This window comes from Pseudopipra pipra, chromosome 8 (assembly GCF_036250125.1).
Source record: "Pseudopipra pipra isolate bDixPip1 chromosome 8, bDixPip1.hap1, whole genome shotgun sequence".
Taxonomy (NCBI): Eukaryota; Metazoa; Chordata; class Aves; order Passeriformes; family Pipridae; genus Pseudopipra; species Pseudopipra pipra.
This window is the reverse complement of record NC_087556.1, coordinates 26,873,936-27,007,044: the sequence shown is the minus strand read 5'-3', so window position 1 is coordinate 27,007,044 and position 133,109 is coordinate 26,873,936. Positions and strand designations below refer to the sequence as shown.

At 41.1% G+C, this 133,109-nt stretch overlaps 1 protein-coding gene across 3 annotated transcripts; it reads right to left on the bottom strand.

The window, feature by feature from the left end:
• Positions 1 to 15,516: 15,516 nt before the first annotated feature.
• ADD3 (adducin 3) lies at positions 15,517 to 113,487 on the bottom strand. Of its 3 annotated transcripts, XM_064663272.1 has the most exons (16): positions 113,363 to 113,487; positions 79,725 to 79,770; positions 42,265 to 42,488; positions 29,490 to 29,628; positions 27,854 to 28,005; positions 27,658 to 27,738; positions 26,451 to 26,600; positions 25,409 to 25,552; positions 25,222 to 25,320; positions 24,954 to 25,136; positions 23,508 to 23,765; positions 22,321 to 22,440; positions 20,945 to 21,034; positions 19,604 to 19,724; positions 18,593 to 18,688; positions 15,517 to 17,893 (listed from the first exon to the last, which is right to left on the bottom strand). In XM_064663272.1, exons 3-16 carry the CDS (start codon positions 42,457 to 42,459, stop codon positions 17,595 to 17,597), a joined length of 2,127 nt encoding a protein of 708 aa, XP_064519342.1. In that variant the 5' UTR covers positions 42,460 to 42,488; positions 79,725 to 79,770; positions 113,363 to 113,487; the 3' UTR covers positions 15,517 to 17,594. The 3 variants fall into 3 exon arrangements, with proteins under 3 accessions (XP_064519342.1, XP_064519344.1, XP_064519343.1); XM_064663274.1 differs by lacking the exon at positions 18,593 to 18,688 and having other exon boundaries at positions 113,363 to 113,486; XM_064663273.1 differs by lacking the exons at positions 79,725 to 79,770; positions 113,363 to 113,487 and adding an exon at positions 46,950 to 47,200.
• Positions 113,488 to 133,109: the final 19,622 nt, after the last annotated feature.

Here is a 133,109-nt window from a genome sequence, read left to right as displayed (position 1 = left end):
CCAAGGGTCATGTCTTCTTAGGAATGCTGTCAGATCCTGACTCTCACTTGGCCAGACCCAGAGTGGGGAGATGCATCCAGCCCTGTTACGAAGCCAACATTAGGAAGATCTTTCACTTCCCCAGTTAGTCCTCAAATTAAAAAAGATATCAGAGTAACTTAGAGAACAGCCCTTGTCAGTGTTTTGGGTGTCTGCTCCAGCTCTCAAACACATGGGGTGGATCCTCAGGCTCTTGAGCAGACCTGATGGCTCTTTGCTGGGGCTCAGGGAAGTGCTGTGATTTCACTGGATGTCTCTGGCTGCCCACGGGTACATCACCTCTGAGATCTGTCATTTGATGCTCTTTTTTGGTGTGTGCTAGAAATAACTAAACTAGAAAGAGTGTTGATGTTCCCTCTTGCCTGCTCCTGCCTTGCCCAGCCATACCCACTTACCTCGGATCCATTTATGCTGCTGTTATTTACTGTTTACTGTTTACTGTTACTACCTCTAAAGCTTCTACTACATTTCCTTTGAAATCTCTCCTTGCAAGCTCCCTCTGTGGTGCCCCCTGATCTCCTCTGGCATTCATTAGGCAAAGCTGAGCTATGACCTGTGCATATACAATGACCATTTTTTATTTCCCCCTCCAGCCTCCTAACTGTCCTCCCCACTTTCTATCTTTGCAATTGTAGGTTTTCTATGTTGGAGACTGGGAGCTTGCAGAAGCTCTTCTCAGCTCCTACTAGTTCTTCACTGTTCATGCTTGGCCTTTTACAGTAGTTGCCATGCAGTACTGATATAAAAATAATAAAGAATTTTTCTTGCCCACTCTTAAGGGAAAGCAGACATATGGTCTGAAATTGCCTTGTGCCAGCACAAAAAAGCACATCTCCGGGTGGGTGGATTCACTGCTGAATATTCCTGGTGGGTCTAGGTGGCTTCATAAGGGGTGGATGGGACCTGATGAGGTGGGTGGGAAGATGTAAGTGGTGAAAGGCTCAAGCGCACATCCCTGGTGGAAAGGGCCAAGTGAAGGATCTAGTTCTCCATCTGTTCAGCTGAAAACTTTACACCACTCCTAGGAATACACTGATTGATCCTTGAGTCTGAGCTGGGCTGGCAGATCAAGAGAAGGTCATTTGACATTGCTCCAGGCAGAAGGATCTTGTAATATTCTCAGTGTGCAATTTTGCATGCTCTGGCTTTGGGTTTTTGTGTTAAACTCGGTGTCTGTGACATCCAACACTTTGCTGGGATTTGTGCTTTCTGGGCCAGGGCCAAGAGGCCGTTAGGACAAGCCCAGCAGGATGCACTGGGGGAAGAGCAGGAAAAGAGAATCCCGCACCCATCCTAGTGGATGGTAGTTAGAGCCTCTTCTCACTTTTGAATACCTTGTGTCCCTCCATCCAGCTGGCCTTTTAACCAATTTCAGAGCAAACAACCTCCGGATCCCCCTGTGTTTTGATACATTAGTTCAGGATGGCCTTCCTGAGGTGCTGACGGCTGAAATCGGGCATCTCTGGGGCCATGCACAAATTGGACCTGCTCAGGTGCCTCATTTTTCCCTTTCACCCCCCTGAGCCTGATGTCTTGGCAAGCCAGCTGCAGAAAATAAAGCCTAGAGGAAAACAAAGGCAGCAGCTTTATGAGGACGAGTGTCCTGGGAGGATTCCAGTCGCTCTCCTACAAGATGATGGAGCACACAGGAATGATGCTCAGGGGTTTGGAGGGATGGGGGCTCAGTTTTGGCCTCCCCAGACTGTCCCTTCAGCAACACCTTATTTCTGCTTTCCAAAGCTTTCGGAGCTTGAACTCATCACACAGTCTCTACAGAGGAGATCTGGGTGTTTGCAGAATCAATTTAGTTTCCTTGGATTTCATGGCTAACTTGGGCCAGCTGGGGCTGGTGTTAAGGTGGGAAATCCATCAGGGTACAGCTGATACTTGACTCTAGCATCGCAGCAACAAAATAATAGTGAAGATCTACATTCTTCCCTTCAAAGGGGCTTGCTGGTTACTCTGAATAAAAAGCTGGATAAAGGTTTAATTTTGAAAATTTGTTAAATTTTGAAAAAAATATCATGTACTAAAGGGATTATGCCCAGACCTGGAGTTACTGCTCATCTGCAGTCAGTAGAAGGGGTCAGTGCCCAGGGAAAGACTGCAGGAGCCCGATGGGCACAGGCTGCTGGGGTGGATTTGGAGGCCAGTGGGGCACAAGGACTCTGCCCTTGGCCCTAATGCCATGCCACAGTGGGCAGGGGAAAGCAGAAAGTGGCCCCCAGCTGTGATGCCAGCAGTGATGGACACCAGCTGGCCAAGGGAGTGCGTAGCTTGAAGGGGATAGTGCTTCCTGGGAGTAGCTCTGCTTCAGGAGGAACCTTGGGAGCATCCAGTGCCACGAGCCACCAGCTCTGCTGGTTCAGTGTGGTTGCAATGCACTGAGAGGTAACTCACAAGTCTCACAGTGTAATTACAGTTGCCTAATTATTTCCTTCATTTCTCACAAGCATCTCCCTCTAACACCTCTGTGTCCTGCAGCACAGTTCGCATCGCCTCTGTGGGCCACTGGCAGGCAGGTTTCGACTTCAGAAGCTGATGCAGGAGGGTTTCCTAGTACATCCCAAGAACAGAAAAAATGCAGCAGTGTTTGGGTGCAGTTTTGCTCATCTTTACTTGCTTGACAGCCTAATATTCAAATATGAAGATCGGCGCCACTGCTACTCCAAGCATGTGGTGTCATAAGGGGAGGGCGAAACCAGAGGGGATCTGCTGGGTCATTTAGTCCAACTATTCTGAGCAGCCACGTCATATAATCCCCTCCACAAATTTCCCAGTCTCCCAGCAGCCCCCACCAGTTAATACCCATTTGTTCGTGTGCCAACATTATCTGTGGTTTAAAAGCTATTTTCTCTCCCCAGTATTTCCCTACAGTTTCCTCCTCATCTTCCTCTGTTTCCTCTATTCTAACTAAGGAGAAGGATCATGCACCCTCCCAGGCTGATCCTGCCCGGCATCCTCTGCCTTCATCCCAGCCATGGATGATTGTTGCACCAGCACCATGGGCAAATCTCAGCATCCATCCTGCCCCTGGTTTGCTGCCCACAGCCACACCACGTGGATGGCTTTTCATTCCTTTCCAATTGACTGAGATCCTCATGTCTTATGCCAACCGTAGGCCAATGTATGTCACAGCAAAACCCACTGATGCTTGTCCTGACTCTCCTTTTGTGCAGGTCTCAGCTTTGCTGAGTGGGGGTTACACCCCCAAGCCTTTTTCTCCCTTTGGCCAGCACATAGCTCAGTTTGCAGCTAATTTATTAATCCTCGCCTGCTCTGGTTCCACTGATGATGACTCTCACAGTGTGGTCAGATACCTGTCTGAAAAAGGCATTTGATCCTGTTGCATTGCCTGGCCTAGAAAAATCTCTGGTTGTAAAGAGAAATTTGCATTTTTAACCCTGTGTCCTTCCTCTCCAGGACTGTGACTGTTGTTTCCTTCAGGACTCCACTTGCTGTAGGATACCCCAAACAGCAAACAGCTTGCAGAATAAAGCCAAATAAAATGCCCCCAAACCAATGTGCAGAGCAGGAGAGAGTGACTGTGGGTTCCTGATAGGGCCAACCTGGCAGAACACTTGCTTAAATCAGCAGCTGATTGTGGGTAATGGCTTTGGCAGGAACATGTTCGCTCCATGTTACTGATGTGCTGCCCTGCCATGAGTATTCACCTTCCCGGGAACCCCTCGGGCACTCTTTGTTCAGGGCTCACAAAACTCTCTCTGGTCCTTTGAGTGTTGACTCTCAGAAAGCTGGTACCAGAGAGGAGCACAAATTATCTGCTCTGCATTTCAGAAGGCTGAACTCAATGACAGATGACTGTCCACACAGTCAATTTAAATCCTTGGCTGCAATGAGACTCCAATGCTAATTTTTGAATCGCCTGCTCCAGCTGCTTCGCTATGAGAGCATCACTTCAATGATGCTTAAAGATACTCTTTTCAAACGTACCCCTCTAAATCTACCAAGAAATGCTTTCAGCACCTGCGGGAAGCTGATCCTAGAGACTCTTGTTCAAACCTACTCCCTTTTTTTTGTATAACAGTGAGAAAACACTCCAGCCTGCAGCGAGATAGCCCCATCCCTTAGAGTGATAACAGCATCTGGGGGAAAAAGTGATTTATTGGAGTGCCCAGGACTAGCAACAGGATTCATGGTCTTCAAAACACGTGGTATGATTCAGCGTTGGAGCCTGAGGGCTGGAGATGTGAATGCGCTGTGGATCATGGCAGGTGAAGCAGAATGACAGCAAATCTCACCTGGGGACAGTGCAGGAGGCTGCTGGTGGGGTGGCACTGACGAAAGCTCAGTGCCAGGAGCTCAGTCACAAAGGCACTGAAGAAGATGACATAGAAAACTGGGGTTGATTTGATGGGCATCCGAGCTGAAGCACTAAGTCCTACAAGGGGCGTACAGGATGCGACCACCCAGCTCTGCTGCCAAAGAGAACATCTGGAAAGCAGCCAGAGAAAGGCTGTGCAGGACAAGAGCAGATTCCTGTGACTGCTGGTGAGCTGACCTGGCACCATACAGGATGGGCATCGCCAGCCACTTGGACTCAAATCAAACCAGTGAAAACTCACTGGATCCAGGCGTCAACCCTCCCTGGTCCCTGCCAAATTCTGCCCTGCACAGGTTTCACCCAGCCAGGCAGCCAGACACAGCAGAGGGTAGAGCAAAGACATAAATAAAAAGGTTAATGTTTTCCACCCGTCACTCCCAGCTGCCATGCAGATTGCAGCTGTTTCTCCCCAGTCACGCTGGCCACAATACTCGTTGGGTTGGTATTTAATTGCCTCTCCCTAACGACGCATTAGGCAGGGTGTAATTTGCCGGCGCTGGTCAAACAATACAGATAAACCCGGTTTGCACACAAAGGCAGCGGAGCAGGGAAACTCCGCTGTCTGATTCTGCTCCCCTTTGGAGCTGGTGGCTCCAGACATGGGCGGGATGTGAAGCAACAGACGTCTTGGCCTTCGGGAGGAGGAAGGAAAATGTCAAATAACAGGAGACACCCTCTTGCGCTGTGGTGAGCTGGGGTGAAGCTCTGAGTGCCCACAACGTCACCAGGGTTGGGCTGCCATGTGCCAGCACAGGGGCTGCCAACGTGTTGTTGCAGCTCAGCACATCCCTTTTCCTGGGTTTCCTTTTCTTTTTCCTGAATTTCAGGTGTCAAGATATTTTAAAACTTCTCTCTGTGCTATTTTTTATCCTTAGTGGTGTGAGCACATATATGGGATATGACAACTTTACTCCTGTGTGGGAATCACCCAGCTGGATATTAAAAACACAAGAGATTTTTAACTCAGGAGGGAGAAGAGCTGCCATAACACCTATGGTGGCTCTCAGTGTTTCTCGGGACTTTGGTTTCAGCAGAAGTAGGTAAAAAAGGAACAAAAAAGGGAAAGCTTCACCCCTCACCCACATCTTACCCTGGCTCTGCAGCACCACGATGCTCAGAGCATCCTTGCCCTTCCCAGCTCCCCTCACACCCCAGCAGAGAGAGATTTCACCCAGATGCTATGAATAAATGAGAAGGAGAGAGTTAAAAATTAGCCTGTCCTTGCAATGCAAGTGCTGAAAAAGCAAAACACGCCCTTCCTTGTGCTGGCCTAGGGCACAGACCTGTGTTTATGAGCACATCTAATACAGTCATGTATTAGAAAAAAAGATAAATGAGCAACCCCCAATATTGATATAGAGAGAAGGGCAGTTATATAGATCATGGGTGGATATTAGTGTTCCTTAAATATTTACCCAAAATAAACTGTTAGTCAGAGTTGCTGTTAGAGGACTGCAAATTGCCAGCAAGCAGTGAGCCTTAAAATGCTTGGAAATGAAGTATCCCCATAAAAATTACTTGGGGAATCACTTTTTTTGGGGCACTCCAGTATTTTTAGGAGAGTGGGGGTGTGATCCTGCCTGGGCAGCAGGTATTCCTGTGGATCACCCACTTCGTGCTTGGATTAGCAGGAGCCCAACTGCCCTGCCTCACCCTGCAGAGGGTAGTCTTGTTTGGGATGGCACCAGCCTCCCTCATCTCATCCCTGGACTGCTCAGCATGCACATGCCACACACGCAATAGAACCAGCTGCTTCGTCACCGAGTTGCACATTAACGCCCACACCTACAGTGTGGGATAATTTATGAGGAACTGTCAGATAGCCCTGTCCCAGTGCCCAATGTCCTGGCACCTCGTACCTGACAAATGCCCAGGCACAGGCGCCACCACTGCCGCCTTCTTGGACACAAGCTGGGAGGAAGCAAACAAACAGCAGAAAAAGGGGCTGTTTGTTTGAAGGTCTCTGGAACAGGAGGAAATCAAGGGCGCGTCAAAATGGAAAAGCACAAAGACAGCAGGGAAATGGGGTTTATTTATAAACTTCGAGAAGACGGCTGTGAACAATGAGGTACTACCCACCCAGAGATGGAAGAGGAGTCTGGGTCTCTCAGCCACCAGCACATCAGGATGGGCTTGCTGGAGAGACCTGGCTGAGCACTCAGCCTGTGGAATTGGGGGTTCTCCAGAATGTGGCTCTACCACCTGTGCAGAGCCCTATCCTTTTCAGGCAGGCACGGAATGCTTCCTGGCTTCCTCCAAAGGTCCACTGCACCAAAATATCTGTGTTGGCAATGGTAAAGGGCTGCACAACATCCATGGTGCATGTTTCCCTGTGGGGTAGTTGGGAGCCCCCATCAGCGGGCAGGTTTGGGGGTAGGTCCTGTTCGTGTGCAGCAGCAGCTCTGAGTGTGTTTCAGAGCAGGTGATGCAACAGCAAATCTCACTCCTGCTTGTTGGCTGTCCAGTTTGTCCAGGCTGCCCAGGAGCAGTTTGTCACTTACTGCACAGCCTCATTTCTAATGATTTTTCTCTTGTCTACAAGGAGGGTCCAGGTGAGCCATAGCCAGTGGCAAGTCATACCCTGGTGTTGTTTTCCAAACGCTGGGCTGGAGAGAGGAGTGGGCAGAGGTTTGGCAGGGCCACTGGAGCAGCTCTCATTCACTATACTCCCAGCCAAGAGGCCCTTCACCTCTCTGCACATCCTATGTGATATTTTAAAATAATCCCAGGAGAGGCAGCCAGCCTGGGTTGCTGCATGCTCTCCTGTGCAGAGTTTAAGCTGTGGTGGGTGGTATATTGGAGATCACCTCATCAAGCCCCAGCAAATGAATTTGATGATCATCTCAGACCTGACTTATCCTTTCCTCCCTGGTGAGACAGAGCATCAGTATCTTTTTCAATCAAAATATTTTTGGAGAGGCACCCTCCTGAACTGTTTAAGCTGGGATTGTCCCTCCCTGTTCCCCTCACTGCTGCTTAGCCCTTGGCCCAGAGCCAAAGCATGCACCGAAACTGAGCCCTGTGCCCTGGGCTCCTGGGGACACAGTCCTGGCAGTGCCAGGCCTGGATCTGGTCAGGAGTTCAAGAGCTCCACTGCCTTTGCTTTAGGAGCAGGAAGGTCACAGCAGGAATCCAGTAAATCCATTACCCAGGTGTTTAAGGCTGTGTGGGTAGTCGAGTGCATGGATAAGAGCCCTGCAGAATGAGGCCCAAGCAAAGAAATTTGTCACTACAGTTCCTTGCTGTCCAGGGCACTTTCATACACATATAAAGTTAAATCTATGCAACAGAAGAATTATCCTATGGACTCTTCTTGCTTTTCAAATGTTTTTGGTTTTGGTTTTTTTTAAGTGATGATTGCACAAACCGTTTTTCCTCAGCAGAGGTGGCTGAGGAAGGCAGCAGTCCTGGAAAAGATTACATGAACATAGAAATGACAAAGATGTTTTCACTGAGAACTTTAGAAGTTTCAGTGCATACACACAGGGATCTGCGTATCTGTGTGTATACCCACCTGGCCCCATAACCACATGCTCCCATTTTCCCTTGCAATGTTAAATGCTCTCTCTGACAACTGCAGCTGGATGAAGTGGAGTGGTACACAGCACTAATGAGACTGGCAAGGTAACTCACAGAGACAGGAACCAGACACTGCACCAATAGGAGAGTAATAGGATGAAGGGAACCATCAGTAACTTGACATTATCCCTGCTGCCCAGCAAGTGCAGCTCTGAGCATCACTGGTTCTCCAACAGCTGCCAGAGGAAGCTGAAGCAGGGGAATGGCCATTCTAGTCTCGAGCCACAGCACTTCAGTTAACACAGGAGCTAAGACCTGTTGTCATTCCTTTAGGACTGGGGGAATTGTGTTGTATAATCCTAAAATCAATCCATAACTGCATATATCAAGTTAGAGGCAGCTGCCAAAAATGGCACACACACATAGGCACTCATGTTCCTCAAAAAGGCTGTCTGGCTTTGTGCAGGAAAAGATATTTAATCCATATGCTGGGCACAGGCTGACATGCCAGACCTTCTCTTCGTACGGGAATATGCCCCTTTCAATCTGAATTTTCCAGATATTAAGACATTTGTGGGGTACAGAGACATGGGCATTAAGGCAGGCAGAGCTGCATTAGTGGTTTGTCTGGAAGGGGAAAATCTCATTGCTGACCCACAGATCTGAAGAATTTGCCCTGTTATAGCCTGGCTAAAACCAGGTTGGTTCTGGCTGCCTCCACCTGCCTGTGCCCCAAAGCAGCTCAGACGGGAGGGCAGTGTGCCCAGTGCTCCTCCTGCGGCAGCTCAGCTTCAGCTCCAGAGTCCATATCAGCCAAGAGGTGATAGTGATGGGAACTGGGCCACAGCAGTTGCTGTTCTGATGCTTCTCCAGCCATCCCACTGCAGCCAGGGGTGTCCAGGGCTGCACCACACATGCTGTCAGGCCAGTGGGTTTGGTGCCCAGGGGGGAATTGCAGTTGCCATCCCTGACAGCTCTATTGCAGATCTCAGACTTCTGTTCAAAGTTATTTATTTATGGTAGGAACCACTTCTCCTCTCTCAAAAACTGCCAGAGCTCAGATTATCCTGCAGGAGTAATTTGCAGCCTCTCCTTCAAGCCCCTACACAGGCACAGAGAGGTTCTGGGTGAGGAGCATCAGTTTCCTGCCCAGCCAAGCAGGAGAAGAGCTCAAACTCGCCTCTCACAGCATCCCCTCATGTCATTAGGAAGAAGTCAAAGCACTAAAGATGCTCAAGATCACAAGTTCATGTTAAAACCCCATGGCACTTCATGACCTTGCTGTTGCAAAGAGCCACATAATGCATTGGCCCACGGAGATGAGATTGGTGCCCTTGGCATTGCATAGGATCCTGCACTGCTTTAACACCCTCTGCAGGTGTCCAGGGCTCTGGTGAGGCAGGTGCTGCACTGTGTGTGGTGCAGATGGCAGCTGTACAGATGCCAAGGGAGTGTGGCACCGTGTTCCCGATCACCCAGACACCACTTTGGTTCTTTCTCGTCATATCGATTTCTCAAAGTAAACGTGTTTTTTCCGACTGTCCAGTAATTCAGTGATATTGACAGCCTTGATTAGATCTAAATGACAGCAGGACTAAATGGGGGGAGCAGCGCTCCTCTGCTTTAGGGGCAGCACCTGGGGTGCACCGGGATTAAAGGCCGAATCCTGATCTCGAAGGGGGCAAATGAAAAGTGCGTGGCTTTCACAAAACTCACCCCCAAATGGCACTGGCAGCACATGATGAGCCTCCATGAGCTGTGCCGTGCTGATGTTCAGGGTTCAGGGAGGCTGGAAGTGCTGTCTGGAAGCCCCATCCCTCCAGGAGAACCTTTGACCGGCTCACACAAACCTTCCGCGGGTTGAAAATAACCTCTCAGATGAGATTATTTTCACATAGACAGAGGTGCTGGTCCCCTGCGTAAAACATAGTGATCTCTCCAGCCAAATTGCTGCCTGTGTAGCACTGTCACTGTGTTCACACCAGCACTCATGTGGGTTAAATTGAAGGCAGAGGCTGATAGCAAAAGCAAAGTGTACACTGCTTTCAAACTTAAAATGCCCAGTGTAAGAAAATCATCAAGAATGGAAGAATATACTGAGTTGGAAGGGACCCACAAGGATTATTGGGCCCAACTCCCTTGTCACCCCTTGTTTGCACAAAGCTCATTTTCAATGAAGGGATAGGACACTGTTATTCCTTGAAATATTTGTGAGCGGCTCAGTAGCCCCAGTGAGTGGCTGGTACCACAGGTATCCTGGTGCTGGCAGGATGGAACAGGTAACACTGACAAAGCACCTTCACCCACACCCTGAGAAGGCATTTGGGGCATCTCTAGTACCATAAAGCAACTGGAAAAGCAGAAATCAAGCCAAATGGAGTAAGTCATCAGCCCCAAACATCTGGTCATAAGAAAATCACTCCAATACCGAAATATTCTCCTATTAAACAGACAGTGGTAGAGCAAATTCTGCCCAATGTTCCTCTTTCAGGTCACTTGTGAATTTGGCCCCATTAAATAAACCCAGGAAGAACCAGCTGCTCCAGCTGAAGGTGAATGATCACATGTAGGTGACATGCCAGCACTTAAATGGATGTGGTTACTTATTAGATGTAAACACTGTTGAATAAATCTAAATAAACTCTAATTATTTATACAGCATATTCCTAATGTTAGTTGAATGTTGCCAACTTTAAAATAAAACTGGGTAAATGTTTTAATGCCTCTGTAGATATAATTAGCATGTGTAATATGTATATACAAATATACATAATATATGTAATTATAGGTATTGGTGTTTGAGAGAGCTGTCTAGCCAGATGGAAAGAGTAAGTACTGAAAACACTGTGCCACTGTCTGCTAGAGAGAGGAGAATGCTTAAACTCACTGGAATATGAAACTGGTAGTTGGTATTTGAGGAAGGGAGTTATTGCCCTATGTTCCCTGACTGCTGAGTGAATTTGACAGCCAACTTCTCCTTCTTGTCCATCCAGCTAAAAAAGAATTGAGGTTGGAAGTGTCTGACATCCAAGGGCAAAGCACTGTGTATAAACCACAGCTGCTACACTGTGTTCAGAGTTTTCTGTAGGTCCTTTTTAGCACCCAGCAAAGGTGCAACTCAGGAGATGAGGCAGGTTTGGTCCTCTGGTGCACCTCTGAGGCTCCAGCACAGCACCTGCCTGGGGACATGACTGCAACTCCTGGGTGATAAATCGAGTCCTGTGTTTGTCCTCTCTGCTCAGCTGGGCTTGTCCCACACATCCTCTGCACAGGTCACTGGTACTGCAGACCCCAGAGCCACTTTCAGACAAGCTGTGCTGAGAAACTCCCCTGCTGCTTCTGCCTTCCCTTCTCCACTCCAAACACCTGGCAGGTGGTAGACAAGAAGCAGCAATGTAGACATCCTCCACTTCATGACCCATCTGGGCTTCAGACTATAGTGTGGCCATGGCAAGAACTGGTCCTTGTGGCTGGTCTTGCTGACAGAGGTACCACACATTTGCTTGTGCAGCACTGGCTGCAATTTCCTTTCACTCAAGTTCGATATTTGGGCTTTGGAGTCCAAGGAGCAGGGTTCCATGCCAAAGGGGCCTTCAGGCAGACAGAGGGACATGGTGACAGCCTCCAACACACAGGCCATGGTGCAACAAGTCCATCCCACCACCCCAGCTTAGAGCTAGATTTCTTTACAACAAGTATTTCACAAGCAAGGTACCTTCTCAGGCAGACACAGCTTGGACTGAGTGTACACAAGTTTAATGAAGTTCTGAAAGTTTGCAGACCCTCTGTTATTGCTGTTGGAACAGAAGGAAAAGGAATGAGCCACCAGCTGCTTTACCACACCACGTGGCCATCAGTGCAGGGACTCGAAGTGTCCCCAAGCTTCAGTGCCATTGTGCCAAGTGCCAGCTTGTGGGACATGCTGAGGCAGGCCCCTGCACTGCCATTAACACTGAGAGACCCTTAACATGCCATGTTTATTAAGGGTCAATTAGCTGCTCTCAACACCTCGGATACAGAAAATCAGCCATCTGCAGCAACCTTCCCTTTTCCATTTCAGTGAGGGCATGGAGGAGAGGGGAAGAGCTGGGCTGCTGGGATATTCATTGGGAAACTCAGCCCCTGCAAGGTACTCAAGCACAACAGCCACTCAACACGCTGCTGCTGGGGGCTGCTTTTCCCCCCGCAGCTCAGGCGTTATTTGTCTCTCAATGCATCAAGCTGAGGACTGAACAAGCAACTTGCTCTTCTCCAGCTCTCCCTGGCATCGCAAACGTGCTCAGCTCCTTGAGAAAAGCCAGGCCATTAAGTCAAGCACCTCATTTTAGGCAATGTTTGAACTTTCTGTACCTTTGGGACGAGAGAGATGAGTGCTGCGTCTGGTAAGGAGGTCAGAGAGCAGCCAGCAGCTGGCATGCCAAAGGTCAAACCCAGCACCAACTGGCAATGTCTGCCAGGGCTGGGAGCTCTCAGAGCTGTGCCGGGGACCATGTCATCACCCCAGAGAATTTCAGTCATTCCTTACAGAGTTTAACTACTTGCTGTCCCGATAACCCAGGGCACAAGTTTTGTTTTTATGACATTTGCAAATTAAAAATTTGCAAAAGCTACAGTAGCGTCCAGAGACAGGTGGTTGTACAGAGGTACCACTGCAAATGCAAAAGGAAACGCGCCTGGAAATTTAAGACACTGAAGTAGGTGGGACAGAAAAGTGCAGGGGTACCAGTGGATATTGCATATCTACCCCTGGAGAGACAGGGAGCCCTGGGAAGGGCCTTCAGCAGACCCTTACTCTTCTGTCCGGGGGAAGTGAAGGGCTGGGCAGCTCTGGCACAGAGGGAATGAAACCTCTCAAATTAGTTGATCCCCACATCCCTCCAGCATTCTGCCTGGGATTGGCATGAAGCACTCCAACTAAATGTGGGAAGAGAAGGACACAAAGCCAGTAGGAGATGTCCCCTTCCTTGTGTGTCCCTGTGCCACACAGTGATGGCAGCCACGTGTCAGGTATAGCAAATATTTCCAGGTGAGGTGCTCATGCCTGGCGCAGGCGGCCAAAGCCAACATGTCCACTTTCTCCAGTCCCAAAGCCCTCCACAACAAGAGCTCCCAAAGGAGCTTGGCAAGATGTTGCTCAGCACAGAACACATGCATTTCTGGGGTGAAATTTAAGTGCAAGAATAGGTTGGAGTTCCTGAAAAATGAGATTGAAGAAGAGCTTTACCACCACTGAAGCCAGAGTTCAGCCCAGCTCTCAGCTCTGTGGTGCAAACACCCCAGTTCCAGGGGGTTGGCAGAAGATGACCAGGATCTCGCCTTGAGTGCTAGCCCTTGGCAGCAACACCTTGAACCATACACACTTTCTCAAATACCCACTCCCCCACAGAAACTCCAGCAGCACCGTCAGAGACACATAAAAATTTACCACAAACTGCCAAAACTGGTGTGATTAAACTTGCGAAGCAGCAGGTTTTTCTAGTACTTCCTTCGCTGTAGATCCTCCTAGAGACACAGCTGCTGTGACTTATGGTTCTCTGCTCACATACCCGCACTTCACCCAAGGGAGAAGGTCAGCAAGGCTCTGCCTCAGCCCCAAGACACCTGAAGCTCTGCTGCTTCTCAGTCATCCCTGTCCCCCCTGCACACTTCCACTGGAGTCTCCTGTCACTTCTGCCCCCACCATCCAGAAACGCTCAGAGCTATCTGGCCTGTGGGTAAGGTTCCTAGAGAGAAAATATTGAACATAAGGATATTCTCCTGCTCAGTGGAGTCAGTTTGTAAGCACAAAAAACTTAACCAACATTCTTAGCTAGTTGCAAAAGTGCAACTAGGATGGAGGGGAGCAGAGGAGTTTAGCTTCCCAGACAAAGCCTGCTCCACTGATGGATTTTGAAATGAATCAATATAGAAAATGAGTCCGACAGCTTTCATCTCTCTCATGTCTGCTTTCATCTCGCTATTCTGGAATAAAGCCCACAAAATCTCCAAAATACCTTCTTTGAAAGCGCTTTGTTGGTGGCTTTGCAACTGCAGGGAACAAAGGCAGCAAACGTGAAAGTCTGATGCCACCTAAAGGCCGCTTGAATTTTCACCTCTCAGAGGCTGTGTTGGTGACTCAACCACAATTTCAGAGTGCTCAACAACATACAGTGACTCAACCGGCAAGGCAGGAAAATATGCCCTGTTACAGCCCCAACCATGACATCATTCTGTCTTCTTGTGAAATCTAAAGCCTGATACCTCTGTGCAAATTTTGCAAAATCTGGTTTGCTATGTAACACATCTCCAGAACAGGTGAGAGTCTGTAAAAGATGATGGCAGGTGATCACCTGGATCACAACACAGATTTTAGTACGGCTGTACATAGACAAAAGTGGGGTAGAAAGATGCACAGCTTTACAAATCCTTTTCCTTTTTAATGTTCTCAGGTAGCAGCTTGAATGTAATTCTTTATAGCAACCACTGCTTCTCTGTATTGCTCTCTCTCGGGTTAAGTAGCCTGATGACAATAATTATTTCCTATCAGGTCAATGACCCATTTTGAAGCTCATCTTTCCAAGGGCTCCTGCTTCTCAAGATTTAAGCCTTAATCTGTTATGCCTGTTATGAACATCTACTTTATTTCCATGCTTTGGTTTGCAGAATCTCAGATCTTTGTGACACCATAAAAGAGTAAGATTTAAGTGAAAATGAAGGGTCCGATGTGGTTTGTAGACCCTTGGGAATAGAGAGTTCAAAGAAGAAAACTATAGACACACTTGGCCTTACAGTGTACGCTCCTCTGTGTTGACACAGTGTCTACTTTGACGTTAGTGCAGCCCTGAGCAGACTGCAGATGCTCCTGGAGACAAATGATCGTCAGAAAATTACTTAAATCTTGGATAAGATTTATTTAAAATGCTAAACCAAAATTATCCTCCCACATGGGGACCGAGTTCATGAAACTGTCACCAGACTCAGAGGGCTGAATTTTGACTTGCTTGTAAACAGAAACAAAAGGCTGATTTGTGGAAGGACAGGGAAAATAAACATTTGTGAAGTCCTTAAAGACATTTCACAGAGTTGATACAGCTACAAAAACATTAGACTGCAACTTCTGCAGCCTCAGAGGCTCCGACATATACCATATGCTGGCAGGGCATGACAGATATCTACAAATAACTTCATATTAAAAGCCTTCCCTACAGGAAAACTTTGTTTTCATTAATGAAAAAAAAAAAAAGGTAATTTCTGCAAGCTATTTCCCTGCTTTGTACTTACACAGCACTTAAACCACCCCAGCCACACATCCTGGGCCATCACATCTAAGCCCATGATGCTGCAGAGCAGAAGATGCAGCCCAAGTCAACTGGGGCTCAAAACAACTGCCTGCCAGTGCCATGTTTTTTACCACAGGCCTGTCCTTTTTCACCTCCAGGACCTGTGACAGAGAGAACAACTGTTTAACAACAGGATCAGGTTATTTGCTTGCATAGCTTTCAGGATAAGCACAAGCAAGGAGCCATCTCCAGAATAAATTCTTGAGAACCAACATGCATAATCAGAGCATCTTCTCTACAAGGGAGAGATGTAAGAGGACTGTATAAACAAAAGGCTGCCATATGAGATCCATATATTTAAAATACTGTTTATTTGTGATTTAACATTAATTAGCATTACATCTATGAGCAATTTCAGATAACATTTATATATTTTCCACAGGACACAAGAGTTGGCTGGCTCATTCTTTATGCCAAAGCAAGTAAATAGAGGCATTAGCAAAAGGTGCAAATAGTTCACGGTTGCATTTTAAAAAATATTTATGCACATTGCATTCATTTAGATATATTTTTAAAAAAGTTATGAAAAGCGTAGTTCACAGGTTACTGTTTCTACATATGTTGTAATACAACACAAATAATGTAGAACATAAAAAACAAAGTAAGCAACTGAAAGTTTCCACTATGATTAAAAACACTGATTCCAGTATTTAGTGATAGCTAGAAAATTGTTTCCAGGATCCATTCCAACATCGCATTATCACACTTACACGGTCAAAGCTAACCAGCCCCGAACATGCTATAATCAACATTTTTGCATGCCAAACCACTCTCCAGCCATATTTAACAATTATATATGGTATAATATTTCAACCGGCAATTTGGGAATCACATGGATGTTAAAAACATACTTCCTATTGCGATGACTGATTTACAGACATTTGACACAGCGAAGAAACCCCTATGTTAATTTCTATGTTTAGTTTGTATTTACAATACAGTAAAAGTACTAAAATGACAATACAAGTAAAAATGAGTAAGTGGCAGTACCACCCTTACCCATGGCACTAGGCTCTGATTTGCTCTGGGTTCATCCAAAGGACAACACAGATTCACAAGACCCTTTTACAATTTGAATGAAACTGAATTAAAAACCCACAGTGTTGCACTCTGTATGAATCCATACAAATTATTTAAAACATCTAATATGGAAATGTCACTCTGCTGATTTAATAAAAATATCCCGCAATCCATATCATATATTTAAAAAAAATAATCACCGAACTTTTACTTTCTTTGTCTCCTCCTATTTTCCTACTATTTCACTTTCCCTTTTAACAGTTTTGTTTCCTTCATTTGGTTATGTTAAGAGATTATTTTTCTTCATTCATTAGCAATACCATGAGAGAAAAAAAGAACAACCCATGACTAATTTTTAAACATGAATCCAGTTCAATTTTATATGCTTTTATCCTTTGATTTCTAAGTCCCTGGATTCCTGAATTATATTTAAGTATATTCTAAACCAAGCATTCTTAAATACACTCTAACTATTAAATGCTTGGTTCACATGCTTATCATACCTTTATACTGAATGGTATACAAACATTTGAACATATAAAATCTTCTTTTTGTTTTGCCAGTTAAACTAAATTATCAATGTTAAGTGTATAAAATCCCCCTTCTTGAAAAATAAGGGTTTCCCCCGCCCCAACTGATAGAATAAAAAAGAAGTCTTCAAAAATTATATTTCACTAAAATGAAATATTTGGCAAAAAAGTTATTGAATAATGGAATTCTTTAGACATTTTGTATAATTCCAAATAAACTTTCTCTTACACAGTTTTTCCCCTAATATTATGTGCCAGTGTATAATATTTCTATGTGAGCTAATCTTAAAAAAGATTTAAAGGTGTGCTGTTAATATGTACCCACTCGAACAGGGGTACAGAAACATAAAATATATGGTCAAAAATCACAATACAAAAATGTATGATCCGGTTTCCAAATGAGACAGCAGTTTTAAAAAGTCATATGATCACTCAACAGTAACTTTAATAAAGACTTTAACTGTACTGAAAATTTTAAGGTCTGCAAAATACTCCAAGCAGAACTTGCTGCTGCATACTGTGATGGTATTTGACCTTGCTATGATGGTAATGGAGCACCTGCCAGTGTAGTTCTACATGAAACTAATCAATGTTTCCAGCCCTCATAGCAATTTTGGACACAGTTAAGTGAGAGATGAATTAACTTTCAATTAACATGTAACGTTTTTTTTGTCTCTTTGTTTTTTTTTTTAAAGCAAAATCTCTTCCAGTTTCTTTTTGTTTAGGTTAAAAGTCCAGTTACTGCACACCCCTAACACTATGCTGTTAATGGAAAACTTAAACGTTTAAAATGTGCAATGTCTCCTCACAACAGAACTGCACTTATGCTTCTACTTTCTCCTTCTTTTTACTCTTTTTCAGGAAGGATGGGGTGCGGAATTTCTTCTTCTTCTTTGATGGGGATTTGGAAGGTGACCCTTCAGGAGACAGGGCCTCTTCTATCTTTTCAGAGCTTTTGATGGTAATCTCTACGCTCTCCACAGTACTTGTGGTTAACTGACTGACCCTCTTGGTGAGATCCTCTTCCACGTCATGTGCATCTTCCTTCCCATTCACCACCACAACTGGCATCTCCACAGATATTAGGTTTGCATTCTGGGTATAGGAATCCTCATGGTTTTCTGAAAGAGCAAATGATTTTGCAATCATTTATGTACACCACTTTGCAAAAAAACCCCCAGTATAGAAGCAAATACTGTGAGGCTGGACTCTGATCCAAAGAATGAAACCCAGAGTGCTTAGATGTGGGTTTTTTCCCCTTTATCCACACTCTTTGTTGTTGTAAGCAGATAATAGTGTGAAAATGTCATCAAAGGAAAATGGGCTGAAAAATCTAACTTTATCTCTGCCAGGTGCATACGCAGATCAAACTGTATAGAGTATGTACAAATACAGTCTACACAGCATAGATGTACATAGTCTCAAGCACACTCAAAATTACACTTTACTGCAAGAGACTAATTCCATACAGAAGTCTTTGGAGAACTTCCCTTTCAAAATGCCTACGCAGACTTTGCTAGGAAAGTCTTAGGCATAAAATCTAATCTTAACATATTCAATAAAATAAAAGTATAATATCTATTTCCTTCATCAGATTAATATCCAAGTTTCAGCATGCCTTGTGTTGTTTTCTGTTTGTGAGAATTATGTATTAGAAAAGACTGGGAAAAATAGTTTTCTGGACAAAGTCCCTCCCAGACTTTGTAGAAGTGGGCTCTTTCTGGGTCAGTTGACTTCATGCAAGTGTAAGAATGCAGCAGAAAAGTGGATGACTTGGGTTATTGGAGCCATTGGCATTGTACAGAAATTGCATGGAATACCTTCTAATTTTTCTGGGACATTTTGCGGGGATTGAGTTTGTGACTGAATTTGTGACACAGATGAACCGTCATCTGAGAATAATTCCTGTTCAGCATCTGCAGGACAAGATTGGAGTTAGTAGCCATGCAAAAGTGAAAGTCAAGCAAGAGTGTCAGTGCTAGTGCTACAAGATTTACAGCTCTGCTATAGCATTGCTTTGCTCAGGCTGACAACTTCACGAAGTTACAGTACACAATTGAAACACTACAGAATTGTGGATTTACATGTTTTATCCACTAAAAATCATTATATATTAGTTCTTTAATAGAAAGCATTAAAAAGCTGGCAGGGTTGCATTTCAAGTGCCATGCCCCGTGGTCTTCTCTAGCCATAAGTCACAGTCTGCTGTTATAGTAAGCTACTATAGTATGTCCTGAATGTGACATATAACAAAATTGGTTTATTACACAGTATTAGTGAAGAAGAAATCACAGTGTTATTGTTAAAAAAAAACCATATAAAAGATCAACGCTGAATTAGTAATTCTCTATGAAACAGTAGTATTGGTAGTATTGGAAAAAGATGTAAGAAGTGAAAGTAGATGAGTTGTGCACACTGAGAGAACAGAAGAAAAATTAAAGGAGCCGAGACGAAACATCCCAGTAAACTTTAGCTCAGTTGGGCACATCTAACTTTAATATCAACTCTGAGGAGGAGGTTGGACTAAGATGACCTTCAGGGACTCTCTCACCTGAAGTTATTCTATGATTCTGACAAGAAAATTCATCATGTTAAAGTGTGTTTCTGTCAACTCCATTTCTGTAGAAACCTTTCATTGCTTCAATTTTACCACTAACTAAAGTAAAAGAACAAACAACATTTAAAAAAGAATTCTACCACCTCAAGGAATGATGAGTTCTAAAGTAGCTGTATGTATGTGTTAATAATTAACATGTATAGAATTTTACAGTAGGTATTTTCCCACTCGTTATTAAAATGTAAACCCCAACAATCTAAACCACATCACTGACCTTCCAGCCCTTGCTGCTTGCGCTCAATTGTTTTCTTGTACTCTTCCAGTTCCTTTTCAGTGAGATGGCTGAAGGGGTTGGGTGGTGCCGGTGGCGCGTGCTCGTCATCAAATTGCATTGGCTGCAGAAGAGAAAAACCATAGAATTTAACAGTTAAAAAAAGAAGCAACAAGCAAGACATACAGAGATAGTGTCTCTTTTTTTTGCCCAGAGTTTGTGACACCAGATTCACAGGGAATACAGAACTAAAACACAGATGCATCCAGGCAAAAGTTACCCCATCTAAGAGGCATTCTCATAATAATGAATACTGACTGCTGAGCTGTAAAAGAATTACCCTTTTGCAGCAGTTAAGTAATTAGTTGGGGGTTTTTTTTGTTTGGGTGCTTTGGTTTTTTTTAATCAAGGGGGGACAGCTCCAGAGTAGAGATCTGCCCTAAGAGTTTACAGTTCAGGGCCTCTTCACAGAAGTGAAAGTCCTTTCACACAGTTGATCCTAACAGGGGATCAAAAATGAGGTTTCCCTATTTTCTACAGATGCCCAAGTTCTAGGATTTTTTTTGCAGGAAAGTAACTGTGCTCATGTTCCTGTTTAGGAATCTAAGTGGAAGGTCTCCAAGATGAATCTTAAAATGACAAATTTTAAAATTATTCTCATGTTGAAAGAAAATTCATTTGCAAAATATTCTTTTTGTCTGAAATAAATAAGGAAACCCAGTGTTATCTCAAAACAATAGTTGAAACCAAAATGAGAAAATAAGACTTACTAACTCATGGACAGTTGAAAACTAGATTTATAGGTTTCCAATTAGAATTCATCACAGTTTGTTGGATAACTTTATTAGGGATATCTGTGTTGTTTGGAAGTAAGTATATTCTGTTCAAGAAAAGATTACTGTGGACAGGCAAGAAACTGAAAAACCTCCCTCCCAGTAAGAAGCCTGTTTCTAATGAAAGCTGTGTCTTCTACATGGTCAAATCCCACCTTTTAAACTCAGATATTTCAGGGCCTCAATCACTACCGTGGACATCAGTTCCACAAACCAATGAAGATTATTTTTGGCCCCATGCATTGCAAAGTTCATCCTCTCTCACTTAGACAGGGTCCTACTTCATTAATATTAATAGTGGCAAACTTAACGTGCATATCGCGATTTGAAACTAACAGTTTAAACCTTTCAAATGAAAATTGAATAAAATGTATCACACCTCTGAAATTTGGCATGAAAATAATCAGTTCTAACCAATCGCTTAAAAAGACAATGGCCCGAACTGACATTTGAAAGACAGGCAGCCAGACAACCCAAACAGCTGTAAATTAGTGAATTATGTTGTACTCACTGAACTTGGCTTTTTATCCACAACGATCCCTGCGAGCAGCTGAGACTGTGGTCCTGCTGTCTTTAGGTCATATCGGTTTTGCTCCCTTATCTATACAGAGAAAGTAAACCTGGTTAGAAACAGGCTCTTTAACAAATCCTACGCCCATGAGCTTTCCAAAGCCATTAACACAGTGAATGGCTGGAGGATCAAGCTGTATGCTGCTGCACTTAAAAACTAAGAACTCTTCTTCCACCTCTGAATATACAGCATATATTATTTAGCTATTGCAGTACTCCCAAATATCCACCATAGTCCCAGCTCCTGCACTTCATCATGCAAACCAACATTTAGAAATAAGCTCCAAGGAATATTCTCTGAACCTGTCCTCCCCACCTCATAAATGACACATGTTCAGCTACTGGAGAGAACTCTGTGGTCATAAAGGTTGGTAAAGTTTTTCCTTTTGTGAATAGCTTATTATTTTCCCTAAACTAACAACCCTAACTTCAAATTGTCAGTGCTTAAGAGACTGACAGATCAGATATAAATACCAATACAGATCTTATAAAAAAATTCTAAACCAGAAAATTAGGAATAAACTATCTATGAGACAGTGACATGCATGAATTTAAAAATCATTGCCTGGGACACGTATTATTAATCCCTAGATGATTAGAGGGTGCCTTTCCAGTTCTGAGGAAGGGATTTGCTCCTTTTAACTCCAGTCTCCAAGGATACTGATGTAGTGCTTTCCAAAAAAGAAAAAATATGTAATCAAATGAAAAATGTCCTGAATATCTGTTAATATAATTATGCTGAGGGTGGAGTATTTGGTCAGTCTGATAGTCAGTGTCTTATGTGCTGGAAGGGAAAAGCGGTGAGATATTTCTGTTTACAGAGAGGTCCAAAAATAATCTCTTGTTTTCTTTTTTTTACTGCCATTAGAAAGAGGACTGGGTCACAAAAACTCCAGCCTAATAAGCACTAGGCAAATTAAAACAGAGCAGAGCAAGATTAGAGTCTGAGATTGAATCATGCTGTAGATGATGCACAGCAACTCGGTTCATGTTGACACCTAATTATCCATTAAATATTACACTTAATAGCAGGGACTAGCCTTTCCAATCTATAATTTCCAGAGTTAATACTCATCCTTCAGACTACTGCACTCAAAATTTAAATATATACATACTACGTATGTATCTCCAGACTTCATGTATGTCACACATTTAAATACACGCTTTTGAGTGCCAAAAATCACACATAGTGTAAGAAACTTCTTAATTAAATCAAAACATCTGAAAATGTTATTTTACTGCTCTGCTGAATCATTGCTTGAACATATAATTTTACTTGGAAATGTTACAATTTTCAGTTCATCACACTTCGTTTACCTTATTTCTCTTTTCCAACACTTCACTTGGGTTTGTGTTTAGAGGGACAAATTGGTTTGGATCTTCAATTTTGATTGGCGTTCCTCCACTAGTCTTGGAAGAGTCGTCAGCTTTCATCCACTTAAAGAGGAAGAAAATAAAAATAAAGAAGCTAAAACTTCCAGCATGATGGAGAGGAACAATTCTTAGTGTTATCTTACTGCTAACGAAGAGATATAAAAGAAAGGACTTTCTGCCTTTATTTTTGATTCCACATGACACTCACAAAATAATTCCATCTCCTTACAGGTTTATGTGTTTGCCCAAGAGGATTTAAGTTGCCTTGAACATGTACAATTAAGATTACTTTTTTGTAAACACTGAAATACATTCCAGAAAAATGCAGTATTACGGTGTACTTATGACTCTGTATTTAGGAAGGATCACAATTCCTAGTAACTGGGACATAGATCCAGAGCCCTTGTTCATGCAATTGACTTCCACCTTTGCACATTTTGACTGCAGGTTTTTTCTCTTCATAAGCAGGGTTTCCTTCTAAACTTAAGTTTAGAAACCTGCCAGCCTGCCAGCAGGAGGAGCTGATGCTTTTGCAGTTGTACTGCGCAACTGGGAGTAGTCAATAGCAAATAACACACTTTGTAGTCCCACGAAAGCCACCTCTCTGCAGGCTGGAAACTTAAGTAGAAGCATCTTGGTGAGCTGCAGGAGGGGGAAAAAATCTTGATCATCATTAAAAGCCGTAGCATGAACAGACTCTTTGAAAGCTGTTTTCAGCAGGCTCACAAATAGGAAAGGGGCAGATAAAGATGGATTAGAGCTTGTGTCTCCCTTGTATAAAAAAAGAGAACCACCCCTGGATGATTTAAAACCTTACTATGTTTGTTGGTTAACTAATAGCACAGAAAGATCTGGCAGAAAATCTGTTGTCTGCTTCAGGAATCAGAATAGCTAGTAACAACAGGGAAATAATTGTTAAATTTTATCATAAACTGTTACTCTTACAAACCCCCCCCTCACCAAACAAAGGGAACCCTTAGTACTAATGTCATTAAGTCTCTGAAAAGTCTATTTTAATTTGCTTGATAAACTTACTTGCTAATCCTGTTAAAGATTTTCTCATAAAAACTGTGCATAACTTACTTTCAAATAGGGCAAAAATGAAGTGGCTGCCCAAAATCTCTACCTACCGTGATCTTAGTCCTGGGACTGGTTTCCCCGTTCCAGGACTCCTCAGGCACATTAACTTTCAAGTACGTGTTTGGAGAGTTCAGCCATCTTGTCTTTTCTCTCTGTTGCTTCTGTGCAAGGAATTTCAGGGGGGAAAGTGGGACTGTATCATCTTCAAAGGAAAAGGCAGTCACAGTGGCTGGGATCTCAACATCACTCTTATGTCTGGGTTTTTCCCTGACTAATGGTTGCCTATAGGCATAGCCAGTTCTGTATCCCTACAGAGAGGTAAAAAAGAAAAATAATTAAAAACATAAATAGAAGGAATTATTTATTAAAAATCAGAAAAAGGTATCCAAAGTAGCAATGGATTTTTTGTGCTGCCCTATATGCATTAAGCAGGTCCGCTGAGTTCTCTTCAGAGACCTGGTTAGTGGTGTTGTCCATCATTAATTCATACTATTTACATTCAAGAGACCCATTCACAACACAGTACAGCAGCAGTTGAACAGGACTCCACTCTCACTTCACCTTCCTCCTGCCTTTGCACATGTATGACCACCAAATGACCCCCTGCTCAGGTTATGGTCTAGGCAGCTTCCATGAAGACATTTATGTCTTGCACAACAGCACATCCCAGCTCATGACACTCCCCCACTCCTCACTCTATTGGTATGGGAGGCTGTTCCAGAATTCATAGAGCAGTGAAATGGACATTTTAAAAATAATAAATTATCATCTGATTTCCTAATCATGCAATGGTTTGGGTTGGAAGGTATGACCTTAAAGATCATCTAGTTCCAAGTCCCCTGCCATAGGCAGGGATGCCATTCACTAGATCAGGTTGCTCAAGTCCCCATCCTGGCCTTGAACACTTCCAGGGATGAGGCAGCCACAACATCCCTGGGCAACTGTTCCAGTGCCTCACCACCTTCACAGTAAGGAATTTCTTTCTAAAATCTAATCTAAACCTGGCAGTTTAAAACCATTGCCCCTTGTCCTGTCACTATCTGCACATATTAGAAGTCCCTCTCCCTCCTTTTTATAAGCCTCTCTAAGGTACTGAAAGGCCTCAGTGAGTTTTCCCTGGAGCCTTTTCTTCTCCTAATAATAGAGTTAATAACAAAATATATAGAGGGAATCTGCCATGTCTATTTGCTAGGTGGTAATTACAATATATTTTTACTATTAAGCTACTATAAGGAGCAAATCATGTTTGTAAGATGGTTGGACAAAATCAAAGTCCAAAGCATTATAAATTCTTATCATGACAAAATGCCACTGTCAGAAACAGTGACATATGACAAACTAAACCAAGTAGAATAGATTTTACATACACAAAGTTACTCTGTCTTCATTTCAAAAATCACAAAGAAACCAGAAAAAATTGTTTGCTTTCCAGAAGCTAATCCTGCACTCAAAAGCTTACAGGGACCATATGGACAACACCATCCAAGTGCTCTCACCAGGTTGTCCAGCATCCGCATGAGCGCTTCAAATTCTTGCTCCCCAACTTTCCATTTATGTTGCGAAGCCATATTAACTCCACCTCCTCCCATTGCTGCCACGGCGTGCGTGGAAGGCTTGAACTTCTGCAGATCCAGTAGTAGGAGATTGTCTATCCCACCTGCTCCAGCTAATGCATGAACCTGGGGACACCAGTGATTATTTCATTTGTGAAAAAGCTTTTGCAGCATAAGCGTTTGGAATTAAATACAGATAATTCTCTCTCACCTGTGTTTCACAGGCCAGCTGCACATTGAAAATATAGTGGAATGCTTCTTCCAGTGTCTCTCCTAGTGCTACCACACCATGGTTTCTCAAGACTAATACCTAGTAAATGAAGACACTAATGTTAAGTGGTAGAAACTGGCACAGGACATGAAAATCGTTTATGAAGAGCATGAAGGAGGTTGAATACCTTGCAACTGGGTCCAAGAACTTTTTGAAGCTGAATTCTCTCATCCTGTTCATCAAGAGATCCCTGGTAGTTGTAATAAGCAACATCTCCCAGAATCAGAGCCTCTTGTGATATGGGAAGGATGCCACATTTCATAGAGGAAACCTGTTTCATGAAAATGAAGTGCTGATAATTAGGAAAAAATGAAACTTAAAACTCATATCTCAACCACCAAAGCCTTAGCAGGATGTACTTTTGTATCTTTGCTACAAGAGAGACAAACTCTCCACAGTGAAAGCTTAGAATCAATTCTCCTCCACCAGACTAGTTTCCAATAGGATGACAGAGGTGCTGCTACCCAGCCTAGGAACAGATTCATTAGAGGAAAATACAAATTAACCCAACTGAGTTAATTTTTGTGAATTTTTATCCATGTTTAATTCTCAGCATAAGCTTAATTCTTTTTCCTTCTTTCGCACATTTATAATTTCAAAAAGCTAGTATAAAAGAAATTATTGATCCCTTTTTTTTTGTCTGTGGTCAAAGAATACATATATATTTATAGATAAATAAATTAATATTATTTTATTTCAAACCAGTTTTTTCAAGCCTCATTACATTTTTATCACTATTATGCAGACCATTTTAAATTTATGTTAACTATGACATTTTAATAGTGACGTAAATCCAAACTGAACATAACTACTAATTAAACCACCTAAAAAATGGAACTGCATAATGCAAATGATGATCTATATAGCATAATATATTGTCTAGGATGCTATAAATGAAACTTGTGTAAACCCTATGCTTTACAACCTCCACAACCTGACCATAACAATATCTAAGCATCACTTTATTTCTATCCCATTTCACTGCAGTGGCCCAGCCCTCTTTCTCTGGTTATTTGATAACCTCAGACTCTTCTTTGCCAGTGTAGAGCCAGTATTAAAAACAAAAATAAAATCACTGCCATGAGCAGTGATTCAGATTCAGAAACACACTTTTAAGTTCATAAGGTAAAGCTGTTTTCTTTTACTCTTTATCCTGAAGGAAGACTTACAGCCGCCGTTGCAGGGGTGTGTATGTGTATCACACATCTGACGTCGGGGCGGGTGGAGTAGATGGCCACGTGTGGACTGAATCCTACACTGTCAATACTGAGAGCTGTACTTCCCTGGTCCACTACATCTCCTAGGATGTTTACTTTAACCTGAAAGAGCCAAACAAACAAATGATATTCAGAAAGTTTGTGACAATTTCAATTGTCTAGAAACTAGCCTGCCTTTCTTATTTAGTACCAAATTCCCCCCTATGTATTTAGGGCTCAGAGCACAAAAAAAAGTAGGAGAGCAGCCATGAATCTGTGTGTCAATAAACCATCCTGCTGTACAAGCCCCTGACAGTTGTTGGAAGTCCAGCCATGGAAGAAGTAAGGATAAGACTCTGATACAACATATATTCCACTTCAGTCTAGCTGACCTTTCCTGGTTTCTGACTTTCAAAAATTAATTTTGTTAACATTTCCTACATTTTAAATATGAATAAAATTCAGCCCCTGAGAAATGTCCAGTAGGAACATTAAATGCATAAGGAATTTTCAGTTTCGTGGGAACATTAAAATTGTAATTCCTGTATCAACAAAAAACAACAGCAGGGTCATATCTCAAGGTATTTTGTTTTGTTATGTAATGCTGTCAATCTCTATCTGGTACCTTTTTGACCTGGAGGTCAGTTTCCTTACAGATATCTACTGTCACGAAGAACATATGGCAGGTTCTGCACCAAAAGATGTGTGATTTATCAGCTGCCATTGCCTAAATAACAGCCTGTAACTTCACTCAGCTCATTTATTGGGCCTAGAGAAGATATTCAACTTTATTTCCCCACTTAAAACAATAAGAGCTGATTCTACTAACGCTTCTCCTATGGAGTAATTTCACACATATTATCATACTGTCAGGTTATAAAAGGTTACTGCTACACTGAGGCTATTTGATGAGCTTCATCAGACAGGGAAACGAAACCGCTGCTCCACACTGAAGCTGAAGACAAAGCAACAGAAAGTAAAGCTAAACCTAAGGAGAAATGCTGAGAAACAAAGGATGCTAGTATCTAAACAGTTAATCAGCTTTTCATCTGGTGGATAAATATTAAAAAAAAACAAATGGCAGCGTGATTATAGATTAGAAGTCCATTTTAGCAGCCACAAAAGTATTTCAGAAAACAGGTTGAGCCTCATTGGTTATTACAGCAGGTGAATCACGTACCAAATTAGAAGCTGAAGCTTCAGAAAAGGACAGACCTCTTGGAATGATTAGAATATGGTCATGTTCTTTGCTTACTCTTACCTGCAAAGGAAGAATAAAATAGATTACTGATCTAATTTACTTTATTCAGGGGAAAAATAATTTGAATGAATAAGTAGCATTCTAAATAAAAAATGTTATTCTCTAAAATACTTACTGTGATATAGGTATTCGGCAAATGTGCCCACCCAAACAAGTCAGCCAGTCTATATAAACTGGCTAACTTGCAACGAGTAAGTTTTTCTCCCTTAACAAACGAGGAGGTATCTATCCCAGGTAGGTCATTGATGGGTGTAATCATTCCATGGCCTGAGAAACAGACAAAAAAAGATGAAAGCCACTTGGACAATTAAATGACTTGTAGCACGATCTTCCATATGCAGTGTATTTAAGTTGTTAGCCTAGCAGTACCAGCAATTACTAGACTGGAACGTCACTACTGGGATTTCTAAGGTTGTTACTGAAACATCTGTTACTTTAAGACAGTAGGAACCATACCTGAATTTAACTGTTCCTCCCTTTTCAAATCTAAGAGAGGTGAAATAAAGGTTTTCCTGAGCTCTCTCCCGAATCAATATCCTATACAGGACTGGAAATGTGCTTTAAGACATTTGTCACTAATGAAGTATTTTTACATGTTACTTTGTTTGGTTTTTTTTTACAGGACAACACATTCCTTATGGACTTCTGACAGCAATATAACTCTTTGAAGAGCTATCTCAGTACTTTAATTCAGTCCTAATGAGGAAATAAGGATTAGTGCAAGAGTTCTCAAAGGGATTAACAGAAGGGATCACCTCTTAACAGAGAAATCACAAAGATCAATTCATCTCTTTGACTCGTGACTACACAAACATACCCTTTTCCCCTTCGTGAATGCATAATATCTTTTGGACAGCTTACAACCTTTGTTTACAGGGAGAATTACAACCAGAAGAAGTAAAAGCCATTTTGGTTTTCAACAAAAAGAGTATGCACTTTGAGATCAGTCACCACTGCCTCTGGGTAAATGCAGCAGAGACAACAGTCGGACACATCATTTCAGTAACCAGCCAGAGATGTGAAGATCAGACTGTTTGGGCTCTCTGCTCTTCTCTTCCACTCGTTTTGTTAAATGAACCCTGAAGCACCATTTTGGGACCAATTCTCAAAAAATTATGAATGCTGACAGCTGCCACTGTACTTCAGGCTTGTAAGCTCCTGTATGATGTCCACCCACAGAACCTAAATTGACTTGGGCGTTTCAATGCTTCATGACTTGGAAAGAAGAACTTGGGTGTTAACTGAAAGATCCCAGTGACATCTCTATAACTGGAGTGCAGACTACAAGCTGTTTTTAACTGTGGGAGCTGTTTGTGTAATGACTCAATTTGCCAGGGTATTCTTCCCCCCCTTGTTTTTTTTTTTTTTTTAGTAACAATTTGTATGCAAGAGTAGAAAAATAAACAATCTGAATGGCAATGTACTTCACATCTCGGTTTATGCTTATGTTAAAACTGCTAATAATAACAGGGCAAAACATTTTGTTCCCTAACCCAGTAAAACTTTTATTTGCAAATTATAGAACTGAGTGTGAGGATCCCAACCATTTTGTACATCATTATACAAATCAAGGAATCTGGGAGAAAGAAGCCTAAAAAGGCAAGTTAAGGCCACCATCTGTACTACTTCACAGCTGAGGCAAGCTCTGGCAGAATTCGTATTCAAAGAAAGTGGAGATCCCAACATTGCCGGTGACAATTAAAAAAAAAAAAAAAAAAGGAAAAGTGTAATTATATGTTTGATTCACTTACTGAGTGAAGCTGAAGAAAAACCTGTAAAAGTGCTCGCTGTAATGTATTCAGCAATCTGCTGTAACGCAAGCAGTCCAGTGGGGTTATTGCCCTTCTTCATCTGTTCTTGAATAAGGCATTCCAGATCTTCTCTAAAAGCCTGTAGAAACATTTGAGAATCATCAAGGAAACCTGGCTTTGATAACCATATTTCTATTATAGGTGGGGCTGGTAGTTTTGCCTCTTATTGTTACATGAAACTTCCCCTTAGACCTTGTTTTTAGCTGCTTATAACTTTGCCAGACTTTCACCATCTGACCTGAAGTTTGTATGCTGGGTATTTGCAATTTGGGGGGCAGAAAGGAGGAGTTTGGTCGCAGAGGATTAACTATTTCCCAGTACAAGACAAGATAAAATGTATTTTTTTAAATGATAAAAACATTTTTATGAATAATTAAACTGTTGTCCATATTTTGGAAGATGTACTTGAAATTTGACCAGGATACGCTGCTTTTAGTACTAGATATTTTTTAATAATGTAGTCCCTCTGAAAATCCATCCAAATTTGATAAAGTTATAAACAACTGGAAAACTGGAGCTCATCCATGCTCAAGTAGTATCACAGACATGCAGAAACTAGAAGGAATGCCAGGATGCTATCTCCTCTCTCTTTCCTTCTCCCAAAGGGAAAACCCCTCCCTTCTTTTCCTGAATAAAATGTCTGCAAGCCCAAGAGATATAGTCTTGCAGAATATATCATGAAAAAGGTTTTTATAGTATCAAATTTAATATACTATGCACTGTGGACAAAGCCTGTTCCTTTGAAATGATAGGCAGATTATCCCCTATCCACAGCGAATGCCTGTCCTAGGACTACTGCAATCCTGACATTTCTGGACTAAGTAAATTCTGTTCCTTCAAACTTCCATTATAAGTTACATTTTCTACCTCTCTCATTATTTCTTGGCAGCATCTTCCAGCCTTTGTCCAAACTAGCAGTACCCAGAGCTGCACACAACACGAGCTGAGGTGTATTGCGAACACTCCTGCCAGTTCATTCCAAAAAGACATTTGGTGTCTTTACCAGCAGCTGGCTCCCATTTTAACTCCAGGCTATTCCCTGTATGTAATTGCTCCTTGCAGTTTGCCTTGCTTAGCGGAGTACTTGCTCTCAATTAAAAAAAGAAAATAGTTCTGTATGACAAATGTGATTTCCTCACTGAATTTTAATTCAGGCCTTCAAAACGCCCACTTTGTTGGGTAAAATCCACCAATCTCATGACAGCCTGTTCATCAACAGGTTTTGACTCTGTAAGGGAGAGCACTACTGGACTCCTAAAAACGTCCTCAAGATTCTACTTGATATGGCCTCTTGGTTGGACAGCTGAGCCTCCACAACTGCACTTTAATGACCGAGTTTTCAGACACCCATGCTCTCCTTAGAATAATTTTTGTCAGGATTGTGCATACCTGAGACTTGACAGATAAATAAAGCCTCTAAAGATTCCCACCGACTGACTATGCAGTGACCTGTTCCATGGATTTCTCAACACAGACCAGACTATGCTCGTGGCAGCCCTCAAATGGCTGAACAACCTCTTGGCAGCCTGAAGGTGCACAGGCAAAGTCAGATTTTTGTCTTCAGAGGCTCATGGAGGTAACATCTATGCAGCAGGAGAAAGCAGCAGATGAGAAAAAGGAAAGAAGAAACAGTGAATTGCGTGAGGAAAGGAACCTAACTGGGAGAAAAGTGGAAGTATGGGAGGTGCATCAGCAGTGAGAGCCTGTAAGGACCTGATGGGAGGCAGTTATGGGGAGGCAGCTGCCAGAAAAGCAAGTACTTGTATAAAACACCAAGTGGTTGGAGAAAACATCCTGACTTTCATCCTTCATCTATGAGCAGATGATGTGAAACCCACCCCCTTCAATCTGATTCAGCTCTGAGGATGGCCGTCATCCTCGTGTTCCAATGGCAATGCGGATGCCTGGACTGCTGGAAGTCAAGACAAGCAGGGGATGTGTCTTGGTCCCTGTTGCACCTAGGTAGTAATCTTTAAGCACAGACACCTTGTCTTTGTGCCTCATTTGGCACACAGTGGCTCATTCTCACTAGAAAAGCAGGTCAGTATTTTTTCTCTTCTTGTGGCTCAGCATGCAGCCCTGTGCCTTTTGTGGAGGCTGCACATACTCTGCTGAGGTAACAATTATTATTTATCTGACAAGATTTTCTGTGGGCAGATAATTACTGTAAATCCAAGTGCTTCACAAACATTAACTTACTAATTCCCAAAATGTGCCCTTAAGATGCAGCAAGGCCCTGTTATTTCCACAGAATGCCAGTGAGGAGGTCAAGGTAAGGTGCTTCCACCAATTTGGGATGTTCATTCCGAGAGGCCCAGAGCCCCATTTGCAGAACACTGGGCAGTAAGTAGCTTCTCACATACACAAAGCTCAACTCTCACTGAAAATTCAAGTGCAGCACTGAGTGTCTAGCACACTGCTGTTCCTCAGGGTATCAAGTGGGATACATGGAAAATCACAGTCTGAAAAATGGGAAACAGATGATTTGGCATCACTCATGCCTGAGATGGGTTAGTACCTGAATCTGAGCATCTCTCACCAAAGTGGTTTTGAATGAAAAACCACCGAAATGGTTTTGAATGAAAATCAGATGTGCATGATTTATACAATCCCCTGTAGAAGACAAGGGTTTTTCAAATAAACAGAAGATGCATTTTGGTGGTCAAACAGCTCAGAGGACATAGAAAAAGGAGCTGAGGTTCAACCTCCATATTTTATCAAAAGTGAAAAAAATGTAAAACAACAGAGGTACTTCCTTGGTTCTTGGCACATCACATCCCCATGTTACAAAACACTTAAAACAGACATTCGGGCACCAGCCATCCCAGTGCCAGCTCCCTCCCCTACTGATGGTTCACCATGAGATGATGGCTTTATGTGACTTTCTGCTTCTGTTCCCATGATCTATTAAGATTGCAGAGATGACCGGGCAATATATTCCATCAGGAAGCTACACTTATTTTCAAATTCTGTCATTTCAAGATATTTAGTTACTTCTCAATTATTACTGAAAGAGGCCCCCTGCAAGAAACTCTACCATTTTACACTCTGCAAGGCTGAAATGTTCTTTCAGCCTTGTTTACAATATGTATATATGGAAACTGCACATTTGTAGTCTCCTGGGGGCCATGTGGAAGACGGAATTCATGATATTCATGGAAGCATTTGCTTGGGAGGAGATGGAGATAAACAGTTATCTGTATTACACTAAATCATTCCCACTTCAATTCAACGAGGACTATAAAAAAGATCTGCAAAAACATTCACAGTAAATTCTTACCAATTATATTTAGAATTTTTTTTATAACCTGTACAAGTAATATTACTTCTATAGCAGAAAGAAAGGTAGTATAATTGATAGTATTTTGGGCAATTTTTGACAGAAAGATAATTTATTTCTTATTGTATTTTTAATTCTTCTGCTTTTTGATCATGTTGTTTTCAGTCCTCTGAGCTTAGTTTTGCTCTTTTATGCTAACACAGTATGTTACATACTTGATGAGACTACTACAAATGAGGATTTAGTGTTGTATCAACAATTTTATTAAAGCAAACAAGTAGCATCCCTTAAAGACAATTTTAGAAATAAGAGAAGATAGGTAAGAGCCAGGAAAGTAGGAAATATGGAGGTTTGGGATGAGCTGTAAAACAGAGGTGAGAATATGGATGAAGTGCATAGAATCAAGTATGCAATTTATCCACACGCCACTGAGTAGTGATGTTTTCTAGCAGCCTTCAGCATGTCACACACATGACTCATGCACACTCCTTCATGGACATTTATGAATATTTCCGTACCTTCCACTCAATGCTACAGACCTTTAAAACCTAAAAAGGTCTTTATGTCCTTAAATGACTATCCCATGTGTGCTCACACAACCTTCCTCCATTTCTGCTAATGGGTATGGAGCCTGGAGACCAAGTGGTTTGGTTTTGCTTTGATTCATAAGACTGTGATATGTACATATGTGACATTACACTGCAACTGCCCACAAGTGATCAAGTAAAAGTCATACTTGAGAGAGATGTTTTCAAAAAGATGACAAACACGCTGCTCTGGCACAAAGCAGATATTTTTCACGCAGAAAGGTCACTGGTAATTTCAGATGTAGTATTTGACAAGAAAATGCTGACAAAGTAAAACTGTACTGTCAGATGAATGAAAAATTGTGTTATTCAGCTGTAAGATCAGCATTGCTCAATCAAGAGAAAGTTTCAGCTCTGGGATTTAAATGGCTCTTTGGGTTTTTTGTTTGTTTGTTTTAAACCACTAAAACCTTAGATATAAGTTACTACTGTAACTTTTCACAGTGACTTTTCACAGCAGGGTACCCAAAGTGAGAAACACAGCACTTCATGGCTGTCCATGATCCCATCATCAACAGAGCTGCACCACTTCTGAACTTGGACAACCTGTGTGCCCACAGCACTGCCATAGCTGGATAACCCACCATGCCATAGCTGAGAATCGTTTCCTGTTTGCACAAGCATCCTTCTGCCTTCAGCAAGTTCATCTGCCCAGCCAAGCACCTGTGTCCCCGCCTTGTTTGTGCTGAAACAGCTCCCCAAGCACCCCACTGAAAGTTTGCATAGGGAGTAGCCTGTGGTATGACAACTGGGCCCAGGACAGCTACTGGAAAAGAGGTAAAGCAACTTTTCAGACAAGATGCACAACTGGGAGGGTGCTTTTATTCACCTGGCAGCAGCAGACACCCAAGTGAGCAGCCTGACCTTGGTATGCCGCAGGCTGCTGCTCTGTTCCCATCTCACCTTCTCAATGCCACTCCACCACCTTGATTTAAGACATGAATTTACTCACAACTCACCAGTAAAAATAAACAGGGCAGCTCAACCTGTTCCTAAAACTGTTTCTAGAACACCACTCTTTCCAAAACTGCAGTCAGCTCTTTTAAACCAGCTTAGACAGCCCTACACAGTACTGCAGCTGGCAGAACAGACACAGCTTTTCTTGATGAAGTCATTAGTAGCATGATTAGGTCAAGGCCTTTCTAATACCATAAAATTACTTCTCCAGAAATATTTCCAATCATTTTCCAAATACACATCATAAACTCAGGCAGTTTAGATGCAAGAATCTTACAGTTTAGATCTGCAACAGCTCTCTGAAACTTGAGAGTGAAGTTAGAAGCCTTAGCTCTCACTCATTTACTTCCATTTTCTTTCAGAAGAGCAGTCTAAGTGTGAACTGACAGTGTAAATTTGGGCTTTTAAGAATCAAAGCAACATTTGCATATACCAGTTGACAACTGGTATTTTTCAGTCAATATATGCAGAAAAACTGGAATAAGCAACTTGCTAGAATAACCTATTTTACATGGGTACGCAAATATATATAGCACAGAATAATGACGCTGTTAAAAAATTTGGTATTAATCTCTTCATTTTGGTAGGCAGATCTCTGAGGATATTAAGAAGTACACAGGCTCTTAAGTATTTTGACCATCTATGCTATTTCTTGTTTGTTGACCACTGATTTCTCCATATATCCACTCAAAAGAAGTAGAAAAAAAATAATAAGAAAAAACCCAATGGTATACAGGTCACCTACAAATACTCCACACCATCGCAAAGCTTTAAGGGGAGAAAGCATGTGCTCACATCAGGACTAATTACAGTAATGTCCAAACAGTCTCATGTCATTCCAAAGGAAAGTAGCTAAAAAAGATCCGTGAGGCCCTTACATTTCATAGAAGCACTTAAAAGCTGCAGAACAATATGAGAAACCCCTTCACCCATTTTCACTTTTGCCCATTTTAATCAGAGTTTATATATCCAAAAGCCATTTTCAAAAAGTGTATAGCTCCACTTATCTATGTTACATATAAACGCGCCCACACAGAGTCTCTAAGCTAAATCTCAACCACTGAAGAAAAGTTTCAAAACTTAACTGGTATTTTGTTCTCGAGAGTGAAGAGACGTTAATTTTAACTCCTGTGCTGCAAACACAGCTGCCCGTGGAGAGGAAGACCTTCACCCAAACAGCCGATACAGCTCATAACAGGCTGCTTGAAGACCGGAGTTTAGATACAAACAGCCGGTGCCCCATGTGGAAAAGGGTGGAGTTGGCCACAAAAAAACCGCCACTGAGTTAAGGCTGGCGGGGAGAAGATAAGAGCCACAAAAAAGTGTTTGTTAATGCCATGGAAAAGAAAAAGGGGGAGGGGGCTTCTGCGTTAAGACAGAAAGAAATAGCCTCAGTAATAACTACAGGGAATTAGCTAAAGTTATAATAATCTCTTCAATTGCAGTGAAGCGTGAGGGTACCTGGGCTGGGTTTAGTGACTCAACCGACAGCAAGGCTGTCCCCAAACAGAGCTCGACTGTGCCAGTTTTTCCAGCTCTTCTAACCCAGCACACACTGACTTTCCTGTGAGCTGAAGCAGCATGTTTACTCCTGAGATAAGCAGCCTAGAGATAACCTATGATTACAGCAAAACCCGAAGCACCAAACTCCTTTGCAAAGCCCATCTCCAGCACACCCAGCTGCCAACTTCCCAGTGCCAGCCATCCCCACACTCAGAGCTGCTGCTGTGAATGGGGGTCTGGGTCCCTTCCTCGTGCTTTCTCATGGAATAAAGCCACACTATGCGTCTTGCTGGATGGAATATAACCACTGAAATTTAAAATGCTAGAAGACATGAAATTTCAGCTCCTCAGGGGTCTCGCATTTCTAAGCATAATTAAGTGGTTTTCAGTAAGTGCAGGAGTAGGGATCACATGTGGTGTCAATGCACCAGGAGGGATGGCAGGCAGAGCTCTTGTAGGGCACTCTGGATGAATGTCCTTCTGCAGTCAGGGAGGAAACTCATCAGTCATAACCTTCCAGGATTTTCCAGGCACTGTTAAGAGCGTGTACTAAACCAAAGGATTATTTAACAGCCCAAAATAATAATAAAAAAAAGGATTTAAAAATTAATTGAGCTAAGCAAATACTTTAATTGTTATTCTTTACTTGTACTGCAGTGGAAACCCCTCTTCCTGCCCTCATCAGACCAAGCTGATGCCTTAATTGGACAGAATCTACAAGACCAGCAAATGAAAGAAAAAGAGTGGATTTTGTTACAGTGCATTTTATATCTCCTTATTACTGACCTAGGAAAATAAATCAGATCACAGTGCTATTTGCAATTAATAACTTCAACTACACAGAGGATCATAGAAGAGTCAGCACACAAAGGAAGACAGATCTGATTGTTTGATGATTTCAATAATCTGAAGAACATGGCACCAGAAGTACAACAGAATCTGTAGACATCCCCCAAGACTACAAGAACCCAAACCCAAGCAGTTATCAACCAGCAGGAACATTAGAAACACGGATATGAGGGAAAAAAATATCATTTTGGATACTGTTGGCATTTATATCTAATGGAAACCACAGTTCAAACTAAACGGAAAGCAGCAACATGGAAATAAGAGAGGAGTGAAAGGCACCCCATTTTTAAGGTGAGGAAGCAGGGAAATAAAATAGCACTTGTGGTGCAGGACATGAGTGTGATTTGACCATGAACCATCGCAGCTACAGAAATGAAAGTTACGCAATGGAATTTCTTGGGTCCTCACAGACATCTAGTGGATGGCCTTGGTTTATAAGACAACACCCTTAGCACAAATTCCCTCTCACTGAAATTGTTGTCACGGCTCAGAGAGGATCTTTAAGGGACATTTTTTGGTATGTCTTAAATGCTGAGTTGAGCTTCTGTCTCCCAGTGAACAAAACACTGCACAGGTTGTACGACAAAAGCATGCGATTAAATAAGCTATTGCAACAAGAGGAGAGTCATGACTCCCCAGCAGGAAATTGGGAAGATGTCAGAGAAGACAAAAGCCAGAAGAAGGAGCTACAAGGCAAGAGGGCTGCCCAGTGAGGAGGCCCCCAGGTGATGTACAAGGTTGTGAGCCCTTTGTGGCCAAAGGCTTCTGAAGGATCTGAAAGGCTTTTGAACTTGTGAGAAAAGAGCAGTAGAAGCCAAAACATATGAGGAACTGAAAGGACTTTGATATTTTTTGAGAAAATAAACTGCCTCAAAAGGGAGTGGTATTACAAAAATACTAGATGTTCACTCGATACAAATAAAGTAAGCTAAACAACTGCAAAAGCTGGGGAAAAAATAAATCAAACCATCCTTCATCTCTGAACTGATAGTTTGAAAATAACATAGCTAGAAAAAAAAAATTCAAGTGTGGGTGGGATTGCTTGTTTTTGAGGAGAAAAATCTGTCTACATGCTGCATGCTAAGGCAGACTTCTGAGGAGATGAGTTGCTAAGCTGCATAGTTCTCTCCCCACTTTCTTGGGCAAGACTGGTTAGTGTGGGAGGCGGGGGGGGGGGGTATGCATGTACAAGGCAGGAAGGAAGAGAGGCACAGGAGAGAAGGACATTTTTAACCTCAGCATAAACCCCCCCCTTATTTTGCAATCCCAGTGGATAGACCTGATCCAGGGCCTTCATGTAATGGCAGCATCAAGCCAAAAATCATCCTGAACACTCTGCAGAGCTGTGGTGGGTTGGTAGACACTCTCTGTATCCAACACAGAATTAAAGCAGAGCATGATGAGATCCTGCCAACGCAGTGCTCAACTTCAGAAAAAAAAAACAAACCCAAGCTCCAAATAGCTGTGCAAAAATAGGAAGTGCACATTCAATGGGTCTCAACAAGCCACTCAACATTTTCATTTTGGAAAATTCAAAACATAAACTGGGCATTTAAATTCCAATCACCAGGCATTTTTATGTTTACATAAAACAGCTGTTCAACTCACAACTTCATACACAAATTTGACTACTCCAACTTCTTATGTCAGTAAAAATAATGAAGTATATCTCATATAACAGCTTATGTACAAGAATGCATCTGCTCTCATTTCTACCCTGACCTGCAGCTTTCCTTCAAATACAGTGATATAAAGGGGATGTATGGTACTCCTCAGTGCAGTTTAAGCTGTGATCCTAATTTCCTGTCAGGTTACACATAGTCCTGTTAGCTAAAACCTGTAGTTAGCTTTCCTGCTGGTGAAAGAGTTGTTTCACAGGGTCTCACTGCACTGGAAGCAGTGTGGCACTGCCGCCTGTCTGCAGAAACACACATCACCTTCCCTGGCTCTGGGAGGGCTGTGGGGATTTTCTCCCTTCTCTATGTTCATTCAGCTCCTCAATGCTGAACAGATTGTTCAGTCTTCACACACACCATGACTGCACAACCATTGCCTTTCCCCTTTTTTTTTTTTTTTTTGATAGTCTTTGTCTTTTAAGAGTTTCTGGTTGCTATGGTGAGGGCACCAGAGAAATGCTAGAAGGAAATGAAGGCCAGAAGGACTTGCATACCATAACTGAAATAAGGGGTCTGATGGTGCAGCAAATACATGTTTACTCTTTGAAAGACATAGTTAATCTGTATAACAAGTAACATATGACTGCTTAGCAGACAGACAAAACTATTTTTAACTAAGTTAAGTTGGAAAATATTTTAAAAAACCCCTAAACAACCAACCCATCTTTTCAAATTTTGGATATATTATAGAGCAAGTACCTCAGACCCAAGAAGCAATAAAATCAGTCCACTGAAGAAATGCAGAACCTTTCCTTTAAAAATAACAACACACTACCTGAACCTCCTCAAACTGAAGACATTACTAAAATAAACCTAAATGGCTTTATCCCAAAGATTGGCCAGCAGTATCTCTGGATGCTTTCAGGCTGCTCAGACCCAGCTGATATTAATTTCTTTCCCCCTTTCTAACAGACACAGAACAGCAAACATGTGAGTGCTATCAGATTGTCCAGGCTGTCAGATGTTCATGGGCTACATGCAATATTAGGCAAACACGTCTGAGAACTCACTGATAATGTCAGGACATTCTCTGTGGGCAACGGTCATAAAACTCCTATGATTTGTTTAAGGCTTATTATGAACAGACTCTAAGACATTAGCAAACATCAGAGGTAATGGAAATAGCTTTTCAGTAGCTTTTAAATTATTTAATTTAGAAAAGGGAAATTGCACATCAGAGAGGAGTAGTCAGACTGCACACTAGTATGTGACCAAACAGCACATCAGAGAGATGCAGCAGTTTGATGTCTGAAGATGTCTGGTTAGGGCTGTAGTCCTTACAATAACATGCACTGAACAAAATATACTGTGGTTCCTGAAATATATTCTCTAATTTATTTTCTTGCTACAGGATTTAGATTTTCCTACTTGAAAGAAAGAAAAAAGCTTGTTAATAAAACCAGATTAAATCAATACCTAAACTTCCTGCTACGTGACAGTGATTAACCCTTTAGGTTTGCACCTTTGCTCAGAGAAAGTGCATGTTCAAAGCTCACCTCAAGTCCATACATGCTTGTATATTTTTAAGACAGTTACCAGCTTTGCTACATACACCTCATATTTACTAATACTTGCCAGAATATGAGTCAATGACTGTTTCTCTGATCTGAATCCATATATCAAGACTTGGTGAAGATATGAACGCATATATCTAAGACTGGGTGAAGATTTACCATCAAGCAAGCTCTTCTTTAAAATGTTTCTGATAACCTCTCTTCCTCTTCTTCTAAACACCTTCAAATGATATCCTCCTTGCCAACTGGAATAATCCAGAAAAGCAACAAAGTTCTATGAAAATGTCTAATGCAATGTAATTCTGCAGCTACAGAACAAAAACACTAAGCACAATACTCATCAATCGATCCTGAACCTGTGTTACACAGACTGATAACAGGAAAAATACTTTCTGGACATTTCGTGATGAATTTTAAATTCAGGAGATCAAGGTAATTATTTTCAGTCCTGAGTCTCAAGAACAGTATGGTCCATGGCAGCAGGAACCTGGAAGAAATACTACCCCTTCCATCCCCAAATCAGAAAATCAGTTGTGCAATTTGCTTGATGGACATTTGGTCACAGATACTGTAGAAAAATGCTTTTATTTCCTCACACAAGAAATCACAGCAGGGTTTGTCTAAATTTTCTGTATCAAGGGAGAATAAAAGAAGATACTCGAGGGGAAATTGCAGCTCAGACAACTCCTCTTCGTGCCTGATCACACACTCAGCTCCCACGTTCCTGTTTTTCCCTGAGCCAAGCAGGCAGCAGGCCCCTGGTTTATTTGGACAACTGCTCCCTTACACAACAAAAACTTGCAACTTACTGGCAGCTCCAAACAGACACTTTCCAAAAAGTGCTGGGCTCAGCTTCTCTTGCAGCAGGACACTAACAGCAGCCCAGCAGCTCTTTGTCCCTCGACCTTCTATTAAAACAGTTACCTAAACTCAGGGGTTGCCCCTCCTCATACCCCTTCCTAAAATCTGCACCCTGACACTGTACATATTGAAAAAAAACACCACAGAGGCTGCAGCAAAGGGACATTAATTACATCTGGCAGACTTGGCAAAAGGTGCCCCCCAAAATGTTAATGAAATAGTTACGCTCATCAGATTCAATACTGCCATCAAAAGGACCAAAAAACAACATACATACAAATGCAAACAAGATCTCTCTAACTTATTTTTACCTCTTAGGCTAAAGATTTAGTCTTTTCTGTGAGTCCTGGCTATTTATTATGTAAATATTTTAATAGGAAGGGGGAGACTCTGATCACATTTTACAACTGAGTGTTTAACATAAAATTATCATGATTTAAGCATTATGCAATACCTCCTTAGAATATTTTCTTTATAAAAGAGCCTGGCTGCAAACCCAAGCTTGCACAAATTGACTTGAAAAATAATAAATTCCTTAGTCAACAGGTTCACATTATACTCAAAGCAACACACAGATCCAAGAGACACTCCAGGACAACACTTTAGCAAACAATCCTGTTATTCATGGATGACTATAATAGAGTGATTACTAACAGCTGTTTGCCATCTTATTACATATGGAAAAGCTTCAAAAAAAGTTACAGAAGCAGCACCCCAACTTACAGAGGAACTGAAGAGAGAAGGATCTGTAAAGCTACTTAACCCCTTCTCAGTCCCCATTATTCTCATTACTCAACACTCCCACTGGCTCACCCTCGCACAGGCCTTGCTTGCTCCCTACGGCTTCAAAATACTTAAGGCAACAGTATTATTTTCCAGTGTATTCATCGAGTTAAGCCCAAAGAATACAGGCATTAAAATATAAATTAAAGCTACTATGAGTGTGGCTCAATAGATGTGATAGAATTATATGTAGCCTACACAAGTATTGAACTTACACAACCAGTAGATGAGTGCCAATATGGCCAAGTACAGGTATGATTACCCCCAAGGACATAAAAAGAACACACAGTCTACCTTTTAAAAAAATATAACTCAATCATAGATGTTAATTAAAGCATTCTTGATGCAAAGGTTAGGTTAATATTCAAACCCAGAATGCAGAACACCAAGTAATACCCTAATTTATTTCTATTTGACCAATGATGAATTTACTCTCTTTCCTGCCCCTAAGTTCTAATTAAGTACCCTGCAGCCAGCCACATCTTTTTGTAATACTGCAATGGAGCATAAGAATATAAAAGCACCCAGAGAAAAAACAACACAATAAAGGCTGCTTGTTCACAGACAAAACACTATGCAAACATAATCTCTTTCGTGATTCTTCTTAGGAGATGGTCCAGAGATATTCTATCTAGCTGTGACACAGATTTCTAAGTCTCCAAATATAACACCCTTTCCTTTTTATTCCCCCTTAATGGCACTCACAGGGCTCTGCAGTATCTGAGTGACTCTCTTCCTTTGCTCCATCATGTTGAAGTCCTGTCTCAGGTCAGGAGACATGTTTCTCTCCCGGAGATACTCTGGGTCGTTCTCATTGATGCGATCAAAGTACCGCTCTTTGTGAGGCATCGTGGCCGGGGGAGGAGTAGTGACCACCACCTGACTGGCATCAGTACTCATCCTTCAGCAGTGCAGAGGGCAGGCTTCACCTGAAACATGAAAAAGAGGGAAGAACGGTTAACAATTCAAAGCAGGAAATTGCATATAACTTCCAAGTCTGGACACAACTAATGCTCCTTTTCATGTCCGCAGAACACCATCTGAAATGAAAGGAGACCAAGTGAACAACAGTCATAATCAGAAAACTGTGGGAAAATCCTAGAAAAGTGCTTAAAACCCATTAATAAGTTTTCTGATAGCACATAACCATCACTATTCAAGTTAAAATGAAACCCCAACAGAACACAATTAAGGATGAAATTTGAAATGACCATTATATATTTTATGACAAACTTTCCTGTATCATTTTAGACTGCACTTATCACCTCCCAAGGTTTTTATATAGCTCTCCTTCCTGAGCTGTTCAAGCGAACACATCCAGAAAACAGGCCTCTGTTTAATATCTGCTAAGAGCTCATCTCCCAACTTGAAGGAAGGCATTCCTCAATTACAGCATTTCCAAAGCATTTCATAACTGCAGCTTCAAGACAAGGCATCAGGCCACTCAAAGACCACCAGGAAATTTCTGCAGAGCTCCAGCTGGTGTCCGTACTTTCAGGAGACACTTGGAGACAACTGCAGAGAAGGTTATATCTTGGGTTACACAGGATTGAGGTTACATCCACACCAAATAGCTGAGTTTTAGTTTTTCTCCTTTTGTGAGCAATTGTATGCAAAGATTCTCACTGAAGCTCATCACCTTAAGAAAAAAAAAAACACCCCAAGAACTTTCATGTCTTGGTAGAAGGTTCAAAATCTCATTAAAAAAACCTGATAAGCATTTTTAAACACAAACAGAACTGGATCAAAAGGAAAGGAGAAGACACCTGTATTTTCATACAAAGAATAAGGCTCAGAAGCACACTCAGGAACACCATTCCTCAAAAGGCAACTGAAGAGGGATGTTTTCTCAGGTCTGAGGAATAAAGAGAAGCAAGATTTGAAGGAAGAGATAGTACATTATGAAAATGCACATTTTAACATGCAAATATCTACATTCAATAATATATGTAATACAAAAATATCTGCATGCAAATATATTTGGTATGTAGATAATTCACATCTTCAGAGGAAAAAAGCCAAAGTGTTAAACAGCGTGGTTTGACATTATGGTATCAGTGGTTTAAAGTGTCCTTGCTCTGTGGCACAGTTCACCCATCCCTCGTTCACGTCACTGCAAATACTGTTTGGGGTATTCTGTGAACAGCAGAGCATGTGAACTGCTTCAACTATAACCTCACGTATTTTCCAGATGAAACACTAGGAAGCCCTGTCAAAACCAGCTCCAGCAGCCCAAGCCCTCCTCCTGCCTGCAGCAAGTCCTGTCGTCCTTGTGCTGCACCCTCTGCTGCACAGCCACACCAGGAACGAGGCTGGCAGGAGGATGCAAATTGGTTTTCAGCCAGTTTCCCACACTGATTCCCAAACGGCTTTGCTGACACAATGCAAGGGAGAGTGCAAGGATGAAATCCTGGGGCACTGCAGCCCTGCAACCAAGCACGAAACTCCAGACACAAAACAAGACAGATACCACCTATGGAGCTGGGAAAGCATTAGCAGCTAAGAGCCAAGACAACCACATCTACAATTTTCTTGTAAATTTGGGATCAAGATGAAATACAACAGTTTTTACAGGTTGTAATTGGTTTTGTTCTTTCTGTCCTCTTTTTTTTGTTTTGTTTTGTTTTTGAGAGAGACACACACACGTGATCTGGGATGCAATGTTATCCAGCTGCACACACATAGCTCCCAAGAGGTACCTGGCATGCTGGATGAACATACCATGTTCTGGGATGTATAATTCACATCCTGGAGACAAGCTCCATGAACTCTGATGGCTTCATTCCAGAGGCTGTGGAAACACATCGGTGAGTTTTTCATTTGCTGCTCGAGTGCAACATGAGTTCACTCAGCATTTGCTGACTGACCGCGGGGAAGCCTGGTATGTGTGATCAGTTTAGGGATGCTGGGGAGAAAACAAGGGGCTTGCTTCAAGGAAGTGAGGGTTTGGGAAAAATCTAGTGGAAGTATAAAAGGAGCTTAAGTTTTTCTAAAGAATTAACTATTGTCTTTCCCAAGTGGGAGCACTGAAGCAGAAGGATAAGCCTCCTGGGTTAGTGCCTGGGACTATGATCACTGCTCAGCTTAAGAAAGATACCTTATAAATGTAATCATGTATTAGGTCTCCACTCCTCTAACCTGAGTGTACCTCCCTCTTTCTCCCCCCACCCAAAGTGATGAGGTTTAAGATGAGAAAGAAAGGAAGCTTCAGGAGAAAACACAAGACCTTGAGCTCTCTCGCCAAATGCCACAAGGTATGAAGAGCTTGAGACCAGACCTGTCATTCTACACTGTTCTCCATTTGTGCTGGGCTATGAACCTCCATCTGAGCCAGAACAGACACTTTCCAGCACCTGCAGGTAACTGAAAGCAGTCTAGAAATGCAGATAGCAAAAATCTTGCTTGAATTGGTGACTAGCTGTGACTCCTGCTCTTTTCTTCCTTCCCAGGAGTTGTCTTATCTGATTGTTTTTTTCCCTAAAATGCTCCTGAGTCCCGTTACCCCCAAGTAGCAGACTTGCTCAGCTGCTGATCCACTCAGTTGACTGGATCAACTACACGCATGTGTGAACTTCAAAACAAGTTTATTGTTATTATTATAGGTTTACAGGACATAATTAGTTCAAGTCCGTTACTTTGCAATTCACTCTTACAGTGACATAAAAGCCCATTCATCTGTAAAAATGACACAAATGTGGCTAGCAAAACCTAAAATCCACAAAAAAGATTTTTCTAATTGCTTTGGACTTTATTTTTTCCTCTTTCCTTTCAGCCTGGTTTGTTACCTCTAGCCATTAAGATTATAACATTAAAGTCCTTGTACTACAACCCCCCCTCCATTACTGAACATAATATGGGTATTGGGTCCAGTTGTTCTTATTAGGTCTGGTTCAATGCCCGCTCTGTTGGGCCCAGGCTGACTCTCATATAACCCCTACTGTATCCAGGAAATTTTTTAAACAAATCGGCCATTCTTTTATTATTTATTTGCATCATCCACTGATTTCTTTTTAAGAAAGAGGACATTTGTTAAAAATGTGATTGGCTTTTGGGGATCAAAAAATCAGTACCTCCCCTTCTCAGCACAGAACTGGCAATGACATAAAAGTAAGTATTTGCAGAAAACCCAGATCCCAAAACCTATGAATGGTGATAGAGGATCCTCTCCCCCTCCTCATTTCTTTTTCTTTTTTTTTTTTTTTTTTAGATACTTTTGCCTAGAAATAAAATCAGCTTTGCTGCAAGGCTACTTTTAGCTTTCACCCCTTCCAATGATGTATTTATGAATTGCAGAAATCGAGGTCCCACCTTCCTAAGCAGTACTAGCTAACGTTTCTTCTGCACGCTCAAGAGTGGTTCCAGAGACTGGGGCACAAGTAGAAATGACAGACCCTATAGCAACATGACACTTTATCTAGACAGGTCAGAAAGGACAAACACAGAGAAATCAAACAAACTAGGATCTGATTCTATCCTGGTGAGAGACACCACTCTCGCTCAGCTGAGACACAATTTAGCCCACATTTTGGCCTAACATGCACATGCTGACATGCTAAAAAGAGATTCAAAGCATATGGAAGAGCAAGTTCCCCACTCATGGTTCAAGTGTTCCAAAGGGGACAAGAGAAACTAAGAAGAGCAAGTCAGCAGGATAAATTTTTGTTACACAGAATCTTCACGTCTGCTGGAAATACTTTTAGGGACCTGTGAAAGGAAGAGGCTCACAAGCTCTTGCTACAAAGTAACTTGTTAATCTAACTCTGCTTCCCCCTTCTAATTCTGCCCTCCTGGTTCATGCTGAACTCAATTCTGATACAAAAGAAAACAGGTCGTGTCCTCCCGTGCTTTGATGCCTTATATAGCTCATGGGTTTGGCCTCCATATCCTGTTCTGTATTTTATACTCGTAACTGGGCTAGACAGAAAGTAGAACATTCCCCCTCCCACCCCATCAGGAAACTGTGTATCTCTCTACTTAGGAGTAAGTTCTATTTAACAAAAGCTTCCAATTTATTCCAGGAACTTGAAACTGTTGATTTTAGGTTGCAACATTACATCCTGAGCATCCCTATCTGACAGTTTGTATAGTCTAAGTAACATGCTGTGCTGCTTTTGTTGCAAATAACTATTTTGAATGTCAAATCACAAAAGAAAAAAAAAAAAAGATAATAATGAGGTCAGAGAAACAAGAAGTACTAAAGAAAAAAAGTGCAAGAGACCAAATGCAAGGAAAATTTATCTTGCCAAAGAACTCCCCGGAAAGAACTGATTTGATATATTTATATCTTTCATAATGTACTGAATGTATATAAAAATAAATACCACCACAAGACAGAGTAACAGAAAAGGGACCAAATCATTACATCACCTAGCAACGGAACATTAACCTACCTTTTATGCTGATTTTTTATGGCTGGTTTCAGACATCTCCATTTTCTCTATGCAGTACAATCCATCTTATTGAGAGTTTCCAGCCCTGCAAACCTGCAGTGTGTGTGCTGCATCATTAACAGGAGCGACTGATCTCAGGTCTGAGCACTCGAGTGAGACTACACTGCATGTGAGCAGCTCCTTTCTAAGGACCACGTTGTGCTATTCTGCTCTCGCTATTTCTCATCTGCTTGTTTTTAAGGCACACTGTGCTCTTTCTTCCCCCCACCCTCCAGTATCTTGTCTGCCAGGAGACTTGTTGGAAGCAAACTGGGTGTCTCTTGATCTCAGTTCCAGCCTCCCTATGAAACAGGCAGGTTCCAGTCTGAATCAAAGACTTGGCTCTAGAGAACACCTCCAGCTGCGTAAGTAAGCTGGCAGAAACACACACACTTAAGGAATATGAGGGAATGCTTAACAGGGACAGGGAAATATGCAGGAGAATATGGACTGAGAAAAGCATCACCAGTGCTATTTTCTTGCATTAGAAAGTCAACTATTCATCCTTCCTCATGTAAATAATGACATAGAATTGAATCTCAGGACAAAAAATGTAATTAATTTTTTTAGTCTCCTGATCAGGACATCAGATACTATAAATATCTGACAAGGAGCTGACAGATTTTTTTTTTTAATTCTTTTTCTTTTATTTATGTTACAATGGGTTTGGGTTTCATTTATACATCTTACTTTACACACTGTTCAGACGTTAGCATTTTCTAAATGCAATTTGGGGAACTGAAAATAAATAGATAGGTAGCATTTGTTCAAAATTATATTAACTGATCTTACTACTACACAGTGATTCTGTATGCTGGCACTCAAGCCAAACTACACCCTTGAATTGACACAATATAATATTTGCATTAAAAAAATAAAGTAATCGCACCTTCTCTCAACCTTCCCAGCCATTCCGTCTTTCTCCCTTTATCACATCTTCATATTCATGCCAGCAAAAGCTTCCAAGGTCAGATGGTGGAATGGGTAGGAAAAACTACTCTATGGCTGAGTTGCAGAGGTTTTTTGCTTTTGTTGTTGTTTGTTTTTCTTGTTTGTTTGGTTTGGTTTGTTTTTTTTTTAATTTTTTTTAAGTGGCTTTATTTTTCAGCTGTATCAGTTCCCCTGCCAGCTAATTGCATATCTACACAAATGTTTGTTCTGAAACAAAGATAATGATGATACAGAGGTGTCTAATACCACTTCTTCCAGTAGCAATGCAGCCATAAACAATTTGTCATACTACAGCCCAAACCAGTTACTAATCAAATATTCTAATTCAGCGCTGCATATTTAAGTCCTTCTGCTTTTGAACAGAGCAAGCTAATAATTTTATTAATCTCTTTTCAGACACCACATTAGAGAGACTATATGGCAGCAAGATATATTTTTCCTAAGAAGTAGGAACTTGTGTGTATCTGAACACAGTTTTTGTGTTGCTGTGTTAAATCTAAAGCATTATTTTTGCCCAATTCTATAGTGCCATGTTAAAGTCAACATGAATATTCAAGCTGTGCAACTTATGCTTTACTCAGCGTAAACTGGAACTGAGCCAGATACTCTCTATTGTCAAGAAGTGAGAACTAAGAAATTGCTGAAAACCATCCAGAATATGAGGGCTACACCTCTACCTTTAACTGAAGATGTGACATTTCTTCCCCATTACAGAAGCCTCCTTGTAATGCACCCAGACTGTAGCAGGTGCAATCTGCACCTCCACATTTGCAGGCCAGCCTGCCAACATTTTGCAGCACAAGCGGTGGGGGAAAAAACCTCCCAAGCCTAGAATGATAGTTTGATGTATTCAATATGCTCTACCACATGGCCTTAAATGCTATTTGCATGCGTTGAGTCTCATAAGTGAACTTGCCTGCTTAACCCTGTAGCCCCAAACTACTTCATTCATTCACATTTTAGTATTCCTTCACTGCTGTGTGAGCTTTTCATGATGGAGAGAACCCTTGATGAGTGAATTATGCAGTTACCCTTTTTCTAAGAGACAGTGTGATAAAAGACAAAACTGCTCTCAAAAGCACAGCCTCTAGAATCTAGTTCCAGGGTCCATCCTGCCTACTATGGAACCTCTTGTGCCAAGGGAAGGCTGTTTCCATCACTGTGTGACACTTGAGCAGTCGGCAGCATAAGGGCTTCCTTGCCGCACTCCACAAAATGTTTTCTTCTAGTTAAGGTTGTGCAGACAGTAAGAACATTTTGAGATTATGCTGTTCTGTACAGAGAACATTAAAATCAGAACAAACCTCATCACACAAGCAAACTGGTTACTGAGAAGTAGCAGAGGAGGAATCCAGAGTTAGTTGGTGAAATGATTCACACAGGTGACTCCTGCATCGCAGCAGGAAGGGGTGGCTGAACCATAAGAAAGCACTGAAATGTCAGAGTGGTAAAGGGGGATTCATGTCACATGCTGATAATTCACTATAAATCCTCTGTACTGCTGGACACAGTTTGCCATACCACTTCTCTATAACTGTATAATAGGAGCAAGTAAGAACTAATAATCTGTAACTTTGAAGAGACACAACAGATTGTGTCACTAAAACCTCGCTTTAAGAGAAGAATGTTGGTCATCCAGAAATACCACATTGGTTTGTTTTGTCCCTTTCCCTAAACTTGTTCCTTGAAATTTTTTCTCTTTGATAGTTTTATTTCCTCCTTTTGTTTATTTGTTATTTTTAATAACTACCTGGTTCACTGAAATATACCAGAAACAGTTTGGAAGCTGATTTATATTTTGCTCTTATGTAAATTTTATTTACTCATGTAAGTGTATGCCTTTATTTTGAAACAACATTAAGCTGCACTTCGGAGTGCTGATATTTATTTGTCACCTCTGCTTGGGTACACAAGGTGACTGGTCCTATGAAACAGTGTGGACAGAGACTATTTCTAAGGCAATTAAAAAAACCCCACATCTCCTTCAATTGAATAAAACCACCAGAACACCTAATACATTAAATTATTACACTGTAAAATAGTTTCTGTACTCACTAGACTTGAAAAGCATGTCAGTCCTACCTCACACCTACTTTTCCTCTGTTTTTCTCTCATCTTCGATGTTATACTGAAGTTCATGAAAAAGCACAGTAAAAAATTAGTTCTATGATGAGAATGTAAATTTCTCCTGGCTTAAGCTATTTTCATAGAGGAGCATTAAATTAAAATTTCATGCGGAGGATATGAGATCACTCAAAATATCTGAACATTGAGCTTAAATAATCTGCTTCTATCCAAAGGCAAGACTGCTGTTTGGGAAGCGTGTCCTCACCGTAGCAGAAAGCTAAGGACATGTACTGGAGCTGCCAGGGAAAAGAAAAACTCTCCCTATAACATATGCAAAAAGCTGCCCTCACACAAAGCACAGATGCACTGAATGACAACAATGGAAATGAAGTTACTTCCCCTCCTCTAACATTTTTCATCTCACTATGACTTTGCTCCAGGATAATAATTCATCTGTCATTCACAGAAAACCCCCTCCCCCCTCCACTGCTCCAGAGGATTTGGTAAGGACCAGAGCAGCATGAACTGCTGCAGATTTTCAAGCTGCAAGTGTTTTGAAGCTGTTCTGAATGCAGAAGACCTGTGGCAGAGGAGCCAGCCAGCACAGTGATGGCAGCAGTGCCATTGCTCTGGTCCTCCCTCAGCCAGTTCACAGGCAGCAGGAATGCTCCACCTGCAAGAACTCAACCAAGTCTCCTCTGAAAGGGGTTTCTTTTGGCAAATCCAACTGAAGATACAAGCAGTGGCCCTCTCCCAATGCCACCTTGAAGCTTAGGCACTAGAGGGAATAAACTATGCATCCAAATATAAACATCACGGGACTGCAGGAAGGCCCAGGCCCTCCCAAGCTGCTCCCATCAGCACAGCCCATGTCAGAGTTGACCCATGGGGTAGAACTGGTGGGCTCTCCCAAACTGGCAGTGTATTTTGGCTCTTGCTGACCCTGCTTTGTTATCCTTCTTTTACAGAGAACACCATCTACCTACTCACGTCAAACCCATTTGCTAATAACAAATATTATTAGCAAATATTGACATACTTCAAAGAATCCATCCGTCATCTCAGCGCTTATTGGGAATTAATGTCCTGTATTTACCCATTCCTGACACCAACTAGTGCAGAGCTAGTATCAATAAGGGATACAAGCAAATTATACCGACAGAGCAGAAATAAGATTATTTATTTGTGTATGACCTTTTCTTAAGTCATGGAACCTCTAAAAATAAAGTCAGGGAGCTTTAACTCCTAATGTGTATTTCAATTTTAATAAAAAAACAGAAATGAAGACATAAGACACATATATCAGTTTTCATGAGGAATAATTGCTTTTTCCTTTTGGTTTTAAGAATTCCGATGAAATGCAAATGCTCCACCACCAAAGAGGCTTCAAGTTTTGGTTCTCACGACCCTGTGCCTATTCATGCTCCAAGAGGACCCAGCAAATTACAAATGAGAGGGGAATAAGAATTTAGGACAGTATTTTTGATTTCATTTAGATTCAGAGATACCTGGAACCTTGACAATGAAAAAGTATGGCAGTATTTTCCAAAATATTGCAACTTTAGGACAATAAAAAGCACTTTTTTATTTTTAAGGACTGATCTCCGCTTATCTACATAATCACTTGTGCTTAAGTCACCTAAAAATATTTCACGAGTCAGTAGACAACACAGAGCTAAATTAAAAGATTACGTTCTGGTGGCACTTATCCGTGCTAAGCCGTGAAAGTACGCAAACACATAACCCGCACACAGACAACGGCTGAAAAATCCCCCTGAACCTTTGAAAAAGATGAAACCTGGGTTCCTCCGTAGTATCAACTAAGGACTTCTCTGTGAGAAAAAAACCACATAACTGGAAAAGCTGATTGCAGTCAAAACCTTTTGTATTTTGCAACACTTTATTTGTCTTACAGAGCCTCCAGCTTCCTCTGGTGACTCTTTTCTTGGGGTGTCCCTGAACTGCACAGATGCAGGGGAGACAATTACACTCTTTATGCAGATCTACACAGTCATGGGGTAGAAGAAGCAAGTTTTTATGTAAATATTTTTTTTAAAATCCCACTGACTCATACCAACCTGGAAAGCACTACCTGGAGTAACAAGGGTTGCTCTTGGCAATCTTCAAGAGCCCTCCTCGGTCACTGGTACAACGTGTGACCTTAGAGAGCCGGGAAAACTTATCGATGCCAAGGCACATGAAAAGCCTTCGTGATTTATGGCAGTTTGATTATCCTGAGAAATGTCATGGCCAAAGCAGCTGCCTCCTGCGTTTTGCTGGAGGGTCAGAGGCTGCGATGGTGGGCAAACCAGATGATCGACACGGGGCAACTGCTGGACTGTACAAATATTTACACGAACAACCGATCTCGTGTATGGCAGCACGCAGCCAAACCTTTTTATAGCCCAAACCCCTGGAGTTCCTCTCTCTTCACATCAAATCCTGACCTTTACCATCAGCAACGGTTCTGTCTTAAACCCCATTTAAGACCACCACCGTGCACTGACCATACAGAATTGCAGCTCAACACCCTCTGTAACTCGTAAGTGAGGAATGGGAAGCCTGGCCAACAGCTAATCTCAGTAGGATATTTGTAACTGGAGGCTTGGGGAAAAGATGAAATTGTGCCAGGTCTTCGATCATAAAGTCTTCAGGACAAATTGTATCTTTATTTACATTATGCACCACACCCTGCACGATTCCCCCCAGTTCATCTTGGGACCTCTGAATCATGCTGACATAAATTTTAAATAAAGAGCAATAACACAAGTCACATTAATACACCAATATCAGCTTGACCATGTCAAAATAAATTGGCTAGCGTCTCAAAAAGGGAATTTTAACATTTTATTGACTTATATGTCATTCTCACATTAAACAGAAAACAACAGCATTTAAAAAAAGCTGATTTATGATAGTTACAGTCAAAAACTCTGAATATTTTAGATAAACCAACAATCGCATATGTTGATTTCAAATATGAACAAGAGGCTTAGTGGAAATGCTATAGCTGTCTTAAGGTTTTTAACTGGAATTTAAAAATAGTAATTTTAGGGATTGATGCCAGCCAAGTCCAGGCCTGACTATGCAGGAGGCACATTGCCAATGATTTGCCATGAGAAGCATGGAAAAAAACCTAGGCAACTCGAGAAAAAAGCTACACCTTTACTTTAGTAAATGCTCCAAAAAGCAAGCTCAAACTGAGGTGTAGAGGGAAAGCTCTGCTGATAGAATTTCAACAGCTTCTATCAGCCATGGGATGGCTGATAGAAGGGACAAAAAACTGTAAATCACTATATCCAAATTATTCTGAGAAGTGTCTTCTGTCACCCTATTCAAGAGTTGCTTTTTTACTGCATTATCAGACTTAATTTTGCCTCAATACATGGAAAAATTTTTCCCCTCCTTGGTCCATTTACAAATATGAATGTTCATGAATGTTAAAACATAACACAAAAAAAGTTAACAAACACACAGAATTTGATTTAGGTTATGGGGGCATCCCTAATACCTACAAAATTATTATCTTCAGAGGACTTAAGTTAAACACACCTTATGCTACAGTTTTTCATGTTTTCCCAGCTGACTCAAGGCAATCCTGCCCCTCCTGTTTCAGCTCCCCACCTCTCAAAACACTATTCCCCCCTAGCTGTGCTAGCACACCTTTCCAGGAAGCTTGAGTCTACACTGGTTACACAAAAGGATCAGGGTTAAAAATAATCTGGGCAAGAAGGGCAGGGGAAAGTGTGGAGCAGAGAAGGGCCACAAAGGCCTGGCTGCCCTCACCATAAGTTCAAAAGGCAGCTACTTTATCAGCTGTGTTCAAAGCATGTTGCTTTAATTATCCTTCCCAGGGAAATCCCTAGGATTTACGGTGGTGCAGAAACACTTTTTCTGTGTATAGTCACATGGCTAATATTGTCTTCAGCTTGCTGGAAAATAATTTAAAAAAAAACCCAACCAATTACCTAACCAGTAAATACAAAAAATTTCATTTGCTTTCAATGTTTAACTATATAATTATGTACATCAATCTCAACTGACTTGGCCTGAATTTGACCTGCTTCTTGTCTCTGCCACCTTTTGCTCACGGTACTCGAAAAGTAAATTGAATTTAGAGAGCCAAAGGTCTTCTACACCTTCAGGAATGGAAAGTTACTTCACTGAATCTCAAGCAAGCCTGTCTGAAGGCAGAGGGTTATTTTGGACTTAACCACAGAAGGAGACATGCCCAGAGCAGTAGCCAGCACATCCCTGAACGAGAGCTGAAGATTTACTAACAAAAGCTTTGGTAAGACGCACACTACGGGGGTGAGTCAGCATCAGGCACAGTAGTAAGAGTAGTATTTTAAAAGTCAAAAGCAGAATATAGAAATATTTCATAATTAGGTTACTATTATTTTCCAGTGCAAGCAAGCAATTATCTACTGTTATCCCACAATTCATCTTCTCCGTCGTTACTCATAAGCACTGGAAACTTGCATAAAATAAAAGACACTCCACAGCAAACAACTCTGGTATCACCAGACCATGGATGAATCCTGGCATGTTACGCAAAATCCTGGGGACTTGCAAACATCTGTGTTGGTTGTTTCTAGAATGCAAAACCAGCTGACATTGAACACCTGTCCTAGAGATTCACCCTCTCTTTTGTCCTAAGCAGTCCATGAAGCATATTTTTGTGTCTAAAAAGGAGAACAGAACTTCCTGGCAGCCAAGGCGGTACAAACACCATCCACCAGAGACTGCTTCAGAAGATACTTTATACTACTCCATTGGCACACAAATGAAGAAAAGCTTGTTCATGGTTTCTCCTCAAACCATGGACTTGAATGAGCTGCAGCACCAGTGGCTCAGAATCCCAGTTGCAAAGACCTCAGTTATAATTTTGAAGGCACATACAGCCTTTAATCAGTCACACATGCAGCAGGAAGGACTCTTCCTCAAGTCCTTTCCCAGCAATTCTTCCAGTTTTGACTTCTAATGTTTTTTGTTTGTAATTCCAAGAATATGCTGAAGCCAACAGATATATTAGATGGATCCATCTCCTAGATAAAACTAAAAACATAAGAGTTGTTTTATTTGAATTTCCAAAGCTCATTTGTAAACTGGGCCTGAAAATGCTATTTGTTTGTTTGCATTCCAACTTGTTTATATTTATATTGAATGCAAGTATCAGACGTTACTCCATGGAATGGAGTTCAGAGCCTGAGCGCAGAGAGATGCAGGGGCAAATTTTTCTCTTAACTGTAACATTATGATTTAAAAGCAACAAATTTAAAAATCAATTAACAACTGTAAGAATTACATTGTTTTCAGAGCTATAGTGATGTTTATTTTTGAATATTTGAATAACTCATGGAAACCATCCTGGGTAAGTGGAATTTCAGTTCATATCATAATTACTGATGATACAAAAAATGCTTGAGACTAGACAGATCACATCTGTTTGGGGAGTGAAGGTAAGTAACATCTCTTCTAGGTCTTTCAGTTATTTTTTTCACTTATGTATTGGGCATTTTGTGGATTTTTTTTTTAAACATCTGTAAAAACCTAACATCATTCAAAGCATTAAAGATCTCCACATTAATGCAAAAACATGCCAAAAAAATACCACAAAACTTGATTAATAAAGTGCTGAATAATAGGTGATTAGATGCTTGCCAAAGGCTCATTCATGACAGCTCTCACAGACGTGCTGGAATGTTGTGGAGGACGACACCGACCCAGGGCAGCCAGAGCTCTGGATTAACCACAGTGGGGATGCGGAGGAACCACATCTTTTTTTGGAACTCACTTCTTAATCCAAAGAGGAAAAAAGGAATCTGCAGGACTAATCTGGTCTCAGGAGTCTGATCTCAAAGGTTTCTGGAAGTGTTGGAATGGGTGCTGCTTTTAGAGTTGGGTAGTATTTAGATTTTTTTTTTTCCCCTTCAAGATGCATTGCTCTAACTTGCTAATTTATTGCATTATTTTGGGCAGGGAGATAGCTAGATTTCAAATTTTTTCAATTTCAGTTATTGAGTGATGCTTCCAGTGTGTATTGAAACAAGCATGTCAGATGCCATTTGTGGGTTGCTAAGGGTTTTTCATTTTGTTCTTTTTAATTGCCTGGCAAATTGCTAAGGAATTTTGACTTCAGCCTGCCTCATCAGTATTGTGTTCTCTCTCTGTGATAAATTTTCAAAACTGATCAGAGTTTGTGCTGCAAAGCAGTCAAGATGAAGCGATGAAAAGCATACAAAGTTTTGTGCTATATGAACAGACTTGAGACTTCTGGCTTCAAATTCAGAAAACTGAAATTCATAATGAAAAACACTCCTACCTGGCACACAACCCCCATCCCTCACAGAGTGCAATTATACAATTATGCTATATGAAACTTGAAGAAAGGTTTTCATTACATCTATCCTGTGCTCATTTTCATGTCATATTCAATGTGTTGTTTGCAATCATGAGATATTGGGCTGGAAGACTTGTGGTTTCTACAAGACTAACATGGACGGTTTATTTTTTTGAAGTTATTTTTATCTGTCACATTCCTGAGGCACTGGATACAAGGCTTTTAATAATTACACATCTGATATCTAAATAACAAAACATGAGAAATAAGTAAACAAACAAATCCATCCCTTCCTGGCCCCTCCTGGCATGGTGCAGCAGGTCATGAGCATGCCTAGCTGTCCAAAAGTAAGTCAGCAGTACGCTGAGCTAACAGCACATTCCACCTTTTCATTCTGTATTAGAAACTATTGTCCACAACAGTAGGTGCTCCAAGTTGGCTGTTTCATCCTTGTGTGGGATATCCACAAAAAGTAATTACTAAGTGCTGCTTTGTATAATTGAGACAGCACTTTCACAGGTTCAGAAACACAATTAATGCCAAGGTTACTTGCCTATATTAGATGGGAATATCTTACACACCCAAGAGGTTGTTGCGCTTTTTTCAGCAAAGCACGTTTTATTCTTTAAAACTGAGAATTTAAATTGTCTCGAATCTGCAAACTTGATTACAAGTTCAATTGATTATGTACACTGAGCCTGGACTTGTTCTTTAGTCACTGCCCTGTGATCAGATGGAATGAGCAACTGGTACCTCTGTTGAACCTCAGCATCGAAATCCCACATCTTTGTCTTCTAACCAGACATCAACTTTTGTAATGCACAAATGAATTACGTTTTTACCTTTGTACCAAGTTTGGCTCAAAGTAACCAACAGGTTCAAAAGATAAGTGGCAGGAAGGAATATATGCGTAGTGTGATCAGGTAAGATTCTCATGTTCATAGAGCAGCAGGTGAACAACAAACAGGTACCTGGACCTCTCTCTGATCTGCAGCAGAAGCCCAGACATGAGATCAGCCATTTGAAATAACCTCCCATGATAATTAAGCTGAACTTGTGAACAAGCACAATTTTGCAAACATGGGCAGTCAAAAGGAAACTCAGATAATGCTATAGAAGAGTCAATACTTCTCTTTCTTCTTAGTAAGTAGCAGTTGTGCCCATGGTGGGTGTACTTCCTGAAACATGAACAAAGCAACAGGTATGCCTGGAAATTTAAATTTAAAATCAGCATGAACTCTCAAAGCATACTAAACGCTAGCCAGTGTTAAAACTAGTGTCAACAAATAGCATAGGTTCATATTTCTAAGAGGAGACAAACATTCAAAATTCCCCATGTGCCAGCGAGCAATGACCTGAGTTAGTTCTACCTGAGCAATAAAAGCACTCAACAGAATTGAGAATTGTACTAGTAGGGGCAGAATGGGTTGACTGTTTTTTTTGTGCCCTGTTCTTCCACTGCCAATTGCACCATTATCACTAACAGAAAGATAAATCAATTCAAATAATGATATTCAAGTGATCCTATGTAAAAAAAACTTAAATAAAAAACATATTTTCATTGTTATTCTTGCAGCTCATCTGGCCTCCTCAGTACAACCACGACAAAAGCTTAGGGAAGGGCGGATGGGGGGAAAGGAGGGGGAAAAGAAGACTAAACCAAAAATCTGAACAAATTGTTTCATAGGCTCAAAGTATCAGTTAAGAAATATAGCTGCTCTGAAACACTTAAAGAGAACACAAAAGGGCCTCTACAATAGTATAACCTTTGGCTCTGTCTGCTAGCATCACAGTTTACATGGTTTCCATGGAAACCCTCTGCAAACATATGAATGTGCCTGTTGCATTAGATGTTGAACAGAAAATCCTTTGTGGCAACTCTGGAGGGCCATGGCCAGTGCCAACCTCCCAGAGGAATAATGCCCTTCACTATGCCTTGCCCAGCAGGCTCATGACACACTCGCTCACATGGCACAGCTGCTGCCATCGCTTGTTTTTCCTCAACTGATGCGAAAAAAAAATTAAAAAATAGGTGCACATCATAACTATTAAATATTTCTTCCCTAATGGATAGCCCATTTTATTTCTTCCCTCATGGATAGTTCATTCTGCCCCCATCGGACTGATGGAAAAGTCTCTGGTTCTGGACTGTCAGATGCAACCCAGGAACTGCACAGTGAGGACCGACTGGGAGCCTTCCAGCAGGCTTCCAGTCAGGACACTGGGGAATACATTTGCATATTGAGTAGATAACTACCCAGGAAGGGGATGCCAGAATTCTTATTACATGTTAGAGAAAAACAGATTTAAAAAATGTACATACATTTACATACTCAGCATACGACAGGTACACCAGTCCAGAAGATAAAGGTAGTTTCATCACCTTGTTAATTCTCTAAGACCAACTGACTTTCAAATAACTCACTGGATGGGCTCCTCCTTCAGCATCGGAGGCAGGAAAATTCTACCCAAGACAGATTGATGAGTCATCAGGAAGGCTGTTTTCTTTATTTGTTGTTAAGGGTATGTGTGCAAGTGAAAGCTGAGGGACTAAGAAACTGGTTTCTGCTTTACAAAACAGGAGCTACTGGCAAACATCTGAATGTTGTGTCCCTTCTGAATTTCCTCAAAATGCATGTCTACTCTGCAGCTCTATATATTTTACCAGCATTGAAATATGAGTGCTTCTAATTAAAATGCACCTTTAAGACTAATGACCCATAGCTGGAACATACCTTGTTCATAGATTAAAACATTCTCCTACACCCTTATTCCTCTGAAAAAACAAATTCTTAGTACAGTATGTTAGATATTAGAAAAAGGTTCTTCACCCAGATGGTGGTTGGGCACTGGAACAGCTTCCCCAGGGAAGTGGTCACAGGACCAAACCTGATTGAGTTCAAGAAGTGCTTGGACAAGACAACATGGTGAGATTCCTAGGGTGTCCTTCACAGGGCTAAGAGTCGGATTCAGTGATCCTTGTGGGTCGCCTCCAACTCAGAATATTCTGTGATTCTGTGACACTGATTTCTGAGATATCAATGGCATAATTTATCTAATTACTTACAGATGCACACGGTCTCAGGAAGGATGACATCTCCAAAGGCTACATTCAAGACTAAATCAGGTCTCTGGACTGTGCATGGATGTGACAGCCTGCTTGTGCCATTCTGTGTAGGACTGGGGAGGCCACCACCTTTCTGCTTGTGACCGGATGCTTCACCTGCGATTCAGCCATTTCCAGCCCCTTGGAGTCACAGGGACAAAAATCAGCAATGTAACAGTTTTGTCATAAAAGCTGAAGAATGAGGGAAACCGGATTTCGTACCAGAAAGAAAAATCAAACCAAGGGCTTTCAGCTCTGCCAGCTCTCTGTTTCTATGTTTACTGCTCTCCTTTCCCATGGGCAGCCCTGAGGGGAAGCCCTCTGTGCTCTCTCATGGTCACCCTCACCTCACACCCACCACCAGACCAGGCCTCCACACACTGGCTGCCAAATTAACTCTGAGGGCAGCCAATCTCTCCTCTTTTAGCCTCGCCTGCCCAACACAGTAACACGGGGGTCACTCAAAGCCTGTGTTGTTCCAATGCTCTAATAACCTATTGTTCTGCCTTTGCCTCGGCGAGATAAAACGAGAGGCAGCGTTTTCGGAGGATAAGCAAATTCCCACTGTCGGCCAAGGGCTCGGCCTCACATCAGGGCCAGCCTGTCCTGCAACTTGGTGGGGAGATGGTGGGTTTGTTTTTGTTAGCAGGAGGTGTTTGCAGGAACATCTGCTCAGGGAAGCAGTGGTGTGGCTCTCGCTGTCATCGCCCGCAGGCCCTTCCCGCGGATCTGTGCAAACCCACGTTTGCTCCCTCCACACGTGGCTCTCACTATAGAGGTACTACACTGACATTCTCATGCCTAAAATCTGGCTCCTACCTGATGGATGTTTATGATCTGCTCCCTGCCTTAAATTGCAGAAGGATTGAAAACCTAATGGTTGCTACTGAGCTGCAGTAAATTTCCAAGGAGAGGGGAGCCACAGCACAGGCTCAGGGCAGAGAGGCTATGACAGTGGGGCTGAAGCACCTCCAGCATCACATCCTCCACATTACAGGTAGCAATGTTTAAGTGCTGGGATGAGAGAAAGGGCACAACAGGCAGAAGTTAATCCAATAACATAGGAAGTTATAAGATTGAGAAGTCACTTTTTTTATATTTTCACCGCACCCTCTTGTCCAGTAACGAAGTTCACTGAACATCATTAACGTCCCACTAATGAGACATCCAACTGCCCAGAACACAGCAATAACGAACGTGAGCTCTGTTTCCACCAAATCTACCAGAAAGATTTGTAAGGCTCTGCTTTCCCACTGACATGAACACATGACTCCCATTAGCCTTAATAAAGGAAGAGAGCATTCAGTGGGAGAGAAATTTCCCAAGGTTGCATAACTGAACTGTGGCATGCTGAAGACAGTATAGACTGCTAAGAGAAGTCAGCAGTCCCAAAAGTACACTGACAAGACAAATTCCTTCATTACTTTCCCGTTAAGCTGTTCAACTTTTGCCATAGTTAAGAATTCCTTGCTTTATGCCAGCGAAAGCACTCAAAACTTTTTATGCCAAAAAAATAGAAAACCAAATTTTTTTTATGGAACAGCACATCAGGTAGTGGGAAGTTTAGATCCTATTTTTAGGATGAAAAAAACAACTTCAGATATGCACTTTCTTTATCTTAATACATTGTCCCTACATACTATTCTTGACTCCATGGTATATAAATTCTTACTTCTGTAACAATGCAAATTTTTTGACAGGATGACAGGTTAAAGTTTATCTTTCAGGCTGCTTCCCTTGCCCCAGTCACAAAATTCTAGTTATGTCAATTTATGTCCCTTTCAGTGCTCAGTGAGGCGAGGAAATGAAGTGGAGTGCCAGAATGTGAAAACAATGCAAAAAAACTAATGCCAGAACTGAGTATCTGCCTCCTAGGCTAAGCTCTGCACACCCTCACAAAGCTTTGGGATTAATACATATCTCAAAACTATGTTTAAGAAAAACCTTAATTCCAGATGTTGAAAGTATGATTAATCTACTGAAAGTTAGAAGCTTTTTCTTCATCTTTTCTTCCCAGTTCAAGTTTATAAGTTTATGTATTTTAAAAGTACTTGAGTGTTTTCCCTTGTTTTGTTGGGGGTTTTTTGGGGGTTTTTTTGGTTTTTTTTTTTGGAAGGGTGGTGGAGGGGAAGGTGGGAGTGGGGTAGTTTTGGACCTTAGAAAATTAAATTTTATGGACAATTTAAAAATTGTTGGTCATGTTTATCATAAGAATCTCTCTGATGTAATCCAAGACATTCAATGCTATTATGGTATACATTAATGAAGGTTGCCTTATGCACTCTGCTATAGCTTTAAATGAGAACAGACCTCTCCATTATCTATCCCACTGCAACGACTTATACAGGAGAATATCTAGTCTGCTGCTAATCACCCATACTCACAGAAGTTGAACTACTTTGACACAATAAGCAGAGATGAAAAACTACAGTGCAACAACTGGTGTAACTGTGTGACCAGTATGTGCTGTGTTCTAGAACCATGGGTTAAAACGTATCTTACAAACTAAATCAAGATACCTATTTGTACTCAGCTTTAAAAAAAAAACCAAACAAAAAACAAAACCAACAACAACAAAAAAAACCCCCAAAGCCAAACTCAACCACAAAACAAAACCAAACATATTTATTTTATTTCACAGACTTAAAATTAAAACCTCAAAGGTCACTACAGCAACCCACGGTACTGCACCACAGCAGAATCAGCCCTGTGCCCCATGTGGTTGTGCACAATTTAGCTGCCAACATATACTCAAAACTCTGGGCCCAGTCCTAATGAGGCTGGTGTTCTGGACTTAAGAAGAAGCAAAATCAGATAACATTCCCTTAAAAAAAACACCAAAACAAAACACACAACCCAAACCACCCCATAATATGCAGAACAACCCATGTTAAAGGAGTAACTGATTTATGGATATGTAGACACTAAGTACAGCGGAAAACTTCATTCGAACACAGAAATCATAACTCACCAGCCATGTCATGACCCTGAAGATAGAAATCATGCAGGTCTCAAAATACACTCAAAATACAAGACAATTTTCTGCAGCATCCCTCCCCAACCCTTCTGTCAAATACACAACTGCAATAGCACAAAGCATCTTTATGACAGGAATAAAAGGCTCTTTAAATGCTCCTTTTATTTTTTATTGAATGAACCCACTCTTACACAAAGTTCACTCAACGATGTCTCGAGCTTTAGTACTGCCAGATCCTGTATTTCATTAGTCAAATACCACTTGTAAGTCACATACAGAACAATCTGAAATATTTATTAATTGCATTCAGTTTCTTCATGTAGCAAGTCAGGTGGTTGATTAGGACACTGAACTTATTACTATATTGCTATATGTAGTTGTCAAGAAGATTAAAATCTTTTTGGTGTTTCACCATAACTGACCAAACACTTCTCTGCTCCAAGTCACTGGCAAAACCCAAAGGGAGTTTAGAACCAAAGCCACAGACTCCTCCCAGCTGCAATGTTAGTTTCAGCATTTTGTGTGGTTGACTCTTCTCACAGAATTAGTAATCTTTACTAACAGATTAGTAATCTTTCCTCCCTCCAAGGAAGCACATTGCACCACACCTCCCAATTGTTTTAGAAGTACACATATACAAAGACCACAGTTGAAAAAGATATCATCAGATGTGGTGAGTCCAGAGAAATCTTGTCCTAAATATTTTTCAAGTTTATTCATGAGAAAAGGGTGGAGGAAGAAACCGCAGCTGAAAGATTCACAAACATGAACTCATTTACAGGTTTGCAAAGCAAATCATGCCACCAACCTGTCACGTAACCCAGAAGAAAGCACAGTGCAGACTCTGGATCAAGATATTCACTGCTGGATGAAATTAAATTGCCCTGCTACTATATGAGTTCCTTAAAACTGGCTGGGTTTTTTGTCTCTCTTAATCGCTCAGTCAGACAGGCACTGGATTAAAGCAAAGGCAGAGCAGAGAACAACCAGTTTCTAAATTTTAACAACTTCTTGCAATGCAGGGCAGTTAAGAGCACTGTTCTCATACACTGTTTAGTGCTTTGAAATGAACACAGTTGGTTACTGGCCATAAAAGCAACTGCAGCTCTATAATTTCTTAAATATTTACTAATAAGTTACACCAAAGTACAAACCCCAGAACTGTATTCCTGATACTCAGATCTTTCTGTCAAAACACAAATAGACAAAAAGACCTTCTGGCAAAACCACTCCAGAATGCTTTTACATTTTGGTTTTGAAGTACATATCTGCCTTTTTTCCCCTCCCTATAACACCACCCACTCTTCCAAACAAATAAGTATTCCAGCATTGCACAGGAATTTTAATTGTTTCCATAACTTCTGTTTGTTACCTGCCAAAAAAGTACTTTATATGACAGATATGGGACAGGGTGCCTATGATACATGCATATTTATCAATACATATAATACATATATGTTTTATCAAAACATATAAATACAGACATATATGCATACATATATCATACGACTTATGTAACAGTTAACTTTTATATAGCTATAAAAACTAGAAGGCTTTCAAAAGGGAAGTCTTCATTCTTTGAAGTAACAGCCACGATTCAGATAAACTGACTCTCTGGCTCAGATTTACAATTGAATTACTACAGCTGAACTTCCTGCATTCCACGTGAGCCAGACTTGGTTTGGTGTCCCCTGGTGTGCTATTAGCTGTGACAGACGCAAGGTCGCAGCGGATATCCCTTGCATGGAAGGCTGAAAAAATAGGATGCACTACTTTATACTGGCTGCAAGCACAGTCCCACAGATCTCTGCAGCAGTCTCTGCAAGAGTTTGGCTGATGTGGGTGCTGTGACTGAAAGTCTGGCTCCTTTCAAGAGTTGTGTAATTTTTATTTATTTATTAAGATTTTGGTCTGTCAACCCTTCCTCACCCTGCACAGTATTTACCACAAATAATGGCCCTGGTTTCAGTGGGACCTTTGAAATACTCGTCTTGTGGTAACAAGGCACTGCACAACACAAGCTGGTGAGGACATTTTCAGCATATTTGTACAACTTCATTTATTTAGCTATTAGGACGAGGCCTTAAAACAACAAAACCTTTTTCTAGCATTTGTTTAAAGAATCCATTCTGTGTATAAGACTATTTATAAATATACATTGTGCAAATACTGTGTACTAGTGAAATACCTAGGAGAGTTGTAATTATTTTGGCAAAAGAGCTTATAGATCTTCCCCTGAGTAAACTGCATGGCAGCATAAGCCTGCTGGAAGGGGAGGCCTAACAATTCTGTAAAACAAAAGCACATTAAAACAGTTTAATAAACAAGGCAAAAAATATCTGTGGGACTTACAGGGTGGAAGCTCACAAAATATTATCTTCAACAATAGGTACCACACATTTTTCCACTGATTTTACAACTAAATCCAACAAGCTGCAGCTTCTGACAGCATTAGTGCGCAGAACCTACTTTTGACAGCATTTTTTGATTTGTGATGGGCGGTTTGTTTTTGCATTGTTATGGGCTGGGTGAAGCCTCGAGGCAGACAGGCAGCCCTGTTGATAACATATGTATTTTCCAACCCTGTGATAAATTTCCCATAACTGCTGGCCTGGAACATGACTTTCAGCAATTTGACTGTTCCACACTTGGCTAAAGCAGCCTCAGTCCATTTTGTATAATAGCTCCAAGACTGTAGATGGAAGACAACCATTTTCTTAACAGCTTGCTTTCAACACTCAACTTCAGACTCCTATTTTCAGAAAACAATGACTACTGCGTTCAGAAATACAAACCTCCCCAAACAGAATTTTTTTTCAAGCTAGAAATCCAAAGTCAGAAATGGAAGGTGCACTTAGAATTTGAATATCAAGGTCAACACTGCTGGTTGTTACAGTTTAGGAGGGCTTTTATTTTGTATGCAAATCCTAATCTGCACATATATTTCAGTGCTGGTACATCACTACCACTGAGAAGGTCTGTGCTGTTTTCAAAGCCTAAAAAACTTGCCTTTCACAGCTGCAAAGGAAATGACAAGAGAAGAAAAACACAGCCAGTGTATATCAGCAATTAATTCCATCCACAACTGCCCAGCTGTTTGCTCATGGAGGAACCAGCCTTCTTCCCCTCCGAGCTCTTGCCACTGAAAGCTGATCCGGCACTTTCAGAGCCGTGGGCTGTTGGTAACGCGTCAGGAATGTGCGAGAGATCACACAGAGCTGAGGAAGAAGAAATGAAATCCAGACTGGAGCGCTGAGTATCTGTGATATGAGGACAAAGTTATCTGGGGTAGAGGGCGGCAGAGGGGGAGGATGAGGAGCTGCCAGCAAAGCCAGGCTCAGTTTACAGGACGGACACGACTGTCACACTGGCAGAGACAGGGTGGGATGGCCTCAGAAACCCCCATATCTACATCAGCTCTGCCAAGGTGGTTTTACACTGGCTGATGTCAGGTAGATTTGGGGGCACTTTACAAAAGCTGTCACTTTTATTTGGGATCGTGCTTTCCCAACAAAGTTGCTATAGAGACATGGCTTCATCTATGCTGGAGTAAGACTTTTTGGTAAGTAATTACTACTTATTGGTAATTATTGCACCCCTGAAGCTCCAGAACTTAAGGCAGATTTCAGCCCTTTCTTTCTTATGAATGAAATCACCCCATGCCACACTTGGGATTTCAGGAAAGGCATAGAGCATATAAAAAGAGGATGCTATCAGTAACATCAACAAACCCCACCGTGCTGAGCACCTGGAAATTTCATCCCACTTAAATAAACTCACCAGGTTACACAAACAGGTCGGTTTTTCCTATAATATATTTAAAACAACAAAAATAACTTTTTTTTTCCCCTCCCTTTACCCAAGCCAACCCCCATTTAAAAATCCCAAACTATCCACATGGATTCCTTTTTGCTAGGTAAAGCCACACACAGCAAGACTCTTCTAATATATATTACTGGTGCTTTTTTCTTCAGTCCCAACACCACCAGTTAAAAAGAGCTCCTTTGACTTCTTTGATCTTTAGTAGCAGCAGGTCACCTTTTCATTGGCTGGACCACTCAATCATCTCAAACTGCACAGGTATCAGGAAGAATGACACTATTAGAAAACATCTTCACTCGGCCACTTTCAATTCCAGTACCTGAGGTAAGAAGTAACTGTCAGAGCTAATCCCTTTACAAAGAGGCAGACTGAAATACCAGCTTGTGTGTTTTGCTGAATAAACCGAGTCTGCTCAAACTACAAGTTTGCATCCCAGTGTGTAGAAAGAAAAATATTCTACAGAACAGGACTGTGATATTGTGTCCATACAGTAATGAAAAAAATGTGAGAGCAACATCCTTCTGTCAAACAAGATTGATGAAGTATTTAAACGTTACCTTTTTTAAAAAGAATCTCTACAATGTAGAGCTATGCTTCTGGAAGATTGGTATCATCTCCACAATAGCTATACAAGCAGGCAGTGTTATCACTCAGAAAATACAAAAGCAGAGGACTTTCAGTAATTTACAGTAATTTTACTTTCCCAAGGAAAGTAAATCTAAATCCTATGGTTGACTGGAAAGTATGAATTTGTACAAATGGCTTAAAATACCATGTCTTTTTTTCTCCCTTGGAACCAGTGACTCAATAACGGGTAAACAGAAGCAGCACAATTTTGTTAAATCAGAAGCATAGCACCATTTTGACTGCAAGCAATCTCACTATATTGTTGCATGAACAGTTCCACTGCTCCTTGAAAGCAAGAACAGCACTCACCACTCTTCCCACAATTTCACTTTTATCTGCTTAACACTGAGCAAATCCATTGGGGGATGATTTCTTACATTGCTTATTGTCTGCCACAGTAAAGTCTGACTTTCTCATATACTAGAAATATGCATAGAAAGTTTCTGCAGTTGATCGACCCATCACATCACATCACACTGAGCAACACCAAGACCTTCAAGGTACATAGGCCACTTCTCCAAGACTGTTAATGCTTTTCACATGAAGTGCTGCAATACAAAGTATTATATTACTTATCCTAAATACTGGACAACACAAGGCAAAAATTATCCCTAAACAGCAGAACATAGAGAGGTTTTTAAACTAAAAGAAGGATTAAAGGCTTTATTAGACTTACTTCAAAATGGAAGATATTTCAGTAAAGTAAGGAATGGTGTCAGTGCTGTCGATGCCTTAAAAAAACTAAATAGTTCAAAAATTACTCTCACCTCACCCATAATTATTAGAATGGGTATTAGTTATTAATTTCAAAATTTTTTCTCAAGCTGTTTTCAGCAATATTTTGATAAAAGACTGTGAAAATATTGATAGATGTTAAAAGTGGTAACAGTACATTTCACTGCATCAGTATAACTCAGCTGAGCAGTACAAACAGAAATCACACAAGTGTACACATGCCAACTGTTAACTAAACTCAACTCTTTGCTGACTAGTCTCTTCTCTGTTTACTGCTTCTCCAGAGTAAAACTCTTTCTTGTGCAGCAAATCTATCCAGGATCTATGTATTGCTTAAAAGCGTGGAAGACGTGTCCCAGAAATAAATACCACGATTATTCTGCTCTTAAGGATTTACCATTTAAATTTAGGCATGACACTTCAAGCTAGAGATAAATTTCAGTGACTAAGGCTGAAATTCGGATGCAGAGAGGGCTCCAAGCCTGTATACCACTTATATTCCAAAATAACACCTCACTACTACTTCCATGTGAGTCTAAGCGGCACACACTTCTCAGATTTGCTACACAGCAAAGAATTTCACACTAAAAGAATGCAAAAGTGGTTTAGAAAGTCCCTAGTTTTCGCATCCAGCCACAACAAAAGGAAGTTGCTTAACTTATGCTGAACATGAACACATATCACATATGTTAGAATAATCCCTGAAATGCCTAGAAATGCTTATATTACATAATGGTTAAGGATAAACAGTGCCATCTGAACTTGCAAGAGGAGTTCATACTTTATGGTTAAATAATTTGTGAGTCACTTGGGATGACTTATGCTTTTCTCTCTCCAAAATCTGAATCAGGAACAAAGTTGCTCAATGTCTGAAAGTTCCCAGTCTGAAAGGAAAATTCCTAAGTCCTAAAGTAACAGTTTTCATTTATCATCCATATTATGTACAAACTACTGAAACTTAACACCTTCCTGCTCAACATTTGTATTTGTGAATTCATTAGGTCCTGAAGTGCGTTTTTTTCGCCTAACTTTAGATAATTACATAACATTTGAATTCACTGTCTAATTAAGCTCTCTCTTTAGGATGAGGTGCATAATATTCTAGACTTCATTGCCTGCACCACAGGCTTACAGTGATTCCAATGGAGGCACATAATCCACAAGTAGACATCCATACTGCAGACACCTCAAGTCATGCAAGACACATGCTGCTCTAAAACAGTAACAAGCCACATGCAAGACGGAGGAAATGTGTTTGAAGAGATCACTTAACTACATTAATAACCAAGGGGAAAAAAATTAAAAATGGCAGATTTAAAAACAAGAGCCTACTCTTTAAATTCTTAAAATTCACATGCAGGATGTGTAGTACAGTTTTCTATGCATCCCACTAATCAGAGGCAAAGGAGTATTTTACATTGCCCAAGTCAACAACACATGTTACAGACTAATTCGTGGCACTGGGATACAACACAGTATAAAATGAGAACCTCATGGCGCCAAGTAAATACCAAGATCTGGCAACAGTGTGAGTGTAGACTAAAATATGCTGTGAGAAACTGTCACCAGGCACAAACAAGCTTTTGGAATACCAAGTGCAGGAGCTGCTAACATAACAATCATTAAGCAAAAATATGTGACCAATTCCTCAAAAAAAAAAAAAGAAAGAAAATGTCAACATCTAGGGGATAACGAAGGAGAAAAAGTGAAGGAACGAGGAAGGGGGGAAACATAGTAGACAAATTTTATTGGGTTTGTGATCAAAATACAAATGTACTTGATTAGGAAAATGTTCATCCATGGGGTTAACAAAGCAAACAAGCTTAATAGAAAATAGCGTTCAACAAGTTCCATAAAAGATTTTTAATTCAATAATTATGCTCTCTCCCACTCTCACTAAGTGCTTGAAGCTAACGTACATCTCAAAGACTGTCTTCTGTATTTTATTATTGCTGTTAAGAAAGAAAAATGAGCCAAAAAGTTAGAAAATGCATTACACAACTCACATTTCTGGACATCAACATGGTACTAGAGTCTTTTCATTTCATGTTAGCATGAAATGCTAAATATGTGTAAATAACATGTAAATAAACAAAGTACTCCTTTATACTAGAAATCATGGTGAAAGTTGGGTCAAAGCAACAATAAACCCCTTGCATTCATTAGCCCACTCTAAGCACCTTGCTATACTCATGGCAATAAAAAGTTGATTGCAGTGAAATGTATTGGATGTACTGCACCAAAATGTGTTTGGTAAAAGCTAATTTAAGCTCCTGTCCTCATATGACAGCTAGATGATCTGGGGCTTAATTAGCATGATTCATGACAAACATGCAACACTAAGTTACAGTGATGATGAAAGGATTTTTGAATACTTTTCTAAATCATACAAGTTTATCAGTACCCACCTACAAACATATGCTTTCTTCCATATGACACAACATATGCAAACTAACAATGGTGCAAACTTGGTGTTTTATGCTTTAAAGAGAATAGCATAAATTTATCTGTATATTCCCAAAGACTGAAGAACAGATTTGGTCAAAGAAAATATTTCTATGGAAGTAACCTGACCTTTCTAGTAATCCCCACTCATTTTGTAATTCTTTGGTACAAAACTGATACATAGTTGATATACCAGCTGATGTACAGCTGCAGGTGAAGGCCTTTTGGCTGGTCTAGTAAATCTATTTCACTTTAAAGCTATTTCATCATCATAAGGTATTAAACGTTTCACACAAATCAGTATTAAGGTGAGGTCCTTCCCCCCACAGTTACTTAGCTTTTCAAATATCCACAGGTCATCAGCAACTTTCTACACAGTTGGTGAAATGCAAGTTCTTTTTGCTTAGGATGATAAGTAGGAGAAAAAAACCCTGTATTCAGTCTACATGCAAAGTTAGACACCTTACAGAGGCTGTACCCATAGAACAGCTTGAAACCACTATTAGTCCAAAGAATCTTTTTTCCTGAAGCCCAGGATCTGATGGCAAGATGACACCTTACCTTATTTATTTTGTATCTTCTTACCAAGAAGTGTGTGTTATCAGGAACGTAAAAAAAAAAAGAGTCACACACATCCAGTGTCATGTGTGCTAACCACGCATGAAGACAGGATAAAATTCAGACTTGGCAGATTTCATAGCAAACTAGCTAATGTCCACATCCCCTCCACCACAAACTAAGTTTCATTTAAATCTTGTGGACAGAACTTGACCAAAATTGAATAAACATTCACATCTAAACTAACGTATGTCAGCAGTCATAGATTTTGACTACATACAGGTCATTTAGTGTGCTTGATGCCAGACAGTTAATTTCAGTCCATCATTTCCTACTAAATATTTATTATTTGTATTTATTATTATTATTAATATTTCTTTATTATCCATTTATTTATTGACATACATCTAATTTAATACAAAGTTACACTGTGGTATAGTATACTGTTTCTGGCTGTTAGGTAAGTATCTTTTTCACAAAGTTATATGATTATAGAACAAATTAGTGAGGTTTTTTTGCATTTGACACCAACAGCAAGTTCAATTCCACAAGCTGAAGATGAGGAGAAAGAAGAGAGCTAAATAACCGCATGTCCCACCCTAAGGCTAAAGGTCATCTATTTGAAGCGCACAAATATTTTCCTCAAATAATGAGATAAACTGTATATGCCCACGTGTTTACCAATTCTGTGGTCTCTGTTACTAATGAAACACCCCAACTTGCCTGTACAGACCTGCTGGTCTGTGGTACCCTGACTATTTCTGGAATGTTTTTAATATATTGAAATTGTGTTCACCTATTTTCCTGCCTCTGATCTCGCAGCCGCCTTAAGTAACAGATCACAGTTGCCAGATCAGTGTTGTCACACGCAGTTACTATAAGATCTCTTGAACAAATGTTATCTACTCCTGGCAATTTGCTACATTTTTTTAATGTTCTAAAAGTCTTTTATACCAACATTTCAATTTGAGACCAATTCTCAAAATATCACCTACGAAGTGAAGTTCCTGCACTAAAATCTCTCAGGAAAGTCAATTTGGGTAAAAAATATTTAGCTTTTTTTCTGTGGCTTATCTTCATCATGTATTTCTTTTACACTTCAGGCATCTACCAGCTCTCCAGTCTGTCTGGCAGGATGTCCATTTCTGATGTACTTGAAATGATTCAATTTAAATGATTTATTGTAGGCTCTAGTATCTTTAGCAAATTGTTTCTCAGAATATCTTTTGCACAGACTTATTATACTTTAAAATTTAATTTGTGAGAGGCTTTTTTTTCCCCCTTTCTATTTTCTTCAGAGGAAACTTCAGCTTTAGAAAGATGGTTCCTCGTTGCTAAGAGAGTCCTAAAATCTGCTTTGAAACCCTCCTTATCTCTTAAAAATAAAAAGCAGCAACAACAAAAAGTTTGAAGTCTTTGATAGATGGGTATACATTTTATCCAACTTCTAATTCAGTCTTTAAAAAGACACTTTACTACTTCCAATCTTCAACTTCCTTATAACAAGCATTCTCATTTTATGACTAGCAAAGGCAGGAGGCTGGCAGGAGAATTGCAGGGTTCAGTGCACCAGTTCAGATGTGACCAGTGAACTTTAATCATACAAATATATTATTGGGAGCCAGGTAAGAACAGCTTTGCTATTCCAGATCTCAGTTGCCAATGCATCTAAAGCAACACTGACGCTTTCTGAAGTCACTGACTTCTACAAGCTTGAGAGTGGTATCAGCAGCCTTTGGAAACACCCACAGAATTACCTCCTTCCGTACCTTCATGGGAGCAGGTGGCTGCTCTGAACATCAGGGTGACTTGTTCAATGTATTACAACCAGGACTGGGATTCTTGTGAGTTACAATGTTTCATAATACCATGTGTTTTGTAACTTTTTTTTTCAAGGTACACACATTCAAAGACCGCAAACAGAATGCAAAGAGGCTTGTTCTGTTGCCGTTAAATTGTAATATTTGGGGGCTTGACTGCTTTAGCTTATTAGAAGAATTAACTCAATCTAAAGTTACAATCTACGTCCAGTATAAATGGTCTATTGCTATGGAGAATAAACACATCTAATTCAGCAGTTCACTTACTGATTTGTGTAGCTGCACTACTGTTAATCCGAAAAATGTGAATAACTTGAATTTAAAATTAAGAGATTACAGGTTACTGCAATTACTTGCATAGACAAGCCTCCAACTGAACCACTTGACATGAAACCCTCCATATCTCTACATTAAGGGGTAGACACTGGGCAATAACAGCAACTGTTGACCACTGGTAAAGAGTTCCTGAATGCAGCTCACAAAGACATCATACTTCCATGCTTTGTTAGTGATTGTTTTACCCCATCCCCCTTCAACCAAGTCTCTCCTCAGCCTAAAGATGACACAACACAAATCACACTTCCTGGCACTCCATGCTGATAACCAGCAGAGACTGGAGTGTTGGCAAGTCTCAGTTAACAGTATAAGCCCTTCAGAAGAAGCAGAATTAAGAGGAGCATCAGCTGCAAAGAATTCGGCTGACACTGTTTTAACCTGACCCAGCAAGGTACACAACAAAGCTGAATCTTAAAACTAGTTCCACATTTAACAGAGTCTTCTCTATGAAGAGTCACAGGTCATTAGCAGACAGAGAAAATCTTCATGGTACTACAACTGACCTGTTAAGTAAATCCAGCTTCAGCAGAGGGGAAACAAAAAGCTATATGTTTATTAAACTGACTTTCTAAATATCAATATTTGCTAAGGACCTTGTACTTTCTGAATATAGTTCAATGAGTGAAGGGGGGAAAAAATCCTAAAAACACATGCTGTTGTTGCAAGTATCAAATCATTATTGAGTGGGAGAGTTTTAAGTCTTATAACCACTTCAGAAAAAAATTCAATTTTTAAACACATATTCCTCATTCACTCTACTCAGCTTATGAATAAAGTCAAACCAGATGAAATCCAACAATCTCCATGGTAAAGACACAGTGATGAGCTAATACACATCTATCCACATTTTTTTTTATACTCACAGAGATTCAACATTTTTAAGCCATCAGGGACAGACTTATTCCTAAGCTAAGGAGCAATTAAAAAAATTAAGTACAATGAGATAGAGATAGGGTGACACATTTAAACCCACTTCATTAATAGTTATAATGTTAGCAAAACAGAATGAGTTTACCTTTTGAAAAAAAATATTTAATTTTAAGCTAGATCTGTTCTTTTGTAGTGAGAAGCTGAATCATTTAAAATATGCCAGTCTGCAATTTTGAATATTATTTTCAGCTTGAATTCCAGCATCACATATGAAGATCTAAAAATCTGATTACCATGTCACAATCAACCGAATAATTACATCAACCCCTCTCCGTAGAGCTGTTCTTCATTAATTCATAATTAACTGGGGTTGGTAACACAATCTGTACTACTAACTTTTAACAGTCTGCTTGCATCAACTGAAAAAGGACAATTTTTTTGTTTGGTGAACCCCAGAGCTCCAGTGCTTCTCTCCCATGCTCAGCAACACACACTCCCTTACAATTCCTCCTCCTGGAGGTGCTCACCAAGCTCCTTTGCCCCTGCTGCAATTAGAGACTTTACATGAATGCTGTCCTCCTCCTCTTCCTGCCTCTCATGAAACTCCTTTATCACACGGACTGAGGAATTTGACAGGGAATGAGATACAGAAACTTTGCTGCCAGCAAACTGTTTCCGTGAGAGAGGCATTGGAAAGAGAAAATGGCAAAGACCAATCCAACACTCTTCAGCCTATTTCAGGCACTCATGGGAAATAAAACAAACAAACAAACAAACAAACAACCCCCCGAAACAGTGAGAAAAGTTTTAAAAAAAAAATGCAGCACCAACGATTTAGGATTTTAACATTATTAAAATAACACCTTCAAAAACTATGCTGTCTGGGAAAGCCCGAATGTCTCTTTCCTCAATCCACACCAGAAGTCACAGCTACAGAAATTCTGTACAAACTCAAGGATTAGCAGCATGCCTGAGGGAGCAGGATCTTCGCTTCAAGCACCCTATTCATGTTTTAAAAGGCTGCAGGAATTTGAATAAGCTTTCCTCATTGCTATGGATCATAGCAGGAGCAGCAATTTTGAAAGTATCCTAGGATGATGTTTTTCTGTTTTAATTATAAATCTTCCTCATCCTCAACTACTAAGATACTCCAGCTTTCTATCACAGTGAGACAAGCAGTGCAAGTGCTCAAGCTTAGTCTGATTATACCACAGAAGCTTTGGGTTTGGCTCTTTTGAGACAAGATAATCATCAGCTTGATGCTGAGGTTACAGAGAACCAGGTTCTATTTTGTAACAGCAATCTATACTGAAAATTATGGTGTTTTTAAAATAATAATTAAAAACACAATCAACAATCCCCCAGCTCTTTCACACATGTATCAAAGAATAGGAGCTACACACAAAGCAAGTGGGTTTTTTTCCAGGAGAAAGGAAACAACTGTAGAAATGTTGAATAGGATCTCCTTTTGTCTTTTTTTTTAATTCCCTTTGATTACTTTAGATTGCACAATATATATCCCACAATGTATTTCATTTGTTTATGAGTATCTAGGCAGAGCTGCAGTGCTTTGATTAAAGTGGTCACAGTGAACAGCTCAGTTCAGCATGAGCACTACCACCAGCAGGGAAAGCTGGAGAAGTGGGAGAGATACAGCCTCCATACTGTCAGGAGATACAGCCATTATCCATACTGGACAAGGCTGAGACCAGACAAGCAAATGGGAACTGAGTTCCAGAAAGTTTCTTCACCTCAACAGGAAAGAAAAAGTCCAACAAATGCAGGACTCCAGAAAAATACAGTCATCTTCATGATGAGTATGGTTATCTTTTTCCACTCCATAGGAGAAAAATGTAGAGTGCAGGTACAGTATGAACCAATATTACTGTTTGCTACTGCAAATACTTAGTGAGAAGATTAAGTCAAAGACTCAGACTTTTATGCATTGAAGCTTCCATGCTAGGAACAAAAAAGCTTCAAACTGATTCACTGTGGGGAATGAGATATCAGATTACATGATTTCATGAAATGTGCATGAGCCCAACTCTGCATTTAATTTTGGTTTTGTTATCAGACTGCAAAACCAACTTCTTTTTATGAATATTTACTGGAAACAGGCATTTAAGGCATAAATACATTTGTATCATATATTCTGCTTCATCATTCATACAGACAGGATTATCTACACTGACATTTGAAGAGCCTCACCTGGGGGACTTAATCAGCCCCGATTAAAAAATTGACCAAAATAAGAAGCTGACTCTAGCAATGGGGCTCAGAAAGGACAATGAAGCCACATTAAGCCAGAGGATTCCAGGCCTCTAGGATGCTGAAGTATGGTTCCATAGGGCTAGTAGCTGACAGAAGACAGAGAAGACAATTCCTCTATGTTTGCATGAAACTCCTGTATATCCAGAAGTAAACACTTATTAAACAGTTTCCCTTGCTCAAACCTAGGAAGTAGTGTGCCTAAAGGGATTTTGAGCCAATGTCCATCCCAATTCCTCCTTGCTGGATTGGGAGGGTGAGGGCTGGTAGGAACATGGAGATGGACATGTTGAAAGATGCACTGGGCAGGGAGGGGAAAGCACTCAAGGGCTTGCTTGAAATAGTTCCACAAACAACATTTAGCCCCTCTCAAAAGTACAGCAGACTAATTAGGAACATGACCTTCACCAGAGCTGCTACATCCAGTGTGCAAAACAGGTATGCCCTTATATCATGCATGGGGGGGGGGGGGGGGGATGGGACAGTACAGGCTGACACTTCTAGTAGGGCACAGACAAAAGTTTGGGTCAACTCTATATTGGTAACATGCAAAAATACTTTGGTAACCGTCCTCCTCTGCTCCACTTTGACCTCTTCCTCAGTATTATGAGTAAGGGGATTTTAAAAGTCTCAGTTTCTAGCAAAATGAGTAATTCTACCTGGGGCTCAGAAACGTGCTTCATATCACAGAGAGGCATTAAAACTGTATTAGAAAAAAAAAATCAACTTTATAAACTTGCTGAATCTTAAGAGTTTTGCGAGATGGTTTCAGAAAACAGCCCCAACAAGTCCTTTGAATGTTTTAATAGTTCAAGGACTGAACTTCCTCACATAAACAATGTGGGACAGCAGAAGCTAAAGGAAGTGCAGATGCCCAGGGGCCAAGAGAACACTGAATTTTATTTAACCAGGTTAAATGGTATGGGGTAATGCAGCCACACTCCCTGTATTTCAAGGAGGGCTTGAGAGTTTTATTATTATTTTTAAAAGAAAAAAATTAATTCAGGTGATAGATTTAAAAACATATTTAGATTAATCTTGAATCTTACTGTATTTTTGAACTATTTACTTTAGACTGTTCCTTAGACAAAGCAGGAAAGAAAAAGGCAATTGCTTTACCATGTTCTCCCATCATTATAATGGCATGCACCAGATTGCTGTTATTGAATAGATCAATCCCCCAGGTTACACATTCTTCTTCATCTTCAGCCTTGCCTTTCAAGTGAGCTCTATCCTTATTAAAAGGACTAGAAGCTGTCCTCAGGCATACCCTGTCTTTGAAGATGAAGCCCCAACCACATTTTATGGAAAAGACCTCTCGGTTTGTACCTCTGCCAAACTGTGTAGCAGGTTTAAACAATTATGCAAGACAGTAGATTTCAATTCCAGGCTCCTCTTACTCAGTCTCAAGTTTTAAAAATAATATTTTTCTTTCTACTAGGGCACTTCCAAACAATGATGATCCAAAGGCATTAAAGAAAAAAAAGTTACAGCTTAAACAGTGTGATACAGATTACGAAAAAAGAAACCCTTCCCATATGGAAAAGCTTTAAAAATTTGACATTTCTTTTCAATATGTGTTAATCAGAAAGACAGTAGTGAATTCTGACTGCTTCAGACAGAAAAGAATCAAAACTCTTGGGATACATTACACAAAAGAGCAATTGCAAAGAAGGAAGAACAATCCTATAGTTTCTTTTAAAACCGGACTCCTAACAGTGTTTTCTTAAATGGCTGGGAAAGTCAGCAGTTTGGAGCCAGCCACATGTTACTTATCAATGCTTCAAATGCAGGGTTAGTAAGAAAGGCCATGTCTGGTTCCTTTTGCTATTGGGAAAAATCTCTTTTGAACTCCTTCTGAGGGACTGACGGGGGAGAAAGTGTCAGGAAAAGGATCTGACAGGTTCTGCACAGTGAGGGGCAAGGAACGTCTAGAGTAAAATCTCTTGTCTAAAACGAGCAAAGAGACAGAAACCTCTCCTTCAGCACTGGAGACGCCAGATAAAATGTCTGACTCCCTTGTATCTTTTTTCCAGCCACACATTAATTCCTTTTTATGCTTTATGCCAGCTTCTCATCTTACCAGGAGCCTACAGGGGAGGCCAGTCCAGCACTGCAGGGAATGCAGCCACATTGGGACTCCATGTATAGCATTCTCCCAAGATCCCAGGAAAACATCTTATATTTTAAATACCCCAAGCATCACAGAAGACCTCAATTTAAAGGTGGAACCAATCATCTGAGTGATCTTAAAGGAAAAGTCAAAGGACCAGGAAATTACTCTGTTTCTTGAAATGAAAGGCATTATGGATGAACACTGCCTATATCGCTGGTTTTGCTCTTGGACAGGATTTCTCTCCTGTATTTTCAATTCTGTCCAAATTACAGACCTGAGTAGTTCTGTGTCGCCTGCAATGTAAGCATAACTACCCACCAACAGGTCAAGAACACACTTCATATTTACCAGCACTGTAAGTTTCTCTGCCCTTTCTTTTCAGTTCCCACACTCTTCAAGACACCAAACAAAAACACCTGTTACTTTTTCCCTAAATCACAAAGACAAATGTTTGATATAACCAGTCTATAAATCTGTACTAATAGTAGAAATTTGAGAAATTAATTCCATGTAAACTGTACTCTCATCTGTAGCAAACTGCTCTTGCAGGTGTGGCACATGCAACCTATACAGCTACAAATACGGAAACTTAGCATTAACAGGACAGAAAGCACTAGAGTTTACAGTAATAATTCGATGCACTCTTAGTGGAAGAAGGCAGCTCAGCACCTCTCAATTTGTAATGCTCAGAAGTATAAAGTCAGCTTTTATTAATCAAAGCCATTGTCTTCACATTTTAATGAAACGGTAATATTTTTACTCCTTCCTTGCTTCTGCCTCACAGCATTCCATTTGCAAGGTACATGTAGCATTTCACAGGTAATATTTCACAGCAAATAAAGGAAAGAAAGTTTCTCCAACTAAAAAAAAAAAAATCCAAGTGCTAGTAACAGGATTATTTTAATATAGTCTTTTTAGTTACATAACAGGCATGAAAATGCAAGTTATAACACTGTCTTATTTTAATCTAGGCCTGAGGAGCTACAGACAAGAGTGGTAGACAAAAAATACTTCAGATAAGAGATTAGGCATCCAAATCCCTAAAAGTCTGCACTGTAAGAATGCTTGCTGCCTATCATTATAAAAATGAAGAACACAACACAATATATGCTATCTATACCACAGGAACACTTGTAAGACATAATAGCAGTGTCTGAAAAAGGTATTAAAAAATCCTCAGTTCCTCACTTGTAAAATACAGGCTGCTGCTCAGGTTCTACAACTTTCTTGCTCCTCCTTTTGCATCTTTAGGAACTGTACATATAAAAGCTAACTGGTGTGCAAAGTCTGCTAACTACTGTGAAGAATGTCAAAGCTTCAAGCTTTGATGATACTTATCAAGTAGTCCATGCATCCCACTGTACAAATAGGGAATATCCACCTCACTGTAGCTGGAACCAGCAGGACATGTCGTTATCCTTATGCATATGCAGTTCCATTACATATTTAGAGCAAATATTATGCAGTACTGTTCGGACTCTTGCACACACCCCAAAGCTGAGGTACAATTTCATCCCACAATGAGGAAAGTATTCTGTGCAACATTAATGAGATTATTGTGAAAGGTTTTTTTGTCTTTACTTTCTAATAAAACCACTTTCAAAGTGCCAATTTCCGATTCAGTTCCCCCCCTCCCCTTAAAATCATTACACTAAATGATCAGCAAAGAATTCAGACAGTAAAATTTTTTGGTACCTTGATTTTTTCCACAGCTCTCCTTCTTTCTAGTAACGTAGTTGACCTGTAAAACAGAAGAAAGAGATGACTGACTTCTGGTAGGCTTTTGAATATTACTGGAATATACTGTACACTTAAAGTATTGACGCAACATTCAGTTTCTTGAACTCTTTTCAGATTTTTTCATTGAATTACATTTTGTTATCATACAGTGCATTTTTCACATACATAAATCTCATTTAAGAGCATCTCATTGGGACTCTTGCCATTTACCAGGTTCCAAACCAGAAAGTAAAATCCAGACTACCAGCCTCACTTTTAAAATAGAGCATAACAGCCACAATTTACAATTCCTCTTCTAGTCCAGCAGAAGAACTGAACTTCAGAGCAGTCACTATGCTGTGGGGCAGGTGGGGAACTGGGACAGGGACACAATACCCCCCTTTGAGGGCTGGTGTGCAAATTCATATGGAAACAACTGCCTTGCTCCGACCCTTTCCCACCACTGAGCAGTGATGGGTCTTCCTCTTGCCTTTGTCTTCTAACATGAAAGTAAATTAATAAATAAAATAGCAATTGTTTATTTCTTTCATCTTTCATCCTCTCAGTCTTTGAGTACAAGTTGTCTTCAGTCAAACCTGAGAAATCATTTCCATCACCTCCCCTTTTCCCTGAACTGTTCCGCCAAGGAAAAACAGTTGAATTTCCTGGGGTACAGGGGCCAGACTCCTTGATTTCATACATATATACAAAACATATGCTACATTTTCTTTTTTAAGATCTATACATGGCAAATTAGACATTTTATGCATTGTGAAAACACCGAGCTCAGCCAACCATCAGGCATGGCTGGTACTTTTCACCAACCTGTTAACCCATTTTTATTCATCAGGTTGTAACAGTCTCTTTCAACTGTCCCCAGCTTTTCCTTTTTACTCTTTCATGACTTCATTGTAGTATCCTCAAACATTACTGCTTAGGTTTTCTACTATCATACTACAAATACTTCACCAGTTTCAACATTCCAGCAGGTTGGTTATCCTGTTCCCCATCATCACTAATAGCTCAGTTATTCAACATTCTCTATGAGTTTCAGGAGTAAAGAACTAACTTTTGAAAAAAACAGGGTACACAAAAATAATGCAAGTAGAATTATGCAAAATTACCGTAAGATATTATTGCCGCAAGATTGTCCAAAGCAAAAAACAAGCTTCCAAGAGAAGTTAAAATGTTAGTGTACATGTGCTCAAATTGTCTATTTTCCCTGAATCATACAGTTACAGAAAGTCAATTCCTTGCTCACTTGAAAAATAAATGTTGCCATAGTATGGCATTATTTTCAGCACGTTTGCATTTAGGAATGAACAATGTACTTACACAGAGTATTAATACAAGTAAACAGCCACAAAACAATTTCACCTACTTTTAGACTTGAGAGGAATATAGATTTAGGGGACAAAGTCCCAGGTGCTCTGCATGGGACTTGGGCATATTTGCTTATTTTGCTGTCCTGCCAATGCTCCCTGGCAGAGCACACAAAGTGACAGCAGTGACTGGGGAAAGAAGAGGAAGTGTGTTGGCATCAAAATGCCACATTAAAGCAGGAGTACTCCACAGCATCAGGAATTTAAACACTTTAACGTGACTGTTTATTCTTGGCATGAGTACAGTTTATTTTTCATCTACTTCACACTGCTAGAGATAAGGGAATGCTATTTTTATGCAAGTTCCTGATATGTTATTTTAAGCGTAGCTGTCACCAGCAAGAAGAGACCCCCGTCTTGCAGGCTAGCAGCTACTGTTTCCAGAGGGCATCAGTAGACCACTCTCAGACATGAAAATTTGATAGTCTCTCCAATTTTGCCAGCTTCAGGTCTAATAGCACCGGTTGTTAGAGCACAGAGATGCCCATATCTGATGGTGTTTGACATGCTTTAGCCTCCCTAGAGTTGCAGAGCACTGCTCACACTCCCGTGGGGGCCAGTGGAGCATGGGCATCTTGCTCAGCTGTGTCCCCACCTCTGGACAATGGGGGAGTTGGAGATCCTACAGCTCTCAGTAAAAGGAGGCAGTCTGGGAAACTGCTGAATCCAGGAACCGTGACACTCCAAATAAATGTGCTTTTGAGCAAATTTTTTTTCCGCCCTTTGTCACAAGCTCTTTGCTACAATCCCTTTCTTCTTCTCCCTCTTCGCAACCCTTCTCCCTATTACCACTCAATGCACTTTCACAAGCTCTTCCTCCCATTCCAATTCAAAATTCTCATTATTAAAACAACAACAAAAACACTTGACAACTGTGAAACTACTATGCTGTTTTGTACCATGACCTTATTAACTCCGCTTAATCCACTGGGGTCTTTTCACCCTGCTCTACACACCCCTGGAGTACAGGCAAGAAACTCTTTGACGTAGGCACTGGCCAGGAGTTGTCTTCACTGTGCTTGTTTAGGCTGTATTCTCAGCTTTTTTTCATCAAAATGCCTCTATGGCCAAAATAAAACTATACAATCAGTAACAAGGGATGCAGATCATATCAAGAACTAGAAAAAAAAAATCTGGAAAGGAGTAACAGTCACACACTAAAGAACAAACTCAAAGTCAGCTCTCAGATCAGGGAAAATAATAACTGAAATACATTCTTGGATGAATAAATTAGGAAGAGAGATGGACGTTAACTCAAGATATGACAGCAGCGAGACAAATATTGAACATGAGCAGCTTCAAAAAAATTTGCAATACATCTCAGTAACTGTGTATGTCAGAAATCAGACATATTACACAAATCTTAACAGGATATTGAAAATGCAAGTACAAATTAAATGTTACATGAGGGTTTCAGCCTATAGGACAAAACAATTTGTGTGTCAGAGATACCATTTATCTTCTTGAGAATTAAAGTGCAAAAGCCACTTGGTTACTTGAGAGCTACCACTCCCTCGGTCAGAGAAGCAACATTTTAGAGCTGCATCCAGAAAGTACGAGTAATCATAATGACAGATAGTTCAGGAACTGATGGGATATCCCAAAGAAACATGTCCTGGAATGAAATTATAATCTTCCTTTGCTACTCATATTATAATGGCTGATCAGTGTGCTATAGGAAAATACGCTTCTGGTTTGAATCCAAACCTTGAGTATAAAAGCAAAGCTCTAGTAAATATTTAAGAGAATTTTGAGTTCCAAATTGAAAGGCTAGCAACTAAGTTCTTTTCTTTTTAGCAAACAAAACCATCAAAAGATTGTGCAACTCTAAGAGCCCTTAAGGAAACAATTGGGAATTTTTCATAACATGGTATTTCCTTATACCACTGGCCACAGGAATGCAAACAGTTCCACCAAACAGAGATGTGTTCATTGGAAACAACTGACAAGCTAACCATGTTTCCATCTTTTCCACTCTCAGCACTCAGCATACAAAACAGATGATATAATAGAATACAGAACTATCATACCAGGGCCACAAGACATCTTTAACTCAGCACCTGAGACTTAACAAGAATATATTTCTCCTGATGTTTAGAGAGAGAACTTATGTCTAATTATTTAGCATCTTTATCTAAACAAAATTTATTTTTCTACTGCAATTTCTATTTATTTGTCAGATTTCCCCTAAATAACATTACATCCCTTTTAACCAGAAACAGATCTCTAGCCCCAACCACAAATCAGCACATCAGTAACAAGACTCACTCCCGCAGCATTCCCTGACAGTAAGTAAGGCAGGTGAGGCTAGGGAGAAGCACTGGCACAAAAACGTGGGTTGGTGCTCAACTTGGTTAGTGAAAGCAAAAGCAATGCTACTGGTAGTACACCCTTTGTATCTTATACAGTATCCTCTGTGTAATTCCAATGAATAGATTTCCACACCACCTTCTCCATTTGGGATTATTATTTGAGCGATGCCAACTGACACCGCGAATCCCTCCAAAGGAAGCTGGAAATGTTTGTGTATATGTTCAGGCAATGGCACCCTTAGTGCTCACAATCTACTGGTCTTCAGACCTTACACGAGGAGACAAAGTATCAGAGACACTTCAAGGGAAAGGCAAGACAAGACTGACAAAGGTACTTAATTTTCTTGACAGCTAATTAACAAGTCACTATCGCAGAGAAAGCAATTTACACTCTGTGCTGAGCTTCATGCTGTGAAGAGGGAAAAGGAAAATAAATGAACATAAGCAATTGTAAAAACAGAGGGTATTGTCAGAATCCAGGAGGGCACCAGGAATGCCAAAAGGTGCTACATCAGCACCCTGACCAATATCTGTCATTGCAAATTTGCAACTCAATTAAGGCAAGATTATAATCAGAGCTACAACTGGACTTAATTCTCTCCATTCAAGCTGAAGGAAAGCAAGGAGAAGTAGTCATAAAAACAGAACAAAACTGAAATGTGCTACAAAGAGACCAAATTGTTTTCAAAAGAAAAAAAAACAAAACAAACAAAGTCCATGAAAGACACAGCTTTATGGAATTAGTTTGCCAAACAAGTCAAGAATTTTGGATAGTAGAAAAGACAGACAAATGTCTTAACTTGAGATAGAGATGTAAAAAGACTTTGCTTGTGTGGAAGTGTTTACAATCCATGGCAGAGAGATTATTTCTCTTGTAGTCAAGGAAACCACTCCTACAATTACAAGATTTCAAATTTTGGATTTCCCCTTTTTGGAGGGAACATGGGAAAATCCTCCATGCTCTTCAAAAAGGAAAATGGGATATGGCTGTGATGTCCCATGTGTAGACAAAAAGGGCCAAAAGTATCTGACAACAAACTCGTCCCAATGGCACCACGGAGGAAGAAACATGTCCATACTGTACTTCAATCTTCTGAGATAATCAATAATTAAATAGTCACTGATTGCAAGTCTCCCATAATATTTTCACATACAAAACCATTTACCAGAAGTTACTAAACAGGAAGCTAAAAATTTCAAGCCAGGCTTTATTTTAACTGTTGCATCTCTTAATCTTTTCTTTCTATAGGAGATGCACACTGAACTCTTGAACTCTGACCTTTTGTCACAGCACATTCATGATTCCTGAGAATTCAACTTTTTTGAAGTCAAACACATTTACTCTCTCCTCCTTTTTAGATGATTCTGAAGATCTAAACATAAGTCATGCAAAGAAGCAGCTTGGTTTAATTATAATAGTAGAGCAAAAATTATTTTTCCAGTTATCTTGACTAGATAACCAAAGCGTGTTACACAACCTTGACTAGTGCCAAAGCGTGCTGAGATTTAGAACACTACTCAAAAGCTATCTTTTATTTTTATTACTGTCAGCATCCTAGAAAAAAAACATGTACCAAAAGCTTTTCAATTTAATCTCACTGGTGATGATATAGAGAACTACCCAAACTCTGCAGACCGTAAGGTAAAGTCAGTAGAACACATCACGGATTTCCATAATTAGAACATAATAATGCCAAGCTATGCAAGAAATTATTTGCTAGTTTTCATTAAAATGCCCAGTTCATTTTTATTTTTTCCTGCAGTCACTGCAACAAGATGCATGTTCAGAATGACAAGAAACTACTGGGCAAAGTCTATGTAACATTCATACTCAGGCTGAATTAGCACTACCATCAGTGGAAGCTTTGGTGTTGATAAGGAAGCAGACTGATTTTAGAAAGGTGGCAAAAATCCAAGCTATTGAAGAATATCTGAAAAGCTTTAATTGTGTCTTCTGGCTGAAATAAATACATGTGAAAATGAAGGTACTAATTCACATTCATCTTATGGGTTATAGTTTATGATAATACTTGTTATTTCATTTTACCTCTGTCATCTGATAAATCCCACTAATAAAAGCCCAATGCTCAACAATTTGGTGTTGTACAGAACAGAGCTGCTGTCTGGTAGCTACCTTAACGACTTTCTCAGGAAGACTGTAAAATTAGTTTCAGGTGAGGTATTTTAAGTACTGCATTATTAAATTTCACATAAATACAGTCCAAGCAATAGGAAATGGCACTGTCAGAAATCATCCAAACGGCCTTAAGATCCAGATGCCAGGTACAGTTCTGCTACAAGCCTCCTAAGTGGAGGCTTCCTTTGGTCCCTTAAAATGAGGTGAAGTGCCTAGTGAAATTGGCATGAGCAAAGGTGTGTGTTAATAAACTGCATCTCTTTCAGTAACAGGTACTTCAAACCAGACAAAACACAAATGCCAAGTGCAGCTTTGAAAAGGCCTGTCAAGGGGAGGTGGACACTGCTCCTTCAGCTTTCATTATGAACAATGAAAAAGCATAGGTTTAAGCAACACAAAAGGTACAAGCATCAAAGTTTCAAGAAAGGAATGGGCACTTCAAGTAGCAAGACCTCTGCTTCCTTGGGATCCATCTCTCACAGAAGGAAACAAGACCGACTTCCCAACTCGCTTGGGTATGTGCACTTGAGACACCATTCTCTTAGACTTGCATGTAAAATATATACTAACACACCTGCAGTTACAGCAGTGGTCTGCCCAAGGATACAAAGCAAGGCAAGACTCATAGGGACTCTTTCCAAGTCTTCATATGAAATAACAATAAGACCTGGCAGAGTCTTATGCTACATTTCATTTCACAGCAATTTTTTTTGCAAACTGCCTTTGCCACTTCAGCTCTAAAAAATGTCTGTTCGGGATGTTTTTACTAGGAAGTAATTTTTGTTAACTTGATGCTTCGACCACCTGAGAAGCCACTGATTCTTTTCTAATCTCACCTTTTCTTTTAATACTGTTTTGGTTTTATTACCGAAGCATTGAATCCACAGCACCTCTACACCTCCACTCACACAGTTTTGTCTTTCAGCTCTGAACCTCTGATTCTACTACAGCAATATTACTTCTGAGCATTTCCAGCAGGGTTTACTGGCATTCTGCGGCTCATTCTGAGACTGTTGAAACTTGGCTCATACTGTGCCTGCAAACAAGAAGAGAATAGTGGAAATCAAAGTGAAGGCCTGCAGCTGAAGTTTCAAGGGGCTGGAGAGGATTTTCCCTGTGCTCCCAATAGTGATTAGGACACTTAGCCTAGTCACATCAAGGCATGACACAACCTCTCAAGAGGAATCTCTGTCTGACAACAGATGACCAGAAGATGTTTCACAACATAAACTTCAAAAGTATGGAATTATTTTCTTCCAGTATTAACTTACAGATAAAGCCGTAGCTGGATTCATGACACCACCATTACTGCAAAACTAATAATGTTCAGTGTACATACAGATCTTAAAACATTTTTCCTCAGCTACAAAGTACTGAACCCATTATTTATTGGAACAAGCTGTATTTGGAAGTTAAGATTATGATTTGTTTACAAATTGACCAACTTCCGACCAACTGGTAAAACAAAACCACACTTTCATCAGTATTCTTCCTAATTAATTCTGACATTGTGAACAGAAATGTTGCCTCTCTATATTCTATTTAATCATGCTCCTGAAATGGTCAATCCAGGCCCCAAAGCTTGGAAAGGATAGAAACCAACTACACTTTTTTTCCTTTTTTTAAACTCTTTATCTCACTTGTTCACTTTTGACTTCTACACAGCTTAATTCAGCCAACCTCCACCCTAACCCCTGGGAGCATCTTGTACTTTCCAGCCATCTGGACTGTATTTACATTACTAAGAAGTAAGTCAAACTTGTTCATGAACAAAGAAAAACCTCCTTACTATCTTTTTGTCTTGTCTGTGCAGTTATTTTCTAAGTTCTTATTTTCTCAAAAAAACCTATTGTTCTCTATGAAGAGCTCACACAATCTTCCTCATGAGCTCTATTGATGTCATACAACTTCTTTGCTTACCATTTTCTAGTGCTGCCTTAATAAAAAAAAAATTTAAAAAATAGAAATTACTATTTTTCCCCTCAGTTTTCACCTTTTCGTCACAAAAGTCCTTACAAACAGCATGAAAGTTCACGTATGATGGTTTAGGATAGAAGAAATTGTACCAAAGTGTTTATTTAGAGAGTTTTGCAAATGAAGTGAATTATTGCCAAACTAAGATCAGAGACAAACTTTAAAAGGAACAGAGACAAACATTTACTTTTGAACTTGTACCCATTTTGATGGTATCCCTCCCCCTGGCAGCAACTGCTGCATCTCAGCTCCTCCAGAAAAGAGGGACATGCCATTTTTTTAAATGATATTTTCATCAAAATATCTATGCTGTGACCCCTCTCCCAAAACAGTGGATCACGTGCTGAGGAACACTTGCAGAAAAAGCATAAACTGCAGAAGACAAGCAACTGCCTCAAACTGGTTTTACTTCCAACCACATGTTCTTAAACCCCACCTAATTTTATCTGTTTTTATCTGAGCTGCCATATAAGTCTGCCTTTTAGTGCATTTTATAACCCTATTTTTCAAGGTACACTATCTCTTTCGATCAAAGGTAGTCAACTACAGATTATCATTAAAAGCTATTTTGCAGACTACTCTGCTCCACTTGATACGCACCAGAAATCTGCATCAAGTTTAAATGAAAGCCAGATTCGTGCCTTTGTTACAGGGAAAATTAATGAAAGCAATGAGCAATACTTGACATTTAGCTAACTTTTTAACCAGGAATTGAAGGTTCCCAATGCTTTGCAATGCTTGATCCAAACATCTGATTAATTTCAAATGTTAATTCAGTCTAATGAGCTAATTTAATACCTGCATAAGGGAAAAATGCCAGTGTAGAACTATAGTGTAACGTATATTAGAAAACACATACTAGGAAGAAAAATATCTCTCTAGAGGGGTGATTGCTTAGCTGCTGTTTATTTTCAAGTTGAACCGCTGAATTTAATTCAACAAAGTGAGCTTTCAGGAGCATAATGACTTGTAATGATCATGTTAAGTATCTTCTCGTCCCTTCAGCAACTCTTCTGGAATACCAAGGAGTAGAAGTTCAATTACAGATGTGTAGGAGGCTGCATACCACCAGTACAGTAAATTCATTAGAGCAGGAAATATACAGTAGAGAGGTAACAATGAATTAAAAATGTAATGAATAGGTCCACGTGAAAAAATAACTACTGAAATAACTCAGCCAAACACTACCGCATATAAAATAATGCAAAAGTTCTGGACACAAATGCTTGAACCAGCATAATTAAGGGTACAAAGCTGAGGCAGAAACACTTCCCCTGCCAACATTTACCTCTTCCACACCTGTGAAAAGAGGACTTAATGCAATATTAACAGAATCAAACATTCTGCTTCCTTGCATTCATAGATGCCAGTTTCTAGACTGATTCAACACTGTCCCTTCCCATTTTTTACCTCCTCATCTCCAAAATCTAAAAAAGACCATCAGTATGAATAAACACAGTTTGTCATTAAAAGTAGCTGAAGATGCAACATTATTTCTGCTTTAGGGAAGCACTGCCAAATTACTCACCAGAAAAAAACCCAAAATCAGGACATCTGTTATCAGCTGAGCGATACCTCTACTAAGAAGAACTTCTCCCCTCCATGTGATTTCAAGCTGTTCAAATTTTGCCCATACTTTGCAATACTTTTTTCTTTTTGGAGTGAAGACATGGACAATAATCAATTAGGCAACTGAACTTCCTCTTCTTGAGACACAAGCTGAATGTTTCATGCAAGCTACTAAAAATACGTTTTACTTCCAGCAATGACAACTCCTTGCAGCTTAATCAAAGGAATAGCAATCACAGCCTAATGGGCTCTATTCTCTAGAACAGCCAAGTTGGAAAATGATCAGTAAGAGAAGATTCACTGCAGAGAAGAGAAGAAACTGCAAAGAAGTGAGGAGCAATATATTTGCACTTAGTCTGCATCGATTTGATTTTATAGGTTTCTAACGTACAGAATGTGAAGTGACTTGATGCTCAGTCCAGAGATACGTTATGAAATCAGTTTCTAAGGAAACAGAGCAGAATCTGAAGGAACAAAATTTCTGTGTTTGTGCTGCTTCTGTAGCAAACACAGCATCAGCTGCAGAAAGCACAAGAAGCAAAATTCCTCCAAACCGATTGAGGAACCTTGAGCATCCTAAACTAGCAATTTAACTGGCAGCCTCACTGGTGAGGCACATGCATCTATTTGAGGAGGGAGAGCACAGGGTGTAAGCAGGATGCACACCAGCTCACTGCCAGTACCAGCCTACTCCTCTCAACTGCAGTGCAGGAAGAGACACTAAAAATAATACCTCTGGCACTTAATATAGTCTGCTCGTTCATGCATGCAGAGGCTCCTCAGTGACTTCTAAAAAAATCTGACTGCCCACGTCTCATGGTTCCTCTTTCAGAGAAAAAACAAATTTATAACTAGTGAGGCAGCAAACTTTTCTGTATAAGAACTCAAAGGGAGTCAGGTAAATGGTGGGGAGTTTCAAGAGGGGTTTCCACACCATGAATGCCAAGCAGGTTTCCCTGCTGCCATAAGTACTGGACTTGAGAAAGCATCCCTCCAAGCCTGATGGGATGGGGTTGTTTCAGATGCTCTCCCCAGCTGGCAGTGTGCCCTGGCATGCAGGGACTGCACTCAGGATGCAGACAGACTCAAAGGGCAGCTATACCAGGGGACTCCACATGATGAGATCCTCCAGGCCAAAATAATCAGAATTCTTTGGAGAATTTAAAACTTTAGAGGTACGTAGTGCACTTCCTAAACTTTGAAATGAAACATTCCTTCTACCAACCAGCCACATAACCCACTGCTTAGCAACAGAGCTTGCACACGTGTTTGTGTCTGCAAGAGGCAAAGCAAGCTTTGTAATCCATCATTCTCATGACACAGCAAGACAGCTTCTCTCTGGGTATACACAGAGTTTTAAAAATAAATAAAAATAATCTTAAATTCACATTTAAAAATAAATCCATGTCCCCTTTATGTTCAATAAAAACTAGATGGTGAATTGAAAATATAATCTTTCTAAAGCAGTTTCAATAAATGTGTTTGAGTGAGGTTAATTTCAACTCCTTGGTTTGCCTATGTGCTCTGTTGTTTTGGACAGTGACAATTCTTTTTGCACAGCTATTTACTTTGCAATAGCAAAGCATTAATGCAACTTGAAATATTAGTGTTAAGAGTCTACTGCTAAAAGTGTCTGCATGAAGGCCAGCAGCCCAGAGATGACAGCCCAGGCCTGAAATCCCAAATACATTACCACAGGCTGTGATATTATTTCCACTGTGCTATCCCACTGTAGAATGCACATCAATATTCATCTCTATCTATAAATCAATGGAACCTATTTTAGGCACAAAAGCTTCAAAATAAATCCTTCTGACCAACCTCTCAAATCAATTACACAAATGCTGTATGAAAGCGCACAGATCATTTTTAATTCAAATTTTTAAAACCCTACACAGACACTCTGAAAGGAAAAGAAAGCAAATACCTAATTATACATGTTGAATAATCCAGATAATGGTCTGTCACAAGCTTCGTTCTGAATGCAAATCAGAACAATGGTTTTAGCTGCAAACACAACGTGGAAATGACAAATAACTTCGATCTCGTCTCTGGCAAGAACATGCTTCTTTAAGATACCATTCTGTATTCAATGGGATATATGTATATATAGCATTTTTTCCTGTTGAGTCTCAAAGCCTTTCCTTATAAAATGTACCTTATGAGATATTCCAGTAGAGATGAATAATTATATTTCCCCAAGCAGAAGGATGCTGCCGCTCAATGCCCTGCACTAGAAGCAACAACACTTTGTTTACTGCATTACCTTTGTTCAAGCAAAGTGTGATTGTTTCTGTATCCAAAATGCCCATAAAGGAAGGCTGTACTCAAAAGTTCCTGTGCTGAGGGGCACTTACCACCTCAGAGAGAGGAAGCAAGGCATACCCACAGCAAGCAACCAAACTTCTAACACCTGTTGTGGAAATGAGTCCTAACATGCACTCCAGGCACGTTTAGCAGGTAGGATTTTCTTCATTTCAGTCTATATCTTTCTTACTCAGCAATAAAACCAAGCAGAAGTCAAGAGGCATATGAAAGGAAGGGCTAACACTGAATAGATGAGAATGTCCAGGTTACACATGCCAGGGAGGCAGCAGGAACCACTGGCGTCCTCTTCATGCCTGGTACTAGGGAAGTTTCTTGTACCACTGCCTGACAAATTCAGCATGTGTTGAAATTCATTTCAAGACAACATTACTAAGGGGAGATTAGGCTCTTAATGAGAAGTTCCACAACTCAAGAAATTTAGGCTATCAATTGGAAAAGAACAAGTAAAGAATTTCAGTGGTGACATGATGACAGTGGCTATTTCAGGTATAAGTGCAACAAGAATGTCTATTTGCTGTATGGTGAAGCAGCCTTTGCTTCCCACCCAGGCTTTGCTTCCTAACACCTTTTTCCACTTACAGGTAAAACAAAAGATATTAAATTTCATGTTGAGATTACACCAGTCTTAAGGTATGAAGAAATTCTATGAAAATAACAATACAGGAAAATAAATGCACAACTTCTTAAGTGACAGATAACTGGAATATATTTAGGGGTCAGCCCAATGAAAACGCTGCTGCTGCACAGTTGTGCCTGGCTGGACCACCGTGCAGAGACAAAAGACAGATCCTGTCAGACACTGCTGCAACAGATACTATAACGAAGTTTACTGATGCAATCCTTGTTTGTCATTCGCCACACGGATTCCTGTTTTCCAAAGGAGAAAAGAAAAAAAAACAGGGCCATTAAAACTATACACAAGTGTTACAGTTAGTTTACCAAAGATGTAGACAAGAACGATACCCAAACTTACTTAAATTCAGAGAAAAAAAATATCTCCTTTGATGAATGCCTGGACTGTGCAAAGCTTCAGAAGATCACTCAATTAGTCTAACTTGTTTTGCCACAAGAAGCAAAAGGAAATTCTCACATCTTTACTTTGAAAGACACTTCATTCCACAATACACAGCTCAAGCTTTCTCGAAAATAGAAGCTACCAGGATATAAGAACAGGACCAGTTAACCTTTCTTTCCCCTTCAGAAATCAAGGGGACCTTTTTCTTTTTTCCTCAGTTGAGACAAAATATCATTTGCTACTTAGTCAAAGTGACTCACTTCCACATGCTCCTCCAACACACTTCTAGCAAAGCCATTTGGGGAGAGAATAGATTTTCCTCCTTCAAAACCTTCAGTTGAAATGATACTCAAGTGTACAGTTAGAACAGTACAAATATAAATTACTGCTATGTAAAAAGGATGCTAAGTATTTTTATACGTTCCTCCCTCAAGAATGGAAGGATGAGAACTCATTTGGTTTCAATCAAACCATGCCATCCCCCTCCTCACCTCTCAGTAGCCGTATTTCTAATAAGATCCTCAGCTTAGGCTAAAGGCATTCATTGTACACACCTTGATCCCTTCAACAAAAATTACTTAAAAGAAGGTTAGAGAACATGTGCTGATCAAATAGAATGCTACATAGAGACTGCATGAGATAGATGTTGAAAGGCCAGCAGAATTAATCCAAGTCCAGGTCTAAAATAAAACAGGACACTACAAAAGTGTAAGAGTCCTTGAGTATGTGCATCTCATTCAGTTCACAAAAGCCCTTACCCATCTCTGCAACTCACTTGCTTTCACTGCTAAAACTGCTAAACTTGAGGAAAAAAAACCAGCCACTTTCATGTGCTGCGTCTACAACACTGTCACATTGAGAACTTGTACATCAAATTCGGCTAGGAAAGGGAACAAAACTAGGACAGACATCTTCAACTTGAATTTGTGGAATGTTTTAATGATTCAAGTCTAATCTTGAGGGTTTAGCTAAGCTTTTCTTTTTACTCTTTGTTAGTAATATTTGCCCATTCAGATGAAGTTTGGAAATGTAAACAGAGACTTGTTACCTAGTTAATAAAATGTTACACTGGATAGGATTTCTGTTTAAGTCAAGACACTACTTAGACACCATCTGTATTCTCCCCTCACTGTCTTCCTGTCCACCAGCTCACTCCTCATTTCCTGTTCCATTTACCACCTCTTGTTACTTGTTCCATTTCTGTTCAGCAAAATCCGTAAGTTTGTATATTTCTATGGAAACAACCATAACTGCTTGACAAACATCATAGGAATTGCAAGTTGCAATATCATAACATCTTATGAGCTTTCTCCTAAGTTTGCATCAGTCTACAGGTTTACTAGCAAAGTGCAGTCATGCAAGTTTCCTGTTTTAATATTCCCCCTCCTCTTCTTTTAAGCAAGTTTATTCTCATCCTTAGAAACAGGAAGTCATTAAGTCAAAAATGTTTATACTAAATGAAAACACACATATTGCCATGACTTCTATTTAGTGACTATTGGGTGGTCTCAATCTGACTCCACTTTCTCACCAGCAAGTGTTTCCCTTGGAGAAATTATCAAAGCACAGCCTCAGACACCAAGGATTGGAAAGGTATAAACAATCAGCTATTGTAGTTACAGTTCACGATTTTTTTTAGAAGACTTTAATATATCCAAATAGAACTCCCAAACATCTGTTTTCAGTAAGTATTTAAATAATGTTTTCCCCAAACTGTATCAGAAATTGGCTAGTGCTGTGCGTTTCTTGGGATGAGGTCAGCAATGTGCACTAGTGCAGTGCCTTTGTTGCAGAAATTACCATGTTTATTTGTGACAGTGTGTGGTTAAAGGGGGAAATCCACAGCCCACTGGCATGATCCACTGGTAACCTTCAGAACAGTGTAACTGCCTGTGATCAGTGTCTCCAACATGCCAACCTCTGGTCATACTGTTCTTGTTCATAAACTCCTCATGTTTCCTCTTAAATTTGAAAAATGTTAAAAAAACCAACTTCAATTTAGTACTTTGATAATAATACATTAATCGGTGGATCACAAAGACTCTCCATACACAGAATATCTGACTGTAACTCCCTCCACACTAAGAAAAATCTGTCACTTGTGATTTGAGTTTACTGCCAAACTAATCCCAATATACTACAGTTTGCCTTTTGTAGACATAAATTACATCCTGGGAAAAATCAAACTTCAGTCCATCAGCACAATTTTTCACTTGATTTTTCAACACTACTTGTCCTTATTACAGGAAAATGTACTTCCTCCCAAACTCAATATTTTAATTATTAAATGCTATCTGGAAGAAATTTAAAACTCTTCTCAGAAGGGAGCTGCAAAGCAGTTCCTCAGTAATCATGAGCATTTTCGGGAAACTCAAATGCTCCTGCAGCACACCCACTTGCTTCCTGTGAACCACTAGTGTTCAGAATTATCTGGAGAGGTCTTCCAAAGTGCTGAGAACATGATTTCTGAGCATTTTGATGCTCTATGAATCACCAACAACAGAACATGAAGCCAAGAAACAGTAAAACATGCACATGCACATGTACAAGCAACAAATAAGAGCTGCTAAGACTAAAAATACCAAACTATATCCTGAACAGAGCAGGAAAAGACCAACAGGAACTTACACACTATACCACTTCCACCTGAGACTCTTTACTTTTGTTTGGACCCACAGATCAATCTGAATGTCAGGAATTAATAAAGCTAAGCAGTACAGATCAGCTCTCCAGAGACCAGGCACATCTGCTCAGCAATGCCAAGCTGCCAGCTGGATAGAGTCCCAAAAGCCTTTAAAGGGTCATCATGCACAGCAAAAGCTTGTACTTGAGTAAAAACCTTTTAGCCTAGCAACTAAAAAGGTAATAGATATTCTGTTAATTACATTAAGTAATTAAGTCATGTTTAGCTCTGTTAATTAGGATGCCTAATTTTAAAAGGTCTAATAGCCACAATATTTAAATTTCTGGTTTGTTCTGGGAACACAATAAAAGTCTATTCTAAACCCCTGCCATTTTTTTTTTGACTGACTCAGAAAAAGAAGTTATGCTGTTAACAGATAAGCTAATCAGTTGAAATGGAAAGAGTCAAATAAACTACTACTTGTTGAATACTGCATATTCTAAGCAACTTTAAAGCATAAATAATCAATTAAAAAATCAAAAATTAAAGACAACCTGGATCTCACCTGAGATCATCAACCACCCAAGGATACTTCATCTGGGTACAAATTGTCAAAATGTCCTTTCCTCGTTTAGGTTTGATCAGAGCCTGTTCACGGAAGAAATAAACCCTGCAGTAGATGGATGACACTTGCCTCCCTCCCCAGTATGCCCCCCACTGACACACAAGGTCTGGCAGGGCATAAAAGCTCCCATCAAGTTTTTGATACATGAAGCTCTTTCTGAAATAACTGCTGGCCTACATGGAAATTGCTCCTCCCAAATATCTCAAATTAGGAGTGCAGTACTGTGCATGCTCGGTTAAACACAGCTTCATCTACAGCTTTTTCTACAGCTCCAAGTGGCTCAACTTTCATGCTGTAAAGACAAGGCTGACACCCTTTAACACCTCGGTGGGCATGTGCTAAAGAGATCTGTTGTTTAGGATCACAACAGCCAAACCCCCACTGCTTAGCTCCCCCTGCTCTGAGGGCATCACAGCTCAATACTCTTTACTACAGGATGTTACATCTCTGCTATTTGCAAGGTATTTCCAATTCTTCTCTTTTGGTTTATTCCCAAGGGGAATCCAAAAGGTGAATCCAGGCTGCACTACTTCACAAGACCCACAAACTGCTTGTTTTGTAAGGAAAGGAGCCACTTTCAAGAGTAAAGTTCAGATCAATTATCTGAAATCTGTCTGAACTATTTACGTGAGCAACTGCTATACTGTCCACTTTATTAAAAGTAAATCACTGCTTCCAAATTTTACTCATGGCAGTGAGCACTACCAGGGGGTCATTACCAGTCCTAAAAGGCACTGTGTCTGTGAAGGTTTGTCACTACACAGTATTCCTCTTTCTGACCCCATGCGAAGCTTCAGAAGTGTTAACCAGCATCACAGGGCCACTACAGGATGTGGGACACTATCCACGAAGGCACCTAGAATTATTAGCCCCCATTCAATTAGCAAATTCAGCTACTAATTTTATATCCCCTTAAGCAGGGCTTATAAACCACACAACACAGTGCCCCAGAGCAGCCATCTGGAAATGCAGATGTCATCTGCTCACCTTTGTAATCTGCTGTAAGGTCTTTCAGATGACGACGTATTTCACTGTGGTGCTATATAAATAAACAAAGTATTATAAACAATCATTTTATCTGACTGGGGTTATGTCATATGGTTTGCTTTCTCTATGAAAGAAAACACGTACATAAAGTGCAACCAGATGTTGTTGGCAGGGAATCGATTTAATATGGACTCATTTCTAAAAACATGATTACAGATGTGGCCTATATCCTGAACCTAATGTTTAGAGAAAAATTCTCTATATGTATAACAATTTCACTCATTTTCTACATTTTCTCTAAATCTCTTAATTCACACACACAAAAAAAAATGTTTCCAAGAACTAAAAAAGTTACACACCCTCCCCTTTCACACATCCACCACAAAAAATAATTGAAGCACATTCTTATCAAAGGAAAGCTCAGCATGTTACTGAGGAAACCCTGCTTTGCAGCAGCTTATTGCTATAGCAGCTATGAGAAGGAAACGATGCAGGGTAGAACTAAGTCTAGACTGCGCTTCTTTGCAGCAAACAGTACTTAGCTAGATCTGCGCCTGACTTATAATTTGATTTTCAAAGTACAAAAACAGTTACTATAATTCTGCTTGTAGGATTAGGGAAAGTTCAGATGCTTTAAGCAATAATTTTCAGTGTTTTAAGTAAAAAAAAAAAAAAAGATACATACCAAAGTTTTTGATCGCTAATATCATCCTTAAAATCTCTGACCAAATTCATAGAGCTCTCAGTAAATAAGTCAAACATATGATCAAGATTTAATTGGTATGCTCTAGGATTGCTTAGGATAAAAGGTAGTTGAATTTTGATATAATGATGAGCAATCAACAAAATAATGGAAATAACACATAAGTTTCATATTGAAAATCAGTAAAGTTTGAACAAGAATTTGGTTCTTTCATGCTGGCTGATTTATAAAATCCTATCAACTTACCTCAAGAAAACTGGAATAAAACTCAAACTCATTTCGAAACAGGATAGAAACAGCACAGAAAGACTGATTGCATCACTCCACATCTAAACCCAAAAGATTTTCACCATATTTGATATCCAGATATTGAAGTATTTAAGAAAGTCCTCTTAACAATCACTCTCCTGAACTACATAAGACAAGTCCATATGAATAGAGAATCCAATGGTTAAGAAAAATTCTCTCTACTTAGAATCATTACTCTCACTCCGCATTCATGCTTATATAGAATTTAACTAGTAAAACCCCAAATATTCAATGGTTACTGAGACTATTGCCTTTACAATGTATTTATTGAAGGAACTAAAGCACTTGAAGCTAGGTTAGTTAACTACCAGGAACATCACTTAAAATCAACAGTTGAAAAGAAAACAACCCTTTTCCCCAAATTATCTTTCGATTGGACCTTTAGAAAACAAATATAAGTAACTCTTTCAGAGGACACTGCCACTTATGAGCACCTACATTTACTGGTAAAGCTCAGATATTTGATTAATCTAGATTACCTTTTCCCAGCAAGGTATTATAAAGGTCATATGAAATGATGAAAAAGTCAGTGAATAAAAATCAAAGTAGAGAAAAGTCCTACTTTAACCTAAGAAATTCCACGTCAGATGATGTGAATGCAGCTGCAATTTTAAAATCCTCTCACAACCAGCCAATTTCTAATCAACAGGTACCTAGCTACTTGCTTCTGGAGGCAGGAGGATGAGAAAACTGGAATGTTACACAACTATTTAAAGTGTCCCAAGCAACCTTTAACAAGAGCTTTAAATATCTGTTTTGAACATCATTTACAACAGGATTAAATATATATATATATATATATACACGGTTGTATAAACACAATCTCTAGTGGAGGAATCAGATTGATTTAAAGTATGGTTAGACCTAATGGCTTGTTCAGAGAGGAAACTTTGGCAAGGATGGATAAACAAGCACTCTGAGCCCAGAGGTGAGCAAAGCACTTGTCTCTGCTCCACAAGGAAAACGTTCTTTCAGTGAGAGAGGCTGCTGAAGTGTCTGAGCTCTGAGGCTCAGCTGTGTTCTCACCCAAGTGTTTCCAGCTACTTTGGTTTGTGGGGGTGATGCGGGTGAGCAGCTCTGCCCACATGCCATCTATCTATGTGGAACCTAAAAATTACTTCCAAACTTCAACTGCTATAGTCTCACTTAAAGAGAAAAGCCCTGCTGTGTAGGTGCACTCACCTACTATTTATAACAGAAGCCTTGCTAGCAAAGCATTTTCCTTAAACATAAAAGAAACCCCAATTTGAGAAGCCTACCTATGGCTGGGAGAAACAAAGGAGGATATGTGCATTTGTTTATTTTCTTAAGAAGGAAGACAAATAAACTGAAAAGGCAAAACATAAAGGTGGTTTTGTGGACACATTAATAAATCAATGGCAAAGCATCCATTCATTTAGTAGTTACCAACTATTTCACACGAAGGGTTTCACTATCCCAAAAAAGGGGTGAACAACAGTAGCTGTACCATCACCATGGGATAAAATATCTTAAAAGGAGAAAGATAACATAATGCAGCATTTACACAGTTTATGTTAAAAAGTATACAAAAAAAAATTTCACAGTCCAAGTCTGTTCAGAAATTAAGCCAATATGCAGACAAAATACTTGATTATATCTGAATAATGAGCTGAGAACTAAGCAGAGAATCGTTATCTGGGTGTTATCGGCACAGAGCTGAGAGGACCCAGGGATCCAGGCCTCACCGTACAAAGAATTTAGATGCAGGCATAATAACCTAAGTGTGCTATTCACTACTCTGCTGGGGCACCTTAATTAGCCAGCCAAGCCCGAGTTGCGTTTGCCTTGTTTTAAGGCTTCCGGCATCCTTAGAGAGTTCTCCAAAAAGCAATTCAAAGCAGGAATGTGATTAAGGGGAGAGCCTCAGCCGGCTGTGCTGAGTGGTGTGAATACCTCCGGCCTTTCTGCTCCCTCATGGGCCGAGCCAAAGAAGGAGGCTGTGGTTCAAGAGAAAGTCTCAGTAGCTGTGGATCCCAATCCAGCGCAGACTCCTCCCCATAAGATGCTACAAGGAAATCACTGCATCTCACAACCAAGACTGTTCTATTTGCTGCCTTTATAACCACCGCCCCTCAACGCTGATCTATCAAATACACTAAAGAGAGAATACTAATTAGAAAGCTGCACAATTGCATGCTTTTGGTCATTTGTGATAGTTCAGGCTACCACGAGGAACAAAGAAGATCAGATCCTCTTATACTAAATACTGTCACTCAGACCTCTCAGGAAACTTAATTTCACACAACTGCAAGGTAAATAAATAATCTGACGATATCAGCTGCAACCTTTTATTTTTTTACACCTAGTTACACAACCTTGTAAACCTCAAATCCGCAGGCTCCTGTAGATGACTAGGATTTTACAAAGCATCCATAGTCATCTCGCCTCTGGTCAGAAGTTGACATTGCAATAAATTTTGGGACAGACAAATCCTGCTTTTACAAATGCTTTAATAACTTAGGCACTTCAGGGCAAACCTTTTTTATTTCTTATGTAATGCCCATTGCTGTAATTCACACAAATATTTCCAAAACTTTATCCTTGGGGCAATGTGTAGTTTTACCCCTTCTATCTTCTTTCTTTTTTTCATCAAGCAGAATCCTGTTGTATGAGAGGCATATTATGGTATTAAAAGAAAAAAGACTAAAAATGCTGTGTCCATTAAATTTGACCATAATGCACAGTGCTGATGCACTGCAAGTGTTCATCTCAAATCACATACAGCTTTTTGCCCCATGAGGAATCCAGTTTTCATCTTCCACATTGCTACATGATTAGTCACTGTAAGGACTTTCATTTTTACCAGAGAGTGCCTTCTTAGCCACTAAGGGTAGGAAAGATGTAAGAACAGAAGGTAAAGTTATGCCATTGAACCTCAATAAGAGAAAGAGCATTAGGAAAGCTTCTCCTAGATTTCTATGAATAAACAAATGGATAAGTTATACTGAAGAGCAGGTGCAGAAATAGATGGGGAGAGGAAACAGTTTTGTGTACTGGGTATGATTCAATCATTGCACCCAATTTCACCAACGTGCAAAGACGGAGAAGTTATTGAGAATAAAAAGGGAGAGGAATGCTCCAAAACCTTCCAAAATAGTTAAAAGGTTTTTATATAATATATAAAGGCTTTAAAATAATTAAAAGCCATTAAAAACAATGTCTACACTTTTGACTTCAGCAGCTTTACCATGGTATCTATTAGTTTGTAAATGTCAAAACTAATATTATGTTTTTTCCTCCTCTCACCTTTAGAAGTACCTGCAGAAAACTGCAGTACTGCACACTCTCTACCCTGAAAGACCAATATTCTGGCATAGCAGAGGCAGTGAAAAACAGATTCAGCATCATTCCCCTTCTGGCACTCAACATGAGAGAGAGAAAGCTACTGGCATACCCTGTGTTCTTGCTTCACACTGTATTTCTGGCTGAGAGGCACAGTCATCTATTTATAGAATCTCTCAAGCAAATTTGCTTGCACGCTGAGGTGCATTTTGATTATTCTATCTCTATTTTAGCATATTACAGTTAATAACATTTTATAACTGTAGTAAAAGGCAAAATACACCATTAACATTAAGAGAGTTGCAGTAAGTCACAGGCAACAGAAACAAAGGTCAGGTACTCACTCTGCCAGAAAACAGCACTGCTTCTCACAAAGCACGAGCTCAGGGCTTGGAATCAATGTTTCAGAAACCCCAGGCACAGCCAGGTCTGTTACACTGGCTTTAGTGACAGTCCTTTTGGTGACTCTGGATGTCTCCTGTTGAATTTACTGCTCTAATGGTATTTGAATCAAGGCAACTTCCTGAGTCAGCCAGAATTCAGAATAAATGCATAAGGATAGGATACAGCAATTAAAAGTACTGCCCAATTTGTCTGCTATTGGTCTTTCGGTTCCTTCAGGCACTCAAACTGCCTGAGTTTTAAATTCTGCTTAAAGTAAAATGAATTAATGCCAATAAAAAAGTTTGATGGAAAATCCAACGTCAGCCAAGTCTGGCATTGTTTGTTCCAGTTATATAGAATCATTGTGTCCGGTCCTCGGATCTTCTTTATTATACCCTCATTTCCCCTGACTGAAGAAACCTCTGTAACAGAAAACCCTCAGGAGCCATAATTTAACAAAGACAGCATCCAAACTTGATACAACTGTATGAATGAAGCCAGTAATCTGTGTATGGTTAGAGTTTAAGAAAAAAATAATTTCCAATGGACAAAATGAAAAACTACATTTGATAATAAATCTTCTTTTTATGAGCAGGCCTAATACCCTTCCTCTTGGTACAAGAATGTAATACTGTCTTCCTTGCCAAGAAACAAAAAAAGCACAGAAAACCTACACAGAACAAGAACCGTAAAAAATGGAATAAACATCAGATACACAAAGTATTTTCAAAAACCTGTACCTTTCTTTTGCATATGACCTATATTTCATTAACCAGACTTTTTAAGAATGTCAATGCTTTAAATAAGTCTTCAGAAAGGCAAAAGAAGTCAGAGACAAACCAGGGCTGGGGTGAGATGAGACAATTACATGGGAATTACTAGCAAGCTCCTCCTCATGCTTTACTATTACAAGAAAGCAACGGCCTACATGTGTGCAAGCATGGCAGTCACAGACTGACAGACCTTGGGCTGGAACATACACACACCACCTTTTTCCTACAGGAAAACCACCACAACATCAAACAGCTGAGAACCCAAAACTACGGAGCTTAGATGAGGGCAATGTTGGCACCCAAACCCAGACACCACTGTTTTGACAATGTGAACAAGACCAAAAATGCTGCTACTCCTGTTTGTTCATTTAAAAGATGCCCACTACAACAAGCTCTCTCTCAAGCCATTTGGCTACTCATATTTACAACTCGGGGGCTCTGTTTCGGTTTGTCTTACACTGAAACGTTACTAACAGAAATCAAGTTCACACTGGGGGCGATACGTGCAACAGGCAAAGTGATTTTCAGAAGCTCTTTCTGTTGCAGTCAGTGTCAGGTCGTCCAACACGCTGACACAGCCAGAGCTGTTATTTTTAAACACAGCCACAGTCTATTTAACTAAAGCATCTTTACTCTGACTGAGCCAGTATTATTTTGATAAGACTCCTTAAGTATTTACACTGAAGCCTGCATATCATATTACACATACAAAATACAAACTTTTGGAAATGACCCTTCATTGTAGCTAGGAAAAGAGAGAAAAGGAGAAAGAGAGGTCCAGGAAAAACCTAGGAGGACTCAGCACTGAAGACCAAAACGTGCTATCTGCAGGACAGCTATTCACACTGTGAACTTGTATCACGCACCACCTGCACAGACACTCACTGGAATAATTTCAGTCAACTTAAACAGCAAACAGCTTTTTGCTGCTAGAAACTCAGCATTACACTTCTAAAGCAATTCTTCTGCCAAATTTGTTGCTAGTAACACTAGGTTTTCTCACACATCATTTAACCTATAAAAACCTGGATGAAATGAGAAGAGAGGCAATGCCATCATCAAAGGCATGAAGGAGACTGCAAGAGAGTTACACATTTCAGGAGGCAGGCTGAATTACACTAAGCAACTTACTTGTATACATTTTCCTCAATGTAATTCTTAATCTTCATATATGAAGTTGTCTTGTAAACATACACGTAAGTTCACTGCTAGAACCAAGCACAACCCCATCCTCCCCTGTTCTATACACAGCCACTGTGGTCTACCCAACTAATTAAGTAATTAAGTTCTCTTATGGCAGTATTTAGCCTCCATTTCTGGTACATAACCGTGAAATAGAACCAAAAAGTAAGAGCAGCGATGGTACACACTGCTCAACAGTGATAACCTTGTAATTTTACAATAGAAAATGCAGTTGTGCATCTTGTGCTGTGCATGTATACTGCAGGTTCTGAAGGCAAGGGAAGGCAGACAAAGAAAGCAACCCCAAGCACCCAAAACCACTGCACTCCACTGGACTGTCACTCCACTGGCAGCCTCATGGAGCTGGGATATGGGTGTGTGGCATGGCAGTCAAAGAGCTGCTTAGCCTAGCATGTTGAGATTATTTTCATTAAAATAATTTTGAAGTCTGTGTAGTTTTTCCCAAATGTGGCATTTATCCCAGAATCTCCTTTTAAACATGACTGTTCCCTCTCAGATTTTGACAGCTCTGGAAGGGTAAGGGGGAACCTCCTAACCCAGGGGCTGCCACATTGTATCTCAAAGCCTAGAGAAATGGCTTTTTCATTCTTGCTGTCCTACCAAAGAGTCCCCTTGCAGAAGGCTCAGCTTACCAACACCTTCCACATACATTTTTGTGTTGCCTCCCAGTACCGCAGGCAGTGCCCAGCCTGCAGAGCTGTCACCACTGAAGGATTAAGGGGCTGGAGTTAACCTGAAGCCCGGTGCTGTCAGTGCCCCATCTCCCTGTTCCCCCCTTTCCCCAGGTTCTCACCGCTGCCTTCAACACCTCATACCCACCCTAGTGTTCACTCAATCCTCTCTTGAGCTAATTCAACTTATTAAAGAGAGTTAATTCAGTCGGGGAGGGGGGGAGAGGAGCTTTCCTGCTGCAATTCAGAGTGAATTGCACAAGTTCAGCAAGCGGCAGGGCTTACACAAGAGAGGATGGGGCAGGACCACATGGCCAGGAGGGAAAAGCAAGATATCCCCTCTAGCTTGATTGTAATGTACAATCCAAGTATTTAAATCGAATAGAAATCGGAGTCCTAGAGAGGAGTGACTGTATAAAGAGGCGATTATATTTATTGGAACGGTGACATCCAGACTTCTTATTTGACAGGGTTCTTAAATAGGATTACAGGGCTTTAATTTGGTTCTTTAAATTGGTTTTGGAGAGAGAAAGAAAAACACAGAAAAAGTTTAGAGCGAGAGTGGAATAACCTTGGAAAGAGTACACTACGTTATGCCATGTCAACTATAATAGCTTCCCCAGCATAAATATATGCTAGTACACATTCTTCAAGTTAACTAATAAACAGAAGAGCTATAAAAAATAATTACTTACAGTATGCATTTGCACATTGCAACCAGTAATTCTGTAGCTTTAGTTTCATCTTCAAACTATCACTTATATTGACAAGCAACAGTGGCAGCACTGTATAACACAAAAGGGGTAAACAAATGACCTTTATCTAACTTTATTAAAGTAATAAAAGACACTTTTTTCTTTTTTTTTTTTTTACTTACTTCAAAGAGAGTTTTATAGCTAACTACCAGCAGGGTGTGGACTGAAGCTAAAAACTTTGAAATAGGTCCCTGTGAAACCTGAAACCAAAATACAGCAGAGGTCACCTCTCTGAAGAACCGCCTTGTCTGTATGTATACTATAAGCAAAGCTCTGTTAGCTCAGCTTCAGCAATAATGTAATTCAACTTAGCCCCTGGGAATAGCAACAACATCAGGTTTCTACTACAAAGATAAATTTACTGCACACAATACCTGTTACTATATATTTGCAGCATGTTTGATAGTAGCCAGACACTAGTGTTACATGGTATACCTCAAGCTATTTTTTCCTTGTTAAAGGCTAACCCAGGCTATAAATATGACATTGTTATTCTTACTCCCACCATTAGCCAATTCTTTTCAGTCAACATTGCACATACATCAGTCTTATGCAACATACTAGCCAATAGTAATAGGAAAGGAAGTAATACATCGGGGGATTTTTTTTTTAATTTTTTCACTGCTTTTACCCTATAGGGGAAGATTTCAACCCTTTTCAACAAAGAAACTGATAATTTTTCCAGTGGAGAGACAGAACCTCCCGACACAAGTATTGGGACAGTAACTTTGTTCTGTCTCATGGGCTTCTGTGAAACAGTTCACAGACCCAAATTTAGAGATAAGTGCCATACAGCGCTCAAGGTTCTTGGAAAGGGTTGCCCATACACACACCACTCTGCTGATACATATGAGCTAGGCAGTCTATTCTTCCAGCTATAGGAAAAGACCAGGCAGACAAAGCTGCTGGCATTGGAACTGCTGGGTGAACCTGCTTGCCTTGCCAACTGAGGACAGATATGGGAATCTTCACATCTAAGCAAAGACTCCCCAAAGCACAGGAATGAAATGCTGACTACCCTTGCTGGACCACATTTCTCTAGTACAGAAGAAATCCCACCACACTAACAGTCTCCACAGGCCACTTTGGGTCCATTGTTGTAGAGAGGTGTCTTGATCCAGATAATTGGAGACTTTCATATTTAAGATATTTTGAAGGACACAGGATCCCACCTGGCAATACATTGTCACTTGATTTGATTAGAAACACTGACACACAATAAAACATTATGAATAGCAAGAAAACAAGAACATTTTCCGCTGACCAGAGAGGAAAAATTTCCATTTCAAATGGCATGGTGCTTGAGAAGAACTAAGCAGTCTTTGAAATCTAGCCCTTAACCGGGAGCTGTCTCAGGGTATGTAAAATTAGGGGCACTGCTCTTTAAAAACATCTAAATTTAAGCAAACAAACACATTGAGTAGAAAACATTTAAAGAGGAAGCAGTATTTCAGTTTTTCCCCAAGTGCTTGGCCCACAGGAAAACATCTGATGCAACGAGGGAACCAGCCCACTCTGCCCCTCTGCCACCTAAGGGCAAATTATCCAGGCACCTACAAAAAAAAAAAAACCCTCCCAATTTTTTTACAGCTTAAATGTTTTATATAGTTAAACTTAGTTGTCTTGAGTTCACGTGCTTTATGTTATTTGATATGTTTTAACTAGGAAGCTACCTGGATTCATTTCAAGATTTTTTTTTTTTTTGAACTAAACTGTTTTTGAGCACAGACTCACTCATGCTAGCTCTACACAGATGTATTCAATCTCTTTGCATGCTGCAAAAGTATTTAAAATAAGTTTGAAACAGATTAAAAAAAGGAGGGGGGTACACCCTGACTGCCACATCACTGGGTTTGGTTTCTGCTTTTGGGTTGGGGTTTTTTTTACTTATTTCAAAACACTATGCATTTCAAAGGATGTGCAAGTTCTGCTGCACATTTCTTACTTTTTTTCTGCCCGCTGATTTTGATCAGGTTGATAAGGAACAGGACAAACATCTAAAGGGGGCTTTGCTGGTTACAGACATACTTGGCTTTACAAAACATGGTAGAAGCCATTATTAAAGCATGTATCACAAGTTCTTTCTTCTTCTTCAGCTGCTCAGGATTAAATCTCTGCAATAAAAATATTCATGAAAATTTGACTGAGAAATCTACTTTGGACACTTTGTCTTAGAAGATGGAGTTTTTTGTTCCAAATCATGCACACGCAGACGTATCTGCCAAGCTCCCCAACTGTGTCACTCCAGTCCTTAAGCCATTTAACACAGAACATGCACGTGTCCTTCGAATGCCAAGTCAGCTACGTGTAAAAGACAAACAGCTCTGCATAGCCAACCCATAACAATCAGCACGTCAGTAAGAAATCTAATTTGTATTCAGTATTATATCCATCAATGGGAATGGGGGGGAGGAGAGGAAAAAAGAAAAAAACTGACACATGCCCACAAATTCTTTTACAACCTCAATAACTTTAGGAATAACAAGTTTACACAGCCATTGCCTGAAAATACAGTTTGCCCTAAGGGGGAACAGTACACGAGCATAAGTGAATTAAAGACTATGAACATCTTTGCTTTCTGCTCTGACTGCTGGGTCAAAAAAATTTGAGTACCAGCCTTTGTATATATTTTTAGAAATATTTAGGCATTTAAATACACCTGCAATTGAAAGCCAGAAATTATACAGATTAACTGTGAACTCTACAATTACCCCTTAACTGGGTATTTAATATAATGCTTCATACATGACCAAAACCTGAAACAGGATGATGGGCTTGTTGTGGGCACTATCACACTTTAACCATGATAAGAGAAATATCCATTAAACTAGTTAGTCATTTATTATGGCAGTAATGCTACATCAGAAGAGCTAATGTTGTATTCAGTTAACACAGGAATGCCTCCTGCACCTTAAATCTCAGCACCTCCACAGACATTGCAGATAATACAGCTGAAAACATTCATAATAGAATACTTGATCTGACCCTTCATGGGCTACTTATATCATGCAATCCCCAAATACAGTTTGTATGTTCCAAGAACGAAGTTGTTAGGTTTGCTTTTGGTGGTTTAGGGTACACAGGAAATACGGTACATTGTCTGGTGTACAACAATAATTGGTATATTAAAAGACAGCTTGCTTAAATTGTGTTTTACTCTTGTTTTAGCACTGACCAGGAGACTGGAGAAATTGTTATACAATTCATGAGCTCTCCTAAAAACAGCAGTGTTTCTGAATCAGGAAAACACAAAGACACTTGTGAGGTCAGTACTTTCGAGTCATTGTATTCAGTTCTAGACAGAGCTGGATGCACTGCCTAACATTGTCTGCTGTTTCCGTCCCAAAATCCTATTTTCAATTTCACCTAATTTTTCATATGGTAGGTTGAAGGTTGCCTCTGCTAAGTGTCTGCTACATCTGAAGCATCTGAGCCAAAACACTTCTACTCTTCCTGACATCAGGGCTCCTAAGTGTACTTTCCAATGCTATAGTTTAATTTTCATTTTTAAACTAAGGATATTTTCTTTGGAAAGCACTACCCAGCTTTCAAACACTTGACTTTGTGGCCTTACTGATGCTCTTTATAAATACGGAGGTTTTTTGTATATCCATCCATAAAGGCTAATATGTTGTAGGGGTTGCTAAGGAAGTGCTGGGATACTGGATTTTATGAAATTACTTACACTGATATCAGCAATCTCTCTGAACCCAGCCAATTTATAACTTACACTGCTCTAGAAATTATTTATTTGAATCATACAGACAACTTCAGTACCAAATTGCTCCCACAACATTCTGTGAAGACTTCTAGAGCTGTCAAAAAAAAGCCACTCTACATTTGGAGGGGGGAATAATACATATTTCAAATTATATTTTTCTTTCCTTGTTTTGAATGTATTGGAACAATTAAGCAAGCTTTATCGATCAAGTAAGCTTTTCTATTTTGCACTCTATTTACCATCAGAAGGACATGCAGACATGCACAGTTTGAGTGGTAAACCATCCTGCTTCCAGGACCGACATTTACCGTACATCTGCAAACATAAGATGAAGATCCACATGGCCTCCAAACTATGTTGTATTTAGTGTAATAACTATGGATGATATGCAGGGGAATGCTTGTTTTCTACAAGAAAAAAAAAGTATCATATAACACTTAAATACACGTATCAATAAAAAAGCTTGAGACCAGTTATTACAGGTATAGATGAAGAAAACAAGCAGAGATTTTCAAAGCAATTCCAAGAATCCTCTTGGTATGGCCAACACAGCAGACAGTTCAGGTCTTGGCTGAAGTGCCAGCTGCCAGTAACACCAGCACTGTGTGAGGTGCTCATTCAGGGCAGCGCAGCAACAATAGCAACAGCAGCAAACTGCTGTCAACTCTATGGTATTCAGAGCTGCCACGTACTTCAGCTGGAAAAGTAACTTCAGGAGGTTGCTACTGCAGAAGGGAAAAGGGATTTACCAGTTGTTAGCTGCTGTGGGTGAAGAAAACACAATGTGAAATGCTACAAAGCAAGCTGGAGCTCTCACACCAGACTGTGATTTACTGATCTTCACCTCAACCTGCTGACTCATGTGAAAACTGCCTCCTGCTTTGATGTCATTTGGATTTTAACATATTAAACAATACAATACAAGCAAAGAATTTATTTCTACCCAAGAACAGAACACTGTAAGAGACTGGGACAATGAATGAGGCTATTATAATATTTCCCTAATTAGCACTTTAACAGCTGATTGCATCCTTATCAAGCAGAATTGACATTACTACCATAAGACACAAACTAAATTTAGTATGCTCTCAGAGTCCTAAATGACTAGATACCTACAGTACATTCACCAAACTGTAACAGTCCGGGAGGGAATAAAACAACCAGGAGCCGTCACCCTCACGCTGAGGTCTGAATCTCTCAAGCCTTCTTTCATTATCCAACTGTTCAATGAACCTACAGAACATCTCAACCTTTTAGTAATCAACATTTTTTAATTTACTCTACAATTTTGAAGTGAAGCCTCCCCCTTCCCCCAGCCAAGGTTAAGAGTGTGCCATAACTACAGATACTTTCTTACCTATCCAATTAAAATTTGCTTGTCCTAACTAATAGTCTGGACCACAAATTATCCAGAAAACAGCCACGTACTTGCTAGGATATCTTTAAAAGAAATCCCTCAAAATCTCATTTGTGATGATGTACAATGACTTGTGTTATCTTGAATAAAGAAACAACAGTGTTTCCCCATATGCCAAATGACTCAAATTTAATATGGAAGCCAAGTAGACTCTGTGGGCAAACAGAGCTAATATTAACACACAATGAGTAAGTTACTGCTTGTTCCCTAAGGGTCAAGTAGTTTTATTCATCCTCATCTGCCAAAAAATGCTACACCAAAGACAACTACCCCCCAAGAACCCTGCCAGAAGCCACACCACCATCTACCACCATCTCTCATATAGCAACAGGCATTTCAAAACACAGCTTGAAGAAAAGCCTGTGATGTAATGGGAAGCAATGCTATTAAAAAATATAGATTGCATTCTTTTAAGTCAATACCAAAACAATGACCGACTCAGTTTTTGAAACAGCAGCACTATGAAAATGCAGAATTGATTTACAAGGGAAATAATAGCCAGAGGTTACTATGACTGCTAAAGTTACAGGACATTTTTTTAAGAAACTAAAATTTGAATTGAGTTTAAAAAAAGCTAGCAAAGGCAATTTTATGCACCATCTCAAAGTCATAAAACTTATTCTCCTAAATTAAATTGGTTTTTTAAAAGCATTATCATTCCAATGCCATCCACAGCAAGGCAAGGACATTTGCTGCATTTTTAACCAGCAACAATGATTTTAACAAGGGAAAATCTTGTAGCCTTTTGCCTTCTTTCATTTCAGTTTTTAATCTGTAAAACATTCCCCTTACAAAGGGAAACAAACTAAGGTTGACCTGTCTTAAAATAGTTTTCATTTTTCATTTCTTACACGTTAATTTCTCATGATTTTAACAGCAAATAGAGTCTTATGCCAGGTCATTTGGCCCATAACAAGTGGAGCTGAACAAAAGCAGGCAGCCCCGCATGCAATGTCACCTCTAACATCACATGCAACAGGGACCGTTCCAGCACAGTTTCACCGAGTCTGGCTCAGCTCAGCCAGCCCTGTCGAACAGCCCACGCTCATTTCATTGCCAGCAAAGGGTCGCCAGAAGAGCTGCAGTACCTCTAGCTGACCGTCACGGTAAGACGGCCCCATTCACCCACGTCCCTCCAGTCCAACCACTCCACAAGCAGTGCAAAGCCTCTGGGGTGAGAGGCACCACCTGGACCTCCTCTTTAGGTTAGATGATCATGGTGTCAGACAGCCTGACTGCACCACCCTAAAAATCACCATTTCCTTAAATAAAAATGTCAGCTGCCTCAATCCCCAGGCAAGAGTCAAGGATAATGACTGATTTAACCAAGAGACCATTAAATCCCCAGATATCCTAAAGCATAGAAGCACTCCATCTATTGGTCAGGAATTAAGGACATGCTTAATCATCATCATCATCATGCACTAACCTCTGTCATTAAACACTCAACCTCTAAACAGCCCACCCATTCCTGCTTAGGGCTTCAGGTTCTCCCAGAGAAAATTAAGCTCAAGTAATGTCTTCTGAAAAATAATGTGAGTATCACTAAAAGTGTTAACGTGACAGCATCTAAAGTTAAAACTGGTACGCTCTATTAATCACACAATTATCATTTTGTTTCACTGAGAAGCACATGCACTCGTTACTCAAAGCAGCATTGAGGAGCTTGTTTGATAATGGTCAAAGAGCTCACGCAGTTCCCAGTGCTGACACTTTCTTTCCCTGTAAGTACAGGATGCCACCAAGAAGGTTTGTACAATTTGTTCATACACAGTTTCCCTCCAGCAAGGCCACTTCAGTGGCTGCACGTGCAGTCCTGAGAACTCCCTGATACAAGGCTAACCCTGGCAGGGAGGCAAAAGGGAGGCTTTCACAGCAGATCTGCTGTCAAAGCAGGCAGGTGGAGAACTGCCCTGTCTTGCACTGCTCCCCCCAAAGCCATCACCATCCCTTCCCAGCAGATCACACAGAGACATACATCTGCCACACCTGCACTTTATTCCAATCGCCAGCAACTGGACCAGAAGGCAGGTGAGACAATCTGAATCTGCCCCAGGCACAGCAAAGTGCTCTTTTAAAAGCTGAAGTCACATTTATCAGGCTTCATTCCTCTGGAACCAAAGCTCATTTAAAAAGCAACTTCTCCCACACAATTCAGCAATTCCATACATTCATGCTTTTATAACCCTTGGCCAACTATTTTTTACCCAGATATTCATTGCCATTGATTTTATCTATTTGTTTTAAAACTTAACTCCTCCACACAGTGGCACCATGCACATGAGACACAAGCCTACAGATTTTTCCTTTGCTTGGTATCGCACCACTACCCTCCAGACATGAGTCCAGGACCTGTGAATGAAAACCAGCAGATTCAGGCTCAACCTGCCTGTAACTTAACCATGCTGAGAAGACAGAAACAGAGGCAACCCAACTCCATGACCAGCTTATTGCTTTTGAGACATGTTCTACCCTCCCTAGAGGGCCAGTCCAAGGCTTCCCTGCTAAAACCACATCGTTTGGCCACGCAGACCCTGCCTATCCTGAAGTCTGCGTTGAACACTGAGTGATAACTCTGCTCCGAATTCCTAAACAAGCTTTATAATGAGAGATGAAACTGATTAAAAACCGCGGAAGAAACTCCCAACAGGCCCATCGCAAATCATCATTTCTGGAGCCTAAAGTTCAAGGCAGCAATGTTGAATTTCCTCCTCACTAATACAAACACAGAGTGGCAATAATTCCAAACTGCGAGCAGAACAGGGGGGCGTGTGGCCAGCAGCGAGCGCCGCGGGGCTGATGCTGCTCACGCCGATGGGTTCGCGCTGCCGTGACCGGAATGCGTGTGCCTGCACCGGGAAAGCGCATTCCCGGGCTCTCCGCACCGCGATCCACAGCAAAGGTGGAGCCGCGCGCGACTAAACGCACAAAAAGCCTAAAAAACATTAATTTTAAGAAGTTTCCTGAGACGCATAGGGGAGTCCGGAGCCTTGCGGTGGAGCAAGGGCAGTGCGTAGTTACAGCAATCACTCGCCAGGTTTTATTTGATTAGCGGAGTTTCGGAGCAGAGGCGCATTATTTAAAGCCCCGTCCTCCTGCCCAGCCCAGCGCCGAGGCAGAGCGGCAGCGCTGCAGCATCTCCCCGGGCCGGAGCGCTGGCGTAGCCCCGCGGGCGAGTCGCCCCCGCGCCCCGCGGCCGCCGCGGTCCCGCCCCGCCGCCCCATCCCGCCGCCCGGCGCGGCCCCGCGCTCCCCCCGCAGCCCCGGGGCGGCCGCGGGACGGCGGGGAGCGCTCGGGGCCTCCGGCCGCCGCCGCCGCCCCCCTTTCCCGGCTGCGGGGCGGCCGCGGCCCCGCGCTCGGCGGGAAAGGAGATTCCCCTCGCTCCCCGCTCGCCCTCCCGCCCGCGCCCCGCGGGAGCGATACCTCAGCGGGCCCGCGCCTTTGTGCTGCAGTCCATCCCCGCGCCGGCGGCGGGAGCGCCAGCACCACCGCGGGAGCGGGCGGGGAAAGGGGTGGCGCACTATGTGGCAGGAAGGGACACCTGGGCTCCTCCCCCCGCGCCCGCCCGCCCGCCGTGGATCACTATCTGGCAGCCGGCGGGGACGCGCCCGCCGTCCTTCTCCAGCCGCCCCTCCGCCAAGTTGGAAGAGCTGCCGCCCTCCCCTCGCCCTCCGCCGGCTTCCAACTTGGCCGAGGGACGGCGGCGCCGCCAGTGTCGTCCGCCCCGCCTGCCCTCCATTGTTGTCCCACGCCCCGCGCCTCGGCGGTACCTGCAGTGCGGGGCTGGAGCATCGGTCCCCGAGGGGCCGTGACGCGAGGAGATGGGGTCCTCGGTGCTCAGCGCACTGCTGAGGCGGCGGTGGGGGATACAGGGAGGTGTACGGGGGGAAAAATGAATAAAGAAACCTCCCCCAGACAAAAAACAACAACGGAAAACCCCCTTGTTTTGAAGTGAAATTTTGAGAGATTTAAACAGTTGTTGGGGCTGAAAGGCAGCAGAAGGCTCCTCCAGATGGCTCATGCTGCTCAGGAAAAGGCTCTTGTGCTGAGAGCAGCCCTGGCTAAAGAAAGCTGCACAAAATGCTAAAGTCATCTTGGCAAACATTGTTCTTTCTTTTTCTTTCTTTTTCTTTCTCTGTCTCTTTCTGTCTTTCTCTTTCTGTCTTTCTCTTTCTGTCTTTCTCTTTCTGTCTTTCTCTTTCTGTCTCTTTCTGTAATTGTTCTGCTTTGCAGCAGAAAACACCCGTCTTGTTTCCCCACCCTAAGTTACTTGTTTCTCAGTTTCAGAGCTGGTTTGGTTACATCTGAGCAGTTCTGACCAGACGTTTGAAGTACAGAACCAATGGGAGATTGTTCCCCTTTATACGCAAAAAAGTAGTCTGTATTTTAACTACATTTTTAATTATTTCGAAAACTCAGAACTCCTGAAGTCCAAGAAGTCCCCATGACTCAGGCTATGAATGGATTACAAGCAGGATCGGGGAGAAACTTTCTAAAATATGTTTGAAAGGCTTAAAACGTTCCTTTGAAATCAACAATACTGCTTACAGGTGTAAAATTACACACGTTAACCAACTTCATGTATGTTCAGGAACAAAACCTTTTAATTCTGCATCCTGATCACTTTTAAAGAGCCCCTAGGGGGCTGTGGTCATGGGGAAATGAGCAGAGCTGGAGTAAGGACACTGCACACCAGGACCCTCTTCTGATGGAGTTACCAAAGAGGCTCCAGCCTGGCTGGCTGCTGCCACCACATCAGGATAGAAGCTACAAGTCCACCACAGAAAGGTGAGCAAGGGCCTTTGGGAGCTAGAGAGGTCCTTGGAGAAAAAAGTGCTTGAGGCATCAAACTATCCAGACATGTGTATTTGATTTGAATAGGGAGAGGATGCAGAACATGTTTTAACTTTGCAAATGTGTACATGGCACTGAGATGTCTCCATCTGACCAGACCAGCACCACAGGAACCTGTAGGTACCAGCCACTAATAATGGGATGAGGTGGTACAGCATCTGTTATTTAATACAAAACCTCTAACTATCTGGTGGATGTTGTAAATTAAAACTTACCTTAGGCACTGGAAGAATATATAACTACATGTGGATTGTGCTCTGAAGGTTGAAGCAATTGGCTCTCTCCAATTTGCATATTTATTCAATTTAACAGTCATGGAATTAGTGGGGCTGTTATGGAACAGCCCCATGTTCATCCCCTGTTTTTCATTTCCTTTCAGAAAAAAATACAGCTGTATCATGCCTTAGTAAACTTTCAACCTTGAAAAGCTGTGAAATTACAAACTTTAGGTGTGGTTTTGAAAGTGAGGATGGAATGGAATTGGTGGATCAGAACTTGCCTCGAACTCTGAGCTCTGGCCCAAAAAACTGCTTGGCTAGAGATGATGCTTGGCATACAAGCAACTGGATATGAACTGGCCACACACAGATTTCATCTGGAAATTAGAAGAGGGTTGCTAACCATTAGAGCAATTAAATTCTGCATTTTCCAAGGATGGTATTGGAAATGGAAAATCTCATTGCTTTTGAGATGAAGTTTATTAAATTCATTATACAATGCATTGTCTGCAACAGCAGGGGACAGACTTGATGTCTCAGGAGGTTGATTTGAGTGCTAAGGTGCTATGTGACATTGATCACACACCCTGATATTTGAATTTCAGAGGCAGCAGCTGGTTATCCCAGCAGATGCCTTTCCTGTTTATTGTAGGGTGAGTTTTCTTCTCCTGGGCATGTGGATGAGTTTTACTTTACTCCTGGAAAGATTATGGAGATGATAAGTACTCATCATGATTCGGGCTATAAATGGATTACAAGCAGGATATAGAAGAAACTTTCCTGCATGGAAAAGACTTCTCCCATTAGTTCTGGAGGTTTTGTTCCCTCTTTCAAAACAACTGCCAGGTGCTCCTGGAGAGTCACTGGCCTGGGCCAATTCTAGTTATAGGCAGATGTCTGCACTGCAGCTCCTGCAGATGATGCAGCAAATGGAGGTCTCTGACCATGCTGCCTGTGGGTTCCTGCAGTGCCTGGGGGCTGCTGTGCATCCTTCTGTGGATTAGAACAAGTAACATCTAGAGCAGAGAGAACACAGGAAGTGAAACCAAACCCATAGTAAGCTACAACAGCATTGTATTTTTGGAGAGTGCGTCCTCAGACATACATCCGGCTCTGTTACTCTCTCGAGCTCAATGTTTCTCCCTGTCTGCCAAGTCAAGGAAACCCTCTCTGTGTACATCTCTGGCTAAACATATCACAAAAAAAATTCACAAAAGAGGTAAAGCATTTCCTTTTCAGGGTCCCAATCTGGCAGAAATGCTTTGCCACTTCACATGGTACTGCAGCCTTTACACCCTCTGTAAAGCCATGTGTCTAAATCAGTGAACCTAACTGAGCTACTCATTAGAAACTTGGCCAAACCACAAACATTTGTTTCCTTGCTTTATGCCAAACTCTGAGAAAGGGGGAGGGAGTGGCATGGAGCTCATGTTAATGAGTTCTTCAATCCCCACAGAGAGATAATCGGAGCATTGCTCAGAGATTCATCAACTTTTTTTATTAGCACTTTAATGACCTACATGTTGGGATTTTTTTTTAAGGAGTTACTTCAGCTAAGAGCTAGATAATTCCTCATGCAGCTGTGGTTTAGGAAGCAGCTCAGGGGACACACATGCCAAATTACTTTAGCTCTAGTTAAAAAAAAACAACAACACCAAACAAAAACAAAAACCAAAAAAACCCAACAAAACATATACTATGAGGTTTCCTGGGTGCCTCCCTTTTCAATCAAGGGCATTATGTCCTCAGTCTGTGTCTTCTGGGTTACATGTGGGGGGGTTGGTTTCTTTTGCAATCTTTGCAGCTTCATGAGCCATGCAGCAAAGTGCCAAACACTGGTGGTACTGCATGTTCCCCACCGACAAAGAACTGTAGCAGTTCCCTGACCCTGGTCACTCTGGGAGGCAGGTTCCCTCGGGAGGGATGAAAGGCATTTCCAGGGACCAGCACAGATCTTACAGAGCACTCCTGCTTCAGATGGCTCTATGAAGAACAAAGTTGCTAAATGCTGAGGGCTGGAACCTTTTTCCAAGTTGCTGCAGGGTGAACCTCTAACAAGGGATTCCCTGGTGTCTGCTGAGGAATCCGTGGCCCTGCACACCTGGTGGGAACTCATTACAACCATCTATACGTAACAGTGAGAGCCGATGGCAACAGAGAGCTCTCACAGGCTTGGTGGAGGCTGCTCAGAAATTACTCCAAGTTTGGTATTTGCAGCTTTCCTCCCATAAGGAACTGCTCATGGTGGCAGTCCATAATGGCAGCTGCTCAGGAGTCCGTTTGGTTTAAAAGGAGGAGAGCTGAGATGGCCTTTTGCTGTCACTCAGTAGGGCCGTCGGATGGAAAATGCCGTACAATCTCTTCCCATGCCTCCCCCGCTCCCCAGTGGCCAGATTTCCTTCTGGTGTTCTGGAGAGAGCTGTGAGAATATAGAGAATATATACATTAAAGACAGGGATGTAGTCAAATATTGCAGGATAACCAGGGTTATGAAAGTATTATAGAGGAATACTATTTACTTTTTCCTGAATCAAACCCCAAGTGTTTCCTGTCAGACCTCAGTACAATGGGATACAAATGTACAGTCCATTACATTCACATTTCCTCCAAACTGCTGTCTCTTTCCTTGGAACAGAGTACAGGAAAGGATGCTTTCTGCCCCCACTTGCAACTCTCAACTGACTTTATCTCTTTCAAAAAGGGATTTGAGACATTCAGCATGCACTGTCTTCAGTAGGTTGCCTCCCTTCTAATGCCTATTGCCTTAGGATGGGAGAGGTTGTAAACATGAAGGAATTCCTTTGATATCAAAGAGATCTTCATTGGAGTAACATCAGCATGAATGAATGCAAAACGAGGTCCATGGAGAATAAAATGCTAAGCCTGGAGAAAAAAAAATAAATCAAGATTCAGAGCACTAGTCCCGAAGAATAGTAGCTTATACCATATAAGAACCCCATAGTTCTCATTTCCTCTTTATCCCTTCAGGACAGGAAAGAACATCCTGCTCTTCTAATATGAACAAAATAAAAGTTATTTTTGGAAGCAAAAACTCATGTTCAGAGCACATTTTTAAGAAGACACCACTAATCTGTGATTCTGATGATGCATTTGGAGCACAGTACATCCTCTTGCATCAAGAAACCCATGTTTGTTGGCTCAGCACCGTCTACACTTGGGCAAAAGGTTTATGTTGGTTGAGCAACAAGGTAGGGATTCTCTGTCAGCACATTAACTGTGACTTGAACCTAAATTGCCATCTCTGACAGGAGTGTGCTGTCAGCAGACTCATACCAGATGGGAAGCCCTGTACAACTGCCTGGGGGAGAGGAGCATGGAAGTACAGGAGTGTAAGGTCATGGGCTGGTAGATGTGAGTGTTGATTCAGTAAGTCTGAAAAAGGCTTTCTGTACCAAACCTGGACTCCAGGGTAAGCTTCTACTTTCTTCTTTGTTACACCAAGACAAATTGGACATAGGACACCTCAGTGGTGAGGTATCTTTGTATGCTGTGCTTGTTGTTCTCACCCTGGACCCACAGAGGAGCATGTGGCGTAATTTGCTGGACAGATGTTTTGAAGTTTAGAGCATCAAATCAAATCCAGGGCCTTCTGGGCAAGCTGCTGCTTTTCATATTTGATGGATTGCTTGAAAAGACAGCACAGAGACAAAATCAAACTTTTTAATATGCATAAACAATATTAATTCATGAATAATGTTTTATTTTGGATTGTGCATTGGTAACTGTCACTCCCAAAGCCTCTTAGGAAGCAACTAAGATCAAAGAATATATATGAGCTCAATCTCTAACAATAAGGATAAACAAACTATAGAGGAGTTAGTAATTTACCAATTCAAGATTAGCAAACAGCTAATGTACTATAAAAAGAGTTCCACTTTCCCTTTAAAAGCCATTCATAGAGCATAAGATTTTAACTACTCTCAGTGTCAAGGGCCCCAAATACCTAAGCAGACTCTTGGGAATGACCTCATCCGTAGTTTCGGAGTATATTCCCAGGGATGTGTAATGGTAGGAAGGGCTGGATGGAAAGCTGAGGGGGCAGGAGCTCACTGCCCCAGCACAGCACGGGCCAGCAGCGCCTGCGGGGAGCTCCTGGCACTCGCCTGCAGCGTGCAAGTGTGTGCTCAGAGCAGTGTCCTTCTGTCACTGCAGCCATCGAGAGCACGCTTAAAAAACCCACCCAGAGATATTCCTATGAAGTCAGTGGATTGCTCACATACTTGAAGCGCTCATTTCCCTGGCGGGACAAATTGTGTTCAGTGGTTTTCATATGAAAGGACGTGTGATTGCTGTTGGTGACTGTCTCCATTTGTTCTCAGACAGGAAGCGGAGAAGGGCAGTGGGACCGATGATCAGGTCTGTGCAAACAGACACTGGAAACTCAAAACAAATCAGTCACAGAGGTATGTGGATAGAGAGAAGAGAAGAGAAAAACCTTTGCTTCTCTTTGCCCAGCAAATTCTGGTAACTCGCCAGAATGTGTACTAACCAGCTCCAAGTCTGTCTCTCACCCTGCTGATGACTTACCCTAAATTGCAAAGTCTGTGGTTTTAACTGGGATAGCTGAACTCTCTGGAACTCTGCAGGGAAAAGATAAATGAATCTACACAGCAGACTTCAATATCTCAGCCATTTTTGCTGTGGAAGATAAGGAAATTGTGGAGGAATAAAAGCACAAATTCCCTTTAAGAAGAGAAATGTGTAATTTTACATACCATCACTTATGTACTAGAAAATAATATACAGATCCACTATCTAATTAGAGTTCTGAATGTGTGTGTTATATGGCAGAAGAAGCAGCTCAAACTACTGTGCAGAAAACAGACCTTGGATTGTCTAAAGATAGAGGGTGAAAAGCTATCAAACATCCACAGAAATCCGTAGACTTCACCAGAGTGAGAGATACATCAGTACAAATTGAGTCTTTGGCCTCCTGTAGCTCTGCAAACCATCAAAAAGGACATTAATGTCATTAGCAAAACCAACAAACGTGCCTATACTTATTACTTGTTTGTAATAAGATTTGGCTAGTGTATAATTAGCAGGCTGCAGAAGTCTTTTACAGCCTCTGAGAACAGTCTCTGCCATGTTGAGGTTCACCAGAAAATTCCTATTTTTTCCGTGTAGTTACAAATTGCCCATCAGTTTCTACCCCATCAGATGGACTGACATAAGCATATGCAATATCATATAAATCCACGTGAACTATGTATGTATATATACACATCTACAAATGCATTAGTTTGGTTTGATTATTTACTCTACAAGGATAATTTTTGATGAGGAGTGTTTGTTCCCCAAGAGCCAATAACACTTCTGCCAAGTAGGACAGTGAGTTATCTTGTTTTTGTGGTACATAGGCACAGGATTACCCATTAGATGGCTTGAACACATCTCATCGTGAGTGGTTGATCAAGCCCATTCTCTGTCCTTCTGCTGGGATACTTTTTTCTCTAGGCTTGACCATGGCTGTACTGAGTTATTTAAACATCTAACTAAGCACATGCACAGCCCAAATGAGACTGGAATGGGACAAGTCTCCGAGTAGCTGCTGAACCAAGATCCTGATTTGGATCCCAGTGTCAAAAATATTAACTGGATGACAGCAAATGACACTGAACAAGAATGCAATTCATGCCACCACCTGTAGAAAGCTGGGGGAACTTTAGTCTTTGATTTAGGCTCACATGTTGCTGGATGGGAAAATGGCTCACAAATATTCATCTGACACTAAAGCAGATGAGAACAGCGGTGTTGGAGTTGGCCCTCTGTCAAGCCAAACTGCAGCTACAGATCCGGCATCCTGCCTGGCTTTCAGATAGGAAACCAACTCCAGACCTCGCAGCTCTGCTCCGTTTTTCTACAACTGGGGGGCTTTTCAGAGCTGTTGAACGTATACATGAGAACCGGCTGTTTCACTTCCTTTTCCAACACCCGAGGTGTAAAGAGGCCGGCACACAGCCAAAAAATGGGGCTGAGAGTCAACTGGGGGTTTCTGAGCATCTGACTGATAGATATCCTTACTCGTATCGAGTGCTCCAGGTGCTGGGGCCAGCTGCTGCTGCTGGGGGCTAGCTCTCAGGTTCCTTTAGAGTGTTCTCTGTGCTGTGCTCCGAAGCTGAGCTCAGTGATATGAGTGCTTTGGGAAGCTGGCGTGGAGGGACCTGTTCTGTGATACTCTGTCACTTGCACCGGTGCTCTGCCAGCCACGCTTTGGGAAAGCTGCTCCTGGCTTTTAAGATGTGTATGTTGCCTCTCTGCCTTGCAAGTGTGTGCTTGGGACAGCAATGTTCTGGGACTGTGGGAGGGGTTTCTCCCATCTAATGGATGAACAGTACGGTCCCTTCACTTGTGATATTGTTATCAATGATTCAAAATGAGATAGCAAAAATACTTTCCATGCTGTGTAACTAGCTTCCCAGCAGAGATCCAGCTGCAGATATGATAGTCACACTCTTGTGCTTTCAAGGGTTATCAGTGTGATTTTGGATGCTTATGGAAAGACAGCACTGAATGATAAAACCCCCCAAAACAACAGCTATAATAAAATGGGACTGTAGTTCTGTTGCTGCTATGAACTTGGTGTATGAACATGGGCAGATCTTCAGGAGAAAACATCAAATTTCTATCCCCACATATGACAGTCCAACTTTTCAGATATCATGACAGATGGTCTTTCAAATCCTCTTGCAGCAGGTGTGGCCATAATTCATAACCTATCTTCCACCTGGGTGTTCATTTTCCCAACCTTTAACTGAAGTGTCCTGAGTCACTGACTCCTCTAATTTTATCCAACACTTTGTGCTTCTGTTCCAAAGCCTGTTAGCAGGCAGGCATCAGCAGCCAGCTTTACTCATGGAGTCCTTCTGGTTTGTGGGGAACTTTCATTTCTCTCAAAGTCAGACTGATGATTCAAGACTAATGAACTGCTGTGAATACTCTGCTTTATCAGAGGAAATAGTTGGAGGCTGAAGTCTTGGTCCCTAACAAGTCTTTGCGAAGATATTAACATGTCTTGCCAAGACATAGTAATTCGCTCGCAGCCAATGTAACATTCCTCAGAGGCCATAAGGCAAGACTCGAAAAAAGGATCATGTGGCTGGGTCCAAGCTGAATTAGCTACTCCAGAGAAACACCCTGAGCATGTGACTTCTTTGCAGACAGATCTAAGGTAACAAATCGCACCAGATTTTGGTGAATCCATTCATCTATTCTCAAGATGTTTCATGCAAGAAAGAGAAGAATACATTTTCAAAAAAAGAAATGAAAAACTGTCCATACAATGCAGTAGTCACAGGAAAAGAAGTAACCTTAATGACTGGGGTTAAAAAAAAATGGAATTGTGGAAGAGGACATTGCACAGCTATGCCTACATTTTGTTTGCTTGCTCTCCTATGAGAAAAGTGTCAGGAGAAATAAAACAGAAAAATTCCCTGTAACTGATTATGCAAAATACTGTCCTTCTGGGAGCTGCCTACAGTAGGTTAAACCTGACTTTCAGAAGATGAACAGCAGGTATTCAATTATGGCATTTGAGATCTGTGGGGTGGGGATTATGAGAAGATAGTGTAAGTCAGATGGCTCTTTGGAGACATGCTTTTTATTCAATGACAGGACAAGCCCTCACACTGGTACTCTCACAGGCACTCAAGGTATGTACTGCAAAGGGCAACACAAAGGTCCCCAAACAAGCTCCAGCAACAGTGGAGCATGGTTTGGTCTGGGGGAGGATCAGTGCCTTGAATCTTGGGTGTTACCATCCCTGTGCCTCTGTTCAAATGCCATGCAGCTAATCAGTTGTGGGAATAGCCTTGGTGCCTTATAGCTGGGTTACCTCTGTGCCACATGCTACTGCTGGGCTATTTCTCCAGCCTGAAGGGCAGTGGCGATTTTATCAGCAGCTTCAGTGAAAACAGGCCAGTAGGCAGTGCTTTGCATCTCCTATGCTAAAAATCGTTACTTGGTTCACCACTCATTGTTCTGACAGTTGTCTCATTTATTCACTTTTTACATCAAAATCCATTCCTCTAAAGCTTATATTCAGCCTTAAGCTTCAGCATGTGTTAATAGTATTAATCATTCTGGAAATAGCTCTGTCTGCTCTGCTATCAGTAGCTATCTTGAAGACACACTGTCCCAGCTCCACATTACTTCCTGCTCCCTGGGGGTGACCCTCGAGCAAATAAATAGGTGCACAGAAGGGGAGAGGGGTAGGAGGCAGAAGGAAGCAGAGGGGGATGCCCTTGGGCTGCGCATCCATATTTTAGAGGCTGTGCCAAGGTGCATTTAGCTGCAGTGTGATTCAGCCATGGTTCTTTCTGGGGGGGTCTGACCTTCCCCTATGCATCCCATCTGTCCTGAAGGAGGCATAACACAACATGTTCAGGGTGGTAAACATCATCTAGGAACCTAGGAGCCTTCCAAGAAGGATCCTACTGTCACAGGCATCAGGGGCAGATGGGACCTGCAGATAGGAGAGCTGGGTCTTGGAAACGCTCTGGGATCCTGCAGTTCAAGTAAGTGTTGATGTTGCTGAGTGACCTGCCCATATGGTTTTGCCTTTTTACTTGCCTGACTTCTATGTATGCATCTCTTCACAAAAATGAAGGGTATTCCGGAGGGCTTTGAAACCTTCTCTTGGATATATTAAGAAATAACACCATATGTGGAATCACCAACAGAGAAATTCAACTAAGACTAAAAATAGAGGGTTTTTTTTTGCTTTCTTATTAAAAAAAAATGCTAATGCCCAGTTCTAGGATCCTCACATTTCTTAATCTAATGGACAGTCTCCAAATAAAAGCATCCTCTGGGGCAATGTCATGTTCTCTTCACAATTGCCTGAACTGTTTTTCCCCTTCTTTCTGATTCTATAACATCTCACAGCTGATTATGGCAATTGTGGAAAAATGCCAGTAATAGTAGTAGGGGTACAAGTAACACATTGCTACCTTCTTTGAATATAACTCAGCAGCTGAAAAACAAATGATGGTTACAGGCATATGACCAGTTACCTGCCTGCTTCCTGGACCATGGCTTAAGAACTTCAAAATAGTAAAAAAATATTTCACAGTTAATCAAAAACCTTACTTTTATCAAGGTCAATAGAGGTGGCTCTGCCCATGATTGCACACAAAAAACATTCCAGCACAACTGGCAAATCCCTTCCCATGTCTAAGTTTCCGATATTTGAATAGTACAAAGTACTCACAAACGTGATTTTCCATGATCCACAGCAGATACCAGAAGAACAAATTTCCGCATAGGGCATTTGGTCAGGTATAGTCCTGTTGTACTGCAAGTTGCACATGATGAAACAGTTATTGAATAGAAAAACATGAGGTCACCTTTTGCTATTGATAATCCATGAAAATGTAAAATATATGGGACATAAGTAGGAGTGGATCAGAACACTGCCATGGTAATTGTTTAAGAAACATTATGCTTTTACTCACAAATCAATAGAGAAGTCAACAAGTTCATCTGAGATCATTGTGTGTCTATTTGAGGCACTTCTGTAGTACTTGCATTTTAGAACACTAGTATCCCATAGCACATGTCAAAATATTGTATTGGTAGTTGAAATTAACTTAATTACCTGACTTCTTTGGCTTTGATCATTTATTTTGACTCTGTGGTCCTTGGAGTAATACTCTTCCTTCAATTCAGAGTATAGTGTCAGCATGAACAGTGAATCACAGACAAGAGAGAATAATCAACTTGCAGCCTCATCTCTTTTCTAGCTAACATTTTGCCATGAAGCACATTTAAAAAGGCTGGAAATGAACATAAAACTGAAAGTTAACTTAGCTACTTCATGGTTTTCACTACAGCAGCAACAATATCCGTGCCACTGAACAAATTTACTGAGGAAATTATTTTTGCTGTCAACACCATTGGGAAAAAGCCAAAATTCCTGTTCAATTGACAGCAGTACTGTCCAAGTCAAACAAATTTTAAAAATGAGGATTTTGTGATTCTTTTTTCCTCCCTCCAAAAATGTGGTGCATTTCTTGCATCACAGGCTAAGACTTCCTGTTCAACTATATGGCTTTTTAACCAAATGCTTTCCTTTACCTATTACTTGACATTAACCCACCAGTCCTCCTCTGGATCCTCTCCTCCCTCTCTGTGCTCCCCTTTCCCCTCTGCTCTTTAAGTTAACATCACTTTCACAAGTTCCCTTTTAATCAGCCCATGCCTGCTGGCGCGAGCTGTCAGCAGTATTCATTTCTCTAGGCTCTAGCCTTGTGTTGCATTGCCTTGGCAACAAGATTTAGCAGCAAGGCAACAGCCTTGAACTTGTCAGAGTCTGTTGCAACGCGCTGAGCATGTATTACTCTCCAGCACCTCAGGTTGCTATAACAACTACTAACAATGAAACTCATCTCCTGGCTTTAAATACAGGAACTTCTACAGTCTGTTTCCTGGCAGGACTGCAGCAATATTATGTGATTCCTGGCTGTGCTTGTTTTGCCTTCTTCTTCCTTTTTGCACATGATAGCAGCCTCCAGGAGCAAGGCGCTGAGGCATGGCAAGGAGCTCGGCAATGGGAAGCACAGCCCCTGACAGTGAGCATGGGCACTGCTGGTGCAGGGCTGGAGGAACAAAATGCCAAGTGACCCCAGGGACGGTGCAAGGCACAGAGCCCCAGCAGCAAACTCCAAATGCTCCAGACCACAGGCTGTACCCAGTGACACTCAGCACCTGGTCGCACCAGGCCTTTGGCTGTAGCATTTTGATTTTTCCCCCATTCCTTCAAAATACATCCTGAGTGGCTGGTAACAGCATCCTGGGGAGGACACTGCAGCCATCAGAGAGGCATTTTTGGTATCTATCAGCACAAAGTATTTCCTCCCACCCTTGCAAATATTCAGCTGGCAATACTGATGAGAATAAAGGAGCAGTGCTAGTGTGGAAAGACAGGCAAGGGACCAATGACTGTCGTAGAATTGTGTCTCTCAAGTTGGAAGGGACCCATAAGGATCACTGAGTCTAATTCCCTGCTCCTCACAGAATTACCTACAACTAAACCATATGACTGAGAACATCCTCCAAATGCTCTTTGAACTCTGGCAGGCTTGATGCCATGACAAGTTCCCTGGGAAGCCTGTTCTAGAGATCAACCACCCTCTCAGTGAAGAACCTTTTTCTAATGTCCAGTCTGAACTTCCCCTGACACAGCTTCATTCCATATTCTCGTGTCCTATTGCTGGTCACCAGAGAGATCAGGACCTGCCTTTCTCCTGCCTGCTGTGAAGAAGCTGTAGACTGCAGGCTGTCATGACACAGATGTCACAAATTATGTCTGAATCACTAGTGTTAAGTATTTAAAAAACATTTTAGCAGAGACAAGACTTTTAGTGCCAGAGGAGCCCTTTATGATCTACATTTTCAGTTAATGAAAATGCAGAGTGAGGACACAAACTGAGCCAGCGCAAAATCAGGAACCATGGAAATTTCTCAGCAGCTCACCCAGTGCCCTGTCACACCTCCTTCCTGTGCCTTCATTCATGAGGACAGTGCAAAGCATTCATCCTTTTCCTGTATGTCACATCCATGAGTATCTCATGCAGACTTAACATCATTCTCACTTTTCCACATCACGTGTCATATTTCTTCAAAGAGACAGAACTCATAACCTGCAACTCAAACAATGGGAAAGCTTGTACAAGAATAGCTCAGGATATAGATCATGTCAAGTGTGCTGAGGGATGCAAACAGGAACAGAAAAGGAGCAGCAGATCTTTCCTCCTGTATGAGTGAAGCCCAGATTCTGTAGCCAGGAAGTACTGCCTGTGATACAGCGATTGGTGGGATGTGGGAGGAGGCTGAGCTGTGTCTGAGCAAAGGTCTGTTTGTTCAAACAGATTTTACAATGTAGAAATGGTGCTTTTCATTTTCCGCAGTGCTTGCCAGCCAAAGGACAGTGATTGCATGTGGCAGGAGAGGCTGGAAGTCTGGTCACACTTTTCTACTGACTGCCATCCTGCAGGGCCAGAGGCTGGGATCCCTGAGGGACCCCAAGCACAGGGCACTGCCTGGACCCACAGGGCTTTTAGAAATTACCCCAAACAGGACCCATGTGGGCAATGCTGCTGACGATAAAAGAATCAGTGCAGGGCAGAAAAGTTGAAGGCAAGGAGCATCCCTGGATATGCACAATCTTTCTACAAGGATCCTTTTCTTTACCTCACTTGTTTTTTTGGGCTCATGCTTTCTCCTATATAGAGTTTTGAGCAAACATTCCCTGTACTGAGTTGCTAAGAGTCAAGCAGCCAGCCTGATAGAGACACCCCAGCCCGCAAACTTCTCTGTTCTCATATTTCATGTTTTGTTTGGGGGGAGTTTTCCTCATACTTAATCTAGAGTTTTGGCTTAACAGATAAAAACAACTGATCAAACATAATGAGCCTTTGTTTTAAGGAAAACAGCTCATTTGAAAAGACCAGAGTTCAGTTCTGCAGTTAGATCTAAAGACACTAGTGTCCAAAGACCTGAAATATCATAGATGATGTCTCAGATAGTCCCAAACCTCTCTTAGATATGGGCTATGGATCACCATCCCTTGGGGCATGGGAGTAAAAAAAATGTGGCCAGGCACCAAACTAAAGCACCCAAGTGCTTTACATGTTACACTGAGGTTGGTGTAACATGCGGGACATGTGCCAGTGCCCAGGTTTGTGTCCAAGTGCTGATCGCAGCCTGGGAATGCAGCACAGCAAATGCAGGTTTGCTCCCATAAGGCCAGTTACAAAGACCTGGGCTACATTTTTAAGGTTTAAAGTTTCTACATTGGGCACATGTAGAATGTTTAATCCCAACTTTTCTGCTTTGTACCGTTATCTGAGACAGAGAGTAACCCAATACTTTGTGTGTGGAGTCCTGCACTCCCTGGAATAAACATCTGTTTCTTGTACTGTGATTCATTTAATATATTACACAGCTTGGGACACAAAATTATTTCAACACGATCGGGCTCAAGGTATTTTTCATCAGGTGAGTGGGCCTTGCTTACAAAGGCAGTGACTTCGGGTGGGAGCTGGGGCTTGTAAAATGTGGCCATATATAAATACACATACAAATAAATGTCCACTACACTGAAAATGTTAATTAGAAACAAAATCCATGTCTGATCCCTCACTGGCAATGCCAGAGACTTGAGTGAGCACTGAGAGAAGTGCCACTAACCCAGGCTCTGGCAAGAACTTGCAGGAGGGCTCCTATTTGCCTCCCAAGCAGACAGCAAGAGGAGTGGGACCTATCAGACACCTGGCTCCATTAGTTTTATTGCTGGAGCAGATAAGAATACATTGTGTAATAGAAATACTTCCCAGGTGTCAGGCCAAAACACAGACAGGTCATTGCACCTTGTTAATGTTTGTGCTAGTGAAGACTTTGAGGAAGAATGGCATTGTAGGAACTAAATAAAAGTCTCTGTTGTGCAATAAGCATGATTTTGATATTTAAATACGGGCTATACCCATAAATGTACGCAATTCATCAGCATATACTTCCTTAGCTGCATGGAGTTTTATGCAGGCTGAAGAAATGATCTCCTAAAGCACTTAACACCAGTGCTGCACCACTGACCACTATGGTTTGTTTTGCATACATTAGATCTAGCTTTTTCCATCTCTTTTTATCTAGAACAGGCAAGGGAAAACTAAAGAGTCCTGGAAATCGCCACAGGGCTCACATTTTACTCGCAAACAGGCAAGTACAGGTGAGTGGGGATCTGTGAGCATTGTTTGGTGTTGAAATGGAGCCAGGCAGAAAACGCAGCAAACATTTCATTTTCATCCCTGTTGTTAAAGGTTTACAGGCAAAGTCTAAACATCTGGTATTTAACTGAAAAGAGCAGACGTGGAAGTACTCAGATATCTACCTGGCCTGCTGCTGCCTCCCTTTCCTTTCCAAATGCAGCTGCCGGGAACCACCCAACCACGATCAAACTTCCAGTGCTGGCTGCATAAATTGTCCTCCCAAGAAAAACGAAGATAAGATCTCTAGATAGGCTTGTTTCTTCTCTCCCTGCTATCTTTTCCCCCAAACACACCATTTGTTGTTGCAGTTTCCAGTTTCACTGTTTCCAAACACACAAAATTTATTTTAAACGTGATCCAAGAAGACTCGAGCCACATGTTTGAAACTTCTATTTAACTCAGAGCTGAGAGCTGAAAATACAAACAATATTTTGCTGTTCTCAGGCCCTTCCTTGTCTTGGCACATTACAGCGCTGATGATAAATACCACCAAAACACCAGCATTAATTGTTGTTAGGTAATTTTCTAGGGTGGAATAGGAAGAAAACTGGACTTAAAATACTTGCTCTCCCCTGCATGGACACAGGTGTGCCTCTGGGTGGGGAGGATGTGACCCTGTCCAGGCAGCACAGAGACATGAATGCAGCCAAACTCGCTGAGGGTCTTTGTGAGTAAAACAACCTGCATGTGACTGTTTGCAGGACAGCCCCTGGAAACACAAACACAAGTGGGTGGGTTATTGTTCCAGCAATCCCAGTGCTGTTACACGGATGGGAGAGGCTGTTTGGCCATGCGTGCAACCTTGTAAAAGTGTGTTTTGTACCTGTGTTGACAGAGAGGAAGTGATCCCTGGTCATCACCTCCAACCCCTTATGTATCTCCTAATACATTTCCCAGCTTGGAAGCACTGCTGAGACTGTGGGACTGTGGGACCATGGAAAGGTACAGTCCAGCAGTGCTGGTGGCACTGGTCTCTGTGTCAGGAAAGCAGGGCTGAGAGCATCCTTTCACCTGTCCGGTGACCAGGAGATGTCCCAAGCCACTGTCAGATACCACTGGCACCCCCTGTCCTCGTCAACAGCTGTGTAGATGCCCAGCCCCCCGCTACAAATCCCCATTTCCTACTGCTGTCTTCCACATCCTGCATCACTCCGAGGGGAAAAAAAATCCATTCTGGTCACAGACCAACACCATGATCTCACCAAGGTGCCAAACAGCTTCTGCCAGGAAAAGCCTGTGGGCTTGCTTAAGGTGGGCAGGGATCATTTTGGGAGATTACACTGCAAAGCAGGAGTCAAAATTTCACAGGTGTCTAACAGGAGAAGGTAAAGGAAATGAAAGTTACAACTGCAATAAAGGTATCATGGGTATAGGAGGGTTGATAAGATAAGGTGAGTTCTTTTATGGTTTATTTCCTGGCCTTGATCACTTGATACAGATCAAGATTACAACAGAGTAAATGGCTCTGTCATTTGGTGAGGTTGGTGTCAGGGAATTTTGGTTGCTACTCCTCAGGTCTTTCTCCCTCACCTCTTTCTTTTGTAATCTGATGCAAATACAGCATTATAAAAACATAAAAGATAGTCCAATTAGACAGTTTAATTCAAAGCAAGGTGTATTGAAGTGCTTCCATAAAAGATCTTTGCAGAACTTGCACCATTTTAATTGAGATCAAACAACCACTTAGAAAGGACAGTTCTATCTCTTTAAACATTTCAGAATATATTTCATAGACAGCATTGCCTGATAAATTAATTATTAAAGATTTTACATTATCTACATCGGCAAGTTCATTAGGATCACTTCAAAGCTTCCCAGAGACCCAAAATGCCCAGGAAACAAGCATCAAACATTTTGGCTTAACCGGAAAGCTCACTTTGCTTTCTCTTATTTAACTTACTAGTCATGTATTATTCAAATGAAATAAATAGTGCTGCCTCCCGTGCTTATCTGGGCAAAGCCTTTAGCAGCAATTCACTGGCTCATTCAGTCTGGGTATCCATCAGCCATGGGCCATATCTCAGCACCAGCCTGCCATGCAATCCAGACTCCCTCAGGGCTTGTCCATGGGCCTAACACTGGTCCTGCTGGCTCAGGCCACCAGTGGTACTGGGATGCTCGCAGTGTTTAGACCCAGCTCTCTGCAGACAGACAGGACAGGAGCCCACATGGCACAGTCAGGGTTCCACCTGTAAAATGGCTGTTTACTGCAGAGGACTTGTCACAAGCACAGTCAGAAGGTGTCTGCAAAATGCTTTTTGATCTGACTACATCTTTTCTTATGAGATCATTACTCTCCTGGAATGAGGTTCCTATGCAGAATACCCGTCAGTTTGTCATTATTAATTCTACTAGGAAAGCAAATTAGTCTAAATTTTAGTGCTCAATGAGTCAGAACCAGTTAGAAGTCACCTCTGGGTACAAAAGCCTTCACAATGTGGCTCTGCAATACCAGGCACTCAGTAGCAACTAAGAAGCTCTTGCAGACATCAATATTTTCCCTTCTGTTTTCTGCTTCCTTTAGCACATTTTTAGGAGACAGGAATGCAGACTTTTTTAACCTTTTTTAAATAAAGATCTTGATCAGGAAGACAGAAAAGACAGAATGGGGACACATTTTGGTCACCACACAATGGAGTAAGGTGTTTTTGAGTGGTGGCTTAATTCATTTTAAATTACAAAGAGACATCAATATCACATTGATAGTCTGTCCACAGTGATGCTTGTTATTTCTGCCCTGAGCTGGGTCCAAAATAGCGAAAGTTAATCAAATTCAATGTTCCTGTTTTGCTCTCCTCTCATGCTGGGGTTGTAGAGTAACTAAAGGAGGCAGGACAGAGCTGCTCTCATGCTGTAGTTCTCCTTGGACTGGCTGCAGGCAGGCAGAATGATATCTCCAGACATGGAGGAATTGAGGCAAGTTTTGAGAAGATGCTGCCCTGTCCTGTCCTCCCTCTGGTACTCTGGGCTCTGCCAGCAGCTTGATTATTTCATGCTGTGCACACTCCCCAGGTCACACTCCCACATAGGAGAAGTATTTTCTTTCCTCCCTGTATTTGATTGCCGCTGCTCCCACGGTCTGTTAGCTAGCTCAAACTGATATAATAATGATTCACCGGCAAAAAACAATCAAACAATTTCACTGGCACAGGCATTAAGACTACCTTGTGTTTAGCTACTGTCCTAAATTCAACCAAACTGAAAGCACTGCAGATCAGGAAGGGAAGAGGCAAGACACCCTTAGCTCTGCCCCTGGGAATCAAGCATGAAGAACAATGACAAGGGGGACAATGCCAACGGGAGACCAGAGTCTTCTGTTCCCTTGGGTACAACATGCACAAGCCAAAAAGAACAGGAGAGGAAAAGGCATCCGCACTTGGAGAGCTGGAAAGGCATGTGACAAACATTTGAAGTGTTTCAGACTGATCCTTCCCCCTTCCCTGGGCTGGTTCAGTTCTGGCAGGTGCAGGTCTCCACAACCCTCTATTAAGAGCCACAACCAAATGCAAAATCTAACCCCAAATTATTATTATTATTGTGAATCAGAGGAGGCTGAAAGGACCATTTCACAACCCTGATTGGATTCAGCTGCAGAGTTCACCATTGGCAAATTATCTCTGTGATCATCGTGACAATGTTGCAGGGTTTTTAAAATGTCCTGACACGTGCTTTAGTATAAGCATCGCTGGATTCTGGCTGGTTTCCAAGAAATGAATCTCCTCAGCAAATATTCTGCAGGGTGAGCATAATGTGGTCTGTAACACAAATGAAAAACACGGCTGTAGTTTACCCTGAGGGGGACACTGATGTGATGATCTAAATGGGCCTTTCCGGGCCAGATTGCCAGGATTGCAGGAATCCCTTGTGGGCAAGGCTGGAATATAGGGTGAGAATAATCAGGAAACAGTAATTAGTTTCACCCAAGGAGGTTAACGAGGAAAGAAAATTTCCTGCTATATCAGTTGTGGTCACCAGCCTCCCTCTCCCCTCTCTGCCTTCCCTCCTCAGAGACAGTCTGCAACCCCAGCCCCATCCAACGACCCTTCCCAATGCTGGGATGCTGGTTGCAGGACAGACCTTTTATTCTCTTCTGTTGGATTACAAGTTTTGCTGTGCTGTGTTGTGCTCTAAATTTTATTGCAGAGATCTATGAGACAGAGATCTGCAAAGTGGAGAGAGCCACAGTTGCTCGCCGGGACTGGCTGCAGGGGACCTGGAATTGCTGAGCCTGGAGAATGGTCAGAGAGAAAAAGGAGCCAGATCCTTTCCAGATGTGCACAGCAAAAGGTCAAGGGGCAAGATGCAATGAGG

Bases quoted from the DNA above. Each gene is read 5' to 3' on its own strand.
- ADD3 (XM_064663272.1), bottom strand. From the start codon at position 42,459: ATGAGTACTGATGCCAGTCAGGTGGTGGTCACTACTCCTCCCCCGGCC. The intron at 28,006-29,489 runs GTAAGTGAATCA...TCTGTTTCTCAG, and splicing joins TTTTTCTTCAGCTTCACTCA to GCCATGGAATGATTACACCC. The intron at 25,553-26,450 runs GTAAGTCTTCCT...TTCATGAAACAG, and splicing joins ACACCCCTGCAACGGCGGCT to GTTTCCTCTATGAAATGTGG.